This window comes from Oncorhynchus nerka, linkage group LG26, assembly GCF_034236695.1.
Source record: "Oncorhynchus nerka isolate Pitt River linkage group LG26, Oner_Uvic_2.0, whole genome shotgun sequence".
Taxonomy (NCBI): Eukaryota; Metazoa; Chordata; class Actinopteri; order Salmoniformes; family Salmonidae; genus Oncorhynchus; species Oncorhynchus nerka.
The window spans coordinates 8,750,902-8,878,213 of NC_088421.1; the positions used below are offsets into that span (position 1 = coordinate 8,750,902).

Sequence of the window (127,312 nt, forward strand, 5' to 3'; positions counted from 1 at the left end):
GTTAGCATTTTTCCTTTCACAGATACTTTCTATGGAACAACAAATTAAAAACGATTTAAAAATAAGTCCATTTATTTCGTAACTGGTTTGAGAATAAAATGATTTTGGTTGGTCAGTTATTGAATGAGGATGGATATCTATTCTCATATGGGGAATTTCTTGACAAATTTAGAATTCCCAATAACCCCAAAATAATATGCAATTGTTTTTTATGCGATTCCAAGGGGGGTTGTATTTTTTATTTTTTATTCCTCTGTGGTTGATGTAAGTAATATAGATTTACATGAAAATATATTCATTTGCAATATTAACATCAAAGATAAATGTAGTAATAAACAGATTAGAAATATTGTTTGTGATACTACAATTCCCTCAGCAAGATTGTTCTGGTCAGATATCTATGGTGCTATAGAGTGGGGGAAAGACTCTTCTGGTCAAATATCTATGGTGATATACAGTGGGGGAAAGACTCTTCTGGTCAAATATCTATGGTGATATACAGTGGGGGAAAGACTCTTCTGGTCAAATATCTATGGTGATATACAGTGGGGGAAAGACTCTTCTGGTCAAATATCTATGGTGATATACAGTGGGGGAAAGACTCTTCTGGTCAAATATCTATGGTGATATACAGTGGGGAAAGACTCTTCTGGTCATCTATGGTGATATCTATGGTGATATACAGTGGGGGAAAGACTCTTCTGGTCAGATATCTATGGTGATATACAGTGGGGGAAAGACTCTTCTGGTCAGATATCTATGGTGCTATACAGTGGGGGAAAGACTCTTCTGGTCAGATATCTATGGTGCTATACAGTGGGGGAAAGACTCTTCTGGTCAGATATCTATGGTGCTATACAGTGGGGAAAGACTCTTCTGGTCAGATATCTACAGTGGGGAAAGACTCTTCTGGTCAAATACATACAGTGGGGAAAGACTCTTCTGGTCAGATATCTATGGTGATATACAGTGGGGGAAAGACTCTTCTGGTCAGATATCTGGGGAAAGACTCTTCTGGTGATATCTATACAGTCAGGGGAGTGGGGGAAAGACTCTTCTGGTCAGATATCTATGGTGATATACAGTGGGGAAAGACTCTTCTGGTCAGATATCTATGGTCTATACAGTGGGGAAAGACTCTTCTGGTCAGATATCTATGGTGATATACAGTGGGGGAAAGACAGTGGGGAAAGACTCTTCTGGTCAGATATCTATGGTGCTATACAGTGGGGGAAAGACTCTTCTGGTCAGATATCTATGGTGATATACAGTGGGGGAAAGACTCTTCTGGTCAAATATCTATGGTGATATACAGTGGGGGAAAGACTCTTCTGGTCAAATATCTATGGTGATATACAGTGGGGGAAAGACTCTTCTGGTCAGATATCTATGGTGATATACAGTGGGGGAAAGCAGGGAAAATTGCTAACAAATATTGTATCAGTAACAAGGTAAAGGAAGTTTAATTTAAAATGTTACATAGAATTTATCCTGTGAAACATGTTTTGGAAAGATTCAAGCTGAATATTGACTATAATTGTGATTTCTGTGGATTGCAGAAGAAGACCATTTTGCATTTGTTTTTTGCCTGTATTTATAGTATATTTTTTGGGATTGACATACAGAACTTTGTTACAAAAAAAATAGCACCTGTTGTACAATTTAATGGTTTTGATATAATGATTTATTTCAGAAATTCTGACATTGATAAAGATGTAGTATATTTACCTAACTTTTTTCACTTTATTTTTTTTTTCAATTTAAAGTTTTATTAAGTGTTTTTCAATCAACCAACAAACCACATTCCACATTCACAGATGTGACAGACTTTATTCAAAATAAATATATACAAAAATATAAAAAATATGTATATATATTTTTTAAATTATAAAATAAAAAACTAACAATAATAATGATTTTTTTTTATAATAATAATTATAAAAAGAAGAATATAAAGAATCATTATTAAAAAAAAAATTTTTTAAAAGTAATATATATATAAAAACCTGCAGCAGCACTATGAAGGTTCTTATTAGCTATTTCCAGCCTTAGCTGAGACGACAAGCAACAAAAAAAATTTGCTTTTAGTTTTTACAGCAACTTACACAACCTGTATCTGCTCATTTCCCTAATCACCCCATTCACTCTGTCCAATTTGAAATATAGTTGAGTAGTGGAGACCAGAGTCTATCAAACTTGGGCTGTCTCTTGTGGAGGTCATAAGTGAGTTTTTCAAGAGGGAGAAAGTCAACAATCTGGTCAATCCATATTTTAAATGTAGGAGAAGTATTAGAGGCCCACAATAGAAGAATACATTTCTTAGCAAAGTAAGTAATAGTCATAAGCAAATTTTCTCTGTCAGGACCAAGAACAAAGTCCTGCTGGGCATTAAGAAGATAGATACATGGGGTCATATCAAACTCTACATCTAGTATTTTCTGTGCAGCAGTATGTATAGATTGCCAAAATCTGGCAATCTCTCTAAGGCTCCAAAATACATGCATATACAGTGGGGCAAAAAAATATTTAGTCAGCCACCAATTGTGCAAGTTCTCCCACTTAGAAAGATGAGAGAGGCCTGTAATTTTCATCATAGGTACACTTCAACTATGACAGACAAAATTAGAAAAAAAATCCAGAAAATCACATTGTAGGATTTTTAATGAATTTATTTGCAAATTATGGTGAAAAATTAGTATTTGGTCAATAACAGGAGTTTATCTCACTACTTTGTTATATACCCTTTGTTGGCAATGACAGAGGTCAAACGTTTTCTGTAAGTCTTCACAAGGTTTTCACACACTGTTGCTGGTATTTTGTGATGTTTTGGGGCTGTTGCTGGGCAACACAGACTTTCAACTCCCTCCAAAGATTTTCTATGGGGTTGAGATCTGGAGACTGGCTAGGCCACTCCAGGACCTTGAAATGCTTCTTAAGAAGCCACTCCTTTGTTGCCCGGGCGGTGTGTTTGGGATCGTTGTCATGCTGAAAGACCCAGCCACGTTTCATCTTCAATGCCCTTGCTGATGGAAGGAGGTTTTCACTCAAAATCTCACGATACATGGCCCCATTCATTCTTTCCTTTACACGGATCAGTCATCCTGGTCCCTTTGCAGAAAAACAGCCCCAAAGCATGATGTTTCCACCCCCATGCTTCACAGTAGGTATGGTGTTCTTTGGATGCAACTCAGCATTCTTTGTCCTCCAAACACGACGAGTTGAGTTTTTACCAAAAAGTTATATTTTGGTTTCATCTGACCATATGACATTCTCCCAATCTTCTTCTGGATCATCCAAATGCTCTCTAGCAAACTTCAGATGGGCCTGGACATGTACTGGCTTAAGCAGGGGGACACGTCTGGCACTGCAGGATTTGAGTCCCTGGCGGCGTAGTGTGTTACTGATGGTAGGCTTTGTTACTTTGGTCCCAGCTCTCTGCAGGTCATTCACTAGGTCCCCCTGTGTGGTTCTGGGATTTTTGCTCACCGTTCTTGTGATCATTTTGACCCCACGGGGTGAGATCTTGTGTGGAGCCCCAGATCGAGGGAGATTATCAGTGGTCTTGTATGTCTTCCATTTCCTAATAATTGCTCCCACAGTTGATTTCTTCAAACCAAGCTGCTTACCTATTGCAGATTCAGTCTTCCCAGCCTGGTGCAGGTCTACAATTTTGTTTCTGGTGTCCTTTGACAGCTCTTTGGTCTTGGCCATAGTGGAGTTTGGAGTGTGACTGTTTGAGGTTGTGGACAGGTGTCTTTTATACTGATAACAAGTTCAAACAGGTGCCATTAATACAGGTAACGAGTGGAGGACAGAGAAGCCTCTTAAATAAGAAGTTACAGGTCTGTGAGAGCCAGAAATCTTGCTTGTTTGTAGGTGACCAAATACTTATTTTCCACCATAATTTGCAAATCAATTCATTAAAAATCCTACTATGTGATTTTCTGGAATTTTGTTTCTCATTTTGTCTGTCATAGTTGAAGTGCACCTATGATGAAAATTACAGGCCTCTCTCATCTATTTTAAGTGGGAGAACTTGCACAATGGGTGGCTGACTAAATACTTTTTTGCCCCACTGTAGGTTCCACTTTCAGAGGTACATATTTTACAGGTAGGAGAAATGTCTGTTTTCATTCTATGGAGTCTCATTGGAGTGTAATACAATTTGTACAAAATTTGTAATTAGATTTGTTCATTTTTACATTAGTAGAGGAGCAGTATGACCTGTCGCAAACCTCCGCCCATAACTCATCACTGATATTCAGACCAAGGTCCTTTTCCTAAATTATTTTCAAAGGAGTAAAGGAGGAGCCTCCTTTCTCAGAAAGGAGTATAGATATAGGAGATTTTGCCTTTAATGGATTGTGCTGTGACAAGAAGGGTTTCATCAACATTCAGCTGAGCTCTAAACCTTCTCTTGGAAGTAAATGAGGAAATGACATGTCTAATTTGAAGATATTTTTTTTTAATGGGATCTTGGCACATTGAATTCACTGCAGAGCTCTTGAAAGGATTTCAGTGCAGTGGTTTTCTGATGAAATAGGTCTGAAAAGGTCCTGATTCCTAGAGTATGCCACAGATTAAACTTGGCATCACTCAGGGCTTTTGGCAAGTCCGGACAATTCTGTGAAGTGTCTTGTGCAAGTTTTAAATTGACACGATACCTGTTAGCAAAGGTGTCAGCTAGAGATGACACGCAGGAGCGTGCAGGCATTTGTATACTACGTTGATAGTAATTAGCATTTTGGAATCTGAGAGTAAATAGAGCAGAAAATATTGATAAAAGTCACCTTGTCCGAGAGAAATTTATATGGTTATCAAAACGTCAGGCCAGGGTAAGCCTACATAAAACACAGCCCTTTTGTAAGTGTTTCTAAAATCCCCTGTGGTAAAAATGTATGGTGTCAAAATGATTGGAATCATTTCCCTGTTTGACTGCTAGGTTTAATGGGTATTATGACACCTCCATTGGTGAACTGCCTGACTAAGACATCTTCATTTATCCACGATCTTTGAGTCTACATCAAAATGGAGGCAGGCTAGAAGAACTTCTCTGTAATGGTATCGAATGATGCTGTGTTACATGAGGCAATTTATACATTCTTATGACAGCAACAATCATTCTGGCTGAAAATCTTGTTCTTGAATGCAAGGTTGGGGGAGGTTCGGAAGAAACTACACCACACATCATCTAAGCATCTGCATTATGTGTAACTAAAACACTATCTTTAATAAGCAAGAGGGCAACTTCTAGTTGTACCCATCTTCATATTCTGGGGTGCACTATAGACTTTTTCCTTCAATTTCATGCTTTCCAAATAGTGAAGGAGTCAGGTGTGAGATGGAAATGTCAGACACTGTGCCCAGCCGTGAACTACCACAACAAGCACTTGGTGGCAGTATGCCTATACTGTATGAAGACGACACACGCACACAAACACACACAGACAGACTGCCTCCTTTCTCTTATGTTGTCCGGGAAATCCTATCCCTATAATCAATGCTGAATCTCTACCTTCTCTCTATACACGTTATTTCATACTGGTTCTCACTTGGCATGTGTGACGCACAGTAATGGAGGTTACATTGGAGCCGTGACCCCTTTCCGATTTAATGGCACCGTTTCAAGCCGTGGGTGAGTTTTATCCGGTACGATCTCCCTCTGTTACATGCACAGATGAATAGGGGTTAGTTATCAGTGTATTTATCATAAGCTTTGGGTTTTTACTATTTGAAACCCGAATGTGGTACTCTGAGAGGGCCGATATCCTGCCTTTTAGGGACACATGAGGGCGCTGTGAGACAGAGTTTCCTTTGGATTCTTCACTACCAGCCTGCAATGGGTTTTATAGTCTGGGGTTTGGACCTTGCTTGACTGACAGTGAGTGAAAGCAACAATGACCTCAGGGATAAATAGGATCCAATTAGCCAACAAATACACAGGAGACAGGCTAGTTAATATAGTTTGTTTTATTTGAAAAAAAGTTTCAAACTAAAAATGTTCTGTAAAAATGCATATTCATAGTGTTAATTTCCCCTTCATTCGTATGGTACACTCATCGCTTATCAACATCATCCTTCTATCATCCCTCGTTTCTCGTTGCCTTTCCTATCGTTTGGAAGGTAGGAATGTGCAGCGGGGTCTCGCCATAGAACACACACTCTACAAACAGGATCACGATTACTGCTCCCCCCCACACAACCCCCCAATCAAAATAGAAAATAAACAGAAAGCTATATGATTATCATCGTCACAAAATAAATCTCTTTGGCATTCTTCCCCTGCCTCTTACCTCAGAACCCCCCCCAAATCAAGACATTAAAAAAAACACCTCCTCCACAACGACATACATACTTTGAGGAAACGTCAGTTGTAGTAGCTGTAAAAGGGTGCGGGCCTGCCAGACATGACATTTTGGATCATACACACATTTTATGTTGAAGCGCAATGTATTAAACGGCGATGCATATGTATACTGTGTCGGTTGAGTGTCTATAACTGTTGGTGAGCAAGACCGGTCCACAGGAAGAGAGGTGAACCAACCGCACCAGCTGAAGTTGTAGTTTAGTGTGCCTGGGAGACCACTCGGCTGGGAGAGAGTGGCTGTGTACACACATTCAGGGGAGAGGGTGCGTGTCTCGGATCCTCAGACCCGGCAGCAGTCTGGATCATAGACTGGACTGATAGACAGTTATAGGCAGCACAGGGGCCGCTGCTGTTTCAATTAGCCACTGGTCTCATAACGTGGCGAACAGGACTTCTTGTCTGAACTCAATGTTACTGGTTATTGTTGAGGACTACTGCATACCGCCATGTCAATTATACACATGAAGAAAAATAATAATAATCTGCAATGTAAATATGCAAGGAAACGCCTAAAACCAACACAGCATCTACAAGTTAAAGTTCAATTTCCCTCCACATTAACTGTAACAAAGCAACTTTTCATTTTGAGGAACACTAAATTCTTGTTATTGTTTTTTTTCTTTTCTTTTTCTTGTGTTTTCTGACAATAGCCCCTGATTGGCCAATGTCTCCCCATGAAATAGGAGTTTCCCTTTGTGGTGAAATCCTCTTTCAGCTGTCCCTCCATGGTGTTCACGCCCTTTCCATTTTGTGCTATCAATGGAAGAGGCAGTTATTTAGACATAATCCAATGTTTCATGTGGTCTTAAAATGTTGCAATTATGGTATGCTGAGTTATTCATTAGTGTACTATATAACTACAGAGCTGTGTTTTTTAAATGTATTTTTATTTATTTATCCCCAATTTCATAGTATCCAATTGTTTAGTAGCTACTATCTTGTCTCATCGCTACAACTCCCGTACGGGCTCGGGAGAGACGAAGGTTGAAAGTCATACGTCCTCCGATACACAAACCAACCAAGCCGCACTGCTTCTTAACACAGCGCCATCCAACACGGAAGCCAGCCGCACCAATGTGTCTGAGGAAACACCGTGCACCTGGCAACCTTGGTTAGCGCGCACTGCGCTGAGTCTGTGCATTAGAGGAGCTCTGTGTAGCTGTGTGTATGCATCTACATCGCTGACCTGGCCCTGTGTGTTAAAGGGGGTTCTGGGTAGCATCTATATCACTGACCTGGCCCTGTGTGTTAAAGGGGGTTCTGGGTAGCATCTACATCACTGACCTGGCCCTGTGTGTTAAAGGGGGTTCTGGGTAGCATCTATATCACTGACCTGGCCCTGTGTGTTAAAGGGGGTTCTGGGTAGCATCTACATCACTGACCTGGCCCTGTGTGTTAAAGGGGGTTCTGGGTAGCATCTACATCACTGACCTGGCCCTGTGTGTTAAAGGGGGTTCTGGGTAGCATCTATATCACTGACCTGGCCCTGTGTGTTAAAGGGGGTTCTGGGTAGCATCTACATCACTGACCTGGCCCTGTGTGTTAAAGGGGGTTCTGGGTAGCATCTACATCACTGACCTGGCCCTGTGTGTTAAAGGGGGTTCTGGGTAGCATCTATATCACTGACCTGGCCCTGTGTGTTAAAGGGGGTTCTGGGTAGCATCTACATCGCTGACCTGGCCCTGTGTGTTAAAGGGGGTTCTGGGTAGCATCTATATCACTGACCTGGCCCTGTGTGTTAGAGGGGCTCTGGGTAGGGCTGTCGGGGATCGTAGGCCATCTCAGGCATGTACTGCTCATGCATCTCTGCTTCCAGTGGCATCCCGCCCATGCCCAGGTCAGAGTAGCCATAGGGGGGGTAGCCTCCATCCAGCTCTGAGGGAAGGAGGGACAGAGAGAGAGGGAAAGAGAGAGAAATGAGAATACCCAGGCAATATAGAATACCCAGGCAAACAATATAGAATACCCAGGCAATATAGAATACCCAGGCAAACAATATAGAATACCCAGGCAATATAGAATACCCAGGCAAACAATATAGAATCCCCAGGCAAACCATATAGAATACCCAGGCAAACAATATAGAATACCCAGGCAAACAATATAGAATACCCAGGCAAACAATATAGAATACCCAGGCAAACAATATAGAATACCCAGGCAAACAATATAGAATACCCAGGCAAACAATATAGAATACCCAGGCAAACAATATAGAATACCCAGGCAAACAATATAGAATACCCAGGCAAACAATATAGAATACCCAGGCAAACAATATAGAATACCCAGGCAAACAATATAGAATACCCAGGCAAACAATATAGAATACCCAGGCAAACAATATAGAATACCCAGGCAAACAATATAGAATACCCAGGCAAACAATATAGAATACCCAGGCAAACAGAGAGGCAAGCTTATTTGGAGTATTGACACTGACAGACAGTTTGCAAGCATCCAAATTACTAGACAGGCAGACAGAAATGAGCTTTGCTCCCATCAGCAGACGTTTTCCTGTGACGGATGGAAAGAAGAACAGGAATAATAATCTCTTCACCTTCACCTCTATTCTATTCCATTAATGCTATTTCATACCCTGTTTAATAATGTGAGCACTGCGCTATGGATTAAGCGTCAGCATCGAAAGGACACATAGTGCTCTGGAAGGATGGTGACTAGTGTACCGCACGCACGCACGCACACACACACACACACACACACACACACACACACACACACACACACACACACACACACACACACACACACAGGGGGATATGAGGGATAGAGTTCAGAATTATAATTAAAGATATTGAAATGAGGAGGATTTACTGTATGCAGAGAGAGGGATGGACCAGAGGAGAGGAAGACAGAGTGGAGATTCACAACTAGGACATATGACCGAGACCTAAGATTAGCGAGAGAAAGACGCTGTATGACTGCAAAGAGACAGAGACAGTAGTGACCGACAGAGCTAGGGGGGAAAACAAAATATAAATTCACCAGAGAGAGACAGAGAGAGTGCCAGTGTTTTCTATAGAGAAGTGTTACGCAATCACAGGAAGGAGCATTAGCCGTGCAGTGGAAAAGAGAGTGTGGGTGTCAACTCAGCAGCGTGTGTGTGAGAGAGAGAGAGAGAGAGAGAGAGAGAGAGAGAGAGAGAGAGTGCGGGAGATCGCTTGACGACGATAGATGGCCAGTTAATGGAAATGTAAATGACATGGAAATTGTGACCAGAGGGGAAATAGACAGGTACCTCTGTGAATTGAATGACATCCTACAGTGTACCCCTCCTCCCCCCATTACCACGCCCCCTGACACCCTCCCCCCTCTCCAGGACATGGCGGGAACAGACACATCAGAGAGAAACACACACATGAACGCACATGAATGCACACACACCCACACACAATCTCTGGAGTACGGCCAGGGGGCCGAGTGCATTACATAAACAGCAGGGGTCCCCCACACTCCCAGGGCCTGAAGGACTGTTGAGGGGGAAAAGGACGAGACCTGGCTCCGGCTCTCTATAGACACGTGCCTCTCCTTTTCCTCCTCTTCTCTGATGCTCATTAGTGTGTGTGTGTGTGTGTGTGTGTGTGTGTGTGTGTGTGTGCGTGACTAGTGAGACGAGGGCAGACTTTGCTGGGACAATGCTTGCACGTTGATTTAATGATCACCCTCTGGTACACACAGTCCACTGTCACAGCCACTGACAGGAAACCAATCAAGTGGCACTTAACCTAAATGAGGTCTGACTCTGGTGTGTGTGTGGGTGTCAATCCATTTCAATCCGTGTGTGTCAAATCCTCTCTGCCTCTCTCTTCTGGTTCGTCGATCTATCTCTCTCTTGCCATTTTTTTGGTGAAACGCAGTAGTGTAATGTAAGATGTTCGTTGCATTAGTATAATTAAGCATTAAGGCCTGAGGAGGTGTGGTATATGGCTGATATACCATGGTGAAGGGCTGTTCTTACGGACGAGGCAACGAGGAGTACCTGGATACAGACCTTAGCCGTGGTGTATTGGCCATATACCGCACACCCCTCAGGTGCCTTACTGCTATTATAAACTGGTTTCAAACGCAATTAGACCAGTAAATAGTCATTTTTTGTTATACCCATGGTACACGGTCTGATATACCACGGCTTTCAGCCAATCAGCATTCAGGGCTTGAACCACCTGGTTTATCATCTAGCATAGAATACAAAAGTGGTGTTACGTTGGTGTACTGTACTGTAGGATAGGACTGGTCCACACTCACCATCCGCCAAGTATGCAGCTTGCATGGGTACAGCATTGTGGGCCTGGAGAGAAAGAGAGAGATTGAGAAATATTCAAGGAAAGATGTACCATTCTAACTTCAATACTATACTTTTATCGGATAATGCCCTTCTAAAAAACTACATCTGGTGCCAACGACGCCCAGTCAGTAAATCTATCCCTTTGGAGTTCAATACTTCCTCATGGTGGATGTAGTGTAAACAGTAGACCTGTCTGCTTTGGGCCTCCCTGTCTCTGTTCCCCTTGACAACCTGATGAGTCAGCAGGTTACCAGCTCGATGTGATTGATTAAAACCTATGCCAGATCTGCCACTAATCCAATCGGTGAGCCTCGATGGCGGTAATTATCCATTGAGCTTTGGAAGCCTGTGGCGATGTGTGGGGCTCGGAGATACTTAGCGCATTAGGCATGCAGGTTTTGAAATGATGTACAAACACTAGATAGAGTTAGTTATTGGGGATTCATTTTTATGGTAATGCGAGCATGAACGGTAAACATACAGATTGATTACTGAGTGGTATCGATTGTGTCGTGTCCACTTGTGTGTATTTGGATTTTGATACAGTTCTCCCCTGAAGCAATGACTGATCTGAGAAATATTGGATTGGTTTAAAGCAATCCAAGGGTGTAAGCCAGTCAAGCCCTTATAGACAACTGAGATCAACCTTAAAGGTGTTCAAACAGGGCCAGCCACTACTGACTGATCCTTGTACTGGTCGCTCCCAGGCTATAGGCGGCGTCAGAGGCAGAGGCTTACCATCTCCCAGGCTGCAGGGTCGTGTTTGAACAGTGAGTGGGTGAGCTCCACGGACACACGCTTCCTGTAGTCAGAACTCTTGTCCTCCGAGATACGGAAGAGAACGGCTGCTGCATAGGTGGCTGTGAGGGAGAGGTGTGGGGAGACATGGAGGGAGGGAGAGGTAGGGAGGGAGAGGTAGGGAGGGAGGGAGGGAGAGGTGTGGGGAGACATGGAGGGAGGGAGGGAGGGAGGGAGGGAGGGAGGGAGGGAGGGAGGGAGAGGTTAGGGAGGGAGGGGGGGGAGAGGTAGGGAGGGAGGGAGAGGTGTGGGGAGGGAGGGAGGGAGGGAGGGAGGGAGAGGGGGAGACATGGAGGGAGGGAGGGAGGGAGGGAGGGAGGGGGTGTGGGGAGACATGGAGGGAGGGAGGGAGGGAGGGAGGGAGGGAGGGAGGGAGGGAGGGGTGTGGGGAGACATTGAGGGAGGGAGGGAGGGAGGGAGGGAGGGAGGGAGGGAGGGAGGGAGGGAGGGAGGGAGGGAGGGAGGGAGAGATATCAAGAGGTTGTTTGTCATTGCCTCTATGCTATGACAGTTATGATGAGTACCCAAAATGCTAATGGGGTACATAGGACAACATTGAGAAAGCAAGATGGGGAAAGAGAGATGGGAGGCAGAGATATCATGTTTGATTAGTCAGCACACATTATTAAAAGAAGATGGAGAGAGCCCAGGGAGAGATAGAGAAAGATGTCATATTTGTTTGTAAGAGGTCTGTGTGCATATGCTTGTGTGTGCGAGAGAGAGAGAGAAAGAGAAGGGGGGGAAGTGTGGAGGTTTGTGTGTACACTCTCTTAAAAAAAGGTTTCCAAAAGGGTTCTTCAGCTGTCCCCATTGGAGATCCCTTTTTGGTTCCAGGTAGAACCCTCTGTGGAAAGGGTACTTCATGGAACCCAAAACGGTTCTACCTAGTACCAAAAAGGGTTCTACAAAGGGTTCTCTAATGGGGACAGCTGAAGAACCCTTTTAGGTTCTAGATAGCACCTTTTTTTCTAAGAGTGTAGGAGAGGCACGTGTGTGTGTGTGTGTCTATTTGTATGTGCAGTGCCTTTGGAAAGTAATCAGACCCTTGACTTTTTCCAAATGTCATTACATTACAGCCTTATTCTAATATGGATTTTTTTTAAATCAATCCTCAGCAATCTACACACACCCCATGATGACAAATCGAAAAAATATTTAGACATTTTAGCAAATTTATTAACAATTAAAAAACAGAAATACCTTATTTACATAAGTATTCAGACCCTTTGCTATGTGACTTGAAATTGAGCTCAGGTGCATCCTGTTTCCATTGATCATCCTTGAGATGTTTCTACAACTTGATTGGAGTCTACCTGTGGTAAATTCAATTGATTGGACATCATTTGTAAAGACACACACCTGTCTATATAAGGTCCCACAGTTGACAGTGCATGTTAGAGCAAAAACCAAGCCATGAGGTCGAAGGAATTGTCCGTAGAGCTCTGAGACAGGATTGTGTTGAGGCACAGATCTGAGGAAGGGTACCAAAAAAAAATGTCTGCAGCATTGAAGGTCCCAAAGAACACAGTGGCCTCCATCATCCTTAAATGGAAGAATTTTGCAACCACCAAGACACTTCCTAGAGCCCGGCCAAACTGAGCAATCGGGGGAGAAGGGCCTTGGTGACCAAGAACCCGATGGTCAGTCTGACAGAGCTCTAGAGGTTCTCTGTGGAGATGGGAGAACCTTCCAGAAGGACAACCATCTCTGCAGCACTCCACCAATCAGGCCTTTATGGTAGAGTGGCCAGACGGAAGCCACTCCTCAGTAAAATACACATTACAGCCCACTTAGAGTTTTCCAAAAGGCACATAATGACTCTCAGACTATGAGAAACAAGATTCTCTGGTCTGATGAAACCAAGATTGAACTCTTTGGCCTGAATGCCAAGCGTCAAGCATGGTGGTGGCAGCATCATGCTGTGGGGATGTTTTTCAGTGGCAGGGACTAGGAGACTAGTCAGGATCAAGGCAATGATGAACGGAGCAAAATACAGAGATCCTTGATGAAAACCTGCTCCAGAATGCTCAGGACCTCAGACAACCCTAAGCACACAGCCAAGACAATGCAGGAGTGACTTCGGGACAAGTCTCTGAATGTCTTTGAGTGCTCAGCCAGAGCCCAGACTTGAACCTGATCGAACATCTCTGGAAAGACCTGAAAATACCTGTGCAGTGACGCTCCCCATCCAACCTGACAGAGCTTGAGAGGATCTGCTGAGAGGAATGGGAGAAACTCCCCAAATACAAGTGTGCCAAGCTTGTAGCGTCATACCCAAGAAGACTCAAGGCTAGAATCGCATCCAAAGGTGCTTCAACAAAGTACTGAGTAAAGGGTCTGAATACTTATGTAAATGTCATGTTTCCGTTTTTTATTTTGAATACATTTGCAAAAATGTCTAAAAACCTGTTTTTAGTTTGTCATTATGGGGTATTGTGTGTAGATTGATGTGGGAAATGTAAAAAAAAAAAAAAAACAATTTCAGAATAAAGCTGTAACGTAACAAAATGTGGAAAAAGTCAAGGGGTCTGAATACCTTCCGAATGCACCGTACATGGGACTGTTTTGAAAGTCTTTGTTTTTAAAGAACATATATATGAATGTTTGTTGAAAGCCCAAGTGTTTGTTTAAAAAAGAGAGCTGTATAAAATCCACTAAAGCTGCTGTTTATGAAGAGACTGACCGATGCCCTCGTTGTTGGAGTGCAGCAGCTCCATAAGCGGGGCGGAGGCTCCCTCTGCGTCGATCATCTCCGCAGACTGCTTGTCCAGGGCCAGCTCACACAGCACCCCCGCAGACACACGCTTCACGTTCTCCACGTACGAGTACAACAGCTACGGGCGGATGGAGAGAGTGGGGGAGAGCTCAGACACATCTGCTAAAATACACCAAAAACTCACAAGTACACACACTCACTTATTTTCACAAATTTTTCCCACTTTCTCTCTGTCACACAAGTGCATACAACACCAACTGTATTAGATGTATTAGACATTCATGTATTAGACCTGTACAAAGAGTGGGATGGTCTGCATGCTGGCGATCTCTCCCCTGTTGACTGGGTCTCTAGCCAGGATGTGCAGGGCTCCTGTACAGCCCTCCACTATCTCCTCCATACGAACACCATCCTGAGTGGAGAGTGGGGAAGAGAGTTAGGAACTGTGTATGTGTGTGACTTTGTGAAATCCTCTGTGACGATAAGTTGATATATGGGTTTGTTTTCATCATTTAACATTGCGCGCGTGTGTGTGTGTGTGTGTGTGTGTGTGTGTGTGTGTGTGTGTGTGTGTGTGTCTGATCTACTTCATGTAAGCTGGTTTGACAATCTTAACAATACAACTTTGACACTAAGAGAGCACTGTATCATACAGAGAACACTGTATCCCAAATCATTTGGCCAAGCTCCCCATGGCTTCAAAACCGCATTAAATTAGTAGTAGACTTGAGAGGTTGTGTATGTGTGCGTATCCTGCCTCGAGTTTAAGTACACTATTTACAGACAACAAATCAGTGGAAAAACTCCCTGGTCGTCTCTCACAAACTTAGCCCACACTTCTTATTTTCCCCTCAAACCACAGCTCTCTGTCTATACGTGTGCATATTGTTGTGCCGCTCAGAGTTCAAAGTGGGCCAGTGGACTGAAATTGATCTCTGTCACTGAGTCTCCCCATAGGCCGCTGGCCAACACTGGGTTTGGAGAGTTCTGGGATGGGGGCGTGTGCTGGAGCTGGGGCATGGCGGTGACCACATGGACTATCCTGCTGGGACCCCTGTGTGACGCATTGCACCCCTTTACCGAGTCTGAAATACAACCTACTATTTCTACAGTGTGAGGAACTGTTTCAAACACAGAGAATGCAGCCTTGGAATGTTTGTGATTTGATCTGCAGAGTGTTGAAAGAATGTTGCCTTGGGGGGCTTCAGCGTATTTGAATTGGTGATGATATGTGTGATATGGCTAGCAAGTAATGGAGTGGATTCATCTGTGGTATGTGGGTTGCAACGGCGGCGACTCACTCTGTGTATGTGCTGTAACTGTGAGTGACTTGCATATTTGTGGTGAAGGTGACATAACTTCTATCATTGTGGATTTTGACAGTGTCATTCCTGTGATAGTGAGTCTTATGTGCTGAATGGTGTCGTGGCTGACCTGGTACGTCTGCTGAGAACTGGAGGCGTGTCTCTGGGTGTCCTGGTGAGCCTTCAGCAGCAGGTTGACCAATCGGGGGATGGCTCCAGCATCCCTCAGTGGGGCCTGATTGACTGGGCACAGCGCCAGGTTACGGATCAGACCAACCGTGGCCTATGGGAAAGAGAGTGGGCGGGATGAACGTAGCTGTATGGAAAAAGCACCAATATTATCTCTGTTACTGCTACAACACCTTGTGCACAAATACATGATATACTGCATGATTATGAGGGTGCATGTATGAAAGCAAATAGTACACATCTATTAAGGACTTGGCACTGCAGTGTGGAGCTCATGTGAAAGAACGCATAGGTACCCTAAGATATACACCTATATGTGCGACTGTGCAAGTGATGCAGCAATGTAACTGCAATCACATTTAACAGAACGTGAGATGCCATCTCCTGAAATGATGGTCTGGCTTACCATAACCCTGCCCTGTTCCCTCCCATTTCCCATACCCCGACCCCTAGCCCCAACAGGGGCCAATAACATCTTATATAGTCCCCTTTTAAAAACCTCATTCATTTCACATCATTAAATAACAACATCCCCTTTATTAAAAGAGCTCCGGCTGTATTGAGAATCCTCCACTGGCATGTTCTGTGATGGAGGTCTGGTTGCCTAATCCTCCACACACGCCAATGCACACACACACGCACACGCACACACACACACACACACACAAATCCCCTGCTGTCTGTCAGTGAGGAGTGCAGATCAGGAGGAAAATGCAGGCATGGCCCGTTGCGTCTGCCTCCACACCGTGCAGAGAGAGAGAAAGGGAGAGGGCGGAACGATTGGCTAATTCAACCTGTAAATGAAAGATTAGATCCTACTTGTGCACAGAACATGTATGTGTACGCAGTCACAGATGAACATGAACACGTGTACATTCCAGCATACATATTTATACGGCTCTCTCTGCTTATTCATATCAAATCAAATGTATTTATATAGCCCTTCGTACATCAGCTGATATCTCAAAGTGCTGTACAGAAACCCAGCCTAAAACCCCAAACAGCAAGCAATGCAGGTGTAGAAGCACGGTGGCTAGGAAAAACTCCCTAGAAAGGCCAAAACCTAGGAAGAAACCTAGAGAGGAACCAGGCTATGTGGGGTGGCCAGTCCTCTTCTGGCTGTGCCGGGTGGAGATTATAACAGAACATGGCCAAGATGTTCATATGAGTTTGGATAGACAAGAACACGCACACACACACGCACACGCACAGTATGAGGTTAAAATTCAGAAGGTGTAAATTAGTGATTAGGCACAGCTTGGTGCAGACAACCCTTTTGGCTGACGTAGAGCAGAAGGACGCAGAGATAGAGGAGGTGTGTGTGTGTGAGGGAGAGAGCAGTGTGTGTGTGTGTGTGTGTGTGTGTGTGTGTGTGTGTGTGTGTGTGGGAACTAAAAACAAGTCAATCAGGGATAATGAACTCAGAAAGCCTAATAGCCCCTAAATGGGAAGTGTTGTATACATGGTCAAGTAATCAGCAACAATCTTCCAATACATGGATAGCTGGCTGCCAATACATGGATAGCTGGCTGCTAATACATGGATAGCTGGCTGCCAATACATGGATAGCTGGCTGCCAATACATGGATAGCTGGCTGCCAATACATGGATAGCTGGCTGCCAATACATGGATAGCTGGCTACCAATACATGGATAGCTGGCTGCCAATACATGGATAGCTGGCTGCCAATAGGCCTTTGAAAACACAAACACCTTTCTGTCAGTTGAAGTAGAGGATGAGAGATGTCAATGTTTACCTGCTGCTACAGATGGGGGACATGTGTCACTGGAGTCGTGAAGTCACACATGGCCACTTGCCAAGTGCACATACATAGGCCTACACGCACACACAAAGCGGGTACAAGTACTCTTAAATGGATGACTTTCCTCTGTCCTTTAAGACCAATGGCAGGTGAAAACACTAGATAGGTGCCTACCACACTGCCTTCACTCCCTCATCAAATACTTTCAGATCAGAATTGAGGGAAAGGACACAAGGAAACAAAGATGGACTATTGGGACACAAACACGACACACAGAGAGGCTAGTGCACATCGGGGTAAAAATAAAGGGCCATTCTTGTGGACCAGTGCCCATGGGAACGACAGAGCAGGACAGCAGGACACAGACATACCCTCGACCATTGAAGTGTTCTGATCCAATTGGCATGAACTCAAGCGTGCTTCACGGATGCTGCTTGCTGGGAGCGAATCAGAGGAGATCAGAGACTGCAGCGCGGGGTTGGAGGGGGAAGGGAACGTAACCTTCCTTATCATACTAGTTGACTGTCGAGATCACAAGAGAGGAAAACTACCACTCATAAAGTAAAGATGGCATTAAAACAATGATAACGTACCACTGATATTACTAGTATCCAACTATTGCTATACTGTATTACTATTGATATTACTATTATGCCTACTATCATTTTACTATATCTACTCTATATCAACAGCATAGCTAATAATGTTAGACGTTGGTTTACCCTCATACTAGGCTGACATTTTAGCTTGATTTATTTCGTTGTGAGAGTGGTTATTCTGGCAAGTTGAGCATTTAACTCTCTTGCTATCCTTAAATCCACCTGCTGTCAAAGATGGGTGTGCACTATTCCCTGATGAAACAGACAACAATAACATATTGATATGAATTCACAAGGCAGCCACTGGATTCAGAGAAAAATCCAACCAATCTTGTTTTCATTGATAAAGAATGACATCGAAGGCCTTGCAAATCCCAGACGATGTTATCATTGTTCCACCGTGACGTTGTTGTGTGAAGCACTTACTGCCTGTGAGCAGCCCCTTCTCTCTCTCTCTCTCTCTCACCCAAATTAGCCATTTCTATTTTACTTCATCTTTGTGTATTTTCTCTCTCTCACTCCCTCCCTCCCTCCCTCATTTTCTCCAAAACAAAAACAAAAAGCTAGAGAGGGGACAGTGGGAGCCAGCGGGTGTTGTCTGAGGCAGCCGAATGGTCTCCAGAGCAACCCAGCGGGATTATGGGAAGCACGTCCTGTGCCCTGCCACAGGGTACAGCCCAGTAACCTGCCTGCACTACATCTCACATAGTGGACAACTTCTTCCCCTATGCAGGTCCCACTTTCTCCAAAACATCCCCTCTGACCTGCTTTCATTTAAAAGTCCTCCTTTATTAAAGTACTACAATCTTCAAACAACAGTTCCAACTAAATGAAGGGCTCCATTCAGTATGTGTCGCTGAAGCGTTACAGATTCCACAATAGAAATGTGACGGTCATTTCCGATTGGACCGACATGTGAAGTGTTTACTATGAATAAAGTCTCCACTAAAGCGGGAACATTCAATAACGCTGTAAACCTGAACTTCCGCAATGCAAATGAAATAGAGCCATAAATAGTACAGCCATGTTGTTTCCAAAAATAATATATATTAATATGTACAGTGCATCACACATTGCAAAGAAGGGGACAATGAGTGGTGGCTGTATGTAATGATTTTAACCTCACTCAAGCACCCGTTAAATGAGGAATCATTCAAATCTGACTGCAGCTGCTGGATATAGACACATAAATAAATGGATGTACCACAACCGGTTATTTAGGTAAACAAAACAATCACAAAGACAAAAACAGACAGCCAAACAAAACAACCGAACACTCAAGCCAGACAAAACAATGAACAAAAGATCAACTGGTCAGTCAAAACAACCACAACCAGCCTGCAAACTTCACTCTCTGATCTTTCACCCCTCACCTTCAACTTAACCAAAGTTCAGTAATGGAGCTACCAGCCAGACAAAACAACGAGACAGACAAAACCACGAGACAGACAAAACAACGAGACAGACAAAACCACGAGACAGACAAAACCACGAGACAGACAAAACAACGAGACAGACAAAACCACGAGACAGACAAAACAACGAGACAGACAAAACCACGAGACAGACAAAACAACGAGACAGACAAAACCACGAGACAGACAAAACAACGAGACAGACAAAACCACGAGACAGACAAAACAACGAGACAGACAAAACAACGAGACAGACAAAACAAGCACAGTATACCTTTTTCTCACCTCTTCCCCACTCCCATCCCCTCCCCAACCAACTATCTCCCCCCTCACCTTCACCACAGGCCAGTAGTGGGGCTGCCCCAGCAGCTTGACAATGGCAGGAATACCATAATGCAGCCGCACAGCATTCTGGGCCAGCTCAGCGTCCTGGTGGCGTGACGTCAGGTGGCGCAGGGCGCAGACTGCGGGCTCAGCCACATCCTCCTTTTCTCCTGCCCGCAGCACGGCGTGGATGAGCGCCTCGACGCCGCCACACTGCGTGACCAGGGTCTTGTTGCGGGAGTTGTTGCAGGTGAGGTTGGACAGGATCCCCGTGGCGCACGTCAGCATGTTGACGTCGTCCGAACCCAGCTGTCCCACTAACACCTGCAGCAGGCCATCCAGACCCTCCTACAGACAGAGAGAGAGGCGGGTCGAGAATTCTTACATTTGTCCGTCCTTTGTTTGTTCATTCTATGTTTTACTGTAGAACTCCAACTATGTTACTGTCTCTGTAGAACTCGATGGTACTGTCTTCATCAGGGGAGAACGACTGCCCCTTTGAAACCAAAGAATTCCAAGGCCGACCACGGGACTGTTAGCAGAAAACAGGATCTCCCATTATAGTGGATGGAAAAATGACCCTCCACATGGTCAATCTTCACATTTTTGAAGACAATCATGGCACCAATAGGTGCTTTTCTAATATACCAGATGTATGTCCTTGTACCAATTATCTTAAAATCGCACACAGAAGAAGTTATAAGGATGGTTTAGTTGTGAATGGCAGCCAGCAGTACCCTGGTCGGCTTTCAACTGGAGTTACTCAATGAAATGGGGCAGCACTGAGCTTGCCTGCAACGTCACTTCCTGGAGGAGCTCAAACTGTGCATGGTACGTCCCCGTAAGATGCCATCTTAACCAACTTAATTTGGCTTCAATGCAATATGGAGTCTTCACATAGGAATAAAGGGTGTCATGTGATCGATGACTTTGTTCATTCATACTGTATATACAGTCATTGGTCTTTATAGACTCTCTGTATTAGTCTATGGTACGGTCTATGCTGATTCAAAATGGACTCTGTGGTTTCCTGACCTGTTTAGTGGCAGCATCAGACAGGTTCCTCAGGGTCCAGAGGCAGTTCTGTGTGAGGCGCTGGCTGGAGCCAGTCAGGTGCTGTCCCAGGGCCTGCATGCCCCCTGGAAGGATGAAAGAGGAGGTTAAAGATGGCTCCTTTATGGATAGGATGAGACAACACACACACAGACACACACATATGTACAGACACACACATAACACACACACCCACCCACCCCAAAAACACACACACACTCACCAGCTTCCACTATGGCGGGCTTGTTGCTAGGGCACACTGAGAGAACTTTGAGCACACGGCTGGTGGTCCACAGCAGTTTCTCATAATTATAGTTCCTCATGATGAAGACCAGCCCCTCAGGGCCCCCGTTGGCTAGGATGATAAGCTGAGAGGAATAACAATGAAAAAAAAAAACCACTGTCATATATAATGAAATATCGTTACAGAGTTTGGACATTGCATTACATTGCATTATGAATTGTCTCAAATATGATTGTTTGAATAATAATAGCAATATGTGTATTTGATTGAATTATATTCACTTAATATTCAGCATATTACTGATGTAATACAGGGTATTAAAGACACTAGTATTATTATTCTAACAATCATATTTGAGACAATTCATAATGCAATGTAATGTAATGTCCAAACTCTGTAGTAATGCAGCTGAAGGTAGCCAGTGGTAAGGCCATGTACAGTGTACGTGTCTGTGTTCATGCACACACACACACACACACACACACACACACACACACACACACACACACACACACACACACACACACACACACACACACACACACACACACACACACACACAAACACACACACACGTCACGTGCATATGCACCCTTGCTCCCCTGCAGTGCAGCTGCAGGTGGCACTAAAAGGGATCACGCATAATCCTGACCTGCAAGTACACACACACACACACTGCAAGTACACACACACACACACTCTCCCTTGACTGCAGTGAAGAGATGCAGGTAGTCCGTGCCAATACCACTATGCCAAATATGATGTCTCAAGCATTATCCACACGCATACACGCCAAAACACACACACACACACACACACACACACACGCACACACACACACACGCACACACACACTGTGCCAATACCACTATGCCAAATATGATGATCCCCATGCATACATGCCAAAGACCCCCACCCCCCACCCCCACCACGCACCTTGCTCTCCTGGTTTCCATAGGAGAGCAGCTGCAGGCAGTCAGTGGTGATGGCCAGGAACTTGGGGTTGCTCTTTTTCAGCAGGGGCACCATCCTCTGCAGGCCGTCGGCCAGGCGCACCGCCATCTTGGCTCCCTCCTGGTGCAGTAGCAGGTTGTGGAGGGTGGTGATGGCATAGAACAGCACTGACTCCATGGGAGAACTGAGGGAAGAGGAAAGGTGAGGGGGAGGGGAGGGAAGCAGGGAGAGAGGGGAGAGGGAGGGAAATAGAGAGGCAGAGACCAGATGAAGAGAGGGAGGTATGAGAGAAATTAGCATGACCTTTCTTTTCCCAATTAGTTCCCTCTGAATTTCATTTGCTTTAATTTGTTTTTTAAAATTTGCCCTTGCTGCTCTTTGTATCATTAAAAAAACCACATTTCTCTTTCATGAATCTGCATCTAAGTCCCTATTTGACAGTCTTGTACAGGGAGGTTTTTCAATTTGTATTTATGTGAATTTTGTTTCTGAATTAATTAAATGTCTTAATTTAGTTTCTGTCTGATGCCCCCTAGACTGTTATACAGGGCTTATACTGTGTAAACAGAGATAAAGGGACTCTCTGCCTGAGAAATGACTATGTAAAATGGCCACCACTTATCGTGAGTTTAAAATGAGCCTGGTGGTCAGGTTGAAATGATGTGCAAACCAGTTTGGCCAAGTTAATGAGCACAGGATGACACCTCATTTCTGATGGGTAATAATGTGATATGCTAATATCTTAGCCTTCAGGCAGTAGTGGACATGGTGGATTGGATACACACACATAAGCATGCACGCACGCACACACACACACACACACACACTTACACACGCCCATGCTTGCACACACACACACCACACACACACACACAAATGAGCACACACAGCACGTACACAACTGCAGATGCAGAGACAGGCCAGAACAGTGTGTGCCTAAATCCCTTTATTTCTAACACTGAATTCTACCTTGCAATTCTGAATTCTACCCTATCTATTTTTCTCTTTCACCCCCTTGCTTTTTCTCTCTCTATCTTTCACTAATTCACTCCCCATCAAACCACCAACCTACAATGCCTATAAAAATATAAATACATCACTCCATCCATCCATCCATCCATCCATCCATCCATCCATCCATCCATCCATCCATGTCTATTTACATTTAACATTTAAGTCATTTAGCAGACGCTCTTATCCAGAGCAACTTACAAATTGGTGCGTTCACCTTAAGACATCCAGTGGAACAGCCACTTTACAATAGTGCATCTAAATCTTTTAAGGGGGGTGAGAAGGATTACTTTATCCTATCCTAGGTATTCCTGAAAGAGGTGGGGTTTCAGGTGTCTCCGGAAGGTGGTGATTGACTCCGCTGTCCTGGCGTCGTGAGGGAGTTTGTTCCACCATTGGGGGGCCAGAGCAGCGAACAGTTTTGACTGGGCTGCGCGGGAACTGTACTTCCTCAGTGGTAGGGAGGCGAGCAGGCCAGAGGTGGATGAACGCAGTGCCCTTGTTTGGGTGTAGGGCCTGATCTGAGCCTGGAGGTACTGAGGTGCCGTTCCCCTCACAGCTCCGTAGGCAAGCACCATGGTCTTGTAGCGGATGCAAGCTTCAACTGGAAGCCAGTGGAGAGAGCGGAGGAGCGGGGTGACGTGAGAGAACTTGGGAAGGTTGAACACCAGACGGGCTGTGGCGTTCTGGATGAGTTGTAGGGGTTTAATGGCACAGGCAGGGAGCCCAGCCAACAGCGAGTTGCAGTAATCCAGACGGGAGATGACAAGTGCCTGGATTAGGACCTGCGCTGCTTCCTGTGTGAGGCAGGGTCGTACTCTGCGGATGTTGTAGAGCATGAACCTACAAGAACGGGCCACCGCCATGATGTTAGTTGAGAACGACAGGGTGTTGTCCAGGATCACGCCAAGGTTCTTAGCGCTCTGGGAGGAGGACACAATGGAGTTGTCAACCGTGATGGCGAGATCATGGAACGGGCAGTCCTTCCCCGGGAGGAAGAGCAGCTCCGTCTTGCCGAGGTTCAGCTTGAGGTGGTGATCCGTCATCCACACTGATATGTCTGCCAGACATGCAGAGATGCGATTCGCCACCTGGTCATCAGAAGGGGGAAAGGAGAAGATTAATTGTGTGTCGTCTGCATAGCAATGATAGGAGAGACCATGTGAGGTTATGACAGAGCCAAGTGACTTGGTGTATAGCGAGAATAGGAGAGGGCCTAGAACAGAGCCCTGGGGACGCCAGTGGTGAGAGCGCGTGGTGAGGAGACAGATTCTCGCCACGCCACCTGGTAGGAGCGACCTGTCAGGTAGGACGCAATCCAAGCGTGGGCCGCGCCGGAGATGCCCAACTCGGAGAGGGTGGAGAGGAGGATCTGATGGTTCACAGTATCGAAGGCAGCCGATAGGTCTAGAAGGATGAGAGCAGAGGAGAGAGAGTTAGCTTTAGCAGTGCGGAGGGCCTCCGTGATACAGAGAAGAGCAGTCTCAGTTGAATGACTAGTCTTGAAACCAGACTGATTTGGATCAAGAAGGTCATTCTGAGAGAGATAGCGGGAGAGCTGGCCAAGGACGGCACGTTCAAGAGTTTTGGAGAGAAAAGAAAGAAGGGATACTGGTCTGTAGTTGTTGACATCGGAGGGATCGAGTGTAGGTTTTTCAGAAGGGGTGCAACTCTCGCTCTCTTGAAGACAGAAGGGACGTAGCCAGCGGTCAGGGATGAGTTGATGAGCGAGGTGAGGTAAGGGAGAAGGTCTCCGGAAATGGTCTGGAGAAGAGAGGAGGGAATAGGGTCAAGCGGGCAGGTTGTTGGGCGGCCGGCCGTCACAAGACGCGAGATTTCATCTGGAGAGAGAGGGAGAAAGAGGTCAGAGCACAGGGTAGGGCAGTGTGAGCAGAACCAGCGGTGTCGTTTGACTTAGCAAACGAGGATCGGATGTCGTCGACCTTCTTTTCAAAATGGTTGACGAAGTCATCTGCAGAGAGGGAGGAGGGGGAGGGGGAGGAGGATTCAGGAGGGAGGAGAAGGTGGCAAAGAGCTTCCTAGGGTTAGAGGCAGATGCTTGGACTTTAGAGTGGTAGAAAGTGGCTTTAGCAGCAGAGACAGAAGAGGAAAATGTAGAGAGGAGGGAGTGAAAGGATGCCAGGTCCGCAGGGAGGCGAGTTTTCCTCCATTTCCGCTCGGCTGCCCGGAGCCCTGTTCTGTGAGCTCGCAATGAGTCGTCGAGCCACGGAGCAGGAGGGGAGGACCGAGCCGGACTGGAGGATAGGGGACATAGAAAATCAAGGGATGCAGAAAGGGAGGAGAGGAGGTTTGAGGAGGCAGAATCAGGAGATAGGTTGGAGAATGTTTGAGCAGAGGGAAGAGATGATAGGATGGAAGAGGAGAGAGTAGCGGGGGAGAGAGAGCGAAGATTGGGACTATCTATTCACCCCAACCAGTCCATTCTCCACTTTAACCATACAAGTATTCAAACATCTACCGATCCTTCTATCCACTGATCCATACCTACTCCTTCACATCAAACCATTTACCAACAATCTATCCAAACATCTGTCGACACTTCCCTCCCTCCATCTCTCCACTCCCATCTACCCCTCAACATCCATCCATCCACCCACTAATCCCTCCCTCCTCTCCTACCTGAGCATGCGGACCAGGGCGGGGATGCCTCCGGACTTGAAGATGGCGAGCAGGCCCTCTCTCTGGTGGGACAGGCTGTGGAGGACGCTGGCGGCACAACGGGCTGTCTCCATGTCTCCCGTGTTCTGCATGGCCCGCACCACCGCCGCCACCATCTGGGGGGACTGCATCAGCACCCGGCGAGACGCCTCTTTCCGTGTCAGCTGGTTCACGATCATGGCCGCCTTGTTGACCACCACCTGTGGGGAATGAGACGTTGCATTTTGGTCCATTTCTGCGCATGCAAAATGGTGGCATTGGGTTGGGACCCATTATTAGGTCTGCACATTTTAGGATTATGGCTTTTTTAAAACGTTGCACTTCGGCAATTCGTTGGTACACCGAACATGGTCATTGATAACAAGATTTAGGAACACGACTTGAGTTTGAATTGTGAGTAGAAGACAGAGCAGGACTGGGTCCATCATGACTTTCAATCGCAATCAGAACTGACCACATAGGCCTCAACTCAAGCAATGTTGTACACTGAATCACTTAAGGACACCTGAAATGATGTTAAATGACAATATCAACCTAGAGAGGATTTGTTTCTGGGGTAGTCCTAATTTGTGTCCAATCTAATGGGCTCAGTCACGACCTTGACAAGCACAGAGCCACAGAGAGCTCGGAGTGTCACGACCTTGACAAGCACAGAGCCACAGAGAGCTCGGAGTGTCACGACTTCCGCCGAAGTTAGTGCCTCTCCTTGTTCGAGCGGCGTTCGGCCACCGATCCACGTTTCTGTTTCCATTTGTTATGTCTTGATTGTACACACCTGGTTCCCATTACGTTACTATTATTTCCCTGTTTAACCCTCTGGTTCTCATTATGTTTTGTGCGTGATTGTTCCTGGTTTTGTGTTAGTCTTTTGTGTTGGAGTTTGTTATCCCTGCGTGGATTTATTGTCTGGTTTTGTTTTTCAGAGTAAAGTACGTTATTTTACTCAGTTCTGTGTCCTGCGCCTGACTCCGTCCTCACCTCTGCACAACTGACACTTGACAAGGAGCTAGTCAAGCATGGAACTGGATCAATGCTAGTCAGCAGGACGGTGCTCAAGTGTGAGGAGGGACAGCACACAACAGTGACAGAGTCAATGTCACTATTGAGGACATAATAGTACTTCTATAGTACAAGAGACACAGTGCCTTCTGAAGGTATTCATACCAGTTATTATTCCACATTCCTCATTGTGTTGTGTTATGGCCTGAAATAAACAGTGATGAAATAGAAACATTTTTATCACCTAGCTACACACAATACCCCTTAGTGACAAAGTGAAAACATGTTTTTAGAAAGGTTTGCACATTTATCTAATTTACATACTTTCTAGCCCCTTGGGAGCGATTACAGCTGTGAGTCTTTCTGGGTAAGTCTCTAAGAGCTTTCCACACCTGGAATGTGTAACATTTGCCCATTATTCTTTTCAAAATGATTCAAGCTCTGTGAAATTGGTTGTTGATCATTGCTAGACAACAATTTTCAGGTCTTGCCATAGATTTTCAAGTAGATTTAAGTCAAAACTGCAACTCGGCCACTCGGGAACATTCACTGTCTTCTTGGTAAGAAACTGCAGTGTAGATTTGGCCTTGTGTTTTAGGTTATTGTCCTGCTGAACTGTGAATTCATCTCTCAGTGTCTGGTGGAAGGCAGACTGAACCAGGTTTTCCTCTAGGATTTTGCCTGTGCCTAGCGCCATTCCGTTTATTTTTTATCCTGAAAAACTCCCCAGTCCTAAACGATTACAAGCATACCCATAACATGATGCAGCCACCACTATGCTTGAAAATATGGAGATTGGTACTCAGTAACGTGTTGTATTGGATTTGCCCCAAACATAACACTTTGTATTCAGGACAAAAAGTGAATTGCGTTGACACATTTTTTGCAGTATTACTTTTATTCCCTTGTTGCAAACAGGATGTATGTTTTGGAATACTTGTATTCTGTACAGGCTTCCTTCTTTTCACTTTGTCAATTAGGTTAGTATTGTGTAGTAACTACAATTTTGTTGATCCATCCTCAGTTTTCTTTTATCACAGCCATTAAAACACCATTGGCCTCATTGTGAAATCCCTGAGTGGGTTCCTTCCTCTCTGACAACTGAGCTAGGAAGGACTTGGGCTGTTGCAGTGACCATATTACCGCCACACAGGCAGTCATGAGTCAAGACCACAGTAAAATTCCATGTGACTGTTGAGTCACATTGATCTCCTTTTATGCACTCTGAACATGCTTTGGTAGTACCCGATTTTGCCATCTACCATCAGGTCCTAATGGCCTGGTACTCAGGGCTCCATTGTCCCTCTAACCACTCTGACACCCATGAAAGTGCTTCGAAAAGCACATCAAACACTTATCAAAACAGTAGGCCTATCGTACTTTAAAAAAAACTCACTGTGATGATCAATTTGAACTAAAGAAGTTCAACAGCAGGTTGAAACAGTGTAAAACATGATTGTTGTGGATGTTGTTTGAAAGCCTAACACAACAAAATGGACAGCCTTTCTAAGGTGATGATTAATTCAAAACACGCATAGGTTATGAGCCCAAGCCCGAATAAAAAAAAAAGAAAAAAAAAATGATGATTGTGCCGTTATACAACACACAGCCTAGTGCACATTACGCATGACAGAAAAACATTTAAAAAAACACTGATTTCAGATGTCTTGGTACATAATTGGCCTAGCTTATGCTCCAAAATTAAATTAATTAGAATAATCGCCTTTGAGTGTGGACCGTATTATTATACATACTGGGTGGACTGGTTACCTTATGCTACTCTTCAAAATGTCTATCCATTAGTCTTGGAGAGAACATGTAGCCAGCCCTAGGTGATGCTCTTGGTTCATTGTTTGTGCAGGGCGGTTTACACTTAGCCTGATTTTGAATAGCCTACTAATAGGGGTTTAAAAAAATATATTTTCATAATTAATCGAGAGTCACATTACCTTCAGCTATACAGAATATCTCACCATCATGCATTTCCATCTCCTCCACTCTCTCCTTTATACCTTTCCTGAGCGCGCAGACGGGCTGTCAACAGTTTAGTGAAATATGTTATGTTTGCGAAAACATGTTACTATTGATGTTCCGGAACAGATTTCACTTGGTTTCCCAAATTAAGCGCTGGGTAGCTGCAGGAACAAGGTTTGAAAGCCAATGGTGTATAGCGTTTGGGCAGAATATCACCTGTCGGGGCTGCGAGAGCATGCTCCTCAGTGGTTGATGGGTGGAGTGATCAGTGGTCGAATCTGTGTTTGAAATTCAACTGCTCTACTAAGGGACCTTACAGATAATTGTATGTGTGGGATACAGAGATCAGGTAGTCATTCACAAATCATGATCAACATTGTGAGTCCATGCAACTTACGTGAGTTGTTAAGCAGCGTTTCACTACAGAATTGATTTAGGCCTTAACAAAGTGGTTGAATACTTATTGATTGACGTTTCAGATTTTCTGTTTTTTATTAGTTTGTACACATTTCTAAAAACATAATTCCACTGACATTACAAAACGTTGCAATTTAATCCATTTTAAGTAATGAGGTTTGAATACTTTCCGAATGCACTGTACACAGTACACACTTTTCTCTTACAATAGTTACTGGCTGAATAAATACTATATCAGCCTATTTGTTTCAACAGTGTAATTGAGTTTGATCAAAGATTGCTCCCAGCAGGCAGGGAGGGGGGACGACGACGACGACGACAAGGTCATCCATTGGAAGGTCTTTAATCTAGAAATCAAAGGCCATATTTTCAATTTGATTAGCTGCAATGGTATAAAATACTTACTGTTTTTCTCAGTCGCTTTGGTGCATTTCTTAGATCAAAAGTGCAATTCTTGATACTACTTGTACAAATTTCAAATCATCTAGTCACTTGTGCACATCATTAAAGCATTTTCTTATTCCTTTGAACAAATTGCAATTGATAATGTACAAGTGTCAGCTTTTTTCCACATTATCAATTGCTCATGTCATGTTGATCAAAATATAGTAGATGGTTCTCTGTTGAATAGTCTTACCCCTCAAAACATCTAGGCATTAGTTCCTTGCATAAGCCATTACATGCTAAATTGTTGAACTATTTGTCATAAACTGTCAAGCATAGTTTTACACATTTCTATTAGACCTTTTGTACAAAAACGTGAATTGATGAATCGTGCAGGTGAAATTGACCCTCACTCATGAAGGAATGTAAAGTGTTAGTTCAACCAACAATCAACCAGTTGTCTAAATTGCTCAAAGTTGCATCTCATGAAGAATCAATTGGCAAGCATATATAGACAGACCACAACACAGAGTTGCAATTTTCCAATAATGGATGGACCAGGAAATGAACAGGGTCAACAGCCAAGAGGAGGAAGAAGAGGAGCAAGGATGCGTGGTGGAAGGCAAAACAGAGGAAGAGGCAGAAGAGGACATAGGCGCATATCTGATGACATAAGGGCCACTATTGTAGACCATGTTGTCAATCATGGCCTTACAATGGCTGAGGCGGGTCGAAGGGTGCAGCCGAATATTGGGAGATCAACCGTGTCCTCAATCGTTCAAACGTTTCGAAGAGAGAACAGGTATGTCCACCAATGTACACTGCACTGTTACTGTATATACGCAGTATACTGTATACTTCCTACAATGCTTCATATTACAGTAGTCCACTTGTATTTCACAGCATACAGAAATATACTCTATACAGATACATACTGCACCTTACATGCACCCACCTGTATGTTTTACAGTAAAATGTGTGTTCACATAGTTTTTGTCTATGTGAAAGTGTATGATGCATCACTGCATTTTTCCCCACATAGGACTGCAAGATTACCTCAAACCGGTGGGAGAGGACGCCTTTTCACACCTCAACAGGAGGAGGCTATTTGCACCATGGTCCGGGTAAACAATGCCATGAGACTCAGGGAGATACAAAGGACCATTATAGAAGACAACGATGTCTTTGAAAACATCCATACGGTTAGCATCTCAACCATCGACAGGGTGCTGCATAGAAACCAGATGAGTATGAAACAGCTGTACCGTGTACCATTCCAAAGGAATGAGGACAGAGTTAAGGAGCTACGGTACCAGTATGTACAGGTAAAACATATATCTACGTAACTACTTTACAGCAACATTTTATAGTGATACATAGTACAGTAAGCATAAACTGCACACATTTCCATTGCTGTGGAAGGAACATGCATGTACATTTTATGTCACTCTTCCTTTCCAAAACAAATTCAACTGTGTGTTCTGGGATATAGCGTATAATGGAGTTGGAATCAAGTGAACCCTCTCACAACTTTGTATACGTGGATGAGGCTGGCTTCAACCTGAACAAATGCAGAAGGCGGGGTCGGAATATCGTCGGTCACAGAGCTACTGTGGATTTGCCAGGCCAACGGGGAGGAAATATCACCATGTGTGCTGCTATTTCGGAGCATGGTGTCCTAACCCATATCCCCCTTATAGGGCGATACAACACCCAGCATCTACTCAACTTTTTAGAGACTCTCTACAGGGCTCTCATCCCTGATGATGAGAGGGGTCTGTTTAGAGAGGATTTGCCAAAGTATGTGGTCATTTGTGATAATGTGAGTTTCCATCGATCAAACATCATAAGGCAATGGTTTGTGATCCACCCGAGGATGCTCGTAGAATTCCTCCCACCTTATTCACCATTCCTTAAGCAAATTGAGGAGTTATTTTCAGCATGGAGGTGGAAGGTGTACGATCGTCAGCCACACACACAGATGACCCTGCTGGCTGCAATGGATGCAGCATGTGAGGACATCACAGTAGACGCCTGCAGTGGATGGATAAGGCATTCCAAAAGATTATTTCCACGTTGCATTGGAAGGGAAAATATCCGGTGTGATGTGGATGAGAATATGTGGGCCGACAGACAGGAACATCTGGATGTGTAGAGACAGCACAACAGTGCTGCGGGCAAAGTTGTGCCTTAGGGGTGGTTTCCTGTGTTTCTTTCTAATTTAGTTTTTTTTCCTTTGTGCCCCTTGGGTTGTCCAGTCTCTTTCCATCAATAACCCACATACAGTAATATGTAAATAGTACTGTTGAAATTGATATAAGCAATAGAAGTGCAGCCTTGTGCATTTTCAAAACAGTAACTGTCATCCAAACTGTAGCATACGTTTACAACAGGTAATACTGTCAAAGTACACAGTTACATTGACAACATGCCTAAACTTTTTGACGACCTTGTTCGTGAACAATGACTCAATGACTTATCATTCTGATGACACTGACATGATCATTGGCATGAATATTTGCTTTTGGGAGATGTACTATGGATTTTTAGTGACTGACTAGCTTTAGAAACATATATATTGTATATTGCAGTTTGTACAAAATGTTCTGAGAAATGCACTTATTATTTTGCACATGTTAGGGATGATGTGAAAAATGCACCAAAGCGACTGAGAAAAACTGTAAGTAAAAATACTTTAAAGTACTGCTTAAGTAGTTTTTGGGGGTATCTGTACTTTACTATTTATATTTTTGACAACTTTTTATTATACTTCACTACATTCCTAAATAAAATTAGATACTTTTTACTCCATACATTTTCCCAGGAAATGGTCCAATTTGCACACGTATCAAGAGAACATCTCAGGTCATCCCTACTGTCTCTGATCTGGCAGACTCACTAAACACAAATGCTTTGTTTGTAAATGATGTCTGATTGTTGGAGTGTGACCCTTGACTTACATTTTATCAACTACATTTACTTTTGATACTTAAGTATATTTAAAAGCAAATACGTGTAGACTTTTACTCAAGTAGTATTTTACTGGGTGACTTTCACTTTTACTTGAGTCATTTTCTATCAAGATATCTTGATAGAGAATTTTACTTGAGTACTTTTTCCACTTCTAATTAGCTGCACCACTAACCTCTTAATATTGATTGAAGGTTCAGATTGTTTTTAATAGGAGCACGTTGGATATAGTGTTGTTTAATGCATTCATGTGTGAACGTCTGTGCTTTGTGAAAATGGGATTTATAACAACGTTTTTTTTTTTTTAACTCTTCGATGTTAGTTACCGCATCATCGTCGGCCAGCAGCTTGGTGAGCTCGGGCACGGCGCGAGTGGCCAGCTCGGCGTCATCCTGGTAGTTAATGAGGTGGACGATGGCGGTCTTGAGGAGCTGCGAGGGCTCAGCTAGTCGCTGGACGTTGGTCTGCTGACCCGGGTCAGTCTGAGTGGACAGCACCGCCTCGCCCTCCACCAGGGTCTCTGGGAACATGGCCGCTCTCACCCGCTGGGCCCGCGTCAGGGTGTACTGGGCCTCCACCTCTGGAGGTAGAGAGGGATGAGAGAAGGATGAGAGAGGGATGAGAGAGGGAGGAGAGAGGGGAGATCAACGGATACGTGGATAGATTTATCCATAGATAGTGTTTCAAACTAGTGATATTTTGAAAGAGGTTCTAGGCCCTAGTCAGTGAGTCCCTAGTTTTTCAGAAGAACCATGCCTATTTTAAGACATGAAGCCAGTCCAAACTGGCCCGTGTACGTATGTGATGGCCTATGAGCGAGTGAGTGAATCACAGCATGATTATGGCATTGAATGAGTAAGTGTTGACCTATTTGTACAGAAAGAGAAGGAGATGTAGAGAGACTGAAAGAGAAGTAGAGCGAGAGGGAACAATGGAATGAGAGAGAAAGGGGGGGATGGGAAGAGAAAGGGGGAAGTGGGAAAATGAGAGAAAGGGAGAGAGAGATAGAGAGAACTTATACCTGTAGGGTTTTCCACCAACGTGGTGGTGACGGCATACTTCTTGGTGCTGTACTCTGTGCCCTCGTCATCTCGCACGGTGGTGGCGCCTGATTGGATGCCGGAGTCGTGGGCGTAGTATGTCTGCTGCCACTCGGCCACCTTCACCGAGCTCTCTGCCTCGTTCACTGGGAGGAGAGGGAGAGAGAGAAGTGAGAGCGAAAGAAAGAGAGAGAAGTGGGCGAAGAGAGGTAGAGAGGTAGAGAGAGAGAGAGAGAGAGAGAGAGAGAGAGAGAGGACAAGTTGGAAGAGTGACATAGCGTCTAATTATCACTTTTCCCAATCCTAGACCCTGGATTAACCTTGTGACAGGGTGGATACGGAAAAATAGTGTGAGACTGAGAGCCAGTTGTTTCCCTCAAGACACTATATTTATGCTCAGCCACTCCGCGGACGCTTGCCAGTGTGTTTCTAGGGTACAGCAGCACCGTGCTCCAAACTTTGGCTCATCAAGGATGGTTCTTTGCAGATTAAACGATGCCCGTGAGTCTTCAACAAAATACTTACTTTGCATGGACATCATCACCGTCCAGTCTCAAAACTGGCCTTTGGAGAGAACTTTCTGGAAGAGAGGAAAACATAGAAAGAGAGAACATTAGGCCATGAATCATGGTCCTGTGTGGCTCAGTTGGCCCTTGCAGCGCCGGCGTTGTGGGTTGGTATTTTGGTATTCATTAGGATCCCCATTAGCCGCTGCAAAAGCATCAGCTACTCTTCCTGGGGGACCGGTACGAATAAATACGAAAATGTATGAAGTCACTACTGTAAGCCGCTCTGGATAAGAGCGTCTGCTAAATGACATGCATGGGAAAACGACCATCAGAGAGCTAATAAATTAAAAATTAAAAATGCATCCAGAGCAACTATACATTACAATGCCCTTATTCCTGCGGGATAACTCAAGGTAGAACAATGGAGCATCTACTGTATTAACTCATTGTATACCTAACTAGAATATGATCCGCTTGGTAACAACCGAAAAGTTCTAAAAACACCTTTGGCTGTTTATTTGTTGGCCCAATGCTTACATGAAAGTGAGACACAACTAAACTATGACACTCCAAATGATGTCAAATGTCACAGTAATGTCCATATAATATTAAGTGTCCCCAGAAAATACGTTTGTGCGTCCCCATAAAATCGAACTGGGTTTGTGCAGCACGACAGTAAGGACTGAGAGTGGCGTAAATGGGACAGACTCCCTATCCCGTCCCTACGGTACAGCCCGACCCAACTACTGCAGGGGGAGACGAGACGGTGACATTTAAGAAGTGGTGAGCGTCTCTCCCTGAAAAGGTTTCTACTTTCCGTTTGCCAAACAATGCTTAATTCATGACTATAATTAGGCCAATGGTGGAGATGAGTGACAGAGGGAGGAGGGTGGCGGTGGTGTTGCAGAGAAATAATCCAAATGCATTATGGGAAAGAGCTTTGTCCCCTGCTGTTTGTGACAAATACTCCCCAGGAGACAACAGAGAGGTTTTCTGCGTGTTTGTTGCTGACGTAAATAGCTGCAAAGTACTTGCTGGAAGGAGCTAAATCAATTATTGACCCTAATTTTGGGAGGGAAATCTTTTTTTGTTGCTCTCCTCTGGGCTAATCCATGTCTGAATTGGCCATTCTGCCAAATAGCTCAGATCTATTTGCTAACCACTTACTGAACAGCACATAAAACAAAGTGATAAATACATGATGAGTGATCTAGGCTACTTGGAATGTGGAGCGCAATATGAGTGTGTGTGTGTATGTCCACTGTCCATGTATCTGATGCTGATCTTGTTCAAAGCGAGATATCTAAAACTCAATATGCTAGCCTATATATAAACCACATTTTGTCCATACCGAATGAGAACTAGCTAAGAAATGGTGACAAATACGACTCTTTAACTGAGCTTAAACTGACTGGAAGGCAGACGGAGAACAAAACAAATGAGCAAAGCGTAACTGCTTTTCTCCAGGCATGGAAAACGGCTCATACATTTCATCATCACCCCCTTCACAACGTAATGAAGTGCTCCGCGTGACTGACAGGTAGATGAAAGACCTCCAGTTTCCACACCAACCACACAATCTCCCATAGAGCCAATGCTACTGAGTGAGGGCCTCGATCCGCACCCCCACTTACGAGACAATGAAGCCTGTCTGTCTGACACAAAATAGCAGGGTGACATGAAAACAGAAGCATAACTCATAAAAAAGCAGATTTGGACTTCTGGACTGTCATAACGGGCTTTCAGAGAGCCATTCGCTCAAGTTTACCGTTCAATGTTTACCTCAGCAGCACCTTGAGAGGAAAAACCTGAATGTGAGGACTCGATATGAAACATTTAGAAAGCTCCACTGTCTAAGACAAACTGACAATTCTCTTCAGCAAAAGGGTGTTTCTGGCAGAAGCCGTTTTTCCTGTCATTCTTAAGTTTGTTTCTGTAATCTCCACAGACACGCCTTTTTCTCGCAACCTCGTTTTTTCCCCATCTCTCATTCTAACCATCCCTCCTGTTCTCTCTCCATGGACACCTAATCTCTTTGCTCATTTTTAGCCACACCATTAAACTCTCTATGTTGTATTTTCTCAATCGTTCCTTCAACCCTCTATACAAAAAAATTGCTTTTCCACCAAATGCTTTTTCTCTTTTTCCTTTTTCCAAACCACTGTTCTTCTCTAAAGTCTCTCTCTGTCTCTCTGCCCCCCCTCTCGCTCCGTTTATTCTGGAAAAGATAAAAACCAACTCCACCACTCTCTCACTGTCGCTTGGGGACACACAAGGCTTCTGGGAAATTGCTTTTTTAATTGTTGTTGTTATGATGCCACACAGCCTGTTTTCCTCAAGTCATTAATCAAACTGGCCATGGAGGGTCTCATATCGACACACACACACACACACACACACACACACACACACACACACACACACACAGCTAACGGTGGCCAGGGATGGTATTTAGTTTGTTAAAAAGCACTTAAAACGTGGCGGAATTCAAAATGTATTTTTACAGAACTGCCTTGACATAATGAAATAATACACAGTTAGCAAATTACTCTTAGATATTACTCTTCTTCATTAACGAATACGGTCTGTTTGTTCATTCAGTTTATCTGAAGGCTTCGGTTGGTTCAAAGGGAAAAACCTTGTCTATTGCCCCTGCTCTGTGATTTAGATTTAGATTTTTGTATTTCCTTTTACATTAGAATACAACTATGATAGTACTTAAAGTAGGCTATACACACCACGTACTGCTGGGTTTAATCTCGGTCAGTTGTTTTGAAGAGTATTAAGTGTGTGTGTCGTGTGTATAGATGTGTATCCCCATAGGTCAAGGCCAGAAATAACCTGGGCAGGAAAGAGCAGAAGAGGGGAAATTCCTGTTTTCTGTCCATTGTCCCAGTGAAGGTCATGGTTTATATTCACCTAGTCTCTTTTTCTCCTTCCTTTTCTCTCCATCCCATTCTTTCTTTCACCTTTACAAGTCCCCCGCTTGCTGTATCAATAACTATTGGCTTCGCTCCCTGTATGTTTCTACTTCTCTCTTGTATACACTTCTCTCTTTTCACTCACACACACAGTACATCAAGGCTGCTGTTGCCAGGGATCTGAGGCGCAGGGAGGATGTTTTTGGACGACGCACAGCTGAACAACGCTACACCAGCAGATCTACCCTCTTCTATTCGACCTTAAGGGTCTGTGCAAGTTTGGCAGTGTGCGTTTATAGGTTGCAGGTCAACAGAGTGCGTGTGATGTGTTTGCATGTGTGTAAGACGGCTGACTCACGGGTCCCGGGTACTTATACTTCACTGTGGATGTGTGTGTGCGACTGACAGTGTGTGTGTGTGTGTGTGTGTAGACAAGGTCAACGGTCATCCCGTCTCTCCATGGCTGACTCATCTCCAGGATCTGATAATGAGATGACAGTCTCTCTCGCTCTCTCTCGTTCTTTCGCTCTCTCGTTCTCTCTCTCTCTAACCGCTATACACACCGGGCCATGCAGATGAAAGCAGCGGCCGTTTATTTGGCATCACAGTCGGCTGCAGATACGCCGTGTTTGCCAAACTCCTGGAGCGGATCTGATGACACTGTCACTCCCCCCCCGGTCAGCCTCCAATTACAAACCCAGCCAGTGTTCCCAACTTTCCTTCCCCACATGCTGTGCTACTGATCTCAGAGCGGTGAAAAGCTTCTGCTGTTGCTGTTGTTAATTCTATTTCTATTGTTGTTGATCCCCAGGGCCGACCCTACCATTTTGTGGGCCCTAAGTGAAAATGTGTTGCCCCCCCCCACCTAGCAGGAAAACAATTTAGTGGCCCCACTCTTGAAGGTGCAGAGAAAAAAAAAGTGAGTTCATTTCCTGCAATTCTACACATTGTGCTATGACTTAAGCTATGTTATGATATCTGAGAGAGAGTGACTAACTAAATCAATGGGGGCCCCCTGGAGGTCAGGGCCCCTGGGCATGTGCCCTACATGCCCAGTCGATAATTTGACCATGATTAGTACACATTTTTGATAGCTGGCTAGACTAACTTACCAATCTAAAAAATCTTCGCTGACATGGGCTAATTGAGTGACTGACAAGTACAAGAGAAAAACTGCTGATGCACAACCAAATTTATAAACTGCACCTTGTGTATTCTACTATTCAAACTCTCAAAAGTAAGTTGAGACCACGACTGAATCCCGCCCCCACCAAAAAAAAAGTGTGGGACATTAAGCGGTAGCTTATGCTGCTTATGCCTAGGGCTGGCCCTGTTGTTCCCTCCCCAATGCTCTCCCACTGTTCCTAGACCTGTGAAAAGTTGCTGCTGCTGTTATTCTAAACTCACTGACACTCTCCCACTGTTCTCAGACCTTTGAAAAGGTGCTAGTGCTGTTGTTGTCCCCTCCCTGTTGCTCTGTTCCTAGACCTGTGAGGAGCTGACTGCATGTTAAGAAGTGGTCCCTTGTTTGGTGACTGACAGTGCTGCTGTGATGTAGAGGTAGTAAGTTAGAGTAACATGCTGTACCTTGATGTCAGGCTGACCTAAGTATTCCAGTGGAGACACAACCACCACACTGAGCTCCAGAGAAACCATCACACTGAGCTCCAGAGAAACCACCACACTGAGCTCCAGAGAAACCACCACACTGAGCTCCAGAGAAACCATCACACTGAGCTCCAGAGAAACCATCACACTGATCTGTAAATGAGTTTGGAGCGTGGATGCTGTGCAGAGTTCTGCTTTTGTTCTGCTTTTTGTACCTAAATCATTCAGGTGTTTACAACACCCTTCTGTCACCATCACCCTGACAGCAGCTCAAATGTCACTTAAAGGGATAGTTCAGGTCAGATCTATATTTGGGTCGAATTACCCTTACCTGAGTTGTCTGAAGGTCACGGTGACAGAATCCACGATTTACTTCTGCACGGCGACGAGTTAGCGTATAAGCATTGACAAAATTCATGAATGTAAACAGTCAAAACAATGTTAGCAATGCTGCACTACAAGCCCAAACTTCCTCAAAAACACTTAAAACTATTTGGCTCTGGTAATCAATCTGCGAGTGCCCAGTGGAATATAATGCAACTTTATTGTCCATTTTACAGCAAAAAGATGCGGCTGTGAGACTACATGACGAAAAAGTTCCAGTTTAGAGTGACAATTCCAGCGATTATTTCAGCATTATGCGTGGTAAAAAATATACTGAACATGTCAAATTAACATGTAAAATGTTGGTCCCATGTTCAACAGCTGTCCGGGTGGCTGGTCTCAGAGGATCTTGCAGGTGAAGGATCCGGATGCGGAGGTCCTGGGCTGGCGTGGTTATACGTGGTGTGTGGTTGTGAGGCCGGTCGGGCCTACTGTCAAATTCTCTAAAACGCAGTTGGAGGCGGCTTATGGTAGAGAAATTAACATTAAATTCTCTGGCAACAGCTCTGGTGGACATTCCTGCAAGTCAGCATGCCAATTGCACACTCCCTTAAAAATGTTGACATCTGTGGCATTGGTTTTTGTGACAATACTGCACATTTTTGAGTGGCCAGCACAAGGTAATGATCATGCTGCTTAATCTGTCCGAACTCAGAATATATTCTCAACTCAAATATTCTTCTCAAAAATAATGTGGTAGAACGTTTATTTTGATTGGCAATTTTCTGTGTTTATCAAAGAGCCATCAGGTAGCCTGATTTCAGTACCCATGTAAACAGGATTATTAGGAAAATCGTTCTTCTTGCAGAGCATGTAAACATTTTAATTGAACTATTATATTAATCTATTCACAATAATACCAGTATTGTGTGCATGTAACCGTACTCAGAGAAGATATTGTGTATAAGGGATAAACGTATACAAGAAGCCTTTGATATGTAAAGCCTTTACAAGCAATATCTTCTCCCTCACATTCTTTCCCCAATATATACAGAGGCAACTGTATGTTTTCCTTTTCTGACTTTACAGAATATTACCCACCTCTTTCTTTGTTCCAACCACCATTTCTCAGTCCCCCCTCTCTCCCCATCCAACCTCATTTCTCAGTTCCCTCTCTCTCCCCATCCAACCTCATTTCTCAGTTCCCCCTCTCTCCCCATCCAACCCCATTTCTCAGTTCCCCCTCTCTCCCCATCCAACCCCATTTCTCAGTTCCCCCTCTCTCCCCATCCAACCCCATTTCTCAGTTCCCCCTCTCTCCCCATCCAACCCCATTCCCCCTCTCTCCCCATCCAACCCCATTTCTCAGATCCCCCTCTCTCCCCATCCAACCCCATTTTTCAGTTCCCCCTCTCTCCCCATCCAACCCCATTTCTCAGATCCCCCTCTCTCCCCATCCAACCCCATTTTTCAGTTCCCCTCTCTCCCCATCCAACCACCATTTCTCAGTTCCCCTCTCTCCCCATCCAACCCCATTTCTCAGTTCCCCTCTCTCCCCATCCAACCCCATTTCTCAGTTCCCCCTCTCTCCCCATCCAACCTAATTTCTCAGTTCCATCTCTCTCCCCTTCCAACCCCATTACTCAGTTCCCTCTCTCTCCCCATCCAACCCCATTTCTCAGTTCCCCCTCTCTCCCCATCTAACCCCATTACTCGGTTCCCCCTCTCTCCCCATCCAACCCCATTACTCATTTCCCCTCTCTCCCCATCTAACCCCATTACTCAGTTCCCCCTCTCTCCCCATCTAACCCCATTACTCAGTTCCCCTCTCTCCCCATCACACCCCATTTCTCAGTTCCCCCTCTCTCCCCATCCAACCCCATTATTCAGTTCCCCCTCTCTCCCCATCTAACCCCATTACTCAGTTCCCTCTCTCTCCCCATCCAACCTCATTTCTCAGTTCCCCCTCTCTCCCCATCCAACCCCATTTCTCAGTTCCCCCTCTCTCCCTATCCAACCTCATTTCTCAGTCCCCCTCTCTCCCCATCCAACCCCATTTCTCAGTTCCCCCTCTCTCCCCATCCAACCCCATTACTCATTTCCCCTCTCTCCCCATCTAACCCCATTACTCAGTTCCCCCTCTCTCCCCATCCAACCCCATTTCTCAGTTCCCCCTCTCTCCCCATCTAACCCCATTACTCTGTTCCCCCTCTCTCCCCATCCAACCCCATTTCTCAGTTCCCACTCTCTCCCCATCCAACCCCATTTCTCAGTTCCCCCTCTCCCTATCCAACCTCATTTCTCAGTTCCCCCTCTCTCCCCATCCAACCCCATTTCTCAGTTCCCCCTCTCTCCCCATCCAACCCCATTTCTCAGTTCCCCCTCTCTCCCTATCCAACCTCATTTCTCAGTTCCCCCTCTCTCCCCATCCAACCCCATTTCTCAGTTCCCCCTCTCTCCCCATCCAACCCCATTTCTCAGTTCCCTCTCTCCCCATCCAACCCCATTTCTCAGTTCCCCCTCTGTCCCCATCCAACCCCATTTCTCAGTTCCCCTCTCTCCCCATCCAACCTAATTTCTCAGTTCCCCCCTCTCTCCCCATCCAACCCCATTTCTCAGTTCCCCCTCTCTCCCCATCCAATCCCATTTCTCAGTTCCCCTCTCTCCCCATCCAACCCCATTCCCCCTCTCTCCCCATCCAACCCCATTTCTCAGATCCCCCTCTCCCCATCCAACCCCATTTCTCAGTTCCCCTCTCTCCCCATCCAACCCGATTTCTCAGTTCCCCTCTCTCCCCATCCAACCCCATTTCTCAGATCCCCCTCTCTCCCCATCCAACCCCATTTCTCAGTTCCCCCTCTCTCCCCATCCAACCCCATTTCTCAGTTCCCCCTCTCTCCCCATCCAACCCCATTTCTCAGTTCCCCTCTCTCCCCATCCAACCCCATTCCCCCTCTCTCCCCATCCAACCCCATTTCTCAGATCCCCCACTTTCTCCCCATCCAACCCCATTTCTCAGTTCCCCCTCTCTCCCCATCCAACCTAATTTCTCAGTTCCATCTCTCCCCATCCAACCCCATTACTCAGTTCCCTCTCTCTCCCCATCCAACCCCATTTCTCAGTTCCCCCTCTCTCCCCATCCAACCCCATTTCTCAGTTCCCCCTCTCTCCCCTTCCAACCCCATTTCTCAGTTCCCCCTCTCTCCCCATCCAACCCCATTTCTCAGTTCTCTCTCTCCCCATCCAACCCCATTTCTCAGTTCCCCTCTCTCCCCATCCAACCCCATTCCCCCTCTCTCCCCATCCAACCCCATTTCTCAGATCCCCCTCTCTCCCCATCCAACCCCATTTCTCAGTTCCCCCTCTCTCCCCATCCAAACCCATTACTCATTTCCCCCTCTCTCCCCATCTAACCCCATTACTCAGTTCCCCATCCAACCCCATTACTCAGTTCCCCTCTCTCCCCATCCAACCCCATTACTCATTTCCCCCTCTCTCCCCATCTAACCCCATTACTCAGTTCCCCCTCTCTCCCCATCCAACCCCATTTCTCAGTTCCCCCTCTCCCCATCCAACCTCATTTCTCAGTTCCCCCTCTCTCGCCATCCAACCCCATTTCTCAGTTCCCCTCTCTCCCCATCCAAACCCATTTCTCAGTTCCCTCTCTCCCCATCCAACCCCATTTCTCAGTTCCCCTCTCTCCCTATCCAACCTCATTTCTCAGTCCCCCTCTCTCCCCATCCAACCCAATTTCTCAGTTCCCCCTCTCTCCCCATCCAACCCCATTTCTCAGTTCCCCCTCTCTCCCCATCCAACCCCATTTCTCAGTTCCCCCTCTCTCCCCATCCAACCCCATTTCTCAGTTCCCCCTCTCTCCCCATCCAACCCCATTCCCCTTCTCTCCCCATCCAACCACCATTTCTCAGTTCCCCCTCTCTCCCCATCCAACCCCATTTCTCAGTTCCCCCTCTCTCCCCATCCAACCCCATTTCTCAGTTCCCTCTCTCTCCCCATCCAACCCCATTTCTCAGTTCCCCCTCTCTCCCCATCCAACCCCATTCCCCCTCTCCCCATCCAACCCCATTTCTCAGATCCCCCCTTTCTCCCCATCCAACCCCATTTCTCAGTTCCCCTCTCTCCCCATCCAACCTAATTTCTCAGTTCCATCTCTCTCCCCATCCAACCCCATTTCTCAGTTCCCCCTCTCTCCCCATCCAACCCCATTTCTCAGTTCCCCCTCTCTCCCCATCCAACCCCATTTCTCAGATCCCCCTCTCTCCCCTTCCAACCCCATTTCTCAGTTCCCCCTCTCTCCCCATCCAACCACAATTTCTCAGTTCCCCCTCTCTCCCCATTTCTCAGTTCCCCTCTCTCCCCATCCAACCCCATTTCTCAGTTCTCTCTCTCCCCATCCAACCCCATTTCTCAGTTCCCCCTCTCTCTCCATCCAACCCCATTCCCCCTCTCTCCCCATCCAACCCCATTTCTCAGATCCCCCTCTCTCCCCATCCAAACCCATTACTCAGTTCCCCATCTAACCCCATTACTCAGTTCCCCCTCTCTCCCCATCCAACCCCATTACTCATTTCCCCCTCTCTCCCCATCTAACCCCATTACTCAGTTCCCCCTCTCTCCCCATCCAACCCCATTACTCAGTTCCCTCTCTCTCCCCATCCAACCTCATTTCTCAGTTCCCCCTCTCTCCCCATCCAACCCCATTTCTCAGTTCCCCCTCTCTCCCCATCCAACCCCATTTCTCAGTTCCCCCTCTCTCCCTATCCAACCTCATTTCTCAGTTCCCCCTTTCTCCCCATCCAACCCCATTTCTCAGTTCCCCCTCTCTCCCCTTCCAACCCCATTTCTCAGTTCCCCTCTCTCCCCATCCAACCACCATTTCTCAGTTCCCCCTCTCTCCCCATTTCTCAGTTCCCCCTCTCTCCCCATCCAACCAGATTTCTCAGTTCTCTCTCTCCCCATCCAACCCCATTTATCAGTTCCCCCTCTCTCCCCATCCAACCCCATTCCCCCTCTCTCCCCATCCAACCCCATTTCTCAGATCCCCTCTCTCCCCATCCAACCCCATTTCTCAGATCCCGCTCTCTCCCCATCCAAACCCATTACTCAGTTCCCCATCTAACCCCATTACTCAGTTCCCCCTCTCTCCCCATCCAACCCCATTACTCATTTCCCCCTCTCTCCCCATCTAATCCCATTACTCAGTTCCCCCTCTCCCCATCCAACCCCATTTCTCTCTGAGAATAGTATCTGCTGAGTCAAACTGCAAAACCTCTGCAGTATTTACTGTATCTCCCTCTCTCACAACTCTTTAATGCCGTCTGCTCCCCTCCCCCGCGTACCTCTATAGACTCTATAGCCAAGCAGCAGTCCCTTATCTTCCTATAAGGTATTTGCTGAGTCAGAGGGTATAGTATGTACGGGAGCTCAGGGATCTGAAGAGTCTTTAGTAAATCTGAGGTTACATACTGTGCTCAGCAGGAAGTGCCCTTTAGGTCCTATGGGAAATGATAGTTCACTGAGCCATGACAGGCGCAGTTGCACAGGATGTAGGCCTAGACAGGTAGGGTAGCGGGAAACTATACACATGTGGGTCAAACTGCTGTTGAGTGGGGTGTCTCACTCTAAACATTCAGGTTTCTGCTTATTAAAAATCCTAAATGACTTGGAATGATCATTGAGAGATATTCCTAGAGATCTACCCTACCTATTCAAGTGCACACAACATGTCCGGCTGAATCACACCATCCTCTGCAAGTGGCTACACTCCAGCAGTTAAACTCCACAGGGTAGCTGGTCTAATATGAATACTCATCAATCAATACAGACTGATCACTGTAGGATGGCGGATGATCATAAACGGAAATGATGTCACTAAAATGTACTTCTGGAGATCGACGAGGTGATGAAACATGGGGCACTCACAGAATAGGATAGGAGGATATTGGGAATTAGTAAATGTCAACGTCGCACCATCACTCATGGTTCCCCATGTGAACGAGAGCAACATGGACTAGCATTCAAACTCAGAGGTAACAGCAGGGTTTCGGCTCATTTGTGCCGTAGCTCAGCCCTACGCGGTGTCTTTTTAAAGCGCAGCCAAGGGCCAGATGTCATAAGAAAGTCTCCAAATGAGTCGCAGAGGGTGACAAATGATTTGAGCATGACAAAAAACTATCCTCGCTAGTGGTGAACTTTCTATTGATTTCAATGGAATGATGTGACAGACCAGATAGAGAGGAATCGTGGTCTATTATATTAGACCAACTAACCAAGATGTTATTGCCAGTTACTTTTTGCTCTCACTTTAAAAATAAATAAAAAGTTAGTTCAAAAGAACTGCCCTTCACACAAGCACGATAAAAGTGATGAGTTTGGTTGTTCAAAGGAGCTTTCGGAATACATTTCTGTAATAATGAGTTGGCATAAGAACTTAGTGTGCTACAAACTACAAAGCTAGAGGATAAATGAAGCGGACCAAAAGGACAGCAAATGATTTCTTCCCAGTAATTACCAGAGACTTTGTTCCGGTAAGAGTAGTAGCGTTGCCTCACACGGCTGGGCTAATTATCTCATCTCTGCCACGTAAGTGGGGAGAGCTCGCAAGGAACCCGAGCACAAGGGAGAGGAGGATACAGGTCGAATCGGAGATCTGAAAACTGCTTTTTCGGGATCACAAAAGGGACATGCCTAACCTCACATGCTCCCAATGAGGAACAACTTATTTTCTCTCCCTCTCTCCTAATCTTAAATTGCACTGGCAAGCGCTGTGCCGACGGCAGAGATTCTACTAAAAAGACACCATCGGGCCAAACGTTTCAAGGCCAGGTAACAAATGGATCCTGTCACGACGGTGTCATGAATTCATTAGTTGGCCATTCTTCCGACTGCACCCAGTTCCAGTTCCCAGCCAGACTCAGCCACTAGACTGAGGTGACATCAAGAGGAGACCTCTCTACTTTTCAATGAAGTCTGAAAAACAATTTCCGACTTTTTGTCAAGAATCGTAATATTCCCCTAATGGGCTACTTAAAGTAGGCAAAACAAACAACAACAACTGCAGCTTTCTGTTCAAAAGACGTCAAAAAGTCCTGAAGCTGGTGGCTCAATTCAAAGACACCAGACAGGCAGACAGTGTGGCTTTAAGCAGTCGCATCGCTTCCCGCAACTTCAAACAGCCACCAAAGATTTGAGGAAAACAGAGCTACAGGGTGGTGATCGAAAGTGAAAAATCCTATTATCACCCCCTTCTGAAAACCGTCATTTCATGACGGCTGGCGTCAATTCAACAGCGGTTTTAGAATCTAAATTTAGACGATAAAAAATCCTTGGGAATCGGGATGCGTTTCTTTTGTGTGTGATGGTTGCGCCTTTGATGTCCCCTGGAAGCCTTGTTCGCTAATGAGGTGTGGGGAGGGGATGCTGAAAGAAAAGACCTCCTCTTATCTCCTGCGTGTATCCCAGCACAGCAGTTTCAGTTCAACGGGACAACCAAGTCTGCCATGCACACACACACACACACACACACACACACACACACACACACACACACACACACACACACACACGTCTCTGTGGGGAATTGAAAGCCTTTTCATCTTCAGTCTTCAGTAATCTGCTGCTATTAGCAGTGCTGAGCGGGGGGAGGGAGTCGCATAGCGGCCCTGGGATGACGGATATGTGCCAGCATGGCGGTGACTGGTGATCTTGAGAGGCTGCGAAAAGAACAATCCCTCTCATCTTGACAAGTTCTGCACATGGGAAACGGAGAGGGAATTAATCCCTAGGAAACTCGCTAATTAACGAATGCAAAAACGTATTTGAGCCTAACGAGACTCCCGTCATCATTGTCTTATCGCCTCCCTCGCTCGTTATGAGTCTGCAAGCTAAGCTATTCATAGTTTCGAGAAATAGTCTACATGGGGGTGCTGAGAATCAGAGTACGGAAGAGCGGCTACTGAACGATATAGCCTGTGTTTGGTTTGGTAAACTGCCGTTGGACATGCGGTTCTGGAAAGGAAATGAGGTACATTCAACAGTAACAAATGAAAGAGGGATAAACCTGCGCAACAGTGTGAAACATAAAATGCAAATTAAAGGGCATGAAAACTCTTTCTGGAATATATTCAGCCAAGCATGCTTTTGAAAACACAAGCCTCAGACTGTGCCGTCTGTTCAGCCAAGGCCAAAGCTATGGTCCACTGAAACAAGTTTATTGCGAAAAACGGAACCTTGAAAGTCAGATACAGGAATAAAATAAACACACTCGTCAAGAACTTCATCCGAGTAGAATTCTGAGTGGGAGAATGTTGTTGGAGAGGAAATGGATTATTCTGAATGTTTCATGTTCAGTGGCGATTTTAGCATGTAAATCTTGGTGGTACACCCCCCCCCCCAAGAATTGGGATGCATGCCAGCAAAGCCACTACACAACACTAAACAATACATGAATTGCACTATAAAGGTGACAAACGGTGCCCACAAACTGTTAGGGCCTACATAAAGCTGTCCCAACAGCAGTCCTAACACCTTACCACTGCTACACCTGGCTATCAGCTGAGCCTTGTATGGCAGCGAAACAGTTCATTTCGAGCTCTCCCCGTAGATTTGGCGGTGACGTAGTGCCCCCATGTGTGAAAGAACACTGAGCCAATCACAGTGCAATTAGAGAACATTAGCAACCCCTACGCTCCATATGTAATGCGGTCTGTGTGTAGTTGGTTAGGAGTCAGGCGCAGGACAGCAGGTATGAGTAAATAAACGTACTTTACACAACATAAATCAAATGCAATACAAAAGAGAGCCCACATAAACAGACCTCACTACATACAAAACAATCACTCACAAAAAAACATGGGGGAACCGGGGGTTAAATAATGAACAAGTAATTGGGGGATTGAAACCAGGTGTGAAAAGCAAGACAAAACAAATGGAAAATGAAAAGTGGATCGGCGATGGCTAGAAGGCCGGTGACGTCGACCGCCGAACACCGCCCGAACAAGGAGAGGGACTGACTTCGGTGGAAGTCGTGACACCGTATTTTCCACTGGCTGCCCCACCACCACAGAAAGCACTGAGCTAGGCTGAAACACCTGCATTTTTGGAGCTGCCTTACTCAAGAGACCATGTTTGTATGCAGCTTTATTAATTCAATTATTATTTATTTTTTTACATTGTTCTCAAACTGATATGTGACACATATGTATTTTTTATGATATATATTTTTTCATTTCATTTGAGTACCCGAGTAAATGACAAGATTACTCGAACAGTCCAAAATGCCCATTGCTACATCAGACATCATTACGAATGCAAATACATTCATTTCAGAGTTTTAAAAAATTATAATAACCTTCACAGTGAGCAGTCAAAATGTTTTTGTTTGTTGTAGGTGGTCTTTATTACAGGCCGAATGGCATCCTATTGAATCCATAAGACCCAGAAAGTGCTGCCTGCAGGTAAAATCAATGGGAACGCAAGGCAGGGATCGATAGTGCTTCTGCTTTCTCTCTGGTGGATGGAGGCTGTCAGCCCACAGAACATCAGGACATCTGACGGCAGGAATGGGGATCCCGGGGAATGATGAGAGAACGATGAAACGTAAACACGGGAGAGATCGAACCCCCTGCTAATATCCATGATGGATTCTGTGAGTGTCACGCTGGGGCGCTGTGGTGTCTGTTTGTGTGTGCAAGAGTAAGTGTGTGTGTTAGTGTGAATGTGTGTGTGTGTGTGTGAGTGATTGCGTATGTGTACAGTACACTGTGGTATGTCAACGTGCATGTAATTGACGCCCTGAGGGGGAGCAACACTTCCTGCATTTAAAGTAAACAAGGGAGGTTGAAGGTCGCGGAGTCTCGCTGTCATTTCTACTGGATCAGATCAGGCAGGGGATGACATTTACAGCACCATCCATATCCAATCCAATGTCTGGCTGTCTGTTCATTCGGGAAAAACACTTTAAATGGTTGAGGCACGATCGTGGTTTTTGACCAAGACGTGATTCATTTGATCTACTTGCTTCTGACAAACCTGGATTTTTTTCTGTCCCGACTGCATAGTGACCATGCGGAGGTATCAGAGCCTCGTGAAATATGAAATTGCTGCATAAACACGGAGAGAGAGAGAGTGAGGAGAGTCACGTATTATTGAATTGCACAGAGGAGTCTATATCAGGAACATGTCTACAGCTGGTCACGAATCAACACCGTAAATAAAGGTGTCAGTCTACATAGTGGAAATGAAATTTACACATGGCCACACATTCATTCTCATGTGTGCTCCCACATACGGACACCGATAGAATCGCACCCAATCACAGGCTAACTAAAGCCAAATGATTTAGCCTACATATCCAGTCAAAGATTCAAGAAGATGGGAAATATTCGACTAAAATCCTGCTCCTGTGTGTGCACTGCAGCAGCGTGCTGAAATGAAAACAGTGAGAGTGAGGAAGACCATGACGAAGCCCAATCAGACTATTAAGTGTAACACCAGTCTAGGTCCTTTGAAGCGGTTATTGTGTCTAAGTCTGTAAATGTTGACAAAGGGCTCTCTTTTCCGATTCTTTTTGGTTGTTGTTGTCGAACATTGGAATGGATCCTCTGGACCTGGTTTCTGGATGTGATTTGCCAGTTCAATAGCTCATATCAAGTGCTCTTGGGAAGGTTGAGGGATGAAGGTTTCTCTATTGAGTCTGAACGAGAGCCAATAGAAATAAACCCTTACAGTGATTAAGCTCTCCCTTTCAAAAGCGTCTCATTCAGCGGACCGTAAGCTGCACTATATGATTTGACAGAGAGCCTTAAACTCTCAAATAAAATAAAATAAACATTGAAACAAAAAAAAACATCCAGTTTAACTGCAAACACAACACATCTGCAGTCTGACTACAACCCTCATCCTACCATTCCACCACAGGTCTCTTCCCTTCCCTCGTCATCTCAAAGACACACCAAACCATAACATACAGTACATAATGATCACATGTACTCCATCTTGGACTGTAGCTTATTCTGTAATAGTCTCCTGAACAAAAACAAATATGTCATCTAATTTATACCATACTATTCACATTGTCCTCTCATGCCTTCCTTCCCCAATGGGCTGACATTGCAGCTGTGGTATGGTGTGTTGTTGTGTTAAAAGTAGAGAGGAAGGAATTTCCCTCTGTTCTTAACCTCCCCCTCCCACCCATCCCCTCTGCTCTGTCCCCTCTGTAGGATATTAACTAAGCACAGAGTGAGTGGAAGAAGATGCTAACCTAACCACCATCATCATAGGTTCCAGTCTCTCTCTCTCTCTCTTTTTCTTTCTTTCTCTTTCTCTCTCTCTCACTCTCCCTCTCTCTCTCGCTCTGTCGGCGCTATGAGCATTATAGGATATCTCACACCGATATGGACAGAGTGAGTCATTAGCCACTAGCAGCAAGTTTGCTGACATAGTATAATTGCAAGCAATGAGTGGGCCTTGTCTGCAGCTCCCATGCTAGTCTATAGTCTGTGTGTGTGTGTGTGTGTGTGCGCGTGCGTGCGTGTCTGCATCTATGTGTGTAATCAGTCAATGCACTTGAGGATATGGCCGCGTGCGTTTACAAGCCAGTTAATGAGAACGAGGGAGAAGCATGGTTTAAAGGCCCAGAAGGTTGGGCCCAAAGCTGACGGAGGGGAACGATGAAAGCATCAGGTCTTCAGAGAGAGGAACGCGGAGGGCTTGAGCTATCTTCACTCATCAGATCCCTTATCCGTTTTGGCATGCCTTCCTGTGCTACGAGTAAATGGGAAGAGATCCCCGAGCCAACGGAGGATGACTTTAAACAGTATGAGTGGGAGGGTTGTGTGTGGCTAGCTCGCTGTAGGATGATTAAAGCTGAGGAAATGAAAATGAAAAGCAGGGAGGGATGGACACAGACTAGAATTCAGGCCATTGTGGTACAGTGGAGCCAATGCTAGATAGATAGTGTTGATGGCACCACTAGGGCCGACCCTCACAGGTCAAGGTCAGTAGAGCAAAAGCCTGGACATGGCAGAAAGTGTCTAAAGGGGTTCAAAGGTCACTGGTAGGAGAAACAGCAGACTCAGCAGTACGAGAAGGGAAAAAAAGGCAAATGTAAATCAAATAATCAAAATGCTCTATTGCATTTCCTCACTACAGTGCAGTGCCTGGAGGATTGTGGGGGGACAGGTTATGCCCTGGCCATTCCAGGGTGGGGTCAGGTTACGCCCTGGCCATGGCAGGTTGGGGGACAGGTTGTGCCCTGGCCATAACCACTTATAGCAGCTCTATTTACTAGTTATATCAGTAAATTGGTGCCAATTTGCCCGACATGTTTTATACCAGGTTTTCCCCACATCCTTCTCTCCACACAGGTTTTGAATACCTTTTATGGATAACTAGGATGCGAGAGTCCAGTACGCAACCAGAAATATGGCTTACAAATATAATTTTGTTGGCAAAATTGCACGGACCCCTGCTAGCATGCTCCAAATAACATGCCAAAATCAACTCAGTCGTTTTAAAGTAGAAAGGGGAAAAGAACATTGTGAACATTCTGAGGAATGCGGTGTGGTGTGAGTTTCACAACGACCCTCCAAACAGGACTTTCAAGTTCCTTCCCAAGCTCCATCCCAAGTTCCATCCCAAGCTCCATCCCCAGCTTTGTTTCGCTACTTCCCCCTGGTACCAACCACAGCTAGCCGCTTCTTTGATTGTGCGATATGGGGAGACGAGCGTTTTACCCAGCAGATAACATCCTTTTTGCGGCAGAACCTTTTATCCACGCTCCACACTCGGATAAGACATCTATCCAGTCCTCCTTCATACAAGCAAAAAAAGCTTCAGGGACCGAGATGAGGCGGCCAAATGTTTGTTTTCTCCCACTCCAGGTTTCCATTGATGTGTTGTTTTTAGTTCCCCCATTCCCTGCATTTTACCCTCAGCCCCTACCACAGCCCTGAGGAACAGATAAACGGATAAGACAAACCAATCCCTGCCAGGCTCGGGTAAGAGGGGGACGGACTCTGAAATTAGTACAGGAGGAGAGAGAGAGAGAGAAATGAAGAGAAGGATTGAGAAGTCCAAAGAAGAGAAGAAAAACAGAGTTCTGGCTCTTGGTGGGCGGGGCGAATGTGGCGATTACACACTAGGCGTTAAAATAAATCAGCCGAGCGCCTAAACGTCTCGCTTTGGAATTGTGCCCACGGGATGGAAAGCAGAGCCCAACCACAGAGACCTCAGATAGAGAGAGAGAAAGATGGGGGGGGGGGTGAGAGAGAAAGCGAGAGAGAGAGAGAGATGATGAGAGGAAGAAGGGGTGCATGAAATGGACAAAGAAGCAGAAAAAGATATACACAGAGAAGATGAAATAGAAAGAATGAACTAGAGGGGAAAAGAAAGAGAGAGGGAGGGGTGAAAGAGAGATGGAATGTGAAAATTGGAGATGAGAATAGAGAGGAAAGAGTGACAGAAAGAGAGTGAGAGTGACTGAGGAAGACAGAAATAGTAGGGAGAGGGAGGCAGAGGGCTAGAGCCTTCATTTACAGGCAACATTAATCCAATTTTCTATATCGGATGGATGTAGAATTTACTTTCCCTCTGTTTGAAGTGAGCAGAGGAAATCCCCCAAAATCCTTATTGAGCGTGTCTGGAAAATAATATAACATGCATAGGAGAATACACTTGAAGATACTAGTTTGCCTTGCCAGAAGAAAATGGATCTCAAATATCATAGAGGGCGAGAGAGAGAGCGAGGGAGAGAGAGAGAGGCCTCCAAAAATGTGTGTCTTAGCTGCACAACAGAATTCAGGAAGCAACTTATTACTGCCAAAACTCACAGTTCCTCCTATAAAAGATGTAGGTGGGTTTTCTAAACGAACGAGCTTGGTTTGCTAACAGGGACTACTTAGCCTCTCATCCACTGGTGTGTGATGCCAGGAGGACATTATGCTGTCGCTGCACTGTGTGAAAACCCAGCCAGCTTCTCAGCTTTGCATACTGAAGCACTACATGATGTCGTAGCAACGCAGCCAATTCCAACTCTGCCACCGACAGACTGAGCAAAAGACAAGGCAACAGAGAGCGTAGGAAAGTGGAAAGCGGTTCAACGGAGGTGAGGACCGAGGGCAAGCGAGGTGAGATAGAGAGAGGAGAACTGGACAAATAAGAGGGATAGGGAGAACACAATGAGTAGAAAAATAAATAGGAGAAGGAGGGATATGGCGCAATAGAGGAATGAAAAAGTAAAAAGAAAGAGTGTTGGGCAGGAAAGGAAAATGGTAGAGAAAAGCAAAGGAGATAAGGAACAGGGAATGAAGAGAGGGAGAGGAGGAGATTGTGAAGAGGTGAGAAAGTGAAAGAGGTGGGGGGAGACAGTGATGGTAATTGGAGAAGACAGGGCTTTCAATATTCCGAGCGAGGCGTCAATTGAAAGGAGTCGTCGATTGAAAAGGAGTCGACGGGCTCACTGGAGGGGCCTGGCTTGGTACACATCCTCTCACTGGAGACACACGGGTTATAGACTACTGGGGCCTGCCTGAACACACACACACCATACACATGCGCTTATGCAAACACACATGTACACATGTACACACGCATGCACACGCTACTTTTCTTTCACAGCGACAAAGCAGCGATTCAAATGGTGCATATCTAACTGCAATGCTCCCCACTGACATTGCATGCTACATTTTAGCACAAAACATTATTGAAAAAAAATATATATATATTCTGAACAAAACATGTTTTCCTCCTTTGGCAACCACCTCATTTCTATTTCAACAAGTCTAAGTCCTCTCATCATCTCTACCTCCCGCTCTCTCTCTGTCCTGTCTAGATCTGTCTCTTTCTCCTCCTGTCTTCCTCTCTCCTCTACTCACCTCTCCCTTCTGCCCTCCTTTCTTCTTAGATCATGTGGGAGCTGTCCTTGACCAGAGAGAAACTGGCTCTGTCAGAGAGAGATAAAAGTGTGTGTGTGTGTATATATATGTGTGCGTGTGTGTGTGTGTGTGTGTGAGAGAGAGGGCGAGCCTCAGGGGGTGGCATTGTGGCCTGCAATTACGTCACTCTTTCCTTCAAAAATCCCTGATAAGCACACAAAACACAGCACCGAATTGTCTGAGGTCATGTCTCTTAACCACTGTCGCCACTGCTTTGTTCTCATGCGCGCGCACACACACACACACACACACACACACACACACACACACACACACACACACACACACACACACACACACACACACACACACACACACACACACACACACACAGAGAATACTGACAAATACACACATATACATGTTTTTTTTTAAATCAAAATGCCTTCTGGAACATGTGAACTTTCATGTGCCTTAATAACAAACTTGTATTCTATCTGTAAATACAAATAAAATTGTTCAATTACAGGCCTAGTAGGTTTAGCCACAGAAAAAGGCAGGAACCTTCCCGCTAGCCACGATTGGCTGAGATAATGGATAGGCTGGACATGCCGAGAGATGAGTTCAGATTAGTATGCCATGAAGCATTCTTCTGTCTATAACATGAGCTGCTCAGTATGTGTAGATAATCCTTTCTACCATGTCTTTTTTGAAAGATGTCATGAGGAACTGAAAAATTGCTGTCCTGAATTTAACAGGCAATATCGACAAAGATCAGTGGGGAAAAGTTGTGATCGAATACTTTCTGAAGGACGATCGTGCCATGCTGACTCTCTCTGACTCTGAAAATGAATCAGACGATGAGGAAATCCCTGATTTAGGTAAAACACATTTTCGTTGAAGCAGTCGTTGTAGAGTCTTCTGGTGACAGTGATGGGGAAGAAGCGGCGATCAACAGCGTGGTTGTCATGGAAGAAGTTGACCGAGTTTTGAAATCAGTGGAACGCCTAGTGGAAGCAGAGAATAACAGCTAAAGAGATTGAGAAAATTCTGCCGTTTGATTGAAAATTTGCAGAGGGAGTCGAAAAGAGAACACAGAAGGCTGTTGTATAAAACACCTGTCTTCGGGTTACATCTTCAAACTAAGGGCAATCATGGCATCCATGACAGAGAGGGAGAAGCGTTCATCCAAGTCTAGTTAGGTACAATTTCAGATATTATACATGTTTAGTTTTGTCAGAAAGTAATTTACATTGCAAGTTAAAGCATACTGTTAGCTAGCTTATGTTAGCTGGCTGGCTTGCTCGCTAACGTTATGTCAAATGTGTACTGTTGGGGGTACTGGAGGACCAGGGTTGGGCAACACTGGATTAGGATATAAACCAAGGACTAGATCAAATGTATTTTTGCTACTACTTTCACCTCTTTAAATGTTTGGTTGTTTACTACACTACCTTTCTCACTCTGTTTAGCACATGGCCTCAAATGTGAATACTTAAAGAGATGGGTGGGGCTAAGGCTTAAGAGGGTGTGAATGATGCTGAATGTGTGTAGACCAGTGGCGGTCGGTGTCTTTCAAGATGCAGCATATTGGATGGCTGTCATTCATATTACATTCACCCAGCTCAATGTAACATTGATAGGTTTTGGCTATTACATGACAGTTGCATTTTCCCTGTACCCATCATGAGGTTGCTACAACATAGCTTATGACACATTCAATACCGCCTTGCACACTCTTGCCTGCATCTAGCCGATCTATGGAGTAATCATTAGTCCAACAGTTGCAAATGTGAATTTTTATTGGACAAATTCAGGTATTTTTATCCCCGTTTCGTTCCGTTTGCTTCCATTTAACAAGTGTTTTTGAACAGAATCGGTGGAATGAATACACCCGTGATCACACGCAAGCACAGTTCACTTTCATAGTATCCACATGAAAACAGCAACTATCTACGTGCTCTCCTCCTCGCACCTTTTTCCTTCGCTTGTGGACATCAGTACACAACACATCATCTGTCTGTGACCAGACGAAAAAACCTTTCCAAGCCAAACCTTCATATCATGACCACTATAACCACCACACACAGCCTGCATCGTTGTCACGCCATAGTCAACATAGCTACTATAACAAATGTGTTCGTAAACCCTCTACAATCATGCAGTACAGTGTACAGTCAGAAAGCGGTGTCAATAAATTAATAAAACCAAATGCTTACCTTGACTTGGAAGAATCCCAGTGTTGGATAGCCATAGCCAGCTCTCCCTCTCTGTTTGAGCTGAGTGTTTGAGTGGGCTAAACTAGCTAGCTGCATTCACTAGCTAAGTGAAAGTAAGAAAAAATACAACCAAATATAGCTAGCTCTAGCTCTCACTTCACCTTAATTTTGGAAGAAATGAATTTGTTCAAAACTGTTAAACTATTGTCTTTCTCTCTCTTTGAGTCAACTACTCACCACATGTTATGCACTGCAGTGCTAGCTAGCTGTACGTTTTGCTTTCAGTACTAGAATCATACTCTGATATTTTGATTGGGTGGAAAACATGTCAGTTCATGCTGCAAGAGCTCTGATAGGTTGGAGGACGTCTTCCGGAAGTTACTATGTCTATGCAAGGGGGTGAGAACCACGAGCCTCCTAAGTTTTGTATTGAAGTCAATATACGCCGTGGTGCTACCCTACAGAGTGCTGTTGAGGCTACTGTAGACCTTCATTGCAAAAAAGTGTTTAAATCAATTATTTGGTGATGTGAATATATTTAGTTTAGTTTTATCTAAAAATGATAACTTTTTTAATGTTTCACTATTTGTATTTTTATGAAATTCACTGAGGATGGTCCTCCCCTTCCTCATCTGTGGAGCCTCCACTGGTGTAGACAAAGAGCTCTCCAGTAGGTGTACCAAAACATTCAAGGGCCATTTTCTCAAAAATAGGGAAACAAGTTTATCAACTTTCAAAGCAGAATTACTTGTGTATGATAGAGTGTATTGCGAATGTATTCACCCCCCTTGGCATTTTTCCTATTTTGTTGCCTTACAACCTGTAATTAAAATAGTTTTTTGGGGGGGGTTAGCTCCTTCAGGGTTATCTTTGGTCTCTACTTTTGCAAGGCACTGTATACACTTTCTAGCTTTAAGTATCTACTTTTATCCAATGTATTTTAAAAAAGTGCTACATAGGACCGCATCGAGCTGGTCGGTCACATATGGACAAAGCCAGTGGGACAAGAGGCCATTCCTAGACTAAGGGTCAGTACAGATAAAGAGAGATAAGTAGACCTCTGAGAGAAACATTTTAAGAGTGAGGGAGAAGCTGAGAAAAAGACGGAGAGAGAGATGGACAGGAAGACAAAAGGGAAGAGACAGGTAGAGTGCATCAGTGGGGGACGGGGGTCATAGATGGTAAGATAAAGAAGAAAGAGTGGAAGATTGCGAGAGAGAAAGAGAGAGAGATAGAGAGACAGCGAGAGAAAGACAGAAGAGAGAGAGAGAGAGAGAGAGAGAGAGAGAGAGAGAGAGAGAGAGAGAGAGAGAGAGAGAGAAGCTTGTAGGCCAAAACCTAGGCCCTCCTACGCCCTCTTGTCCTCCAGTCATCCTGACTTCTGTATGGCTCAGCAGGCTTACACACACACACACACACACACACACACACACACACACACACACACACACACACACACACACACACACACACACACACACACACACACACACACACACACACACACACATCGAGAACAGAAGTAGACTACAAGACCAGTGTATGCAAAGGCCATTTGAATAAGATGTAGCCGGTCTGGTCTGGTCTGTCGCGGGGAGACCTGGCAGAGACCTGACAGCCTGCAGATACCTGGCTTCACTCACCCTCCCTCCCACCCTCCGACCCAAGGGGTTGGCACGGTAACCGCAAGGCAACGTGGGCAGATCTGACAGACGGGGCTCTCCTCCCCCCCTCGGCCTCATGGGAGAAATAATCCGCACACTGAGTGAACTCTTCCTCCACACACAGACAGAGAGAAACAGGGAGAGAGCGAGAGAGAGAGAGAGAGAGGTCATGCTCAGATGAGCTCCTGCATTTTTCCCCATGTTCTTAAAACAATATAGATTTAGAGTTAGATAAACTTGGATTTTTTTGTCAGGAATATATACAGGATGCTACCCTCTACAGCTAACCTTCATTCCAAATCAAAACTCAAAACCTCCAACCTGATTTTGGACAGAATTACGTAATCACCTGGAAGGTTTACAACTACCAAAGAGTATTATTCCAACGCTATACAGCAAATGAGCTTGAAAATAACAGAAACCCGAAAACACCATACAACCTGCAACTGAGTAAGTAATGTTTAGTCTGAAGCTATATTTTATTTCCAAAAGCCAAGAAGAAAATATATCACATGACTTTATGAGGACTGAATGCTAAATGAAGGCTGCCAAGCTTGATACAACTTCAATTAGCACTGACGTGTCAAGTGAGAGCTGTCAAAGCCCTTTAGCCCAACAATGGCAGGAGAGTCACACAGTCGACTCCAACCAAATGGAGAGGCCTTAGAAGCGCCTCCCGCTGTTCAGAGGTAATTAAAATACACTACCCTGTGTATGTAAAGAATGATAAGGCAAGAAAAGATCACAAAATGAAGCTCCTTATGGAAAATCAAGAGACACTTTTTTGCTGACAATTATAAAAATGGGAACATCTGCAACCTCATCTTCCACACAGACCATCCCCTGGCATGGCACAGTGCTATATTAGCACACTACCCCTCTGTTAAGAGAGGGGGTGTTAACGAGGGGTGGAAACTCAGGATACTAGACACTAGATGAGGACTCTGAATCAGCTAATATAAATCCCTATAAGTTTGGAACAGTAATGGTACAGTAACGGTGTACCCCCCCCCCCAGACCTACACATAGAGGACCCACGCCAAGAGGACCTACATCCAGACCACAACACCACCAGCGACATACACACACCCACCCCAACTAATCAGTACCCCCCAAAGTCAACCATGCCCACACCCCATTTAGGCCCCCTCAGATCAGATCTATGCCCCTCCTACCCACCCCATGCACCGCACCCCTGCAAAGTGGGCCTCAACATGGAAGTCACACATATGTCCAGGCCGTGAGCGGGCAAACAGGCCCAACCCCCACTCTTACACTAGCCCATGCCAATGGCATGTACCAGATGCTCAGCAGGCTCTGCTCACACTTACTGGCCTGAGGCCAAACCACACGACCAACAACATTGGACACTTTATGGAACACAAAGCCTTCACTATCTCATCCTGGAATATCCAAAACCTGAGGTCATCTGCCTTTGGCCTAAAGAGCAGGAACCTGGACTTCATCAAAGAAATTGTAAATACAGACATTGTCAACCTACAAGAAACCTGGTATAGAGGAGACGGACCCACTGGTTTCCCTCTAGGTTACAGAGAGCTGGTAGTCCCATCCACCAAACTACCAGGTGTGAAACAGGGAAGGGACTCAGGGGGTATGCTAATTTGGTATAGAGCAGACCTAACTCACTCCATTAAATTAATCAAAACAGGAACATTTTACATTTGGCTTGAAATTCAAAAGGAAATGATCTTAACAGAGAAAAATGTCCTCCTGTGTGCTACCTATATCCCCCCACTAGAATCCCCATGCTTTAATGAAGACAGCTTCTCCATCCTGGAGGGGAAAATCAATCATTTCCAGGCCCAGGGACATGTACTAGTCTGTGGCGACCTAAATGCCAGAACCGGACAAGAACCTGACACCCTCAGCACACATGGGGACAAACACCTGCCTGGAGAAGACAGCCTTCCCTCCCCCATATGCCCCCTTAGGCACAACATAACCAACAAAAACGGGGTCACAACTCCTGCAGCTCTGTCGCACGCTGGGTATGTACATAGTCAATGGTAGGCTTCGAGGGGACTCCTATGGTAGGTACAGCTATAGCTCATCTCTTGGCAGTAGTACTGTAGACTACTTTATCACTGACCTCAACCCAGAGTCTCTTAGAGCGTTCACAGTCAACCCACTCTGACACCCCTATCAGACCACAGCAAAAATCACAGTCTACTTGAACAGAGCAATACTCAATCATGAGGCATCAAAGCCAAAGGAACTCAGTAATATTAAGAAATGCTATAGATGGAAGGAATGTAGTTTGGAAACCTACCAAAAACCAATTAGGAAACAACAAATTCAATCCCTTTTAGACTATTTCCTGGACAAAACATTCCACTGTAATAGTGAAGGTGTAAACTTGGCAGTAGAAAATCTTAACAGTATATTTGATCTTTCAGCTTCCGTATCAAATCTAAAAATCTCAAATAGAAAACTGAAGAAGATGAACAACAATGACAAATGGTTTGATGAAGAATGCAAAAATCTAAGAAAGAAATTGAGAAACCTGTCCAACCAAAAACATAGGGACCCGGAAAACCTGAGTCTACGCCTTCACTATGGTGAATCACTAAAACAATACAGAAATACACTACGGGAAAAGAAGGAACTGTAAATCAGCTCAATGTAATTGAAGAATCCATAGACTAACCACTTCTGGGAAAATTAGAAAACACTAAACAAACAACAACACAAAGAATTATCTATCCAAAATGGAGATGTATGGGTAAACCACGTCTCCAATCTTTTTGGCTCTATAACAAAGAACACACAGCAAAAACATATACATGATGAAAATACAAATCTTAGAATCAACTATTAACTATTACCAGAACCCACTGGATCTCCAATTACCTTGGATGAACTACAGGACAAAATAAAAACCCTCCAACCCAAAAAGGCCTGTGGCGTTGATGGCATCCTCAATGAAATGATCAAATATACAGACAACATTGGTCATTCAAGGCTAAAGTGGATTGTTTGCGAGCCATTTCGGATGACTCAGTCAGTTCCATTTTTTTTCATGTTCCAATCGATGCACGTTGACTAGAGCGCCTCATTGTTCTGTTCCTTGAGCTACCGTCATTATACCACAAGGTGCCAATTCAATTAGGTTGCCATCCCCTATAATTCAAATAAATGAAGGCTTATGTCAAAACAATCAATATGGAAACACAAAGGAGGAAAGGTGGAGGGGAAGTCAAGAAATAAATTGAAAAGCATTCTTAGAAACAGGGGGAGGGAATTGGCTCAGTAAAGTGTGTCGTAAACACAGAGGCTGAAATAATCAACCACATCTCTCCTTTAAAGATTAATTGAAGATGACTCTTGTTAAGGTGCCATTTGATGGTGTGTGAGTCCAGAATATGTTTTTAACTATTGTGGGCAAAGCAGCATTTTCACTACTGCGTGTATTTCTTTCTAAACCATTTGGTGTTGTTTTGACTAGTGCGAGTAGTAGCAGTGTTTTGACTGCTGTAAGAGGTCAAGTTGAGTGTCAAGAGTGTCATGTCTTCAGTATGATGCTGTGTGAAGTCTTTGCACTAGAACTACCTTGTGGTATTCAGAATGAAGGGTACAGTTACCTCTTAAGACCACTACGTAGTGCACTCTTTTAAAGGGTACAGTTAACTCTTAAGACGACTACGTAGTGCACTCTTTAAAGCAGAACTGAACTCACAAAAACAACTTCTCTAGTTGAAAATGACATATGTGACATCGATATTAGTCCGAAACATTTATTCCAATGCCAAAATTGACTAGAAATGGGCAAGTAGTTACATTGTTGTCATAAAGTCAGTATAATCTAAAAGAGAGTTTTGTGAGATTTGTGTACATGAGTTAGTCGTAACTTACTTAACGGTTGGGTTTTGATTTCGACAATACTGACTTGCCGACTAGCATGGGATAAACAGTTGCAGTGATTGTGGTCTATCCAATCGTACAGCTGCACACAGACAGTGAGACAGACTTGGCCAGCAGCACAGCAGGTCAAACTTGGTTTACATAAGACAACAGCGTCACACATTTTTTTGACTTGCGAAATACTGCACCAAACACCTTAGCTAGTAAAATTGCTAACTAAAAGCTCCTCGGCAAAAACATCCAAATTAATGACAGATTGCTTGAGTTATCTTAGAATCATTCGGACTATTTTGAGGAAGTGATACTAGCTTTGTTCCTATGGTGTCCAATGAGGGGCAAACTTAAGTAACTGCCACATCGAACCACACCCCCAAGACTAAAATCTTAATGAGCAACAGAAAAACATACAGAATCCGTGCGCTCAGTCACTCTTTCAATCACTGTGTATAGTGTTTTGTATAGTGTTTAAACTATATACAGAACAACGTTTAAAATATCAGGAGTGTTCAGACTATTACAAAAAGACCTAGGTTTGGTGTATAAAGTGCATAGTTAAGTGGTTATGCAAAGCACTAGAATGTTCTACAAGGTATTTGAACAACAGCGTCGTTTTGAACACATAGAGTATTTGGGTCAGACTATCGAGGGCAGTGTAGTGTAGTGTTCCGGCAACAGTAGATGTGGGACAATAATGCTCGGAGCACGGGGGAGAAATCCTGGTCGGCGGGAAGCATAGAAATACACCAAACGGACAGGTTGTATAATAATTAGGCCTTACATAACCATGGGGATAATACACCTGCTTTTGACAACAGTGGTCATATCCAGTATCCACTGCCAGTTCTGTCACTGATCAGCACATACACACATAATAACAGGCATGCAGAGCACATATACCCACGCAAATGTGTGCCCTCTACAGACAAGGCCACACACACACACACACACACACACACACACACACACACACACACACACACACACACACACACACACACACACACACCGTGCATGGAAGAGGACCAGAGCAGACCTCACTCTCAGTAGGAGACTATAGGACTAGCTGTTCCAGGTGTAACCTGCCATCTCTCTCACAGGTCCCTGACAGTTAGAGTACAAGCAGCAGGGCTGGAGGAGGGAGAGAGCTGGAGACAATGTGTGAGGGAGAAAAATAAAGAAAAAGAGGGTAGGCACTTCCAGCATGGTGAGGGATGGGTTGGATGGGTTGGAGCGGAGAGATGGAGTGAGAAAGAGAGAGTGAACGAGAGACAAAGAGAGAGTATGGACTTCCACTATGGCGGGGGGAATGAGATTAGCTAGGCTGACTGCCTCAAACCAGTCTCCTCTGAAAGGACCAGACACTGCTGTCAGCCTGAGCCCTGCGGAACATCAAACTTTCGCCCAACACCCCTGACTGTTAGCACGGCATATTTAACAGACCCTGTCTATTATAAACCTCATCTTCCAGGCAAAGCAAAGCACTCTCCACTCACGTGCACACAACCCAGTTTCCTTTTTACCACCACTTACACCAATCGTAACACCTATCATACTGTCACTGTCATGGTCCAAACCTGACGACGAGAGGACACTTATTACACTGACACTGTCATGAATCTGCCGCTCACGATTACACCCGCTTCACTCAGGGAGAGAATTGACATACTCCACAGATGAATCATGGAGAGTTTGTCAAGGGAGGTGAGGGCATGGGTGGGGTGGGGTGGGGGGTGGGGGGCGTGTTGGCAGGCAGTAGTGGGGCTGCAATATCCCTGAAGCTTCGCTAAGGGGTGTGTGAAGAATAAGGGGGTGGGGGGAGAAGGGAGTCGGCGATATCGCGACGTGAGCAGCTGGTAGGGGATAAGCAGAAAGGCTCCACAGGGGAAGCGCCTTTAGCGTGTCAGGCTCCGTCTGCAGGTTTTCCCTGATGATATGGGCGAAAGAAACAGAAAGATAATGTTGGCTAGCGCTCTTACACTGCTGGCAGCAGTTGGATGGATGGTTGGCTCTGGCCCCCCAATGGTGGAACAAACTCCCTCACGACGCCAGGACAGCGGAGTCAATCACCACCTTCCGGAGACACCTGAAACCCCACCTCTTTAAGGAATACCTAGGATAGGATAAAGTAATCCCTCTCACCCCCCCCTTAAAAGATTTAGATGCACTACTGTTCCACTGGATGTCATAAGGTGAATGCACCAATTTGTAAGTCGCTCTGGATAAGAGCGTCTGCTAAATGACTTAAATGTAAATGTAAATGTTGGAATGTGTGTAGGTAAGGGAGAGAGTGAAAGGAGGGGAGAGAAGGGGGGCTGTGTGTGTGAATTTGTTTGAAGGGTTTCACTTCTAAGCAATTCTGAGTGGTCCAATTTCAATCACATTCACTCACACCTGCGGCTGGAATGTGCTGAAATTCTCCATGGCAACCACTGACATAGTCCCTTTAAATCTGGGCTCATGATTTCAGAGGTACCATAAGAGGAAGGGGCCTTCGTTTTCGTCTTGAATGGCGGCTTACCTTAAAAGTGTCTGCAATGTATTTTTTGTTGTTGATTAAGTATAGTCTTTCAGTTCTGGCACTGAGGCGCACGCAGAACTCGTCTAACACTGTGCCTTTCCTTCCCATTTGATGCAATTAGTATGCTCCTGACATTCAGCCGCTTTAAAGGCAAAGTGATCCTTAAATTGAGCAATACCCTAAGGACCATTACAGAGCTGCACTTACAGGGCTAAAGCTGTGCTCATACGGACGTTATCTTCGCTTTGATGAGTTTGTTTTTTAATTGGGATGGGTTTTTTTTTTTTAAATTGGAGGCCTTGGCGTCGTTTCTAGTTGAGTTCAACTTTGAACCTGACCTAGTGAATCTTCCTTGACCTTTGAGGGATGTTGTTGACAATATCCATCTGGTTTACAGTACCTGAAGCCCCCCGCCCATTGCTTTGATGCTATTCCACCATCAGAAGACCCCAACAGCTATTGGAGAAATGAAAGAAGAGTCCATTGATTGAGGCCTAAGATCATTCTCCCACAAAGCGTCGCCTTGAAAATAAATCCCATGTTGAGGCGGCATAACACATGGTCATACCAAGTATATGTTGCAGGGAGAGATGAAGTGAAGGGGAGGAGCATGCTGTTCCCACCATCCAACCACGTATCACAGGTCTCTAGTAATGAAGAAGCCTTGTATGAAACAATCCCTTTGCATAACCCACAGATGTACCACTTGTACACACCCAGGCCAGAGATCACACCCACACAAATACTCAGTCACACCAAATCCACAGATGTAGCTAGTACACACTTGACGCCACACTCACCCACCTTTAAGCACGTATGTACAACAGACACACACACCAGCCAAACCTGCAGATACCACACACGGATGTGACAACATACTGTTGTTACTAGAATAATTAGAGTACTAACTAACAAACTAAACCCCAACACAAGACAACTACCAACACGCCAGACGGTCGGACGAACACACATACACACGTTTAGTTCTTCTATCCTCATGGGGACCTAAAATGTATTTACATTTACCTAACCCTAAACGTAATCCTAACCCAAACCATAAACCAGTCCCTGTGGACCTGTGTGAACCCGGGGCCCTGGCAGTACTTCCTCCTGGTCTCTGGCACATGGGCAAGACGCCACACCTCTCTGAAGAGAAGTGATTTTGATGGCCAGTTTCATGGCACATGGGCAAGATGCCACACCTCTCTGAAGAGAAGTGATTTTGATGGCCAGTTTCAACAACAGTGTCAACAAACACTGCAAGACAACTGTAAAAGTGCTGTAAGCAATTTGGTAACCACTGATCAAGGCTATACAGAGACTGCATTTTATACTGAAATGGCGGAAGGCAATATGAAACTCCACTTAATAGAGGGCAAGATGGGGCTATAGGCATGTTTCTGATAGTTTCCCAGTAAATTAAGCCTTGATCAGCAAAGTGGAGAGAAATAGGAAGATGGAAGGAATAGCTTATGCAACAAGATGCAGCCACGGCTTTAAAAGCTTTATGTTTGAACTTCCAGTTGGTTCAATTCTCCACCTGACAAACACATTATGTCAGTCACCTGGGTAAAACCTGTATCCGGGCTTCAGTTGGCTCAGGTTGTCCCTAGATAACTAGGCAATAATCCATCTTTGACACTTCACATAAGTATTCAGCCATCTAGGTGTTGAAATACGGACTACTGGATTCACCTGATAACCTGAAAACTATCGTGGGTGTTGAGATCTGCCCAAGTTTGACGTCAGTTGCCAACCGACCAGTTAGAAATGAGATTTCATTAGCACCCATAGCAACCTGGCTTACTGTCTTCAAAGGCTACTGCCGACCAGGATGCACGTGAAGATGTAATAGGTGGGGAAAGGAGGAAAACCATTATGATAGTAATTCAAAGAAGAGGAATAGTTTGCCACATGGAAATGTCTATGGGGAGAAGAAAAAAGCTATTTGGAGAGGGAAAAAATGCTGTAGCCTATATATCACAGGCATAATATGAGGGGGGAAACGAGAGCTGCTGAATGAGCAACTGAATGACAGCAATTTTATAGCATTTGGACAAGAAAATGACCATACCCTATTTTCACAAGGGGATAATTATTAACGACTAAAGTGGCCGTAGTAGGTTCGCGAGAGATGGAGTGAGCGGTGGCAGTTGATAGGTGCTTGATAGGGGCTTGTAGAAAGCAAAGCAGAGCATCCACTGTCACAAGCTCTTTTAGCAACTCGTTTTCCAGCCTGATCTCATAGACTAGATGTAACATAGTAAATGAAAATTGGCAGGTAGCCTAGTGGTTAGAGCAGTGGTTCTTAACCTTGTTGGAGGTACTGAACCCCACCAGTTTCATATGCGCATTCACCGAACCCTTCTTAATTGGAAAAATAAAATATGATTTTTTTCAAATTCAAAACATAGGTATATGTTTTACTGGTGCACAAAATTAACCGTGCATCAACATCACTGTGTTCAAAGAACAAAATCATCAAAACATGATTTTCACACAAAAACAAAAACATAATAATTAATATTTACTGCAAATCAGTGTGACTTCTGCTGTTGCCTTTCAGAGACCAGTTCAGAAATGCGCGGCTTCACCTTGGCAAGTGCCACTCTCATGTCATTTTCGCAACAAAGTCTGTTCCTTTTCTTCGTTTTTATGTCCAGCATCCTCGAAAAGGATTGCTCGCAAAGATATGTTGTAACAAACGATATGAAAATCTTCAGAACTTTCTTAGCAATAACAGGGTACGTTATCATTTGTTGACACCAAAACGTTGAAAGCGTTGTTGTTCTGAAGAGTTGCTGTTGACCCTGGCTCTGCTGAATTTCAATGATTTCATCGAGGTATTCAACATTGACATCTGTTGTCTCAACACTAAATGTGAACGGCTGTCTCACCCATGCTGGATATGACTCTCTTGTAGGGAAGTATCCGTCGAGAGACTTTGCAAGCTCATCTAAGTGTGTGGCAATTGCTTGCTTCAGTTCCGCGGGTACAGAAATGTCTCCGATTCCAGATACATCTTCGATCTTACTTACACAGTCGTCCAGCAGGGGAAAGTTTGCGAAGTTGTCGTTCTCTGTTCGTCGTTTCCATAACGGTAGCTTTTTTTGATAAGCCTTCAGGTTTCCTCCACTTCGATGATGTTGACTCCACCGCCCTGCATCTTTTGATTGAGATGATTGAGAGCTGCGAAGATATCAGCCATGTACGCTAAAATGAGAATGAACTCAGAATTGTTGAAGCAATCTGCATGACAATGTTGGTGCTCTTGCAAAAACAGGGCTAATTCCACACGCACGGCAAAAACACGATTCAGAACCTGTCCCCCGGGATAACCACAGAACGTTAGAATGGTACAGAAGTACCTCGAATTCAGAGCCCATTTCTTTACACAGCTCACTGAAGTGCCTCAGAGCACTAGTTCGCACATAGTTCACGCATTCCACTACAATTTTGAATACTTCTGCCAGTTTTGGAGGCAAGGTTTTTGTTGCCAACGTATGCCTGTGCAGAGTACAATGAGTAACAATGATGTGTGGTGCATCGGCTTTCACTAGCGCACCAAAACCAGACTTTCTTCCCAGCATGACTGGAGCTCCGTCCGAACAAACTGCAGAAACCATATCCCACGAAAGATTGTTGTCTTTGAAGAAGTCATCCACAAGTTTCTTCACATCGGCTGCCTTAGTTGTTGTTGTAAGAGGCTTACAAAATAAAAAATCTTCCTTTATCACGTCGTCTTTCACATAGCGCACGAATACAGCAAGCTGGCTTAGATTGGAAACGTCTGTGGTCTCGTCGAGTTGAAGGCTGAATTTTGCCGGGCTTGAAATCAGATCTGCAACTACTTGAGCCAAGATGTCTTTACTCATGTCCTCTATTCTGTCACTGATGGTGTCCATTTGAAAGAGGAATTTGGGATAACTTAACTTCAGCCTCTTTTCCCAGCATGATATTCGTCATCTTCAACACAGCTGGTTTTATGAGTGTTTCACCAATGGTGTGTGGTTTGCCCTGCTTTGCGATCAGGTAAGCAACTTCTTACGATGCTGTGAGGATCGGTTCGTTGATGGGTACAAAGCCGAGAACAGGCAGAGTAGCCTTTTCATCGAATCTGGCTCTCTTCACCTTGAATTCAGCGAGTGTTGTGTTCTTGTATTTTCCATCTCCATGCAGCTTAAGGAAGTGTTCTCTTAGTTTTGCCGGTGCTAGACTAGAATTGCTCAACTTGGCATTGCAAATCATGCAGTTAGGACGCTGACTCCCATCACGTTCCGTTATATATGTGAATCCATATTGGACATATTCGTCCGACCACTTTCTTTTTTTGCTCGACATAGTAAGCATGAAGGGATTAAAATATTAAGAAAGAAATCACAAGATGTACCATCACGACAGTCACAAGTCGAGTACTGAGCGCACCAAATTCCCTGCAGCACAGATAGGCCAAGCGATGTAGCGTGATCACCTGCAGCCAATGATGGCCAAGCGGGCGTGTCATCACGAATCACATGAGTCGGATGTGTGTCTTGACCTCCGCCGAACCCCTGAGACTGACTCACCGAAACCAGGTTAAGAACCACTGGGTTAGAGCATTGAGCCAGTAACCGAAAGGTTGCTGGATTGAATCCCGAGCTGACAATGTACAAATCTGTTGTTTTTTCCCCTGAACAAGGCAGTTAACCCACTGTTCCCCGGTAGGCTGTCATTGTAAATAAGAATGTGTTCTTAACCGACTTTCCTAGTTAAATAAAGGTACTCAAATTAGTATGATATGTTACGTTTGGTATGGTTACATAAAACAGATGGAAAAGGGTGGTTGGCCAGGGTGGGTGGGTGGGTGTATAATACAAACGTCTAGTAAGTCAAGTTTGCGAGTTTGAATCTTATCATGGACAACTTTAGCATTTTAGCAACTTTTCAAGTACTTACTACTTTTTAGCTACTTTGCATGTTCGCTAACCCTTCCCCTAACCCTAAACTTAACCCTTGTAGCTAACCCTTCCCTTAACCTAGGATTGGGCGGTATCCAGATTATCATAGCATCATACCATCCTTCTCTTATACTGGGATATATGGTATTACCGGCTTAGTACCCTCTTGGGAATCTATTACCAGAATGCTAACAAAATTAGCACAAATAATAGTGAATTTCCATGGAGGCTGATCGCTAAATATGCTAACGAGCACAAAAGATAATAAACAAATTACAAAGACAGGCAATCCAGCTCATAAAGTTATACATATATAGGTAGGAGCTACCGAATGTCATTTTTGGTGAGTTTGGACATGTAAAAGCGAATGTAAACGAGAGACGTGCAAATTAACAACGTTTTGACGCATGCTTGTCTGAAGGAAGAACAATACTGGCTCTGGAGCAGCATGTGTACACCCTGCGTCTTTGTGGAATCTGGAGTCTCTAGGGCAACGGGCCTCCCTGCTCTGCTCAGAGAAGATAGGGAGGAGAAGAGGGGCCGAGAACGAAGAGGAGGAAAAAATGTAAGAAAATCAAGATAGTGGCAGCTGTAGAAATAAATAATCAAATGGATTTGACTTCTGAAACTTAGATGAACTAGCAAGTTAAATATAGGGTTTGGGTTAACGCAAAATTCTGCTTTTTTCACACCGATTTTTTTTAATGCATATTTTGCGGTGTTTTGTAAATGCAGGAATAAAATGCTTCTTATTGTAATTTCTGTTTGGCATCAGACTCATTTTCTGCTTCAGTTGCCCTTCACCACTCGGATGAGAATTCAGGAACAGGCATTCTATCAGCAGACAGTGCTATGACTGAAATGTAGCTACTTTTCTCCGGTAATTTCGCAGTGTAGCCAGACAACTTTTCTTGGATAAATGCAAGATTATCTTTAAGCAAAACATTAGAAAATGTAGCTGGCTACATTCTTTCTATGATAAACATTAGGAATATTACGGCTATGCATCGATTTTGCAAAAAATAACTTGCTTTTTCTTTGTAAGCTCATTTACTTGTGTGCCTACCAGCCGAATAGTGTTCCACTTCGGTAGCCATGTGATGAAAATGAAGCTATTTTCTGCCCAATGTGTTGCACTAATGTATTTTCTGTGAAGGAAAACTATAGTTGCAAGTCCCTGATCACTCTATTGAAGAGGGAAAAAAACACTTGACTTTCATTATTAAACGCGACTGTCACTACACGGCTTGACTCACCTGCTTCCGCTTTCTCCCCTGGTGCTATTTACAACACTTGACTGGCTCAACTATTCTGGGGAACTACGTAATCTTCATAATGTAAAATAATGTGACAGGTGAAATGAAGTACGCAATCTGGTTTATCTCCCAATGTATTGCACAAGTTGACTACAGGTATTTACTTAAGTCTCTACAAATATTAAAATGTATTGAAAAACTTCAAAGGAATAGTTTCAACGCTAACCTTAACCCCTTACCCTAACTCCTAAACTGAACCCTAACCTTAACCCTAACCCCTAGCCTAGTCAACATTAGCCAGCTATCTACAGTTAGCCACCTAGCTAGAATTCGTAACATATCATATGTTTAGCTAATTCTTAAAATATTGTACATTTTGCAAATTCGTAACATATAATACGAATTGTAATTAATAACATTTGTAACATACCATACGAAACGTAAAACATCAAACTAAATGGAGTGTCTTGGATTTACATACAGAATAATATGAAATGATCTTAGACCAGGTTGCGTTTTCAGAATACACCAAAAATCCAATCCAATTCCATTCACTCCATATGCTCCGAACAGGGTTGCCAAGTCCGTAGTATTCCCTCAAATTGGGCTACTTTGAAAACGCTGTCAGGGATGAAAATGTATTGGTCGTAGGTTGCAGGATTTTGAGCTACTACTACATGCACGGTGGCCGCCATGGCATTTCTCTTCAAAAAAATACAAATCTATGCATTGTGACCTGCTGCTGTTGACTATCAGGCAATGAAGCAGGGGTATGTGTGTGTTGAGAGAGAGCACTGCAGTATTCCACTTAGTCCACTATTGGCTGAGTCATGTGAGTGAGAGGAGACAGCAGCACACCTGCACATCGTGACAACTTTTTACCAGTTGTAGGTAGGCTCTTTAACTTGTCATTTATGGGTAAGTGGAAATTTGAAGTGGAAGTTATGGAACTCCCTGGTGTGCTTCTGTTATGGGGAAAAATCCTCAATGAAACTGACATTAAATGTGGAGAATGATACATTTGCATCTGTTGGCCATCAAGTAGCCTATTAATTTATATGCCATTGTAGGCTACTGCAGGCTACCATTGTGTAGCCTACCTGGAGCTGGCAAACATATTTAATAAATAGCCTATAACTTCAGTGTTTTGTTTTTGTAACCTTGTGTTATTATGCAATTATTAAATGGCCATGTTTAGTTCATTAACTTGGAAGTTATAAAAGCTCTATCGCAAATGCCGAACGCATTATATTGACTGTAACAGTCAGTCAGATTAGGCTACAGGTTAAAAAAAAATACTGGCTGTTGTTGACATGCAGTTCAGATCATATACATATTATTAGTATTTAATTCAGTGATTGAAATTATGACCCCATCCTCAGTAGCCTATTCCAGCAGGCTATTGGGAAACACAAGCACTTCTTACCTCGAAATCGCCAAGCTATTAATGTTGAATAAATTAGTATGTTAATTTGAACTAAGCAAGCTGCTAAAATGTTCAATTTACATCTTGCTTATATCATGGCCAGGTTACTGTAAACTATCTGAAATAATATGTAGGCCTATCAGGGGCAATAGGCTAGCTGTATCTAAGCAAACCATGGCAAAGTTGAATTACAATCATAAACCCAGATTTTAGTCTGTAGCCTATGCCTATTGAAATGACAACAAGTCAATCTCGTAAATGGGCCATTTATAACTGATGGTAGGCTAAAGGCTGTATCCAGGCACTCTGTGTCGCATCGTGCTAAAGAACAGCCCTTACACGGAACCCAAACGGGCTGCGCACGTACGCCATCGTGCATAAATTAATTTTGTCCCCCTACACCAAACGCGATCACGACACGCAGGTTAAAATATCAAAACAAACTCTGAACCAATTACATTAATTTGGGAACTGGTCGAAAAGCATTAAACATTTATGGCAATTTAGATAGCTAGCTTGCACTTGCTAGCTAATTTGTCCTATTTAGCTAGATTGCTGTTGCTAGTTAATTTGTCCTGGGATATAAACATTGAGTTGTTATTTGACCTAAAATGCACAAGGTCCTCTACTCCGAAAATGAATCCACACATAAAACGGTCAACCGAATAATTTCTAGTCATCTCTCCTCCTAGGCTTTTTCTTCTCTTGACTTTATATTGCGATTGGCAACTTTCATAAATTAGGTGCATTACCGCCACTGACCTCGTTCATCTTTCAGTCACCCACGTGGGTATAACCAATGAGCAGATGGCACATAGGTACCTGCTTCTATAAACCAATGAGGAGATGGGAGAGGCAGGACTTGCAAAGGGATCTGCCTCACAAATAGAACTGACTTCTATTTTAGCCCTTGGCAACGCAGACACTCGTTGGCACGCGCGAGCAGTATGGGTGCAATAATTGAATAATATAGATTTCTAAATGTATTTTGAAACGCGAGTGGTGTAGTCAGCCTGTTAGCTGTGGTATATTGGCCATATACCCTTGTGCTTAATCATAGCAGTCAAACAAGTTACATCGACATCCATTGATGGAAAATGATTTGGCTAGTTTAATAAGGGCAACTTGTCTGTTCTCTTGCAACATATCGAATTCATTAATTACAATTGCAATAATTATTGGTATGGTAAAAGGGTTTATTGTATAAATGTGGCAACTCCTGTCTTGCTCTGAAGAAAAATGTGCTAGTTTTCAGGCTTTTTCTGCGAGTTTTGAGGGGTCATTGGGCTAAAAATGTTATTAAGACCTGGCAACCCTGACTCCGAAACAGAAAGTTAAACATTGATTTTCCCTAAGAGCAAGAACTCCAATCCCTTTTACACGTAGCCTAGTCTACAATTTGGAAACATGACTGACGCTCACCATGAGTCCTCGTGTGAGAGAATTTGATATAGGTGTGGCACTTATGCGACTCACTCACGTATCGATTTTCACAACAAACACCACTACAAAATAACTTCTAATGTAATTTCAATGACCGTGACGGCATCGTCAGGGTGGTCACGCACAACGCACATGAGGACACAACTGTAGCATACGGTAAGGTAAGACTGAGCATATTGCAATAACCACACAAATATTTGGTGAATTGACAACAGGGTGAGTTTCATGTTTTAGAATGAGCTAAAACAATAGTCTAGGCTACTTATACCAAACTAGTCATGCCTAGGCTATTCTACTCGCATGCATCCCTATTTGGAGATAGAGGTGCATGCACCGTTATTCCTGAGTTGCTATCAATAAACAGTCAAGTTTCTCCTAGCACCGACGGGTTGTTGCGTACACCCATGTCACAGCCAAAGAATGTCGATTAAAAAGCAACAGCAATATTGCAGAAGTGTGAGACAATTCTGGTAACAATTATATAGCTCAATGTGTAGCCTATTCCACCGAAACAAAATGTACCACATCTGGCAAGACTGAAACGCTCATCTGCTACGTATCATAGGAATGAATGTCAGGAAGGTTGGCTGGCTACATTCACGGACACAATAAAATATGCCAGACAAACACGACACAGAGGGAGCACATCAGTCTCAGTAGCTGGCAAGGAATGTCACGTGGTATTGATAATGCTATAAACTACATCTGATCAATACGCTACCATACCTATTCACAACACATCACAGCATCTTGTTGGAGAAAACACTGTTGCTCGAATATCTTTGATCGGAAGAGAAAACATTCGCTTTCCGAACACTAAAAAACATGACATTATCTCAAATAAACTCCACTAGGTTACAGCATACGACTGAAGCGACGCCCCAGAACGCCAATGTGTTGACAGGTTGGTTACCTTCCGCAATTAAATCGCCGGTTTCAGGACCTTCTTGCGCGCAGCACTCCGAGCATAAACTTTTCTTAAACCCCGTGTTCGCCTGCTCGTTCTGGAGCCCTCTGTTCCAAGCAAGTCGGGAATGTGTTGAGCAACGGTTCAGTGACAACGTCAATTTCTTGGAGTCTCCACCCATGGCACAAAGAGAGACCCAATAGGCGGGTCGTTGAAACGGTCATTGGCTAAATCAACAAATAGAGTGTTATTACAAGGTAATTGAAAAGTCTGCGCAATATCGGTAACAATTTTCAATTCGTTCTGGAGTGAGGAATAGCCTAAATGTGTCCTCTCCTTTATGTTTCTCCCTGCGCAATTGTGATACACCATAAGGAATAACTATCATCAAGAGACATTCAAGAACAATTTAAAAACAGAATATCGAATATGAAATTCACCAAATGTAACAATTCCTACTTGTTTTCAATCTAAGCAAAAAAGACAACATTGAAGTTTCTGCTTTCCTATCACCCATACATCTCCAGAACCTGCCACCATAATTACACCCAAATGAAACATGTGGGCAATATCATTTAGCTCTTCTTATGTAAATCTAATCTAATTAAATTTTCAGTGCCCTCATTAGAGAGTTATGCCCAAATAATCCCTCTTAACTACTATACTCAGCCAGCCTCTCCACTTGAAGATTGTGATGTATGATTGTCACTGAGGCAACAGAGAAGCATTGTGAAAGTAATGAATCAATGTGTGTCTTATACAGAATGTGCCTTAGAAGTGTGTGTGAGGGCTTCTCGAGTGACCCAGTGGTCTACGGCACTGCATCACAGTGCTTGAGACGTCACTGCAGACCCGGGTTTGTTCACAACCGGCCATGACTGGGAGTCCCATAGGGCGGCGCACAATTGGCTCAGCGTTGTCCGGGTTAGGGGAGAGTTTGGCCTAGGGGGCTTTACTTGGCTTCTCGTGCTCTAGCGACTCCTTGAGGCGGGCCGGGCGCCTGCAGGCTGACTTCGGTTGTCAGTTGAACGATGTTTCTTTCGACACATTGGTGCGGCTGGCTTCCGGGTTACGCTGGCGGGTGTTAAGCAGCGCGGTTTGGCGGGTCATGTTTCGGAGGACACATGACTCGACCTTCGCCTCTCCCGATCTTGTTGGGGAGTTGCAGCGACGAGAAAAGATTGTAATTGGATATCAGGAAATTGGGGAGAAAAAGAGGGTAAAATTTAAAAAATTAACAAATACAAATAAGTGTTTGTGTAGTTGTGTGCATGCAAGTGTGTATATGTGCATGTGTGTGCGTAGGTTAAGAGAGCTCAGAGGTCAGACGGGTCAGTTTAGGCCAGGGACACCCAATGTCAGTCTAACCTGTCTTTCTGCACCCACCTTCATACTCCATATATGTGTTCCTATCATGTGTTCCACTTCATTGACCAGAGAACATACTGTACACTGAAAAACACTTAGGGCCTAACCAACTGGACCACAAACCACCAGCTCACCACACAAGGAAGAATGTGTGAAAGAAAAACTCCAGTGACAAGTCTCTGTTCTCTATGACGGCTATACCCTGCCGCCCCAAAGCGGCAGCCTAGTGGTTAGAGCGTTGGATTAGCAACCGGAAGGTTGCAAGTTCAAATCCCTGAGCTGACAAGGTACAAATCTGTCATTCTGCCCCTGAACAGGCAGTTAACCCACTGTTCCTAGGCCGTCATTGAAAATAAGAATTTGTTCTTAACTGACTTGCCTAGTTAAATAAAGGTTAAAAAAAATATCTAAGAGGTTGGATTCAGTCCTCTCCTGACCTGACACTTCTTCACATGGTGTACGAGTAACCATTTTGGTTTGTCTATCAGGCATCTGTTATGATATTTGGACATATTTCTGAAAATATGACAACACATGTCTAGTCACAAAATGACCATGAATCAATCACAGTCTTTTGTGTGGCTAATATGAAGAAGAATAGTTGAATTAGAAGAATAAAAGGTTTGCAGCTAGTGTGCTGGAAGAGAAATCCACAATCTGTGAGAACATATACTACATGACCAAATGTATGTGGATACCTGCTCGTCGAACATCTCATTCTAAAATCATGGGCATTAACATGGAGTTGGTTCCCTCTTTGCTGTTATAACAGCCTTCAGTATTCTGGGAAGGCTTTCCACTAGATGTTGGAACATTGCTGCAGGGACTTGCTTCCATTCAGCCACAAGATCATTAGGGAGGTCAGCACTGATGTTGGGCGATTAGGCATTGCTCGCAGTCGGCGTTCCGATTCGATGAGGTTGAGTTCAGGGCTCTGTGCAGGCCAGTCAAGTTCTTCCACACCGATCTCGACAAACCATTTCTGTATGGATCTCGCTTTGTGCATGGGGACATTGCCATGCTGAAACAGGAAAGGGCCTTCCCCAAATGGTTGCCACAAAGTTTGTGAATGTCATTGAATGCTGTAGCGTTAACATTTCCCTTCACTGGAACTAAGGGGACTAGCCTGAACCATGAAAAACTGCCCCAGGCCCTTATTCCTCCTCCACCAAACTTTACAGTTGGCACTATGCATTAGGGCAGGTTGCTTTCTGCTGGCATCCTCCAAACCCAGATTTGTCCGTTGGACTGACAGATGGTGAATCTTGATTCATCACTCCAAGGAACGTATTTCCACTGCTCCAAAGTCCAATGGAGGCGAGCTTTAATCCACTGCAGCCGACGCTTGGCATTGCACATGGTGATCTTAGGTTTGTGTGTGGCTGCTTGGCCATGGAAACCCACTTCATGAAGATCCCGACGAACAGTTATTGTGCTGACGTTGCTTCCAGAGGCAGTTTGGAATTCGGTAGTGAGTGTTGCAACCGAGGACAAACTATTTTGACTAATTACACGCTTCAGCACTTGACAGTCCCGTTCTGTGAGCTTGTGTGGCCTACCATTTTCTGTCTGAGCCGTTGTTGCTCCTACATGTTTCCCCTTGCATGGTGTCCACATACCTTTGTATATATAGTGTATTTGTGTGGGTTGGCCCATGACAGCGACTTGGATTGAGAAAATTAACTCAACCAATTTCACACTGGGGTGCCCATCTAAGAATTGTGCTCGACCTTGTGACTTCCTTCTCATTTAATTGCCAGTTATCTGCTGAGACATTGATTGTTTTGCTACTTGACATGTTTCTCTGAATAAATGAGAAACTGATTTAAAGGGAAGCACACTTCATAATGGGTTCAAATAAACACAAACAACAGCACGATGGAGTGTCTCAGAAAACAAACGATGCCATTCATATTGTCTCTGTCCGACTTCATTATTTAGTGAACGTTCAAACCCATTTCCGTTCGTTTTAAGGGGCTTTAATGCCAAATGTGACCGTGTGGGTGAAGTTATGATGATTTTCTTTGAGCTATCTACTTAGGAATGTACATTCCTCTTACGTTGGCATCTAATTGTGGTCAAAGTTCAAGGCTTCTCACTGTTTGGGAAGTGATGGAAAGGCCATGTGAGATATGAATGAAGAAGAAAATGACTTTTTCAATTATCACAGAGACACTGAGATTGATCTCTTTCCTTTATCCTAACCCCTGTGAGACACATACACACACACCCACAGAGAGGTTGGAGGGCACGATCAGCAGCAGTGCAAGGCTACTACTCTCGTAGTCAAATCACAGTTTATTCATCATATATGCACAGGATACTGTGTGAACTGTGCAATGAAATGCATTGCAGTAAATACATCCTGAGTGGTAGTCCAATAGAAAGGCGATAAAGACGATACATTAACATTTTGGCTTGTGTTAGCTGTTAATTAAATACTGTCTTTATGGTAAGACCTAACCATTTTGCCTAAACCTCTGGGGTTGGGGTGAGGACAGGGATTTGTTCTACTTCTAGACCAGACTTCACAACAATACCCAGGGGCGGACTGGCCATCTGGCATTTCGGGCAAATCCAGGATGTGCTGGCACGGTTTTAGCCTCGTCTGCCTGTCTAAATATATCTTGTTTGTGTGTGTGCAAAATGATCATTATCTGGTAATAATTGGGGACTCAATGAATGCAATGGTCCAATGTGTTAGAAATGCCAGGGCCAATTTTGGTCCTAGTCCGCCCCTGACAATACCCAACAATTGTGTGGATCTTGGTGAGCTCCCAGTCCCATTAGATTTACTGCCCTGTTTTTGGAACAGATTGAGCAATATCTTTCTGTCAGCAGCAGGGGCTTTACTTTAAAACCCAGTCGTGAATGAGTCTGTTCCCAAACTCATAATGCACCAGATAGTAGGAGACTAGCTGCCTCATTCAGCTTACACATGGAGGACTCGACACAATCATCTCTCCTGCCTGTACAAGTCATATGACGGCACAAAATGACACAAAAAGCTGAATTTCCCTATGATTATTGAAGGTGCGGCGGAAGTTTCCCCAAGTTTCCCCAGATTACCATGGCTGGTTAAGCATGACGAAAGGCCTCCATTTTGTTGCCATGGTGAGGAATATTACTCCCTGCCTGTGAGGAGATAGCAGCTAGCGTCGCATGAAGACCTCTCTCTCTGTTTCTTTATGCTTTCAAAAGTAGCTTCATTTCCGGAGTGGGGCTATTCTGTTCGCTGTGTCTGTGGACAATTACTGTCTTAATTGTGTCCGGATTGGTTGGGCAGATGAGGCCTTTATACGTATCTATCACAGACACATTAGCCCCAGCAGGAGCACTCACCATTGTTGGAGATTGGCATTAGTTAATTAAATGTACCTTGGACAGTGCGATGTCAGTGTGCTTGGTTGAATATGAGAGTGGAAGGACAGTGGATTGCGGGAGTTTTGAGGGCTGTTTAATAAGACTGTTTTCACAGAGAGAGGCTGAAGGAAGAGGCAACTTGGAACAGATTGTCTGAATGTGTGGTTGACGCAGTGCTGTAGTTGTGCCACTATTAGTCCACTGGCCAACTGTTGCTTCTCTTCCCGCTACAAACACAATAACTTATGTTGAAGACCAAAGAGTCTCCATTCGGGCTCCAGAGTGGTGCAGAGGTCTAAGGCACTGCATCTCAGTGCTAGAAGCGTCAGTACAGACCCTGGTTCGATCCCGGGCTGGATCCCAACCGGCCATGATTGGGAGTCCCATAGGGCGGCACACAATTGGCCGAGCGCCGTCCGGGTTAGGGGAGGGTTTGGCTTTGAACTATGGCCGTGATGTCATTGTAAAATAAGAATTTGTTCTTAACTTACTTGCCTAGTTAAATGAAGGTTACATTTGACAGTATTGGGTGTGTTACGACTAATGATTTGTCTAGCTATTCCAACCAGGTGGTGGATGGGGTCAGCTCCCCCATGTGATGTAAAGTGCTTTGGAGACCCAGTGGAAAGCGCTTGGCTATAAATGCTGTTAATCCATTATTATCACGCCCCCAGTCTAGACAGCGAGCAAACACCTCTGCTGCAATCACTGACTGAACTGGAGGCAGACTCTGAAAGAAACTTCCACTCTGCATTAGAGAATAACAGGCAAAGCATCCATAATCACCATCACGGCATGCCTATGGGCTCCTGCCATCACAGCACTGGTTTGCAGTGCTATAGAGGGGAGCTGGGAGTGGCTGTCATCGCTGTTGCCAGTCTGTGAAAGCAGCATCTTTTTCGAGGCGGCGGCAATTTGCATGATTAATAAAAGTATTTTAATTAGGACTCATTCCTATCAATGCAACTGTTGTTCGCAGCAGAAAATAACAACAACAGCCACTATCAGGCTGTCCTCCCACGCCTGCTTCACGAAATGAAAAACTGAAATAAAAAAACAGGCTGTGGTTTGGCAGCTGGCAGATAGGAGCCATTATCATTGTAATTAACATCCAGCCACAGTGTAGCGCAGTGGAGGGAGACTCGCACTCACTGTTGTTTTCTGCCCAAAAAAACAATGGGAGGAGCAGGAGGCAAGAGCACATATTACCGCCATTATCCACATCTGAAAACACTGTGCATTAACACTGTTCCCGGTTCCCATGGGCTATTTTGTATGTGTTGAAATGACTGTGCACTGCAACAGCTGTGTTGAATACACATTCATTGTTTTATAGTCAATTGTTCAAAATACATTTTTCTGTTTTAGTTTTTTTTTTTGGTTTGCTACTCCTGAGTATAAAATAGCAGCGTGTACTGTTCAGACCGTGCTTGTTCCACAGGAATGAGTGGACTGAAGAGTTAAATTGCACATCTGGAAACACGACCAGAAACTATTGAAGATATGTATGTCTCAATGACACAGCAGTTCTCTATTTTTGAAGCTAAAAAACGTAGTGCAGTGTTGCTACTGTAATTACTGCGTTACTACACAGGTATAGGGCACGTTAGTGTAAAGTGTTACCGTCTTTGTTTTTGACGAGGAATCCTTCCTACCACACTAGAAGGCTTTCTAGTACCTCTTTATGCCTATAGTTACAGTTGAAGTCGGAAGCTTACACCTTAGCCAAATATATTTAAACTAAGTTTTTCACAATTTCTGACTTTTAATCCTAGTAAAAATTCCCTGTCTAAGGTCAGTTAGGATCACCACTTTATTGTAAGAATGTGAAGTGTCAGAATAATAGTAGAGAGAATGATTTAATTCAGCTTTTATTTATTTCATCACATTCCCAGTGGGTCAGAAGTTTGCATACACTCAATTAGTATTTGGTAGCATTGCCCTTAAATTGTTTAACTTGGGTCTTCCACAAGCTTCCCACATTAAGTTGGGTGAATTTTGGCCCATTCCTCCTGACAGAGCTGGTGTAACCGAGTCAGGTTTGTAGTCCTCCTTGCTCATACACACTTTTTCAGTTCTGCCCACACATTTTCTATAGGATTGAGGTCAGGGCTTTGTGATGGCCACTCCAATACCTTGACTTTGTTGTCCTTAAGCCATTTTGCCACAACTTTGGAAGTATGCTTGGGGTTATTGTCCATTTGGAAGACCCTTTTGCGACCAAGCTTTAACTTCCTGACTGATCTCATGTCTGTCTCATGATGTTGCTTCAATATATCCACATACTTTTCCTTCCTCATGATGCCATCTATTTTGTGAAGTGCACCAGTCCCTCCTGCAGCAAAGCACCCCTACAACATGATGCTGCCACCCCCGTGCTTCGCGGTTGGGATGGTGTTCTTCAGCTTGCAAGCCTCACCCTTTTTCCTCCAAACATAACAATGGTCATTATGGCCAAACAGTTCTATTATTGTTTTATCAGACCAGAGGACATTTCTCCAAAAAGTACGATCTTTGTCCCCATGTGCAGTTGCAAACTGTTGTCTGGCTTTTTTATGACGGTTTTGGAGCAGTGGCTTCTTCCTTGCTGAGCGGCCTTTCAGGTTATGTCAATATAGGACTCGTTTTACTGTGGATATAGATACTTTGGTACCTGTTTCCTTCAGCATCTTCACAAGGTCCTTTGCTGTTGTTCTGGGATTGATTTGCACTTTTCGCCCATTGTACATTCATGTCTCGGAGACAGAACGCATCTCCTTCCTGAGCGGTATGATGGCTGCTTGGTCCCATGGTGTTTATACTTGCGTACTATTGTTTGTACAGATGAACATGGTACCTTCAGGGGTTTGGACATTTCTCCCAAGGATGAACCAGACTTGTGGAGGTCTACAATTGTTTTTCTGAGGTCTTGGCTGATTTCTTTTGATTTCCCCATGATGTCAAGCAAAGAGGCACTGAGTTTGAAGGTAGGACTTGAAATACATCCACAGGTACACCTCCAATTGACTCAAATGATGTAAATGATTCTATCAGGTGCTTCTAAAGCCATGACATCATTTTCTGGAATTTTCCAAGCTGTTTAAAAGCACAGTCAACTTAGTGTATGTAAACTTCTGACCCACTGGAATTGTGATACAGTGAAATAATCTGTCTGTTAACAATAGTTGGAAAAATGACTTGTGTCATGCACAAAGTAGATGTCCTAACCGTCTTGCCAAAACTATAGTTTGTTAACAAGAAATTTGTGGTGGTTGAAAAACTTGTACCCCTTTTTTCTCCCCAATTTCATGGTATAGCTACTATCTTGTCTCATCGCTACAACTCCCGTACGGGCTCGGGAGAGACGAAGGTTGAAAGTCATGCGTCCTCCGATACACAACCCAACCAGCCCTACTGCTTCTTAACACAGCGCGCATCCAACCCGGAAGCCAGCCGCACCAATGTGTCGGAGGGTACACCGTGCACCTGGCAACCTTGGTTAGCGCGCTGCGCCTGGCCCGCCACAGGAGTCGCTGGTGCGCGATGAGACAAGGACATCCCTTCCGACCAAGCCCTCCCTAACCCGGACGATGCTAGGCCAATTGTGCACCTCCCGGTCACGGCCGGTTACGACAGAGCCTGGGCGCGAACCCAGAGACTCTGATGGCACAGCTGGCGCTGCAGTACAGCGCCCTTAACCACTGCGCCACCTGGGAGGCCTGAAAAACCAGTTTTAATGACTCCAACCTAAGTGTATGTAAACTTCTGACTTCCACTGTATATATTTACAAAAAATAAAAATGGAGGATTGGAAATTATGCAGACAGTTACATTGACAGAAGCTACAATCTATCTCCAATATTAAAGCTGATCTACCCCTTCAAATTTGTATTTAAAAAATAAATCCTCTTACTAAGATATGACCCAGATATTGTATGTTAGATCTTGAGTAACAGGAATACTGAACAAATATAGTACAGTATATGAGGTTGCTCTAAGAGAGTACATACCACCCCCACTGTTGTCAGAGTATCTGTGGCTTACCTCCAATCAATTTTACGAAAGGTAATTCTGTATGATCTCATTATCAAGCAAGCTGCACTCAAGGCCATTTTAAGAAACCACAGTTCACATCTCCTGAGTGGATCTTAAAACTGAAGGATTTCGGCCCCACTAAACTTTTAAATGTCCAATCAAGATGAATCAGAGTCTTGACTGGAGTAACCATGTGCTCCTGATGGCTCTTCAAAATACTAGGGGCCCACTAAAGTGTCTGGATTCAGGTCCTCTTGCCCCTTTAATAAGGAGCACTGTAAAAAAGAAGAACATAAGCAGAGTGATTATGTTTAAAGGGTTTAGGCAGTGTAACTACAGTACTGAGTCGGTGCTGAGGGTAGAAAAAGTATCCTTCCCCTTTAAGGCTTTTCCACCTGTGCTGCAGTGCATAGGAAGCCAAATGAAACATGACTAGTATCTGCATCCTATTTAAAGATGGAATAAGAGAAGTGGGGCCAAAACCCTTGAGTGCTTATTGTGGAGGAAAAGCAGCCAGGTATGCAAGCCTTATACAGCAGCTTGTGAATTTCGTGAATGTATGCTTGCGTGCACCTCTGCAGACCTGTGCGTGTGTATGTGGAGTTGCATGTGTGCATAGGTATGTATGTGTGTGTAGTTTTGTATGTGTGGGCGTGCGTGCGTGTGTGTGTGAGCCCGTTTCAGTAACTGAGGGAATTTATGCGTGAAAGCACCTGAGCGTGACCTTTTAGTCACAGCAGGACGTCTACCTGACAGACGTTGACAGGATCCTTCTTCCTGGCTCCCACTCTATGGTCACAGGTGTATATCATTCAGTGAGAAGGTGAGGAGAGGAGGAGCAGGAAGCCTGGAGGGATGCAGCCTTGTCTGTCAGTTTGTGTCTGAGGCAAAATAATAACAGCGTGTGTGTGCATGCATGTGTGTGGGCGAGTGTGCGCGTGTGGAATTCAGTAAGTCAGAATGTGCAAAGTGAGTAAGAGATTTTGTTTTGTCCACTTCCTCTCCTCCCATCCTCCCCGCATGTTATTTTTTTCTATCCACTAAGCAAATAAGTAAATAATCAAACAGGATCAACATACGTTGCCATTATCACTTAGCACATCAGCAGCTGTAATCCTCATCTTCTGCCTCTACTTCACAAGTGAGACACTCACCGAATACTACAACAGAGCAGCACAGCAGCACATCGCCTGCCCTGCAGGTAGTGACATATGAGTAATCCTGTTGAGGCACTGCTGAATACATTAGTCATTCTGAATACATGGTTGTTGTTGTTGTTACAGAGCCTCAACACATATGACAGCTAGTAACAGCTACAATGAAAAACTGTGTGTGTGTATGCACGTGTGTGTATGTGTGAGTGTGTGGGTGTGTGTGTACTCGCGGGTGTGTGTGTGCGCGAGTGTGTGTGTGTGTGTTCGTCTGTGTGTGAGAATGTGAGGGAGGGAGGGACTCAACAAAAGGCCAATGAGAGTGAAAGCAGCATGAGGATGATAAGCCCTGAGGCATTTCAAGCTCACCAGCATTATCTTACATGTATGGTGGTATCAGGGAGATTAGGCTTCAACCGTGTTGTAGGACTGTGGTGCTATGCAAGCACGCACACACACACACGCACGCACGAATGCACGCACACACGCACGCGCACGCACGCACGCACGCACGCACGCACGCACACACACACACACACACACACACACACACACACACACACACACACACACACACACACACACACACACACACACACACACACACACACACACACACACACACACACACACACACACAGATGTATGCATGACACGTACACACTTATTTTTTTATCAGGACGTCACATTGAGAATGAGATCTCTCTTGTAAGTGAGTAAACACACGCTGTTTATATACACACGCAAACAGGCACACATGCAGGTACACACGCACAAACAAACACACAAATATAAACACATGCTTGAACAAACAAACACACATACGGGCACGCTAGCATGGGTCTCAGGAGATTAAACAGGAGCACATTCTTCTGGCCGATAAATTTAGCAACGATGCACATCTCTCCCAATACCCTCCGGGTTAGACAATCACAAGCCAACCAAGGAAGGGAGAAGAATGAACTAGGTTTGATATTCTATAGCCTACAACCAGAACCAGGCTCAAATTAGGTTTCTCATCATACACATGTGCTATCAGTAAATCAACCATCGGCCATGGAGAAGGTCAGAGGTCAAATGGTTGGTGATAGGACAATGAACTGGAAGGTCACGATCACTACAGAGACGAAGAAGTGCTCATTAGCTGGGAGTTAAACCTCCATAGCATACATTATCAACCAATTGAGTCACAGACAAGATGTACAGTATTTTCTGTGACTCAACTGGGTCTCTGTTTATACATATATATATATATATATATATATATATAATATATACTGTATATATACTCATAGTATTGATACATACTCCCTTAGACTAAAGGTCATATACAGCATCAGACTGTAGCCTATATTATACTATTCCTGTCCTACTGTAGACATCTTTAACTTCACCTCTTCCATCTCCACACAGGCTCTGAAAGGAATGTAGCTGTCAGATCCTTCTCAGAATGAAGGGAGAGTTGACACAGTGGAACATGCACTGTTCACTGTAAAGTGTCAGACCTCTATGATGGGTTACAGTTGTGTCTCATGGCAGAGAGCCAATACGTGATTGATGTCGGATTCAGAGAGTGCTCAACACTGCGGTGCCTTCCACTTTAAAACCACATGTGTTTACGTACGCTAATTCAATGCAAGTAAATAATATAAATATTATATTAGAAATCATTGGAAAAGAACAGGGAGTTGTTGCCATTCAAAAGCAAGTGCTTGTTCGATTTCACTCCAACCTAGCTTATCTGCACAGTCTCAGCTGGTTGTTAGATGTCTTGTATGGTGTCTTCTTTATTACGGGCAATAGGGTTCAGTACACATCATTGCATTTTGTATCGGAATGTAAGCTGGCCCTCTATGATGTCTTGTAGATCAACGCATTGCGCTCTTTTTTTTGTCTATGAAGCCCTCTTCCAAAAACTTCCGTCATACCTCATTGTTAACCTTAAGACGTGTAAGTTACCAGACCCGGACTCAGGAATGGCTAAGCTGGAGATCCCTTTGATCTGCCACTGCTTTTTTTTTTTTTTTTTTTGCACCTATCACCGTGGAATGATCTCTAAAACTCCTTCAAGTTGGTGGAGTTGGTGCCTATTGGGCAATTCAGGTGGATGTTGCAGAGCCGTATACTGAAGAATATGTTTGTTTCATAGGATTGTGTTTTGCTTTTCATGTTTTGTGAAAGAGGCCGTGGTCTCAGCATGACTCCTTGCTTTAAAAAAAAAAGGGAGAATATAAAATATGTCTTTATATGTTGCCAAGCGTAGAAATCAACCCAAACACGACTTGTCAGTTCAAGGTTAGGAGGATCTTCTATGAGACATGGTGCAGGCATTAAATAGGATAAACTCATCTCAAACAGAATCCTCAGAAGAATCATTGTTTTTACTACAAGGGAGTTTGGGACAGGTAATGAGTGCCTTTGGGCGGATAAGGAATAAAATATCTGTTTTGACTCTTTTCCCTGACATTCCTGTCAATCTCCACAACAAATGATCTGTTGTTTCTAATGATGTGTGTGTTTGTGTGTGTGCGTGTGATAATGGGACACTGCTGTCTTCATTAAAGACTACATATTAACTTGCGGCAGGACTCACAGATGATAGCAGAGGTGTGGACTCGAGTCACATGACTTGGACTCGAGTCACATGACTTGGACTCAAGTCACCATAGTCCCTATTGTTTTGAGTTGAGCGTACGTACGGTAGAGCGTTATCACCCCTATGCCTGTTCAAAATCTTTGTGTAGTCTCCTGGTGCTTGTTGTGATATCAAATCAAATTGTATTTGTCACAGGTGTAGACCTTACAGTGAAATGCTTACTTACAAGCCCTTAACCAACAATGCAGTTTTAAGAAAAATATATTTTTTTAAAATAATAAAGTAAAAAATAACAGCAGTAAAATAACAATAGCGAGGCTCTATACAGGGGGTACTGGTACAGAGTCAATGTGTGGTGGCACCAGTTAGTCAAGGTAATTGAGGTATACATGTGCATAGAGTTATTAAAGTGACTAGTCTAGGTAGCCATTTGATTAGATGTTCAGTAGTCTTGTGGCTTAGGGGTAGAAAATGTTAAGAAGCCACTTGGACCTAGACTTGGAGCCGCTTGCCGTACGGTAGCAGAGAGAACAGTCTATGACTAGGGTGTCTGGATTCTTTGACAATTTTTAGGGCCTTCCTATGACACAGCCTGGTATAGAGGTCCTGGATGGCAGGATGCTTGGCCCCAGTGATATACTGGGCCGTACACACTACCCTCTGTAGTGCCTTGCGGTCGGAGGCCGAGCAGTTACCAGTGATGCAACCAGTCAGGATGCTCTCGATGGTGCAGCTGTAGAACCTTTTGAGGATCTGAGGACCCATGCCAAATCTTTTCAGTCTCCATACCTTTTATGATGCTATTATTGATTACGCGCTCCTCCTCTCCTGTATGATTCACACAGCTGTGCAGTAGGAGGCATGTGCACACACACACACACCAATTTTTGGCACCTGTTGTTTCTGGCTGGAGAACCCACAACCTGTTCAGCAGCTGTTCTGATGGACTGATGATGTGGCTGCTCCCCAACACCGCTGCCATTTGAACTGTCCAACCCTGGCTCTAACCCTTTCCCCTTCACCACCCAACCCCCATCTGGGCCCCCATCCACCCCCAGGCACTCTGTCCCTTCCCTGGACATGAGGCCGGAAGAACCAGCAGCTGCCTGGGGTCCGGCCATGGAGGACTGCCCATTGTCGAGCTCAGAGAGGCTACACTGAGAACAGGCTTTGTGTTCCCAGGCAGATGGATAGCTGGCTATCTGTTGACTATGAGCCATCCACTGTCCACCAACCACCAGCAACCCCCTGACCCCCCACCACTACCCTACACAACAGGGCCTGTTTAACCTCAGTACAGCGGCTGCTTTTTGTCTGGCTCACCACAATGTCCCCTTGCACACACTGCTCACTCACAGCACCAGATCCAGTCTTTTAGAATGCAACTTATATACACACACACACACAGACACACACCCCCACACAGACAGAACACACACACAGACACACAAACACACGCAGACACACACAGGCTGAAAACATTTCAGTCACAATGGGACTGAAGCAGAAAATGATACACATGGGAGTAAAGGCTTTGTGGCCACAATATGGACCATATGGACACGATACTGCTGCCTCATGCCATGATGCACTCTGTGTTCTTGTTGTTGTAGTGAACACAGGCCTCAAGATGAAATGCAAAACAAATTATTTTAACATTTCGATTGAAACACATGCTGACAATTTTATTCATCACCATGGTTACACATGAAGACTTAAGCTTTTTTTTGTGTGTTTCTTAAATTATACACTATAAGGATTTTTTGTGTGTGCTGCAGTACAGTACAGTAGGAGCTGTTGGAGAGGGCGTGTGCATGAAAACATTGCATTAGGGTTGAAAAGATGTGCCGCATCCACCCAAACACATTTCACGGAGTGTAATGTCAGAGTGCTCCCAGCGAAGCCCACTGCGTCCATCAGAGAGAGTCATGATTATCACAGGAAATGTGTCATGGCGTGCAGTCAGTGCTCTCTGTTAAAAGCCATCAGAAACTGAGCGGCTGAGTGGGTGTGCTTGGAACCACAGCCTCTATTCCGAAACACACATACAACACCTGTAGACACACTCACATATTCATGCTTTCAAACATAAGCCATCAACTGTCACATTCCAGCCAGTTCGCTCAAGATTCACTTCGAAATTGGACGTCCATGCATGTCCCGAGGACGTCAGGAGATGCTTTCAAAACCTGCCTCTAGGGGCAAGATTGAGGTTTATTACCATCAAGTAGGCTTGGGTTTTGCTATGTTGTTATGGAAGGGGATGGCAGATGGACGTAAGCCGCAAGCTCCGGCTCCGAGTGTCTCGTGTTCAATCCCAGTGGTTCTTTTTATACATTTTTACCCTATTCCAAACCTTATTAACCCTTAACTTAACCATTCAGAATTAATGAAGGGGGAGCCATAGCAGGAGGAGCAACCCAGTAAAGAATGTTTCACTAGAGCAACTTAGAAATTTGACGTTCGGAGAAACGTGGACAAAATGTCCGAATCTGAAGTGAAATTGGTCAAACCATGAGATCTTGTTGCACACTCACGCACATGCACACAGAGAAATATTCAAAGCACCAACATAACCTCAAATGCAACTCAAATACACACACACACAGCAAAACAAAATTGGTTCGATTGAAGTTCCTAGAGCATTTGTTAGGTTTCGGCAAATGTTCTCATAACACAAAAACTGTTCAGTTGTGCTGATGATTGTAGGAAACATTGGCCTGATGTTGAAACGTTCCCAGAACACATTTAATCTGTTCTTTAAATGTTCCCAGAATGTTTTATTATGTTATGGAAAAAGTCTGGTGGGAACGTTGTGGGGACCAATCCCTTAGTTAGAGAAAAGCTAAGCTAAATTAAGACATGTACCATGGGCCTAAATTAGCTAAGTTAAGACATGTACCATGGGCCTACATTCCACGTGTTGTGTTATTTGGTTCTATTATTCATGAGAAGAAGATTTTTTAAATTATGTTGTTGTGCACATTTTAGCATATTAGCTTATGTGCTAATATGTATCTACTGGTATAGTGTGGCCACCTTTTAATGCATCATAGTTATTTTCTCAAACTCTTTAGGGATTCTTGTGATGAGTCCAAATACCAAATTTGGAGTGAATCTGACTTTTAGTTCATGAGAAGAATTTAAAAATTAATTTAAGCATTAGTGATACAAAAAAGTTCATTGTTAATAGTTTCCTTATTTTTTAAGATACTAATGCCAAACTTAACATAGTTATTCATGGCGTTGTTCAAGTTGATGGGCCATTGTGAAGTGGATTTACAAAGGATTTTAATGGACAAGTCAAATCTGATTTCCTGATTTATCAACAACTCAGCCATCTCAACCAATCCCCTAGCTTTTCTCAAACTAAGTTAAGAGCTGTACCATGGGCCTACATACCGAATTGTTACTTGGACTCATGGTTCATGAGAATATGTTTTCCAAAGGTTTTCCAACATTTTCAAGATGGAGGAAAGTCTGTCCAGACGCACCTTATAGGTTCGTTGAGGCAAGTTTGTATAGCATGAGGTAAGACAACTGTCCTCACCTGTGTCTCTTTTACATACATAGTTTCAGGTCTCTAGATCAAACTGGGCGGTGTATATGAGGGTTTAAGTGAGACTGCTTAGAGCAGCGCCACCTATAGGCTGATTGGGCAAATATTTCTTCACCAAGTTACTCATAGCCTCTAGTTTCTGTGTGCCAGATTGGAGTTATTTGCCCCTGAACAAGAAAAAAAAACTATCTAAGAATAACTTTGCTGAGAAACGCTAATTATTTGGAATCACATGACAACTATTGTACAAACATAGTTGTACTGTATTTTGTTGATAGTCACAAGCAGGGATTGAACTTGGGAGCTTTGGAATGTTATTCCCTGAAAATGAGCCACTACACCACTGGGATGAGACTAAAACAAATATCATCTGACTTCCAGGTTGTGGTCTTTGTCCTTGCAAAAGAGATGATAAATAAATCAGGAAAATTAAGTATCCTCTATTATTTCTTACTCCGCTAATCTTCATTATATACTGTAAAGTATATACTGTAAACGTTTTGACTTCTATTTTCCCTACAATATTGATTTCAGAAATAATGTTAAATTATTGCCTGGATGAATGCTGTGAGGTGTACATACAGTAGATGTGCATATGTACTAAGACATATAGCCATAGTTTGGATAATAATTTAAGGATTTCAGTGAAAAGGGAAATCCACTAGAAACATTGGGATCATTCACCTCAGTCGATCTACAAACACATAGCCTATTAGCTATACGATTGTAATGTTATACCCCTAAACGGGGAACACATTTGAAATGATCACACTGACACGTAGCATCAGCAACTGTTCATTCATTTGGAATGATGAATTGCATAAATCATCAACTCTTTACATAGATATCTCTTTTCTGAAATTACATAGCGTTCACATTTTTATTCCTAGGCACTACTAATCAATCTCTGCACAAACAGACATCAATGGAGCACAGATTATTGCATTATTACATTCACATAAATTAATATTACTTACGATTCTGTATTAATATAAGTGATGTAGTGGTAATAATACAGTTGAGGTTGGAAGTTTACATACACCTTAGCCAAATACATTTAAACTCAGATTTTCACATTCAATCCTTGTAAAAAAATTCCCTGTTTTAGGTCAGTTAGGATCACCACTTTATTTTAAGAATGTGATTTGTCAGAATAATAGTTGAGAGAATTATTTATTTCAGATTTGATTTCTTTCATCACATTCCCAGTGGGTCAGAAGTTTACATACACTCAATTAGTATTTGGTAGAATTGCCTCTAATTTTTGTTTACCTGGGTCAAAAGTTTCAGGTAGGGTTCTGCAAGCTTCCCACAATAAATTGGGTGAATTTTGGCCCATTCCTCCTGACAGAGCTGGTGTAACCGAGTCTGTAGGCCTCCTTTGCTCGCACATGCTTTTTTCAGTTCTGCCCACAAATGTTCTATAGGATTGAGGTCAGGACTTTGTGATGGCCACTCCAATACATTGACTTTGTTATCCTTAAGCTATTTTGCCACAGATTTGGAAGTATGCTTGGGATCATTGACCATTTGGAAGACCCATTTGCGACCAAGCTTTTTTGACTGATGTCTTGAGATGTTGCTTCAATATATCCACAGAATTTTCCTGCCTCATGATGCCATCTATTTTGTGAAGTGAACCAGTCCCTCCTGCAGCAAAGCACCTCCACAACATGATGCTGCCACCCCCGTGCTTCATGGTTGGGATGGTGTTCTTGGACTTACAAGCCTCCCCCTTTTTCCTCCAAACATAACGATGGTCATTGTGGCCAGACAGTTCTATTTTTGTTTCATCAGACCAGAGGACATTTCTCTAAAAGTACGATCTTTGTCCTCATGTGCAGGTAAACCGTAGTCTTGCTTTTTTATGGCGGTTTTGGTGCAGTGGCTTCTTCCTTGCTGAGCGGCCTTTCAGGTTATGTCGATAAAAGACTTGTTTTACTGTGGATATAGATACGTTTGGACCTGTTTCCTCCAGCATCTTCACAAAGTCCTTTGCTGGTGTTCTGGGATTGATTTGCGCTTTTCACACCAAAGTACGTTCATCTCTAGGAGACAGAACGAGTCTCCTTCCTGAGCAGTATGACGGCTGTGTGGGTCCTTGGTGTTTATACTTGCGTACTATTGTTTGTACAGATGAACGTGGTACCTACAGGCATTTGAACATTGCTCCCAAGGATGAACCAGACTTGTGGAGGTCTACAATTGTTTTTCTGAGGTCTTGGCTGATTTCTTTTGATTTTCCCATGATGTCAAGCAAAGTGGCACTGAGTTTGAAAGTAGGCATTGAAATACATCCACAGGTACACCTCCAACTGACTCAAATGATGTCAATTAGCCTACCAGGAGCTTCGAAAGCCATGACATCATTTTCTGGAATTTTCCAAGCTGTTTAAAGGCACAGTCAACTTAGTGTATGTAAACTTCTGACCCACTGGAATTGTGATACAGTGAATTTAAGTGAAATAATCTGTAAACAATTGTTGGAAAAATGACTTGTGTCATGCTCAAAGTAGATGTCCTAACCGACCTGCCAAAACTACAGTTTGTTAACAAGAAATTTGTGGAGTGGTTGGAAAACAAGTTTTAATGACTCCAACCTAGGTGTATGTAAACTTCTGACTTCAACTGTATAAATAGGGAGTAGGCAAAGGACAGGTCAAGGGCAGGCAGGGGTCGGTAGTCCAGGGAGGAATCCGTAAGGTACAGAGCGGCAAGCAGGCTCAGGGTCGGGGGCAGGCAGAGGTCAGTAATCCAGGGCAATGGCAAAAGGTACAGAACGGCAGTCAGGATCAGGGCAGGCAGAATGATCAAAACCGGGAAAACTAGAAAACATGGTCTCAACGAAATAGGAGTACAAAAAAACACGCTGGTAGGCTTGACGAGACAAACTTGCAACAGAGAAACAGAGAACACAGGTATAAGTGCACAGGGGATAGTGGGGAAAATGGGCAACACCTGGAGGGGGGTGGAGACAAGCACAAATACAGATGAAACAGAGCAGGGTGTGACAGATTGTTTAACACTTTTCTGGTTACTACTTGATTCCATATGTGTTATTTCATTGTTTTGATGTCTTCACTGTTATTCTACAACATAGAACATAGTAAAAAATAAAGAAAAATCCTGGAATGAGTAGATGTTCAAACTTTTGACTGGTACTGTTTGTTTGGGCAATACCCTAATAAAATATCAGGATGTATAATGATGTAAGAAGATTGAAATGCCATTTCTTTAAAAGTTTGGTAACTTCATATAATAATGTAATATTTCAAATCAAATCAAATTTGATTTGTCACATATACATGGTTAGCAGAAGTTAATGCGAGTGTAGCGAAATGCTTGTACTTCTAGTTCCGACAATGCAGTAATAACCAACAAGTAATCTAGCTAACAATTCCAAAACCAATACCTTATAGACACAAGTGTAAGGGGATAAAGAATATGTACATAAAGATATATGAATGAGTGATGGTACAGAGCGGCATAGGCAAGATACAGTAGATGGTATTGAGTGCAGTATATACATATGAGATGAGTATGTAAACAAAGTGGCATAGTTAAAGTGGCTAGTGATACATGTATTACATAAAGATGCAGTAGATGATATAGAGTACAGTATATACGTATACGTCTGAGATGAATAATGTAGGGTATGTAAACATTATATTAGGTAGCATTGTTTAAAGTGGCTAGTGATATATTTTACATCATTTCGCATCAATTCCCATTATTAAAGTGGCTGGAGTTGAGTCAGTGTGTTGGCAGCAGCCACTCAATGTTGGTGGTGGCTGTTTAACAGTCTGATGGCCTTGAGATAGAGGCTGTTTTTCAGTCACATCAATATTGCAGCAAAGTTTTCAGAACTACTTCTTCCATTATCTTTGAAGTATGTTTTTAGAACAATTCTGGATCATCATGTCATAACCTTACAGAATAGCTTCACAAGGAATGTTTCTTGTTTGTTGTTATATGTGTTAGTATTAATATCTCAATCAACATTAACTGAATATTCCAGGAATGTTTCTTTCTTCTTCACAACTTCTATGGACGGGTGGGTTGATTAGGAACACAACCTGTGGCATGGGGCACAAAAGAGAGGGTTGGTGTAATGTCGTGTGTGTAGGTGGCAGGGAAGTCAGGCGCAGGAGAATCGAACTTGGTATAAATGGAGTCGTTTAATAGACTTGACAAAACTCCAGAATCAAAATAAAATATAAAATAAAAGTGGTTACAAGAACACGTCGCGCACCAAAACATAAATACACGAATATACAAACAAACAATCTCTGACAAGGACATGAGGGGAAACAGAGGGTTAAATACACAACAGGTAATGAATGGGATTGGAACCAGGTGTGTAGAAAGACAAGACAAAACCAATGGAAAATGAAAAATGGATCAATGATGGCTAGAAGACCGGTGACGTCGACCACCGAGCACCGCCCGAACAAGGAGAGGCTTCGACTTCGGCAGAAGTCGTGACAGTTGGCTTAGATTACTGACAACATTTAAACTATATTTAATCTCCAATGTTTATTACACGTTTAAACATAAATACATTTGCACAATGAGCACCTGTTGTACCTCAAATACATTGTTTCAGTTGTTGGCTAGCGAGCTAGCAAATTTCAGCCATATTAGCATCGACGTGACATCAGTCAAAACACCTTAAAACAGGACATAGTGTCAATAACAAAATAAAACTAGCTGAAATGAGCCACCTACGATTCCCCACATGGCAGCTTCTTGTCATTGTTGCTAGCAATCTGCCCATCCAGAATCACACGGCCTTCTGCCCCATTGAAGCGCACACATGGTTTTCATGATGTTTCTACGCTCCAACATTTTCTTGCTGAAGTATGTTCCGGTAACGTTATTAGAACCATCATGTCATAATGTCACACTATAACTTCATTAGACCATTGTAGGAATATTCCCTGCTTGTTGTTATGGGTGTTTTTAATGACATATCCATCAACATTAGCAGAACGTTCCTGTAATGTTTCCTCAGAACCACTTCTATTGTTCCCACCTTTTGTTGCAGCACTGTGTTTAAAGAACATTACCGGAACATTGTGTACCCTTTCCTTGGCAACCTAATAAGAACCTCAGGGGAATGTTCCGTGGTAGTTTTTATGATTTTATGAACATTTTAGCGAATGTTAGGAGAACATTCCACCGATATTTCATTAGAATGTTTTGCCAAACATTCTTTGAATGTTTGTGGGACGCTATCATCCTAATGTTAGCTCAAAACCTAACTATAACTTAATGGGAATGCCTCAAGGCCATCAGCTAATGTTCTGGGAATGTACCCAGTTTGCTGGGCACACACTGGGACACAGACGCACACTCCTCCCCTCTTCCCCAATCAAATTAAATGAAATCAAATTTGATTGGTTGTACACACATTTGGCAGATGTTATTGCGAGTGTAGCGAAATGCTTGTGTTCCTAGCTCCAACAGCGCAGTAATATCTAACAGTACACACAAATCTAAAAGTAAAATAATGGAATTAATAAATATTGAAATATTAAGACGAGCAATGTCGGAGTCTGGAGTATATGGGATGTATAGACATTATGGACAGCATGTGGATAGAATATGTAGTATATCTGAAGAATAAGTAGGATAGAATAGTATATGTACAGCAATAGTTGAATATGATTACGTTGAGCTGATACCCCCTCCCCTTTTCATTGCAGACTGACAACTGGACTCATCTGCCTGGCAGGAAAATGCACCCTAAGACAGAGAGGTATATGGAGAAAGAGAGAGAGAGAAAGAGAGGGAGAGATGGGGATAGATGGAGAGGGAGGGAGGGAGAGAGAGAGAGAGGGAGGGAGAGAGAGGGAGAGATGGGGATAGATGGAGAGGGAGGGAGAGAGAGAGATGGGGAGGGAGGGAGGAGAGGGAGGGAGGGAGGGAGGGAGGGAGGGAGGGAGGGAGGGAGAGAGAGGGAGGGAGAGAAAGAGAGAGAGAGAGAGAGAGAGAGAGAGAAAGAGAGGGAGGGAGAGATGGGGATAGATGGAGAGGGAGGGAGAGAGAGAGGGAGGGAGAGAGAGAGAGAGAGAGAGAGATGGGAATAAGTATGGGAATAATGAATAGCACAAAGAGGTAAAGTAAGTGTATGGCAGAAGGAGAGAGAGATGGAGGGAGAGAGAGAGAGAGAAAAAGGAATGAGACAAACAAAAATGATTCTAATGGGAGGATAGAAGTCAGCCAGAGTACAGCACCAGCAGTGGAATATGAGTCTGCCTGCCACTGCCTGGGGTGTTTCTGGGTTCGCTGTGAGAGTGCAGCAGTCCTGACAAGGGGAAGAATGGGGGCAAACAGGAATGACTAAATAGGGTAGATGGGCCAAGGCTAGATGAAACAGCAAGGCTGCATTTCTATAGACAGATGAACAGGCATCCATGTGCAAAGAAACGGGGAAAAGGGACAGACAGACAGACAGACAGACAGACAGACAGACAGACAGACAGACAGACAGACAGACAGACAGACAGAGTGGGGGGGGTCAGGCAGGTAGACAGACAGACAGACAGACAGACAGACAGACAGACAGACAGACAGACAGACAGACAGACAGACAGACAGACAGACAGACAGACAGACAGACAGACAGACAGACATACAGAGTGGGGGGGTCAGGCAGGTAGACAGGCAGATAGACAGACAGGTGAATAGACACGGAGACAGAGAAACAACTAAAAACCAGACGGACATACTGACAGAGAGATAGTGGAGGCAGACAAAGTGGCAGACGGATGGACTGCCAGGCATGAAGAGGTAGAAACAAAGCGACAGCCAAAAAGACAGAGACAGACAGCCTTGAGTATAATACACCCTCTACAGAATGTCAGGAACAAGGAATTGCATTTCAAGCACGATACAACAATTTGGTAGCAGTCTAACTTATCATTATCCCTGTGTATAATTTAATTTACTCTGTCAGGTAAATGCAAGCTTCAAAATGCATCAAATCACTGAACGCTGATCCGTGATCATAGTTGTAGAAGGGAAATCAGGTCCCCTAGAGTGAGATGCAGTAGAATCAATCTACCAATCTCAATACAGTGCATTCTGTATTCAATGCATGGTCAATCAGTATGATACCCATGTGATCTTAGGCCACTCTAGTGGGACCTGATGTGGTGACTCAACTGTCTGTCAGTGAACAGCTAAACAATGTGCGATTATCGTAGAGTATTTACAAAGCCTCTAAATATGCTATACACTTGCACAGTGATCACGTTAAAGCTTACTGGGACTTTTCGTCATCTGAAGTTGACTAATCACCACACGGTTCAACTCAAGAGACAGAAACATAACAGAAGAACAGATAAGAGCAGGTCACAGATACCAACCTGCTCCTGATTGGTTGGTTTCTGTCATTTGATAGAAACGGGAGATAGAAGCCTCGGAAACTGACAGTGATGTGATGTTTGGACATCAGTCTGTATCAATGAAAGTATCTCCACCTTTCAAGTCAACAGTAATGATCCTTATCAGCAGAACTTATCTCTGTAGATTTCTATTCATAGGATCTAGCTACCCCTGTCTATCTAGCAACATTGATTTTTATTGGAACTGTTCAATGTAGCCATTTTTTTCTCAATTTAAAGAACTGTATGTAGCTATAATGATGTCTTTATGTCAACACAATCTTAGTTTCTGTAGATGTCTATCTGTATGGCGCTGACCTCGCTTTCCAAACCAGGATCGTTTATAGTGTATTAATGTAAATATTATTTTCAATGACTAGAACCTACTTCTGCCTAGCAACCTTGGATGGTTTCTATAGTGAGAAAATAACTTATGTTACCTGTCTCAATTCCCTTGACAGTTATTATGAAAATACCTGACCTCTTTAAGGTTTGAATAAAAATGCTTTATCATACTGTGAACCCCAATGAAACCTTTTAGCCATATAGATAGGTTTCATTTGACCATTTTAAACACAATACAACCACCTGGATAAAGCACTTCAAATCATCGAGGATTGTCACGCCCTGATCTGTTTCACCTGTCTTGTGCTTGTCTCCTCCCCCCACCAGGTGTCTCCCATTTGTCCCCATTATCCCCTGTGTATTTATACCAGTGTTCTCTGTTTGTCTGTTGCCAGTTCGTCTTGTCCCCGTCAAGTCTTACCAGCGTGTTTTCCCCGGCTTCGAGTCGTTCTAGTAGCTGTTTTCAGTCTTCTCGGTTCTGACCATTCTGCCTGCCGTTATGTACCTCATTGAATCTGCCCTGGATTACTGACCTCTGCCTGACCCCTTGTATAATACATACTATGAGACCTGTACTATCTGCCACCTGTGTCTGCGTCTGGGTCATATCCTATGTCGTGATAAGGATGACACAACAAAAAAATGATTTTGTGGTACTCTAAAGGCATATAAAATGCACAAACATAAATATAGTAGTCCTAGGCTACATGGTAGACTTAGCCTACTTGGGTTCCACATATAACACATACCAGAACAAAGGACAGGACAACATTGTCATAGCCATAGTGCAGGAGTCCCTCAGTAAATCAGGGATCTCAGGCTCCTAAACTGAGTTAGAGGATGGTTGATGGTGGTGATGCTAATTTGATTTGATTTGATGCCAGGTGATGCAGTTGGCTTGCCGGCTCTGATGTTATCCTCGGCCTCTTTGTAGCCTGTGATGCCAGGTGATGCAGTTGGCTTGCAGCACAATTGAGAGCATCATGTTGGGCTGTATCACCGCCTGGTATGGCAACTGCACCGCCCACAACCGCAAGGCTCTCCAGAGGGTTGTGCGGTCTGCACAACGCATCACCGGGTGCAAACTACCTGCCCTCTAGGACACCTACAGCACCCGATGTCACAGGAAGGCAAAAAAGATAACCAAGGACAATAACCACCCGAGCCACTGCCTGTTCACCCTGCTTCCATCCAGAAGGCTAGGTCAGTACAGATGCATCAAAGCTGGGACAGAGAGATTGAAAAACAGCTTATTTCTCAAGGCCATCAGATTGTTAAACAGCCATCACTAGCACAGAGAGGTGACTGCCTACCTACAGACTTGATATCATTGGCCACTTAATAAATGGAACACGAGTCACTTCAATATTGCCACTTTAAGAATGTTTACATATCTCATATATACATATAATGTATACTGGATTCTTCACTATCTATTCTTTACTACCTATTGCATCTTAGCTGCTCTGTCACTGCTCACCCATATATTTTATACTTATATATTCTTATCCCATTCCTTTACTAGGTTGTGGAATTAGTTCGATATTATCTGTTAGATATTACTGCACTGTCGGAACTATAAGCATAAGCATTTTGCTACACTCGCAATAACATCTGCTAACCATGTGTGTGTGAGACCAATAACATTTGATTTGATTTGCCGGGTGATGCAATTGGCTTGCTGCCACTGATGTCGTCCTCAGCTCAGCATTTCTGTAGCCCACAATTTGTTCATCTATTTATAGTTTCCCAACCAGGAGTTGACCCCAGGGCATTTTCTCTGAGTTGACCCTTATTGAGTATGGAAAATGCCACCAAAGAAGCGAAGGGAAATACTCTTGCTCTTTTAAATAGGCGAGCTGCAGTTTAGGCTTCTGGAGTTTGTGTTGCTGCTGTCACCATAATGTTTATCATGTTCCAGGATACAGCATGGTGTGGGTCATGTGCCTGTTTGGGAAGCTATCCTTAGGGAGAGGAGAACATTTGGAATACAGTGGACATTCTTGACAGCCATTTAATGAACTCCGGTACTCCCTTATGGCAGTTTATTAAGGTGAATTATTATGGCCCTGATAATGATGATGATTATAATGGGAGGGTGATAATGTTGTTTGTATTACCTGAGGGGGCCCTAAGACAGACACTGTCTTTCCAGGCCACTGGTCATAATCACACAGACAATGCTGGTTATTGATGGAGGAGAAAGTGAAGGAAAGAGAGAGAGAGATGAGAAAGACGGAGATCATGATCTTATTGGGCCATCTCCTCTGTAAACACTGATGTGATGTATTATTTGGGATGTGGACTCTGCTAGGCCAGACAGTTCTCTACCCATACAATAAGTGCCACCCCGCATTCTATCATTCCTTCAGAGGAGATCATAAACTAGACCAGCACTCACACAACATACACACACGCATAGCTAGACATCTGAAAACATATAATCCCATTGTTCTCTTAATCATAACGATCCTATTCTTCATGCATAGGGGATAACAGTTGTGGTTATTGATGACGGCCATGTTATGTTGTGCTGTTCAACAGTAGCTACAGGCAGGCTGTGAAATGCTATTCCACTATAGTACAGTGTGGGGAAAGACCTTTAGATTTATTATGATGACATTATGGCAGAAACATCCCTGGACTCCCCTCACGGAACGTAAGCACAGTGAGTCCACACTCAGAGGGACTAAATGGACAAGTCCCTTGAGTCTATCCCCCGGCAACACATCCACTCCACTTAAAACACTCCACTAATAATACACACACAGGCCTAGGCTTTAGTGCTTCAGGGGTTTAATGCTTACACACGCACGGGCGGGCGGGCTCGCACGCGCTCGCTCGCTCGCACGCACGCACGCACGCACGCACGCACGCACGCACACGCACACACGCACACACGCACACACACACACACACACACACACACACACACACACACACACACACACACACACACACACACAGGCTGAGTGAGGGTGACATTTTGGCAGCTTATATGAAATTGCACTGTTACATAGCAAATATACTGTTATGCAGCACAAGTTTAGAATGCAACAGTTACGCAACTTAATTGGGCATCTTGCATCAGCATCATTATTGAATACATTATTGCCACTCTGTATTAATTCCATTATAAGTGGAATTTTAAGTAGCATGGTCTCTTATACAGTAGTCTAGTTAAACAATAATTATACAGTACATTGACATACAGATGTAGGATCTTAATTGGATCACTCTTTTGTTGCCTGCGAATTTTCACGCACAGCAGGAAATGCAAACTTGTAGTGTATTCAAGGTTTAAAAAGGCTTCTAAAGTTTGTAATTTCCACTTTAAAATGTCACACTGGATGAAAAATGTACTAACCCCTACAAAAGATGTCCAAGAATTATAATCCACACAATAATTCACATTTCCTGTTGCTGCAGGAAAATGTTCCTGTTGTAGCAAACTGGCTCAAATGAAGATGCTATATCCGTATCAGAGCTCTTACTATACAGTATTTAGACACACATGTTGCATCAGAACAGCCAGTACCATTACTCATGTACTTTTTATATGTAGGACTAGTCTTATATATATGTACTCTATTAAAGAGGGTTCACAGCACATGGACTGAAATATTTAACCTTTTTCCATGAGCAAGGACATGGGGGATGGAGATGGGAGAAGTGATTTAAGTGGCCTCATCCAGAAAGCGGCAAATTGACCTTCGGAAGAGGCCCAAAGGTCAGTACCCTCTAATCAAGCCTATTGAAGGGGTAAGGATGTGGAGGAGTGGAAAAGGCCACTGAGTATCTCATCTGGTAGGTTGGGGGTGTCTGATGCACATACTGTATTTGCAGGTTCTGATTATGCTTTTCAATATTTACCATTTACAGTGGGGCAAAAAAGTATTTAGTCAGCCATCAATTGTGCAAGTTCTCCCACTTAAAAAGATGAGAGAGGCTGAGAAATGCCTGTTCTTCCAACAGTCCGTCTCCTTCTTAGGGTATCGCATTTCCACCTCGAGGTGGAGATGGAGAGTGGCCGCATTTCAGCCGTGCGTATTTGGCAGACTCCCACCACGGTAAAGGAGGTGCAGCGGTTTCTAGGGTTTGACAATTACTACCGGAGGTTTATCCTGGGTTTTGGTCAGGTAGTGGCTCCCATTACCTCACTGCTGAAGGGGGGACCGGTGCGTTTACAGTGGTCGGCTGAGGCGGACAGAGCTTTTGGTCACCATGCTAGCCCATCCGCATCCCTCTTTGGCGTTCATAGTGGAGGTGAACGCGTCCGAGGCTGGGATAGGACCGTGCTCTCTCAGCGCTCGGGTACGCCACTGAAGCTCCGCCCCTGTGCCTTCTTCTCGAGGAGGCTCAGCCCTGCGGAGCTAAACTATGACGTGGGGGACCGGGAGCTGTTGGCTGTCTTCAAGGCTCTGAAGGTTTGGAGACATTGGCTTGAGGGGGCTAAACACCCTTTTCTCATCTGGACTGACCACTGCAATCTGGAGTACATCCGGGCGGCGAGGAGACTGAACCCTCGCCAGGCAAGGTGGGCCATGTTTTTCATCCGTTTTCTTTTCACCCTTTTGTACAGACCAGGTTCCCAGAACGTGAAAGCAGACACACTGTCCCGGCTGTATGACACAGAGGAGCGGCCCATGGATCACACCCCCATACTCCCGGCCTCCTGCCTGGTGGCACCGGTAGTGTGGAAGCTGGACGCGGACATTGAGCAGGCGTCATGTGCAAAGCCCCCTCCCCTCCAGCGTCCGTGACCGGCTGATCTATTGGGCCCACATGTCACCTTCCTCTGGTCATCCATGCATTGGTCAGATGGTGCGCTGTCTGAGTGGGAAGTACTGGTGGCCCACTTTGGCTAAGGACGTGAGGGTTTATGTTTCCTCATGCTCGGTGTGCGTGCAGTGTAAGGCTCCTAGGCACCTGCCCAGAGGTAAGTTACACCTCTTACCCGTTCCACAACGGCCATGGTCACACCTGTCGATCGATTTCCTGACTGATCTCCCCCATCACAGGGAAAAAACACGATCCTGGTTGTTGTGGATTGTTTCTCTATGTCCTGCCGTCTCCTTCCTCTGCCCGGTCTCCCTATGGCCCTACAGACTGCGGAGGCCTTGTTTACGCACGTCTTCCAGCACTACGGGGTGCCTGAGGATATAGTGTCTGATTGGGGTCCCCAGTTCACTTCAAGGGTCTGGAGGGCGTTCATGGAACGTCTAGGGGTCTCGATGAGCCTTAGTAACGGGCAGGTGGAGAGAGTTAACCAGGAGGTGGGTAGGTTTCTGCGGTCTTATTGCAAGGACTGGCCAGGGGAGTGGGCGGCGTTCGTGCCCTATGCAGAGATGGCCCAGAACTCGCTTCGCCACTCCTCCACTAACCTCTCCCTCTTCCAGTGCGTAATGGGGTACCAGCCAGTGGCATCAGAGTCAGACCAAAGCTCCTGCGGTGGACGACTGGTTCCAGCCCATGTCCACCTTCAGCGCACCATGCTGCACCAGAAAGCTCACCGCAGTGAGGCCTGGGGGGACTGGGTCTGGCTCCCGACCAGAAACCTGCCCCTCCGCCTGCCCTGCCGGAAGCTGGGTTCGAGGAGGCCCCGGCGTACTCCGTTCGCTCCATACTGGATTCCGGGCGTCGGGCGAGGGGCCTTCAGTACCTCGTGGAGTGGGAGGGGTAAGATCCGGATGAGAGATGCTGGGTTCCTGGGGAGGACGTGTTGGACCCTTCAATGTTGCGGGAGTTCCACCGTCTCCGTCCGGACCTTCACCTCGCCCTCCGGGTCGTCCCCGATGCTGGTGTCGGCACGCTGCTGGAGTCACGCGTCAAGTGAGGGGGGGTACAGTCACCACTTCCGCTGAAGTCGGTTCCTCTCCTTGTTCGGGCGGTATTCGGCGGTCGACGTCACCGGCTTTCTAGCCATCGCCAATCCACCTTTCATTTTTCCATTTGTCTTGTCTTGTTTTCCTACACCTGGTTTCAATTCCCTCAGATTTAGACATGTATATAACCCTCTGTTCCCCCCATTCCTGTGTGGAATTGTTTGTTGTTTCGGGTATGTGCACGCTAGACTGGTTTGCGCTGGGTTATGTCAACCCATATTGTGTTTAGTGTTCTTAGTGCCGTGTGTTTTTTTAAAAGGCTCCTTTGGCTACCCAACCTCTGCTCTGCTGCGCCTGACTCCCTTACAGCCAGTTACGCTTACCTAACAGTGCTGCAGAACCCACACCCCCAAACATTTTCCAGCGGCTATGGCAAAGCATCACTTTACCCATCCACATAGATGGGCAAAGACAATATCCTGTTACAATTACAAAATATTCTAAAGACCAAGGTATCATTTTGACTTAGCTAGCTCTCCCAATCAACACCTATGATTGCTTTATGCCTCGCTTTATGTCTCTCTAAAATGTCAATATGCCTTGTATACTGTTGTTTAGGACAGTTATCATTATTTTAGTTTACTGCGGAGCCCCTAGTCCCACTCAACATGCCTCAGATACCTCCTTTGTCCCACCTCCCACACATGCGGTGACCTCACCCAGCATAACTAACGTGTCCCGAGATGCAACCTCTCTTATCATCACTCAATGCCTGGGTTTACCTCCACTGTACCCGCACCCCACCATACCCCTGTCTGTACATTATGCCCTGAATATATTCTACCATGCCCAGAAATCTGCTCCTTTTATTCTATGTCCCCAACACACTCCCCAACGCACTAGACGACCAGTTTTGATAGCCTTTAGCCGTACCCTCATCCTACTCCTCCTCTGTTCCTCGGGTGATGTGGAGGTTAACCCAGGACCTGCGTGTCCCCAGGCACTCTCATTTGTTGACTTCTGTAACCGAAAAAGCCTTGGTTTCATGCATGTTAACATCAGAAGCCTCCTCCCTAAGTTTGTTATACTCACTGCTTTAGCACACTCCGCCAACCCTGATGTCCTTGCCGTGTCTGAATCCTGGTTTACGAAGGCCACCAAAAATTCTGAGATTTCCATCCCCTACAACATTTTTCCGTTAAGATAGAACTACCGGTCCGGTGACGCAACTTAGGAAATGGCTGCCTAGTTTTTCGTACTGCACATCGGTTGGGTATCCCCCCCCTAAATTCAAGTATTTTCTCTGAGCATTATAATAACTTACGCAAAATGGAAAAGGGGGAAATTGGAAAAGGTCGCGGAGCTACAACAACAGCCCGTAACAAGACAGCAGAAGATATACTTGTCGATGAACCCGAAATGGCTAATGCTAGCGCAAATAAGATAGCAGCAGCAAAAGAACCCTCATTTCGTGAGGTGATGAAGGAGGAATTGCGTGAGGCGCTCACAGTCTTACGAGAGGAACTTCGAGAAGATGTAAGAAAATAACTAAATGAGTTCAAGAAGGACATTAACCAGAAACTGGAAGAAAACAAATTAGAACATCACAGCATATCTACAAGAATGGGAGACGCAGAACAGCACATTGGGGAAACGGACACATGGAACTCTGCAGTCAAGGAAATACTTGAACAGTCACTGAAAAGCCAACACGGACTACAGGCAAAAGTGACAGAACTCGAAGGTTTCTCACGTCGAAACAACATTAGACTTTATAACGTAGTCGAGGGCATAGAAAAAGACTCTATGCCCAACTTCGTGGAGGGTCTAATCAAGGGCATACTTGAAGACGACACTGACCTGGGAATCGAGAGAGCACACCGAGCTCTGTCCTCAAAACCCCCCAGCGGCGCCCCACCAAGATCCCTAGTAGTACGTACGGTTCCGAAAATTCTCAGTCAAAGAGAAAGTCTTACATGCAACCTGGGAAAAGCCTGTTAACTTCCAAGTCCAACGAGTGTTCTTTGATCATGACTACGCGGGAGAGATACTGAAAAGAAGGAAAGAATACACCCCAATTAAGAAAGCACTTAAAGAGAAGGGTATTCGCTTCCAAACACCATACCCGGCAAAAATGGCCCGGTTACATACCAGCATGCAGACGAGGCGGCTGAGGACCTGAAGTCAAGGGGCTTCCCAGTGGAGTATACCGCCAGGAGAAAGGCGACATCACCAGCGGAAAGACTCGAGCAGGCTCTCCCATGGATCATTGTTGACAAGCAGGGTCATGGAGAAAGAGGGAAACCATCTCGGCGAGAGGACATTCACATCTGAGAGAGACTCAGGCATTTCCAACGGGAAGATGTAAGACACTGAATTGGATTTAACATAATTAATAGTTACCCCGAGCTGTTAAGACGTTGGGTTGTTACGGTTGACATTGCAATAGGTAAAATATATCCCCTATTTTCCCCCAATGCTGAGCAAGGGTGAGTAGCCAAAAGCATGTGTTCTTTATGAACACACTAAGTAGTGTCACGTTAATAACATATATATTAGCTAAGGATTAATGACACATTGACAACGGGGCGACAGAAGGGAATATCAAGGGGAGGATTCATGATATGCAATCATGACCGATAGAGTTTTCACTTGTAATTAACCGATGTGTATAAGCGACGAAATATAGGCGCCCTTATTATTTTCGGTTCCACCAGGTCTTGTTTGTGACTACGTCACGCATTTTCATATCTGAGCGAAGGGCCCATCCTGCGGACAGGCTCATCCCCTCAAACCCCAGAGGCAAGAGACAGTCCTCTGACATGGGAGTCCAAATACCAAAGTATTTTCCCACTTTGGTTTACTTTATTATCGTTCTTGATTTTTCGTTCATTTTTAGGTTCATGATAAGCAGGCAGATATGGTGCACAGGTCTTTTTTATTTATATCGATGCATCATGGGGAATTTAAGGTCATCAGTCTCAATGTAAACGGACTGGGGAGTGACATCAAGAGAAGTAAGGTCATAGCAAAGATGAGAGAGGTGACATACTATTCTGGCAGGAAACTCACTTATCCACACATGAACACGAGAAACTCAAGAAAATGGGATATAGGAACACTTTTTTTTCTTCTTACAAAATGGGTAGAAGGGGAGTTGCAATCTTGATCCCAAATTCAGTTAATTTTGAATTTATGTCAGAAATAAAAGACAAGGAGGGTAGATTTATACTTGTTAAATGTAAACTGGATAACAAGGAAGTTACATTATTTCATGTATACGCACCCCAGGGAGTGACATGGTCTTCTACATGAAGTTACATTATTTAATGTATACGCACCCCCGGGGAGTGACATGGTCTTCTACAGGAAGTTACATTATTTAATGTATACGCACCCCAGGGAGTGACATGGTCTTCTACAGGAAGTTACATTATTTAATGTATACGCACCCCAGGGAGTGACATGGTCTTCTACAGGAAGTTACATTATTTAATGTATACGCACCCCAGGGAGTGACATGGTCTTCTACAGGAAGTTACATTATTTAATGTATACGCACCCCCAGGGAGTGACATGGTCTTCTACAGGAAGTTACATTATTTAATGTATACACACCCCCAGGGAGTGACATGGTCTTCTACAGGAAGGTGTTTGATTTAATTGCCACAGAAACCACTGGCACTCTTATCTGTGGAGGGGACTTTAACACAATTCTAAACTCAAAATTGGACAGCACAAACCAAAATAGGAAAATGAGCCTAGTTGCCAAAAAGATCAATAGGATACTGCAGGATCTAGGACAGCTCGATGTATGGCGTGACACCCACAAGACCGATAAGGAATATACTTTTTACTCAGCTCGCCACACTGAATACTCCAGGTTAGACTACTTTTTTATGTACAGTGCAGATAGACACAGGCTTAAGGATTGTAGGATCGGGCAGAGCGACTTATCAGATCATAATGGAGTTTACCTAACTCTACACCTTGATAGCAAACCAAGAAATACTATATGGAGACTTAATACAAGCATGGTGAATGATACAGCATTCAAGGAATCAATAAAGTCAGAATTGAACATCTATCTGGAGAATAATGATAATAGGGAAGTATCTCCTGCTTATATTGTGGGATGCAGCTAAGGCGGTTATTAGAGGGAAGATCATAGCCAATCATCTCTCAAGAAAAAGATTAAAGCACAGAAACTGCTGAAATTACAGGAAACCCTAAGAAACTTAGAACGATCTCATAGTCAATACAAAGACCCTCTTATATTACGAGAGATTCAAAAGCTAAAACAGGAAATTGACCAGATTTATAGAGAAGAAGTAGAGAAAAAGCTTAGGTTCCTGAAACAACGATATTATGAAGCAGGCTCATAGGCAACCAAATTACTAGCATGGAGACTCAGGAAACAACAAGCATAGAATACCATTTTCAAAATAAAAGACCCCAAAACAAAAAAGATCACATGCAAATTAGATGAAATACAGAATGCATTTGAATCATATTACACAAATCTGTACAAGCAACCAGAGAAGGCAGATGCACAGACAATAGAGCACATTTTGAACTCACTTGATCTTCCCTCAATTGGGACAGAGCAAAATGATAGACTAACTTTAGAAATGACCACCGAAGAAATCAATAAAGCAATATCTCAACAAAAAGTCAACAAGTCTCCAGGCCCTGATGGCTTCCCTTCAGAATGATTCAAGACCTTCAGAGAACAATTAGCACCTCTACTTAAGTAAGGCCTGTTTTAACAAGACTCTGAGGGAGGGGGGTCTCCCACTGTCATGGAGAGAGGCCATCATATCAGTAATCCCAAAAGAGGGTAAAGATAAGAAAGAATGCAGTTCATATAGACCTATCGCAATTCTTAACACAGATTATAAACTATGTGCATCAATAATAGCCAAAAGAATGGAGAACATAATCCCAGAATTGATTGACGGAGATCAAACTGGTTTCATACAAAATAGGCAGTCACAGGACAATATAAGGAGAACACTACATGTCATGGACCACATTACTCAGAATAACACAAGTGCAATATTAATCAGCCTAGATGCAGAAAAAGCATTTGATTCAGTGGGATGGGATTACCTATTCCAAGTTATGGAAAGATTTGGTTTCAACAAAGAAGTGATACAGTGCATCAAAACACTGTATTCATGTCCGACCGCTAGAATAAAGATAAATGGACATTTGACACGAACGATCAAATTAGAGCGAGGGGCAAGACAAGGCTGTAATCTATCACCCACACTCTTCTCCTTGTACCTCGAGCCATTAGCACAGGCAATAAGACAGGACCCAACCTTAGAGGGAATAACAATAAGAGGCAGTGAACATAAGATATGCATGCTGATGACGTTCTGTTATTCCTTAAAGACCCAGGCTCAAGTGTACCTAGATTGATGGATGTTTTACAAACATTTGGAACATATTCAGGGTATGTGCTTAACGTACACAAGACCCAAGCCCTAGTATATAATTATACCCCTCAGGAAGAGCTGAAGAGTAGGTATAACTTCACCTGGACCTCTTCATCCATTAAATATCTGGGAGTAAATTTACCAAAAGATACACCCAAACTTTATTGCATGAATTACGATCACATTAACAAGAAAATATATGACGACCTAGAAAGGTGGAATTCACTTCCCTTAGATCTTAGTAGTAGAATTGAAACAATCAAAATGAACATCCTGCCAAGGTTACTGTATTTGTTCCAATCACTGCCCATAGAAATTCCGCCTAAACAGTTTAGGGAATGGGATAAACGGATATCAAGGTTTATCTGGAACAGTAAGAGACCAAGAACTAGATATACAACATTACAGTTACCAAAAAACTGTGGGGGTATGGCCTTACCAAACCTAAAAGATTATTATGTGTCAGCCCAATTGAGACCTCTGGTGTGTTGGTGCAATTCAGAATACGAATCCAAATGCAAAGACATTGAGACTACTTTGACAGAGATACCCATACAGTCAGTTTTGGGAAATAATGACATGGTAAAAGAAATATAAAATAGACTAAATCAGTGGATTAATTTCTCTCTGAAGACATGGTTTAGGGTAGTTAAGCAAAATTATTTAGACAGAGAGATCAAACTGCTGAGTTGGCCCGCATACTACCCAAGCTTCATCCCTGCAACTCAGGACAGCAGGTTTAAACAATGGACGCAGAAAGGCATCACATCATTCAGTACAATTATAAGGAATGGGAACCTAGATAACTTCCAGGACCTAAGTAAAAAACATGGCTTGGATAAACAAGATTTTTACAGATACCTACAAGTTCGACACTATTTCTTAAGGGAGATAAAAGTGACTGACCCTCGAGCACCTCCAAAATTAATCCAAGTATTCACTAACGCATACAACTTGGGGAGTAACAAAAAAACGATTTAAAATCTCTACTTGGGTATCCAATCCTCAAAGAAACATTCTACAAACTGTATTAAAAAGAAATGGGAGGAGGAACTTAACATTGAAATAACTGATGAAACATGGTTGAACATCTTAGAGACTCAACATAGCTCCACCAACTCAAGTTCATGGAGATAATCCTGTTGGAAGAATGTTATACGTTTCTTCATAACACCTAAACTGAAATCAAAACATACTGGCTCACTACACCCTTGTTGGAGAGAATGCGGTCTATTGAGGGCGGATCACTCTCATATCTTTTGGACTTGCCCCGCAATCGAAACTTACTGGGGAGAAATAAGATCTAACGTTGGAAAAATAATGGGATTTGACATAGAACAAACATTAATTTCTTTGTACATGGGTGAAATACCTGATAACTTACACAATAGAGAAAAGTACCTCTTGAAGGTCCTACTGGCAGCCAGTAAAAAGGCTATAACTAGGAAATGGCTACAAAAAGATCCTCCCACAGTGACACAATGGATCGACATTGTAGAAGAAATACACCACATGGAGCGTATGACCTTTGCTTTAAGAACTCACCAGGAGAGAGGTCAAGAATACTGGGAAAAAATGGGTTTCATACATGGAAAAGGTCTAATTCAAATATGTCAATGTAACTAATATGATGATATGATGATGAAGGTATGAAGTGCACTGTAACTGCCAGATCTTTTTTTTTTTGGTTCTTTTATTTGACTTTATTTGTACTTTCTTTGTGTTCCTACAATAAAAACAAAGTATATAAAAAAAAGATAGATCTGCCAATGGGGTAGGAGTTGCAATCTACTGCAGAGATAGCCTGTAAAGTTCTGTCATTCTTTCCAGGTCTATGCCCAAACAGTTTGAGCTTCTAATTTTAAAAATCCATCTCTCCAGAAATAAGTCTCTCACTGTTGCCACCTGTTATTGACCCCCCTCAGCTCCCAGCTGTGCCCTAGACTCCATATGTGAATTGATGTGAATTGATTGCGAATTGATTGATTTGATTGTGAATTGATTGCCCCCCCCCCATCAGTAGTGTATTTAATCAAAATACAATCATTTGTTTGCAAGTACAATCCTTCACTACAACAACATTCTCAGTAACAGGAACAAAAAAATGTTTTACTTATTATGATTGTGATATGTGGTTGTTTATCTACCTTAGTTGAACTGACTGTAAGTTGCTCTGGATAAGAGTGTATGCTAAAAGACCAAAATGGGAATGTTTATGTAAAAATTAACAATTGCAAAGCACACTGGGTATTGGCCTTGTTTCGTGGGTATCATTACAATAATGCCCATGCTTTGCAAGTGTTAATTTTAACATTTACATTTTGGTCATTTACCAGACACTCTTAACACACCATATTGCCATCAGACATCTGATACACAATTTTTGTATTTATTATATATATATATTTTTTTTTTAATTTTTTTTTTTTATATTTTTTTTACATATTACCGGTCTCAAAAGTATCTTGTTGCAAAATACATTGGAAATACAAATGAGGAAATGAGGAAATACTCAAAGTAATTGAAATACTTATTTCAAATATATGTAACAGAAATACTACTCATCTCTGCCCATGCAATCGTTATTGTTCTTGTTCATTACATTTATTAAATAAAACTATCTATGATTCTCCTTTAATGCCACACTAGCTGTATGCAATGACACGTAGGACAGGTGAAGTGAACAGTGTCTTCCATAACATTTAACAATCTGAAATTAAACCAGTGGGAAGATTTGACTCAGTCATCCAGGCTCCAACGAGACTTAGGGTTGTCATTTGTCAACCAGAGCCCAATAACAGTGCACCTTGGCAGGCATTACACATGGAGGTGACCCCTAACCTGGGTCTGTTTTTCAGCGGGTTGGGGACACTGGGAAGGACAGGGAGTGAAGGGGGGAGGGGCGTCTTCCAGGACACGGCCTAGTCCTGGGGGTGATAACTCACCTGGTGATAAGGCCTCTTTCACGGATCATAAAGCCCTGTTATTGCCTTCGGCCCTGTGTGTGTGTGTGTGTGTGTGTGTGTGTGTGTGTGTGTGTGTGTGTGTGTGTGTGTGTGTGTGTGTGTGTGTGTGTGTGTGTGTGTGTGTGTGTGTGTGTGTGTGTGTGCCTGTGTGTGTGTGTGTGTGAGAGAGAGAAAGAGAGAGCTACAAGGGTAAAGTCTCCTTTTACTTCTCCATTCTAAAACTCTGTCTATCTATTCATCTCCTTTAACCTCTTATTGCAGGACCGTCAAACAATTTCCATTTCACTTTGACATGTAAGGCTTACTAAGTTGTTAAACTTGGATTTCTGAAGTCATTCAGACTCCATCAATATATTTATTTTTCAACCAAAGGTTTGAGCATTGTGAACAAACACTGATGGCGTGTTAAGAGCTATTGAAAGAATGTAATATCAAGGTCATCACTGAAACTGATTCAAGATGGAAACGATTGGTCGCAATAGTGTAATGAAATACCTGTAAAAGGAGGCTTCTGATGGATTTGAGCAGTTTTCAATATGATCTAATACATTTCACAGGGAAGGGATGGCTCCCATCATGATATCACCGGATCAGCCTCGTGTAGAGTGAAACTTCTGACAGATAATTCCCATTAGTCACCTTTTTATTACTGCAGCTGGTTTGAGTATTAATGCAAATGTGTCTGTGTACAGCTAAGTGAAAGCTGTTGGAAAAAGCTTTATAGAACCTGTAGTGAAAATTCACCCGGGACTTACTGTACATCACTCACATGGTGACACTACACAGTCATATTGGGGGGCACAGGGGATGTCACAGGCAGAGATATAGCTACAAAATGAGCAAGAGAAATATAATTGGAACATGGGGATGGACACGGAGATACAGGGCCAAAACTGATAGTGAACAAGGGATAAACAGATGGATACATATCAAGAGAGAGTTTACAATGGGGAGAGAGGGAGAAAGAGGGATGGAGGACAAGCAAACAGAGAGAAGGAAGAGAGAATGGGAGTGAGAGGTTGAGAGAGAGAGAAAGAGAAGGAGAGACAGAGAGAGAGGGAGAGAGTGAGTGTGAAACAGAAGAGTCAGTGCGAGCTTGTCTCGGAGAGAGTGCACGTCCACACAGCTCGGCGTGTGGGAGTCCAAGATAAGCGAGACGAGGAGAAAAGGAGAAAAATAATGACAGGCTCCCTCATCGTTCGATAAGAAAGCTCATATTCAAATTCTTCCGCAGGGCCGTGTCCCTGCTATCGCTCATGCAGAAGCGACAAACGTGTTGAGAATGAAATAAATAAAGTGGCCGGCATAATAGAGCTGGCAGGGGAGGAGGGTGAGAAGAAGAGGAGAAGGAAGGGAGGGCGAGAGGAGGAGAAGGAGGAGGAGAGCATGGAGGCAGTTTGAATAATTGATTCAAATGCAGCTTGGCACATGCTCACGCATATCTATTATTCAAAATTAGCATCCTGTCAGAGAGCGGAAACCCCCCATCCACCAATCAGATGAGGCCTTGTTCAACCAACGACCGACTCCCGTGAGGACCATTTACAATTGGAAACGCTTCCATGAAGCGAGCCGAAGTTGTCAAAAAAGAAAAGGATTATTGATACTTGATCTGACGATAGTCATTCAAAATGTATTTGAGAATCATGGGTGGAAATTCAATGTTAACTCTAGGCTGACATGTAAACCACATTAGAGGGGTGAAATAATGTTATTATGGCTATATTAGTCATTAGCTGAGAACATGTTTTTATTAAGAGAGACAAACTTTTTTTATTTTATTACAGATACATTATGACAGTTCTAATGATACTGTATATTCATATTATGCCCTACCGCCTTGAGGTTAGCCCAGCCCACTCTCAACCCAAGCCCCACCCACATTTATGTCAATTTTGAGGGATGCCTCCAAGCTGCCTGTCATATTACATCCCTCTTCCTGCATGACAGCTCCAATATTTAAATGCTGGCCACATTGCTTGGCAAGCCTCTAGGAACTGTGCCCACCCAATCCACACCTGGATGGTACTAGTGACTCATTGCTGGCCAATCAGTGGTTGTCTATCACCTAAACTGTAACAGTGACTCAGAGCATACTGCTTATAAGCACAATAAAGCTAAACAGCAAGAGATAAATAAGGAGAGAGAAAGAGAGAAAGAGAGAGGGTGAATGAGTGTGTGTGAGAGAGAGAGAGGAAGAGGATGAGAGGAAGATATCCAACATTATTATTGAGACAAATGGACAGAGAATTAACCCCCCCCTAAAAATATATAATCCAAGAACGTATTTAAGTACAATAAATTCACTAAATTTCTATACTGGTGTAGGCCAAGGGATGGTAACTCTTCAGATTAACACAAATTATCTTTGCTTTATATTACACAAGTGATCCTGAATAATGGTTGCTTTGATGCGTGATGTCTGATATTTCCAGTTATACACCCATACAATGTCCCCCACGCCTCCTCCTATACATTAGTTCTGTTTCATGAGATACAGGCTGCTGCTGTTCCCTGGGAATTGCTGTCTCTCATTGAAAAATGTATTCAAAGAGAGGCGAATTAATTGGGATTAAATGGAAATAACAAAAAAGGTGATGCATGAGTGACTCTCGCAGTGTCCACGGAGACCCGGATGGCACGACAACAGCGACACTGCCACTGGTTTGTAGGTTTCAACTGTGCAGAAGAGTCCCTTTGCTGAATCAAGAATCCCCAGTTTCTCTATTGTTTAATTAATACGAGCACAAACAGAAGATAAATCCCCCCTCCTCCATAATTATTATGCTAGCATAAGGCTTTGTGAACAAGCTAAAATGGTGCATTTGCAGACTAAGTTCTTGCCATACAGTCGCCCAGCTGGAAACTAATTGAAATGTTTTGTTAGATCAGATAGGTGTGTTGTAACTGACGAACATATATTGCTAAGAACGTGAGTCTAGGTTAGGCCCTAGACTAGGATCTCATATCCAGGCCACCAGCACAAATGACGAACGCCCTAACCACTGTCCCAATAAGTGATGTTTCTAGAACATGTGCTTATTGGGCCAGCATAGTTAAGCCCTGTCCAGAAGAAACCCTAACCCCTCCTCTCATGTATGTAGATCTGAAACAACGTGATAGGTGTAAGCAATAGGGTGAATGCACTTTGAAATAAATCTCAGCTCTGTTAAAAGTACACTCAAGAAAAAATGATTTTATTTGTCATAGTGATTCAGGAGTATCATTAAAACAGGTTAACATGCCCCACTAACGTTAAATACTATACAGAAAACTCTTAAATTGATTAAATAAGTAAATCAAATCAATGATGAGAATAGTCAGATTAAGAGATACCTGACACTGTCATGGTGGTGTAGCGGGAAGATTGGAGTACCGTGAACCAAGAGGTTGTGAGGACATGTTGAATATTAATTACTGTTTAAATGAACATGCACAATGTAGTCAAATATGTAAATTAAAAACACCATGTTAAAAGCACTGTATGTGAGTGTTCCTAACCTTGCCAACAGACAAAAAGCTATGAATGGATCAGTGCCTTGATTGGCACGGTAACAAGGTGTGATGTGTAAAGTAAAACATTTTATGACGTTTATGACCCCTCTGATACACAGAAATGGTCCCTTGAAACGTGTCTAGAATTTTAATATTTTATATTCTGAGAACATGGCAACCATGTTCTGTGAATGTTTGGTGGGACATTGATAAAGATAAGCTGACATATGGAATTGTTTTAAGATGGTCATACCAAGGATCATTTAGCTATTTGATTTGGAATTTTAAGACCCCTTAAGGTATCAAAAAACAATATGAAAAAAAATGATTGGATGAAACATTGAATTTGCTATTACTGCTATTAACCAATAGAAACACATTAAATAACAGATTCACTACATTTAACAACTACATGGATAGTCCCCCAAAAATATCTAAAACAAGTTTGTTCTGAAGTGTCTGTCCTATATCTGAGAGATATAAGAAAGATCAGGAGACTATTTTTATTTGATTTATTTCATGTATTTTCCCCCTTATTTTAGGTACCAAACTATCTCCATAAATACATCCATATATTATTTTAACTAGTACCGGGGTCCTTCCCTAAATTTTATCAGCATATCGATTGCGCAACCAGGGCTGGAAAAACCTTGGATCACTGCTATTCTAACTTCCGCGACGCATATAAGGCCCTGCCCCGCCCTCCTTTCGGAAAAGCTGACCACGACTCCCTGCCTACAGACAGAAACTAAAACAAGAAGCTCCCGCGCTGAGGTCTGTTCAACGCTGGTCCGACCAATCTGATTCCACACTCCAAGACTGCTTCCATCACGTGGACTGGGATATGTTTCGTATTGTCAGACAACAACATTGACGAATACGCTGATTCGGTGAGCGAGTTCATTAGAACTTGCGTTGAAGATGTCGTTCCCATAGCAACGATTAAAACATTCCCAAACCAGAAACCGTGGATTGATGGCAGCATTCGCGTGAAACTGACAGCCCGAACCACTGCTTTTAATCAGTGCAAGGTGACCGGAAACATGACCGAATACAAACAGTGTAACTATTCCCTCTGCAAGGCAATCAAACAAGCTAAGAGTCAGTATAGAGACAAAGTAGAATCTCAATTCAACGGCTCAGACACAAGAGGTATGTGGCAGGGTCTACAGTCAATCATGGATTACAAAAAGAAAACCAGCCCCATCACGGACCAGGATGTCTTGCTCCCAGGCAGACTAAATCATTTTTTGCCCGCTTTGAGGACAATACAGTGCCACTGACACGGCCCGCAACTAAAGCATGCGGACTCTCCTTCACTGCAGCCGACATGAGGAAAACATTTAAACGTGTCAACCCTCGCAAGGCTGCAGGCCCAGACGGCATCCCCAGCCGCGCCCTCAGAGCATGCGCAGACCAGCTGGCTGGTGTGTTTACGGACATATTCAATCAATCCCTATCCCAGTCTGTTGTTCCCACATGCTTCAAGAGGGCCACCATTGTTCCTGTTCCCAAGAAAGCTAAGGTAACTGAGCTAAACGACTACCGCCCCGTAGCACTCACTTCCGTCATCATGAAGTGCTTTGAGAGACTAGTCAAGGACCATATCACCTCCACCCTACCTGACACCCTAGACCCACTCCAATTTGCTTACCGCCCAAATAGGTCCACAGACGATGCAATCTCAACCACACTGCACACTGCCCTAACCCATCTGGACAAGAGGAATACCTATGTGAGAATGCTGTTCATCGACTACAGCTCGGCATTTAACACCATAGTGCCCTCCAAGCTCGTCATCAAGCTCGAGACCCTGGGTCTCGACTCCGCCCTGTGCAACTGGGTACTGGACTTCCTGACGGGCCGCCCCCAGGTGGTGAGGGTAGGCAACAACATTTCCACCCCGCTGATCCTCAACACTGGGGCCCCACAAGGGTGCGTTCTGAGCCCTCTCCTGTACTCCCTGTTCACCCACGACTGCGTGGCCACGCACGCCTCCAACTCAATCATCAAGTTTGCGGACGACACAACAGTGGTAGGCTTGATTACCAACAACGACGAGACGGCCTACAGGGAGGAGGTGAGGGCCCTCGGAGTGTGGTGTCAGGAAAATAACCTCACACTCAACGTCAACCAAACTAAGGAGATTATTGTGGACTTCAGGAAACAGCAGAGGGAACACCCCCCTATCCACATTGATGGAACAGTAGTGGAGAGGGTAGAAAGTTTTAAGTTCCTCGGCGTACACATCACAGACAAACTGAATTGGTCCACCCACACAGACAGCATCGTGAAGAAGGCGCAGCAGCGCCTCTTCAACCTCAGGAGGCTGAAGAAATTTGGCTTGTCACCAAAAGCACTCACAAACTTCTACAGATGCACAATCGAGAGCATCCTGGCGGGCTGTATCACCGCCTGGTACGGCAACTGCTCCGCACACAACCGTAAGGCTCTCCAGAGGGTAGTGAGGTCTGCTCAACGCATCACCAGGGGCAAACTACCTGCCCTCCAGGACACCTACACCACCTGATGTCACAGGAAGGCCATAAAGATAATCAAGGACAACAACCACCCGAGCCACTGCCTGTTCACCCCGCTATCATCCAGAAGGTGAGGTCAGGTGCATCAAAGCTGGGACCGAGAGACTGAAAAACAGCTTCTATCTCAAGCCCATCAGACTGTTAAACAGCCACCACTAACATTGAGTGGCTGCTGCCAACACACTGACTCAACTCCAGCCACTTTAATAATGGGAATTGATGGGAAATTATGTAAAATATATCACTAGCCACTTTAAACAATGCTACCTAATATAATGTTTACATACCCTACATTATTCATCTCATATGTATATGTATATACTGTACTCTATATCATCTACTGCATCTTTATGTAATACATGTATCACTAGCCACTTTAACTATGCCACTTTGTTTACATACTCATCTCATATGTATATACTGCACTCAATACCATCTACTGTATCTTGCCTATGCCGCTCTGTACCATCACTCATTCATATATCTTTATGTACATATTCTTTATCCCCTTACACTTGTGTCTATAAGGTAGTAGTTTTGGAATTGTTAGCTAGATTACTTGTTGGTTATTACTGCATTGTCAGAACTAGAAGCACAAGCATTTCGCTACACTCGCATTAACATCTGCTAACCATGTGTATGTGACAAATAAAATTTGATTTGATTTGATTTGATTTATTCAGACAAGTCTTGTGAACAAAACAGAGAACACCATCGTGTTTGTGAGAGTCTCAGCTGTCCACAGAGGGGTCATATTAGTTTGTATCCTAAACCGTTCGGACGCCACAGAGGGACGTTGGCAGAAGAGGCGGTACCAACTTCAGATGCGTCTTGTGAGGCTTGTGGCCGTCCAAGAGCAAAACAGTGTTTGTGATTGCTACAGACATTTTTGTGAGAAGATCTATTTTTGGGATGTCTCATGGTCTGACAAACACCTCTCTAGCTCTGCAGATGCAGAAGGGCGATATCAGCGGATGTGGTGGATTGAGATGAAGCCCATGCAACAAAATAAAAAGATATATTAAAACAGACGGATTTTGATGGGGATTTTTTTATGATGCTAATTAGATTTCCGGTTTAATTAAGGGAATTGTCTCTTGGAAATATTCATTGCACATCACGGGAAGATTCCTTAACGTTCATTAATGTTAGTTAAAAAATAACCTAATGAGACTCTTAAGAGAACGTTCTCTAAAGTTGTGGGAACATTTGTTGTTAGCTGGGAAGCTTCTTGCTCCAGATAGACATGCTGTAGCAGTCAGCTAAAGTTGCTGCTGCACTAGACTGATGCAAAATGCAGGGACAACTCCATTGCCATTCCATCTGGCATTACATCCTCCTAACCTTGCATCTCTAAAATCTAATTTAACCAAGAAAAAGATTAGTATGGAAACCACTACCACTCCCTAAACACTGGCTTATGCAGGGGATGCTGATGTGTAGTCTGTTATATGAGAGAGAGAAAGTAGCAGGTAGCCTGGGTCCTCTCCAAACCTGGTGCCTGCAGCTCCTTTGTGGGTCAGAGAAGTGGCCCGCCTCGGTGGGCTTTATCTTGTTCCTGCTAAAACAGCTCATTGGCTGCAGGGGTTGTGTGTGTGTGTGTGTGTGTGTGTGTGTGTGTGTGTGTGTGTGTGTGTGTGTGTGTGTGTGTGTGTGTGTGTGTGTGTGTGTGTGTGTGTGTGTGTGTGTGTGTGTGTGTGTGTGTGTGTGTGTGTGTGTGTGTGTGTGTGTGGATCAGATGAGGCTGTGAGTGTTTTATTTGTTCCTTTCTAATGGAGCTTGTTGTTTTATTCAAAGTAGGACAATTGGTGTTTTTCTATCCTGTGCATTTGTTTCACATTTTCTTATGGTCTGCTATGCTGTTGTGCTGTTATGGTCTCTTGGAAATTAGTATGTGTATCCTTCTCTCTTGTAGAAGTAGTTATAGAACACAGTATTTCAATAAAGCATAGTTTGTGGCAATTGACCTCTAAGTGCAAAGTTCTTGCAGACTATAATCCTAACTAATAGACATAGATGAATATGGCAAGAGACACCATACAGAAAAGATTTAGGCTAATAACTGCTTCAGAAAGAGATAGAGAGGAGTTAAATAATATTATACTTTCTATCAAAAAAAACCTTTCAACCCAGATTAGCAATGGTCTACCAATTTACGCTGTTGCAGTGAGCAAGCCTTTTTGTTAAGGTCTAATGGTGAAACACTTAGATATACTGTATTTATCCCACAGGAAAGAAAAACCTCCCAGACAAATTGTTCTGTCACAAAACAAGTCGTTCTGCTACATAGATAGCGATATTGAAGCTCTCACTTTGTTATCTCGGCAACACTTTAAAAAGGAGGCCAAGGATGACCATAATTTTGGCCGAAGACACAGCAACTGAACAATAAGGTCAACTCTCCAATCAAAGACACTGTCGCCACTGTGTGTACTTTATTGGTTTAGGACACATTTTAATCGCTTGGTTTCTGAATCCCTCATTATCTGCATTGTTATCTCTATGTTGGGGAAGCTGCTGCAGACAAAATGTGATGTTTCTTCATAATCCCTCTTAGTCAATTACCTCATCCACTTCAGCCCACAATAAATCATTCCCATCATTTCCTTCTGAGATATTTCATTTGACCTTAAATTGTAGTAATTTGTTCTAAGACATGGCTCGATAAGTGCTTTTTTTGTAAGATTATATCGCAGAATGGCCACTTATGATTTTAACATTCCATTTTCAGTCTAGCATACTGTTCAAACAAGTAACATAATCTCAATTTGCCCTCCATCGATTTGAATTAATACCTCTTTAGTGACACCACACGTTCTGCTGTAACTTTAATGGTGACACTAAAGTCCCCTTACCTTTATGACTTCAACTTTGAAATACTGCTATTGCAACAGATCCATCCCTGTTGAAGAGATTTCAGCTGTACCCTAATCTCTACCACAATATGTCCCACAACAGTCTTTTTCCCTGCGTGTCAGAGGTGAGTTGTGAGTCATATCACTGTTGTTGTGATTACGTTCCATTAGAACCCATTAGTGAGGTATGTAAAAATCCATCATTCTGTCTCGCCAGCATTCCACTGCAAGGTGATACATGACCGTGCCAATGTATTAATGGGTCACAAACCCAGAAAAGCTGTAAAACTGTAAAAACTCTGGAGGCATATTTGCATATTTGCATATTTGCAAGCTGTCAGCTTGGAACTGTCCTGGAATTAGCCCTCGCTAGCCTCCAGAAAAAAAGCACAGGCACTAGCACAAACCATGTCCTGCGTGTGAATTTACAAATTGACTGGATGTGTTTCTCTCACTGTCCGGGAAAAATCCAGTCCTTTTCAAATCCCACCCCAGGGGAGTATATTTCTGGGTTCTGTGACACTGTAAAGTCCATGGAGAATAAGAGCACCTCCTCCCAGCTGCCCACTGCACTGAGGTTAGGAAACACTGTCACCACCAATAAATCTGCGATAATTGAGAATTTCAACAAGCATTTTTCTACGGCTGGCCATGCTTTCCACCTGGCTACCCCTACCCCGGTCAACAGCCCTGCGCCCCCCACAGCAACTTGCCCAAGCCTCCCCCATTTCTCCTTCACCCAAATCCAGATAGCTGATGTTCTGAAAGAGCTGCAAAATCTGGACCCCTACAAATTAGCCGGGCTAGACAATCTGGACCCTCTATTTCTAAAATTATCCACCAAAATTGTTGCAACCCCTATTACTAGCCTGTTCAGCCTGCAAATAAATTAATAAAAAATCCTACAATGTGATTTTCTGGATTTATTTTTCTCATTTTGTCTGTCATAGTTGAAGTGTACCTATGATGAAAATTACAGGCCTCTCTCTCATCTTTTTAAGTGGGAGAACTTGCACAATTGGTGTCTGACTAAATACTTTTTTGCCCCACTATAGCCCATCTGTAAACAGCCCATCCAACTACCTCATCCCCATACTGTTATTTTTATTTTTTATTTTGCTCCTTTGCATCCCAGTATCCCAGTACTTGCACACTCATCTTTTGCACATTTATCACTCCAGTGTTTAATTGCTATATTGTAATTTTTCATTGCCTTTACCTCCCTTATCCTACCTAATTTGCACACAATGTATATATACTTTTTCTATTGTATTATTGACTGTATGTTTGTTATTCCATGTGTAACTGGGTTGCATTTCTATAGGTTAGCTCTTCTCACTATGTGTCAAAAGCACTTTATTCTGGGGGATACACTGGTTTTCACTGTGGGGTAACTTCCCACATCCATCATCCATCTCTAGCACCCAGCTGAGTGATACTGTGCAGCCATTTTGTGTCACAATGCTCACCTCTGCCTTCTGCTATGACAGTGGAGAGGAGAGTAAGAGCCATTTTTTCTGGCTCTACCTTGCACCCATCAAAACCCAGGTGTTGCTGTCACCTGTCCCCCAGGGAGTAGGGCTAGTGGAGCGGATAGAGGGGGGGGGCAAAGGAATCAGGCCTAACTTACCTTGGGGAGTTCATTAGGAATCTCTTAGGAGGGCTACATGTGGAGCCCTGTCTTGACTCATCAACCCTGGTCTGGCGTTCCCTGAAACAAATGGAACAAACACCTGTTCTGTCCCAACCTCAGTTCAGTTCAGCCTAGTTGTTAATACTCATGTAAGTATTTATGTGCATGCACTTACATGTATGTAGCTGTCTGTCAGCCCGTCTGTGCTTCCTTCGCAAAACGATCAAGTTAAAATAGCCAGCATAGACTTTTTGACTCAAGCACTCAGCCAGCAACAGAGAATGTTACACAACTTTGTAAGACCTTTCAGGAGATGATCCCATTCATCAACGGAATGGCTACAAAGCACATCCACATATCGAACTCAGTCCAAATCACAGTCTCTTGTGTTGCCATGGCGCTAAGAGGCTTTGCACGGTGATGTTAGGGAATTCTGAATGTGGCTGGCAGTTTGGCCAGGCCACAATATTCCCAACAGAGGAACAGCTTTATTGTGTTGACAAGATCATGCATAAGATGCCAAATGCTTTTTCTTTGAGAAAAGAATCAAATGAACTCAGAGGGGAAAATAATTCAAGACATGAAAGAGTACAACCACTCTGATCTCTGTGTCCCTGGACTCCTCTGGCGTTTCTCACACTCTCTCCCTTTTGTCTTTGCCTGGCAAAAGCTGCAGATAGAGGATCTTTTCCCATCCCTATATATCATCATGAGACGTGAAGGATGGGAGCTGAGCAGAGCTGGTGAGAAGCATCTGTTTTTCGCCCCAACCCTGTTGACCAGAGAGTTAACTTATCTGAAGCCGTTGCACCATTGGGTTATCATCATCATCATCATCATCAACAATGCATCCTCATCAGCAGTATCATAGTAATGATGGCATTAGTGTATACAAGGTGTATTTGTATTCTTAATACAGTAGAATCTACACTATTTATGTGTTCTTGCAGAGCATGTATTAGATAGATGATACACAGCTCAAAGTAAATCAGACACACTCTGGATCACACAGCAGAGATCACAGGCGTAAGCCACTTAAAATGACACATTTTTATCCGTGACAATTAAATATCAGATGGCTTTATCTTTTTCAAGCGAATTACCTTTGGTTTGAACCCAGCGGCCATGGCTGTGTAGTGTGCCGAACACTGATAATACCTAGATGAAAATCTGCTGGGACTGCTACTACCTTCCCAGCTCGAAAGCCAGCCAGCCTTTCACACTTAATGTCATTTAGCAGAACTATTTATAATTTATCAGAACTAGGATCTGTATCCGGAGGACTTCAGAATGCAAATCAAATACACTGTATGTGCATATCATGACCATATACTGGATTTGATAGTGTAAGTATACCCTACTAGATGACGAGACCAGATTATACATCTACAGTGTCAAAACAAGACTAATAGCAAGTCACTTGGTGAGTGTTTTTTAATGTTTGAATATTGGCGATACTGACCAAACTACGTCAGTGTGTATATTGTCACAACAGTTTAGTCCCACTCCTTCAGACTTCCTGCCACTCCCTTACAGCTAGAGGTGAGCCTGTTCACCCAACTCGTGGCACTCTCTGAACAGAGGGTTGAGGCCCTGGGCCCTCAACATAGCAGCAAGCACCCTATGACTGGTAGTGGCCCTAGGAAACCAGCCAAATCACTGGTAAGTGTCACTCTTCTGTGACAAGCTACCTCTCTCCACATCAAAAAGTGTCCTGGTCAAGCAGTTTTCTGAAAAAATCTTAATGGCTCACACAAACACCTTGTAGCAGTCAATAACCCCAGAGCTAGCAAAACAAACTGGTCCTTGAGCTGGGTGACTTGTTTTGAGGCACGGACATCCACAATGTTGTTATTTTCAAGAACATGGTGTCACATTAAATGTAAGGGAAGGGACAGTTGGTGATATGTGCATTCCTAATCTTCTCTCATTGATTGAGACAGGTGGGTGTCCACCCCAAAGTGATGCATATCATTGCTGGATTACTTCATGGAGCAAAAACAAATATTTAATTTATTCATGGAGCATTTTATAAATTCATACGAACCCCCTGCAACTAGACATAGAAGTTTAGAAGATATGTGTTGTCTTTCCAGTTGGGAATTGAGGAAGTAAAGGTTGGTCAAAAATTTTCTGTGCTATACTTTACACTACCTACACTCTTAGAAAAAAAGGTTCTGTCTAGAACCTCAAAGGGTTCTTCGGCTGTCCCCATAGGAGAACCCTTTGAAGAACCCTTTTTGGTTCCAGGTAGAACCCTTTTGGATTCCATGAAGAACCCTTTCCACAGAAAGTCCTACCAGGAACCAAAAAGGCTTCTCCTATGTGGACAGCCGAAGTACCCCTTTGGAACCCTTTTTTCTAAGAGGGTACTGTGTAACGGCTGTATGGAAGCATTCACCTATCACTGTCATTTCAAAGTGTAGCTATCTCTGACTGAGATCTGCTCATTTCTCCTCCTGGTAATTTCCATGTAAAGGACCCATGAGCACCAACATGTGAAGTTCATAGGAGTATATCAAATTTGGTGTCAAATGAAAGATAAGAGTCTATATTTAAGGGAAATTAAGGCATAGATACGTTTAAAAAAATAAATCCATCCAAAATATTAGGAATAAGCAAAAGCTTTTGATTTCAAAGATGGAAAAGTTTTTTTTTTTTTTTTCTACCCGAAAAACTCTTAAAGGGTATTAGAAATACATCAAAACAGAATAATGTTGAAGAAAAACCCATGCCAATATTAATATTTAAATTTAGTTTTGCAGAAATTATTTTCCTTCTGTAAGTTTAAGAAATATTACCTAGTGTTTTGTCATTCTGTTACCAAAAACTCACAAATCTTAAATATATTTTCACATTTCTATCTGATGAGGGAGGATTATGAAAGTACACAGAAGTAACAAGTAAAGGTAGACCTACCAATTAATTTGTGTTTTAACTGATTACAATTTTGTTATATAATTATTAAGTGATAACCAAATCTGTAATAGAGTGACCGAAAAATGAGTAATAGAATGATCGCAATTGAATTGGCCACAATGGGAAATCATAATAGTCACAAATCACATTTGCAGTAGAGCACGGCACAGTACAGTAGAGCACACTAAAGTAGAGTACAGTAAAGTTTTTTTTTAAAGTATAGTAGAGTTCAGTACAGAGTATTTATTTTTTCAGTAGATTGAAGTTGAGTTTGGTTATGGATATATTTGATCAAGATGATTTTACAGATGATTTTGCCATTATCCATTAGCCTTTACATATGCTTAAATCAGGGAGTTTGACTATAAAACGACATATTTCTATATTTTCAGGGGGAATTGGCCATGTATAGACCCATAAACTGAATTAGTGTAATAACTTAACAAATATTTAATGTCAATAGGTTTGTTTAGTTTCTCTTGCACAACCTGGTTTATGTGAGTTTTGTTAAATAGTCACAAGGGTAAACCTGGTTTATCAGAGTATTGGGACATAGACACAGGAATAAACCTGGTTGGTATGGGTATTTGGGCTAAGATATGCAGGTGCAAATCTGGTTTATGTTAGTACTGGGACTCAGGTGCAGGGGGTAGACCTAGTTAACAGTTTAGGAGTAATCAGGCTTCAGCACATTTAGACCTGGCTTAGTTGACTAATTGTGTTCAAGCACAGGCGCAGACTTTGTGGGTATGTCAATTGGAGCTGAAGTTTTCACTTGGTCATTATGGGGTTTAGTGTTTAGATTGATGAGGAACATGTTTTTATTTCATCCATTTTAAAATAAGGCTATAAGGGTAACCAAATAAGGAAAAAGGCAAGGGGTCTGAATACTTCCTAATGCACTGTAGGTTACTGTTGGTGACTTGGGGAATACAGGCCTAAAGAAAGTGGGTAACAGGGCTGAGATTGGCAAGTAACAGGGATGAGGTATATTGGAAAAGCGAGTAACAAATAGGGCATTTAGAGCTAGGATATGGGTGTATCTGTACATGATTGTATCAATATTAGGGTATTGGCATATGGGTGTTAGGGTTAGGGCATAGGGTGACAGGGCTGGGGGTGTGAGTAATTGGGTTTAGATGTATGGGTAAGTAGCTATACAATGCAGTGCTGTTGTATACAGTGCTGTGGTATACAGTGCTGTAAAAAAAATATTTGCCCCCTTTCTGATTTTCTCTATTTTTGATATTGAATGATCTTCAACCAAAACCTAATATTAGATCATGGGAACCAGAGTTTACAACTAACAAAAAAAAATGATACGTATTTTATTTATTTAATTAACAAAGTTATGCAGCAACCAATTCCCCTGTGTGAAAAAGTAATTGCCCCCTTACAGTCAATAACTGGTTGTGCCACCATTAGCTGAAATGATTGCAATCAAATGCTTCTTGTAGTTGTTGATCAGTCTCTCACATCGCCGTGGAGGAATTTTGGCCCCCTTTTGCATGCAGAACGGGTTTAACTCAGCGACATTTATAGGTTTTCAAGCATGAACTGCTCGGTTCAAATCCTGCCACAAGATCTCAACTGGGATTAGGTCTGGATTTTCAACCTAATATTAGGTTTTGATTAAAGATCGTGACCAAGAATAAAACATACTTTTATGTACATACTTTAAAAACGTATTTTTAAGCAATGTGGATAGTGGCATGCGCACTGGCGACTAGCGTCAAAACAGCTTCCCAGTCAAAACAGTTTGCGCATATATAATGGTAACATTTTGTGAGGTTTTTCTTCGTTTTGGAATTTGGCAGCGGTTTTTGTGGCTATGTTG

At 43.8% G+C, this 127,312-nt stretch overlaps 1 protein-coding gene across 3 annotated transcripts; it reads right to left on the minus strand.

The window, feature by feature from the left end:
- Nucleotides 1–6,287: 6,287 nt before the first annotated feature.
- On the minus strand, nucleotides 6,288–74,152 carry LOC115110189 (junction plakoglobin-like). Of its 3 annotated transcripts, none has more exons than XM_029635620.2 (16): nucleotides 74,018–74,152; nucleotides 34,032–34,086; nucleotides 33,488–33,652; nucleotides 32,793–33,046; nucleotides 25,684–25,922; nucleotides 22,015–22,216; nucleotides 21,058–21,202; nucleotides 20,817–20,920; nucleotides 19,791–20,129; nucleotides 15,622–15,774; nucleotides 14,480–14,599; nucleotides 14,155–14,305; nucleotides 11,412–11,533; nucleotides 10,634–10,676; nucleotides 8,093–8,242; nucleotides 6,288–7,120 (listed from the first exon to the last, which is right to left on the minus strand). In XM_029635620.2, exons 2-15 carry the CDS (start codon nucleotides 34,045–34,047, stop codon nucleotides 8,106–8,108), a joined length of 2,190 nt encoding a protein of 729 aa, XP_029491480.1. In that variant the 5' UTR covers nucleotides 34,048–34,086; nucleotides 74,018–74,152; the 3' UTR covers nucleotides 6,288–7,120; nucleotides 8,093–8,105. The 3 variants fall into 3 exon arrangements, with proteins under 3 accessions (XP_029491480.1, XP_064866115.1, XP_064866114.1); XM_065010043.1 differs by lacking the exon at nucleotides 74,018–74,152 and adding an exon at nucleotides 73,831–73,852; XM_065010042.1 differs by lacking the exon at nucleotides 74,018–74,152 and adding an exon at nucleotides 53,760–53,779.
- Nucleotides 74,153–127,312: the final 53,160 nt, after the last annotated feature.

Coding starts and splice junctions, on each gene's coding strand:
- LOC115110189 (XM_029635620.2), bottom strand. Junction 14,306..14,479: donor CCATCCCACTCTTTGTACAG/GTCTAATACATG, acceptor ATCCGCCCGTAG/CTGTTGTACTCGTACGTGGA. Junction 10,677..11,411: donor ACCCTGCAGCCTGGGAGATG/GTAAGCCTCTGC, acceptor CTTTCTCTCCAG/GCCCACAATGCTGTACCCAT.